The 102025-nt window shown below is 40.5% G+C and overlaps 1 protein-coding gene across 2 annotated transcripts; it reads right to left on the bottom strand.

The window, feature by feature from the left end:
* Positions 1–11194: 11194 nt before the first annotated feature.
* MYO10 (myosin X) lies at positions 11195–74901 on the bottom strand. Of its 2 annotated transcripts, XM_085052113.1 has the most exons (34): positions 74800–74901; positions 74027–74130; positions 71749–71878; positions 70703–70821; positions 69842–69988; positions 69567–69667; positions 69281–69347; positions 68073–68165; positions 67279–67347; positions 67017–67099; positions 65432–65540; positions 62602–62682; positions 41547–41671; positions 41285–41399; positions 38111–38217; positions 36920–37129; positions 36578–36617; positions 35282–36184; positions 33920–34043; positions 32380–32623; positions 30036–30131; positions 26606–26699; positions 25789–25844; positions 24147–24289; positions 23505–23699; positions 22270–22427; positions 20859–20982; positions 18990–19287; positions 18042–18249; positions 17319–17455; positions 16382–16502; positions 13492–13944; positions 12917–13108; positions 11195–12637 (listed from the first exon to the last, which is right to left on the bottom strand). In XM_085052113.1, exons 3-34 carry the CDS (start codon positions 71870–71872, stop codon positions 12527–12529), a joined length of 5247 nt encoding a protein of 1748 aa, XP_084908239.1. In that variant the 5' UTR covers positions 71873–71878; positions 74027–74130; positions 74800–74901; the 3' UTR covers positions 11195–12526. The 2 variants fall into 2 exon arrangements, with proteins under 2 accessions (XP_084908239.1, XP_084908240.1); XM_085052114.1 differs by lacking the exons at positions 62602–62682; positions 65432–65540; positions 67017–67099; ... (7 more) ...; positions 74027–74130; positions 74800–74901 and adding an exon at positions 54841–55077.
* Positions 74902–102025: the final 27124 nt, after the last annotated feature.

Below are 102025 nucleotides of genomic sequence, written 5' to 3'. Positions count from 1 at the left end.
ATGGAAAAAGGAGTCACACTCACTTGAAGGTCAATATATCTTTTTCTTTTTTTTTTTTCTCTGAGGTAAAAGAAGACAAAATAAAATTACAAACCCAAGTTGTAACAATTGGCTGTGGATTGCAAGTCTGCTGTGTGTTTTCACCAAATAGCCTTGGAAAGGAATTACTCTATTTTTCTGATTCCACATGCTCTCTATAGCATATGAATTGCACCTAAGAGGAAAAATACACAATGCTATTCTACATAAGCAATTAACATTATTCTAAAGGACATTTTAGTTTTATGCTAATTAGTTATGCTACAATGCTCTTATGTGTAAGAACCTGGAGCCAGGCAGACCTGCCTGAATAATAAGCCCAGCTAAAATGTGATTAAGTGTTGTCTGTGAAAGTCTGAGACAGCAAAAGGAAATAGACAGGCTCCCCTAGTAACCTAAGACACACAGATGGAAAAGAAAGGGAAGTTGCAGCAAGGCTGGAGAAACACTTTGTTCTTTTGCTTCAGTTTCGTGCTGATGAATAAAAATTTGTCCTAAAAAGACTTCATCAAAACAGGGTGTTCTCCCTGTGCTGGAAAGCAGGCAGCTGTCTCCTGTGTGTGCAAGCAGCTCCTCACAGTTACTGAGCACTCCTCCCACTGTCACTTGGGCATCTGATGCTTTCCTAGGCTGAGTAGTAGCTGTCTCCTTCTCTGGTTTTGAGTGGGAGCAGAGGGAATCTTAGCAGGGAATCTTAACAGTTCACAGAAGTAAAAACAGTTTTCTAGCAAGGAAAAGGAGGTAGAGAGATGGGCACAAACAGGGGAGTTTCTCCTATACTTACCCATTTTTTCAGGTCATTGCAGGATGCCAAGCTGCTGCTCTAGTGAGCACTGCCCATAACTTGCAAAAACCATCCCCAGCTTAGCCAGCGGCAAATTGCTTTCCCTTGCTAGCATTCAGTTATTTCAGTAATGTGGGCGGTCCTATCCAGCATCCAAGTCTAGCTAACCCCAGTTAATAGGTAAGCCTGGAAAGGAGTCAGATGTTCCACATGCACTTTTAAAGTGACCATGGGATAGTTAGACTCAGAAAGCACACTGGGGTTAAAATGTTAAAATTTGGGTTTAACCAACAATAGGATAATGGCAATATAATCCCACTGCCCCATTATAACCGTGGCATGTTTGAGGCAATCCTCCCTTACCGACAAACTACTTGTTTTTTAAATATTTGAGGATGATTGTATGTCCCCATGCCCCCAATTTTTACTCTCTGTGACATTCCTTTCAGTCACTGGAGTTCAAAAATGCCCCCTCACCTCAGAAAAGGGGGGATGGAATCTCAGGGAGGAGGATGAGGTGAGGTTTCAGTGGAAAGGGTAGACTACAGATATGGGAAGTCTTGGATTTTGATTAAACTTGCATCCATTCCAAATTACTGGCCCCTGCTTTCCTGACCTATATCCTGAAGGATATGAACAGAAATTAGTGAAAAGCTCTTCCAGAATAGGTTTTGTAATTTAGCTAATGGAATAAAAGAATGCTTGATGGATGCCAGTTCTCCTTTATTCACTGTGGTTTTTTTTTTTTTCTTGGGCTTGGTTTATATGAATGATATTACTGAAAGCACTCTGATATAAACATCAGTATGAGAGAATATATGGATGCTTCATTCCCAGCCATTGAAAGTTGGATGTCTTTTTCAGAAAAAAATAGTAGTAAATAGGTTGTATGGCTTTGATCTTCCTGTACTTTGATGTTTTGCCTGCCAGGGTTTAAAAGGTTTGTGTGCAGTTTGAGTTTGGGATGGTAAAAACTAGGACTAGCCAGTGCACAGCTGCATGTGGGAACTGCAATGCACAGAATGAGGTTAGGAACTGCAGGTCTGGTACCAGGGACTACAGCGTAAATGATGGATGAAAACCAAGGAGAAAGCTTTGTAAATGGTTATTTCAAAGGAGCTTACAAATATCAAAGCATTCTAATGCTTCTGAAATATGCTTGAAAATGCTGATGTCAACATAAAGTAACTATTGAATCCAGTTGAGGATTCCAGATCAAAATGGAATGATCTTCCCTCCATTTTTTTTTTTTTTTTTTTTTTTTAAGCTTATTTTCCATTAGCTTCATTTCATTGCAAAGTTAGGTTAGTTTGGAGGGAATTCCTGTAAGACATTTGTTCTGACCTTTCTCCCCACATACACAGTCAAAGCAGTCGTGGCAGTTGGCTGTGACCTGTTGCTCTGTGTCATGCCCAGATTAGCTCGGAGCATCTCTGAGGGCTGGAGATTCTGCAATGCTCTCTGGGCAAGCTGTTTTGGCCACATTAATTGTGAAGAATATTTTCTTATTATCTATTAAAATTTTCTTCTTTCACCCATTTCCTCTAATTTGGTTCTTCACCTTGTAGGGGAGGGCTCTGTCCCCATCCGTTCTATAACTACACATCAAGTACTCTGTAAGTAGATCCCTGTTAACCTCTGTCTTCCAGAGTGAGTGAACCTGACTCTCTCAGCCTTTTCTTCTATGTCATCAGCTGTATGCCACTAACCTGCCAGGGGCTTTCCGGACTCCTTCCAGTATGTCAGCATCTGTCTTGTCTTGGGTTGTCCCAAACTGCACAAAGTATTCCATATGTGGTCTCACAAAAGATAGAAGGAGAGGAAAAATTGATTCCCTTGTCCTAGGAATTCCCTTGTCCTAGGAAAAATTGATTTCCTTGTCCCTTCCCATGACCCATAATTAGTGCACAATTATTGACTCTGTGTCTGGTCATCCCCATGGCCCTTTCTAGCTTGTCTCTGCTTTGAGGCTGAAGAACTGTGTCTTAGTCACACTATTGCAGCACTCTTGTACCTTACTCGCTCTTGGTAAGGTATGACTTTGAACATCCTTTTTCCCTTTTCCTGAATTTTTTTCAGGTTTTAAAATAAGTTTCTTGCGTGGTTCTATTCACATAATCTCTGCACTTGTTTGAAGAAGGAGCAGATCATGGATTTGAATAGTTTCATGACACCGTGTTGTGGTTTGCTTTTGTAATAACTTGTAATGACTGCTTTCCTTTCATTTTTTTTTCTTTTTTTTTTTCTACAACTAATGAAACATCACCATTTTGTCCCTACAAAATGCCTGCTGTGCCGTTCATTCTGGTATTTGGCTTCCCCCTGCACCTCACCTGTCTCACTTTATCTACTTGGAATTTATTTGCCATTTCATTGGACAACAATTCAGTTTCGTAAAGTCATGCAGTTTTTTTTAGTCTGCCCATATCCTGACTTTCCTGAATAACTTGATGTCATCACTGAACTCTGAGCTTGCTCTTCATGATTTTTTTCAGTTCACTGTTCAATAGGTTGAGGATCTTAGAGCCTCTCCCAAACCTTAGAAATGACCTCCTTCCTTTGTTTGGAGTGGACTGTTTGCTCTTACTGTCTGTTCCCTATCTTCTAGCCAATTATTTCTCCACATCAGCACTTCTTATGTGGATTCATAGCTTCCTTTAAGCCTTAGGTGATGAATTTTGCCAAAAACCTTTTTGAAATCCAAGTAAACCAGACTTCCCTCATTCACAGATCTATCAAAGAACTTCAGCAGACTGCTAGGGTAGAGCTATATTGATCAGAACCTATGCTTCCTCTCCCCAATAGGTCATATTTCTTCAACTGTCCACTAATTGTATATTTTATTATAATATTTAGTAGTTAACATTAAAAGTCTTTAGTTGCCGAAATCCCTCAAAACTCTTTAAAGACTGGTGTCATAGGTGACATACATACCATGCACCTTTAGTTAATCCAGTTTCTTCCTGAAGCTTCATGCATGCTTTTGTGGAATTTCTCCTGCATCTTCTTGCTAAACTCTGATATCTTTTCTCATTACCATTTGTGTAGAATAACTTTCCAATTAAAAATTGGCAAAGAGTTTTCTCCTTTGATGCACACCCTCCTAGCCCGTGCAGCATCCCTAAGGTCTCTGTTGTGGAATGTGTGTGAAACTACATCCCAAGCTCTTTGTTCTTTTATTTAAGTGTAATATATCATAATCTTTAACTATGGAGCAGGAATGCTTTAAGTGTTATCCTGTGTTATGCAAAATACAATTAGGACTGTGACACATCTTTAAAGTATTTTTACGTACAAGTCTGTGCATTTCAAACTGCTCTTGTGTACCACTGAAATGTTTATCTGTTGAGCAGTTGGAATACATGGGATCTAACTGACGTTGTAAGCTAAAACTATGTGGTACCTTGACCATGGCTGTGTGCCAGATTCCCACCAAGCCACTCCATAGCTCCCTCCTCAACGGAACAGGGGAGAGAAAATATAACAAAAGGCTCATGACCCAAGATAAGGACAGGGAGAGATCACTCACCAGTTACCGTCATAGGCAAAACAGACTCAGCAGTGGGAAATTAGTTTAATTACTAATGAAATCATGAGAAGTAAACCCAAATGTTAAAACTACCTTCCAAATACCTTATCCCACATCTCCCTTCTTCCCAGGCTTAACTTTACTCCTGATTTCTCATCGTCCTCCTCGCCACAGTGGTTCAAGGGGACAGGGAATGGGGGCTGCAGTGAGTTCATCAGATGTTGTGTCTGCTGCTCTTTCCTCCTCAGGGGGAGCACTCCTCACCATCTTCCCCTGCTCCAGCATAGGGTCCCTTCCAAGTGGTGCAGTCCTTCCGAAACAGGCTGCTACAGTGTGGGTCCCCTGTGGGGTCACAAGTCCTGCCATTAAAGCTGCTCCAGTGTGGGTTTCCCACAGTGTCACAGCCTCATTTGGGCCTCCCTCTGCTCCAGCACTGTGGTCCTCCACTGGCTGCAAGCGGATCTCTGCTCCGCCATGGACCTCCATGGGTTGTGGAGGGACAGCTATCACACCATGGGCTGCACCCCAGGCTGCAGGGGAATCTCTGCTCCAGTGACTGGAGCACCTCCTCTCTTCCTTCTTCACTGACCTTGGTGTTAGCAGGGTTGTTTCTCCCACACATTCTCATTCCTCTCACCCACCTGCTGTTGCATGACAATTTTTTTCCCCTTCTTACATATGTTATCTCAGAGGTGCTGTCACCATCACTGATGTGCTCAGCCTTGGCCAGCAGCAGGTCTGTCTTGAAGCCAGCAGGCATTGGCTCTGTGGACATGGGGAAATCTTCTGGCAGCTTGTCACAGAAGCCACCTCTGTAGTTCCCCTCCTCCTTCCCCCCACCGCTACCAGAACCTTGCTATGCAAACCCAATACAAGGTGCATAATACCAGGTGGTACAAGTTGGCAAATTTAACAATAGTGACAAAAATGTATGAGTGTTGATGCTGCTTCTTATTCAGATATGTTAGTATTTGGGATTTTTCCCATAATTGCTAGGTTATGCTTCTTAATACCCGTGAGGTCAAAGTTTAAAGAGTAGAACTCAACAAAGTAATGTATGGAAGAATAATGCTTCAATTTTATGTTATCTGTAATACAGATCAGGATCAGGAAGCTCTGATATCTCCCACATAGAAATTCCTTTTTGTTTGGTAAAAGTGTTGGAGGACACTAGTAAATATTCCATGCATAAATGCAGTGTTGTTCTTTTCTGAATCCAGGTTTCGTATAATTGATCTAATGTAGCAATTATATGAACTTATTCAGCAATTATAAACATTTATATGTCTTGAGTTATCAGAAAGAATTATATTTCTGATGTAACTGTTTAGGACTTGAGACAAGGGAACTTATTGAAAAAAATGTATGTTGACAGGCTCAACAGCTATGGTCAAAGCCAGTTAAGCCCCTTAAAACAAGTGGTTTTAGCCCAGAAATAGTACTGTACAGCAATCTCATAAAACATTTATGCAACAATTTATAGGTGTTTAACACCAAACCATCTTGCTCTTCTTGTCTGTGGAATCATGCCATGTAGAAGATCAGTAAGAGCAATTGATTTTCCTGCATCTAATTTTGGACCTAATCACTGTAATCTCCTAGATGGCATTACCTGTTTGATTATATGTAGTGGAGAGTCGATAATGACTTTATAGGTTTAGCTCCACTCTTTGGTCAACTTTGCCTGAGAGCAGGCCAAGCAGGCCAGCAACCTTTTTGAATCTAGCAATTGTTCAGAATTTATGAAACAGGTAAGCTCATACAGGAGTTGTCACTGGCAAGGAAGAATCAAAATCACTGTGAATCAGCAAGTTTGGACATTTTGGCTGTATCTGTAGAAAGAGTGATCTAAGTAAAAACATTAGTCTTGTTAAACTGTACAATGCCCTTAAATATTGTGGAAAGGAGTTATATGCATTTGATTATTACATTGACTTTATGAACTTACTTTTTAGAGGCAGCAATGTGAGTGATCTGTCAGGAGTTGATGTTTGACACCGTGTGTGGTTTAAGAGCTGTAGTTCAAGAGATCAAAATTCTCAAAGTGGGAAGAAGCGTGGGACACGGAAAACTGACAGCGCTTGAGCATAGAGAATGTTTGCTGTCTAAGAAGCCAGAACTGCACCCCCAGCTGCTTCCAGGGAGAGTGCTGCAAACACTGGTCTCCACAGCAGAGGCTAGATGAGGGCAGATTATGTATCTGATTTGTCAACTGAAGTCAGTACTAAAGTGGTAATTTCATTTGAGTGTAAAAGGTAGAAATTCTTTGTGGCAATCTGTGGAAAGGACACATGGGTGCAATGTTAGGTTTAGTAAGCTGAGAAGTTCCTAGTGAGGAGGGGCTAAGGTAAACTGGATACTGGCACTGTACCTAGACATCTGATCGAGCAGCACACCACTCCTTGTGGGATCTGCTGCTACCTGTGATGGGAAGTTGTCATCAGTGCTTCCCAGGAACCTCCTGGCCTGTTTGTGCTTTGCTGTGCTGCTTTCCAGCAGATGTCAGGGTGGTTGAAGTCCCCCACACGAACCAGGGTCTGTGGCTTTGAGCTGCTTTGGTTGCCTGCAGAATGCCTCATCCATTTTGTCCTCCTGGTCGGGCAGTGTGGAGCAAACACCCACAGAGTGTCACCCGCTTGTTTGCCCTTTTATCCTGACCCAGAAGCTCTCATCTTGCTCATCATCCACCCTGGGACAGAGCTTGATACATTCCAAGTGTTGCCTCACAGAGAGGGCAACTCCACCACCACGCCTGCCTGGGCTGTCTCTCCTAAACATGGCAGCATTCCACTGTGGGAGTTATCCCACCACATTTCTGTAATTACAGTGAGGTCAAAGCCTTGTGACTGCACACAGAGCTCTCACTCCTCCTGCTTGTTCCACCTGCTGCACATTGGTGTTCAGGCATTTAACAGAAGTATTTAATGGTGACAATATCCCAGTATAACTGCAGAGGGATACCCCATAGTCCTGTCTAGTGGCTGTGGTTTTGTCTACTTGTGCATAATTGAGGTATCTCCTCTTAAGCCTCCTTTTGCTACTAGATTGGTTTCTGTAGTTATTTATATAGGAAAGATACCCTTTCCTGTATCTCTGACAAGTCTGTCCCTGTCCCTGTCCCTGTCCCCATTCTTATTGTTGGCCAGCTGGTAAATATCAGGAGTGTGATTCCTGCCTGCCCAAGGAGATGTGTGTGGGTGACAAGAGCAAAGGAAAAATAAATTTTCATGCAAGAAAAAGGAAGTAACAACACCTGGGCTTAACTCCTCCTGGGCTCATCAGAAACACTGTCTGCTCCCAGGCAATTGTGCTGTCTGATGAGCTCCTTCTTTTTAATAAACACCCTTAGAAACTTATTTTTCTTGTCTGAATAACAACCCAAGTGGAACAACGTTTTTGTTATCAAACTTTCAAAGAAATTACTGACCTGAATTGGTGCCAGGATGGAAAATTACTATGACTATAGCCAACTCTCTTGCAACCCTATAAACAGCAGTCCTGAATGAGACCCTGTGAACTCTCCAGGACCACAGTGGGCTGCAATCATCAACCTCCCTCTGAATGGTGCCTCTCAGAGCCAGCGAACTCTCAAGTTTGCTATACTTGGAGCAGCTGACAGACCCTTCTCTGATACCCCCACTCCTTGAGGTTCAACTCTTTGCCCCTTGAGAAGGTGCAAAGGCATCTGACATGAGGACTTCACTGAACTCAAGTGGAATTTTTCACAGGCACATAATCCTTTAGGTCTGTGTGTGTGCAAGTGTGAATATGCCATAGCAAATATACTATGAATGTTGGTCTCTTAGATTCTTAAATATGTTAGATTAATAAGTAAATTAGGCCTATAAGTGAGTTACTGTCATGCTTGTAGTAAATTCTGTAGAATCTTTTGTTAAATTGTTTAAATTAGGCTATTGATTAAGTGCTGTTTAAACCTTAAGGCCTAAATCATTGGTCACATCTGGGACTAAATTTGGCAAAGGGGTCCACTCTGAACCTTGTGACTCAACGGGTGGGTCTCCCTCATTCCTTTTTATCCTTACTCTTTCTCATTCTTACCCTTTTTCCGTCCCCAGCCTCCATGTAGATTACTTTTGGTAGATTTTCGGTTTAGATTGATTGATTTCAGATTTTAGTCCAATTTTTCTGTGTGCTTTAACCGTGTAGTAAGTAGTAAGGCAAAACTTTAAACAAATTTTGTCTCACTTTAATGTTAAACCTGCTTTTCTGGTACCATTTAGCTGGTGATTCTTTGAGCGACCAGAGACAGTCATTTGTGACAGGTGGTGAGCAGGAATAATGAGAAGACTCCCTCTGTGTTCCTTCTCCTCCCCCGACCTCTTGATAAAGACCAGGTGAATTCTTACTACAGGTGGAACCACTTGCTGTATAGTTCACTTCCTTGGATCGCTGCTGCCCTCTTCTGCTGATTTCCCATGGCTGTTGTGGGATGGGGAGTTTTTGTAGTGCACCAAAGGCTTTGTGTCTGTTGTGCAGTTATGGCAGGTTATGGAGTGAAATGCAGTGGCTTTCTAGGGCTGGGCTCCACAAAAAATTAGTTTTATTCAGGACAGTGCTGTCATATGCGGTTGGTACCTTTTGTACTTACTTCAGAGTTGTAAATGATGTGGAGTGCATGTGCTGTGAAAAAGTCTGTCAGCATTGAGGAAGCTGACACTATTTTAGCCACGTTTCTTTAAAATGGACTTGGGCCAGCATGACTGGCAGTGCTGTAGCATGCCTGTGTTGGGCATTTGTGCTGGTGCAGACCTGTGAGGACGTGTAATGCCTCAGAAACGTGGGGTTAGAAACCTGGCTTTCTGATGCAACATTCTTGGGTGAAGCAATTTCCTCTGCAGAGCTTCTGTAATTAAGTTTATTAAGAATTCTGGCACCCTGACAAATGGATGTATTTTATTACAAGGCACAGGGAAAGTGCTAGACAGAATCCTGAAGATGCAGGAGGAATTCAAGCATGACCAGCTAAGTCCAGAGGAGGGCCACAAAGATGATTAGAGGGATGGAGCACCTCTTTTATGAAGACAGGCTGGGAAAGTTGGGGTTGTTCTGCCTGGTAAAGGCTCCAGGGAGGCTTTAGAGCAGCCTCCCAGTACCTAAAGGGGCCTACAAGAGAGCTGGAGCAGTTTTTATAAGGGTGTGCAATGAGAGAACAAGAGGGAGTCACTTCAAACTGAGAGAGGGCACGTTTAGATTAGATATTAGAAATTCTTCATGGTGAGGGTGGTGAGGCACTGGAACAGGTTGCCCAGAGAAGCTGTGGATGCCTCATCCCTGGAAGTGTTCAAGGCCAGACTGGATGGAGCTCTGAACAACCTGGTCTACGGGAAGGTGTCCCTGCCCACAGCAAGGGGGTTGGAACTAGATGATCTTTAAGATCCCTTCCAACCCAAACCATTCTGCAATTTATGATGTAAGGGCATCCTAAGATGAAGCTATGCAATTTTATTTCCATTGCAGCTGTTCCCACGCCTGACTGCATGGTTTCTGCCCAGCCTTGTGCTGTTGCAGGGTGCCTGGCTGTGGGCTCCTGGGGCTATCCTCAGTGTGGCTGTATTCCACCAGGTGCAGTCCAAGGGTGTGGGAACCCAGTGTGTGGTCCTGGAGGGTTTGTGACAGAGTTGGTGTAACTGCCTGGGGGTGGCAGATCTTCCAGAGGGGAATGAGTGGCAGTACCACGGCTAGGGCCAGTTCAAAGTGCACAGACAGGCATTCTTACTTCCAAACCCACGTGTGTCTATTATGCAGTATTTATTTCGATAAACTGTGTGTTCTTTCTCTTGAGTATCAACAATTACGATTTTTTTTTTATTTGCCTCAATAACCGTAATTGGACTAAGATTTGCATGGCAGGTTGATAGACTGGGCATGAATGAAGAGAAGCCCTTAATTACAGTGATGTAGTCACAGGCAATTGTGTGTACTGACCAAGAGCAAACATCCCTCCTAATGGTTGAGAGCATCCAGAGGCCAGTCAGGAGGCAAATGAATCAGGTAGTGGTGTCTGCTTCTCAAAACTGTGACCCTGTACAAGACTGTCTCGTTGTGTATTCCTGGGGTTGTTTACCATTTACGGATTATGAGGATGTGCAGGGACTTCTCTGAGCATGTTTACACATAGGCAAAATTGAACTTTTTTGTTGTGCTGGCTGAAATGTATCAATTGTGTCATTCCAAGGATGCCTTGCTAGGAGCAGCTCGATTCTTTCTAAACAACTTGCATATGGGAAAAATTAAAAAAAAAAAAATCAGTCTCAGATACTCTGTGTGTGTGTAACTATGCATACTGGAGTTACAGTTTCTTTCATTCTTCTTGTCTTCCTTAAATTAAGTTTACCTTTCTAGGAGGGTGGGGATAGGACATTCAGCAGTGTGATTTAGCAAGCCTTTCGAGACTGAGGGGTGACAGATGGAGTGACTTGAAAGTATCTGGCAGTGGGAAGAGGGTGGAGGATTTCTCAGAGCAAGCCTCATAGTCTACAAAAGCTATGTACACTATGAGGGTAGTGCATGTGCACTGCCAGGATGTGGCTGGCTAATAAAAACAAGCCATCTTTCATCAGGGCTACATAAATAGCAAAAGCTTTACTTGCACATTCCCTATGGCAAGGAATTGCACAGCAGCCTTTCCCTCTAGCTCATATAAAGACACATTGCATGGTCAAGGGCACCTGCCCCAGTACAGCACACAGCACATGCACCTTTCCAAGCAAAAGCACACACACACACATGTAGCCTATGCTGTAGGCTTGACTCCTGAGAAGACAGATGGAATTAGGGTTTTGTTGCAAGTCTGACTCAGTATGAAATAGAAACAGAGACCATTACATATATTTTCTTTATTGCTGGACTTTTTTTCCCCAGTAAGTAGGCATGATTCCTTAAAGGCTGAGGTTTTTAACAACAGTAAGGTTTTTCAGGTTTCTTTTTTCTTTTTTTTTTTTTCCTCTGTGGACAAAAAGATACCTTTGAACAAAGTTTTGCCTTATATTACAGTATTTCTGTACAAAAATAAAAGTCCCAAATCAAATCATTATTAGCTGATATTCCCCAATTTATTTACAGGGTACTGTCAAGAACCTTCATCAGGCAACCAGGTAAAATAGAGAACTCTGTATTAAAGCAGTTGCATTGTATAATGTTGCGTTCTCTAGTCAACTCTGAAGGGCTCTGGCCTTTGGCAGTCAGTCTGGGTTGAAGAGTCCAGCCAGAAGTATAAAACAGTGATGTCTTTCAAAGAAAAAATTAATATTAAAAACTTAAGCTGACATTATGGAGAATTGAACTGATAACTGTATTTCCATATTAGGGTAGTCTATAAATATTCTCAGCTACATCTCTCTTTATCATACAGCAGATACAGAATGCAGATTTCTGCTACTTATTATGGTAATACATATTTGCAATAGTAAAATCAATGTATGAAAATTCTGGAATTTACTTGTTAATAAAACTGCTTATAAAGTAACCATACAATTGTAACAACTATAACTCTGAACTATTAAAATGTACAGAAAGACTGTTTACACCATTGCACATACTTATTCCCTTTGCTTCAAAAGACTTGTGAAATACAGAATAAAATTTGTCAAATTTTACTGACAGCTCAAATATGCATGCACAATGTGCACATCCATGGAAGCAAGGGGAAACAAAGTGTTGGCGTCCATCAGGAAGGCTGCCAGCAGCACTCCAAAAAAATATACCTTGCTCTTCTTCCCTTTCCCTTCCCACCTGTATACAGGCCAGTAGATTAGTGCAGAGCAGATGAATATAAATTTGTTTTCAGTGTTCTGAAAGGACAAAGGAAATCCTCTTGACTTTTATCAGCAATTTTAGGTCAATATGAGTTAGGCTTAAGGCACTTATTACTGCTTGTAGTGCAGTGGATCAAGTTTTAAGGCATTTGTTACATCAACTGAAGGTAATAATGCTTTGGAAAGTTTTGAATGAGCCAGCAGTTCTAGTATGTGACTATTTCAGCTGATTCTCCCCTGCCCCCCGTAGTCTTTCTAAAACATCGTTTGAAGATATTTTCTGTTGAAACTCTGGTTCTTGGTTAGCTTGTCAACAAAGGTGATCAATGTCCCCAGGTCGTTTTGAGGCCAAGGAGCAATACGTATTCTATTTAGGGTGCAGTAGAACTGGTTTTGTTTTCACCTGGAGCTGCCCTGACTTCCATGACTACTCACAGATCGAGAGGTGCTGTAGCGTTTTTTCACAATCATACTGATGTAAGCTTTCATCAGCTTTGCAATGTCAACCACCTGCCAAGAGTATGAAGAGCAAAGTTCTTAGTAAGATAGCAGTGTGGGAATGAATTTCTTTAGACACTAACAATATAAAACTGTCAAGCTTTCAACAAAACCCTTTTGCAGTTAAACTAATTAAAATACTCAGCACTTCTATCCATGTCATTCTGTCTTCCCTGTAGCTCTACAGGGATCTTGAATAAATCTCTAACGTTTGCAGCCTCTACTCGAATTACTTAGTGGCCTGGCTATCAGAACAGGAAGACCACAATAACAAAACTACCTTGCTCTTACCTCACTAGTTTCAAAAAGCAGTTCTCTCTCATCCACCACGATCTTGTAGGTGTTGGCAAGTGGAGCACCAAATGACAAGATATGCTCATACTGGAACACCTCCAGAGGCCTTCCTTCCCCACGCTTGTAGACAGAAACTGCATCGGCGCTGACTCCAAGCCACAACTCTTGTGGGAATCCCCCTTCTTTACACTAGAGAAAAAAAAAGTAAATTAACAGCAAGGGGAACAGTGGGAGCCACACAACACTTACTGTTGATGTTCTTGTCTGTAACCATTTGTTAAGAAGTGCATATTGCTTGTCCCTCTTTGAATGTAGCCTTTTACACTGTTTACACTTGTTTGCAACCCATCAGGATAGCATTCTGTCCCTCTGTTTTATGGTTAACTGGTGGATTTAAATAGCCACAGTGCTTGCTAATGGGAATAAGCTTTTAATAGCTCAAAGTTTATTACATCAGCTGTCTAAGCATTGTGATTCCATATTTATGGCTTCACTGCTCTGTTTCTGACGTTTCACTGCTCTACATCACCTATACAGTGTAAATTGTAGTTTGAATGTTCAGATGGTCTTACCTCTACGTCAAACAGTGTTGAACCATAGCCAGGCCATTCCTTAATCAAAGCCATGTACTTTGCCATAGCCTGCTCCTGATTCATCCTCTGGAGTTTTTTCCATTTGTCAATAATACTAGTCCTGGAAGCTGAGATTTCCTCTTTGACCCACATGTCTAACATCTGATCCTCCTCAACCTTCTGTTTGCTGACAGAGCCACTGCGGAAACTCCTCCGCAGTGTTCCTTCAAGAAAGCTGGCTCGTTTCTTCTCGGCCTTCTCTGCTGCAGTAAATGTTTTGGTAGACTGGGTAATCCTAGACTTCAGCTTTTGCAAGGGATAGACTTCCTCCAGTTCTGGTATGGTGGTGTGCACTGTGTAATCTCCCTGAAGGTACTGAAGACGCAAAGCTGCAAGGACCTGGAGGGTTTCTTCAGGAGCAGGATAATGTCCTTTAATCACTGCTTCGTGAGCCTATCAAGGGGAAAAAAAGTAGCTTTTTATAAAGCAGCCTTTGAAAGAATTAAGAGAAAAATGGGGAGTAGATTTACTCCCAGGCAAACTCAGGACCTGAAATAAATGATCCATTAAATAAATCAAATGGGGTAAATCTCTTGGCAAATTTGTTAAGCTGGGTAAGACTGGGTTTACCAGAAGAACTGCAAGGTAACTGAGGAACCTGCTAAATGGGCATTACTTTTACTGGGACAGCTTTTAGTGAACTCCCTTATCTAAGAGTAACTGAATTATGAAAAAGGAAAATAAAATTTAAAGAGGAGAAAACAGGATCTAAAGATATGATTGTGGAGATGCCATCTGTGTTCAAGGGCATTAGGAAGAAGTGGATATCTAGTTTTGTTTACTGCTATCAATAATCTGGAGGTGAAAACTGATGTTTCCAGCCAAACAAGCCAAGCTGTAGGACAGCTTTGTAATTTTACCGAGGGGAAACAATAAATCTTCAATGGATCCCAAATCAAATAAGTACAACATCGACACATTACACTGCTCTGTAGCATCAGGGATGAGATTCTGTACCAAGAAGACTCTTCAAAATCCCAGCTCTCTGCACACTCATTCAAACCTGTGGAAATGTGCAGCAGCTAGATGTATTTTTTCATGACCCTAGTAGAGGAAACAAACACACATCGTGTCTGGAGACCTAGGAATTGCAAGCTTAGTAAGCACACTGAGATAATTCACAGCTAGGTAACAACTAGTTTCCTTTAGGTGTGCAGAATGTGCCTTTAAACATGCAAGATGGTTTACCTGAGATTGTACACATGCAGAAAAATTGTAGAAATGGAAGGACAGTATTTTAATGAGGAAGAACTGAAATATTTTCTTCAGCGCCTTATGATTATTAAAGGATTTAGACTTTAAAATAATGGAGACTGCAGAACTAAAACTGATGACAAAAGGGAATTTTCATAATTGTCTCAAAAGGGTTGATGACTGACATCCAAAGCAGATGATTAGAAAAAATATAACAGAATTGATGTTAGAATGTGATGTTACCTCTCCAAGGTATTGCTGTAATATTGCTGGTAGGGATTGAATGTCATGCTTTATAACAAATACTACTGGTTTTGGCAAGACATAAAGTACTTGGCTAAACACCAGTCAGCACAGAATGCTGCATGAAAACAATCTGCTTCAGCAAATGTGCTTGTTTTAGCTGCTCATACAGAAAACTGCCCAAATCTGCTTCTTAAGCCAGTAATGTAACATAACACATTGAATGCAGAGTTCGCAGAGATTTTCTTCTTGTTTGAACATCATCCCAAACAGAGGCACTGGCTGACTCCTCTAGAGGTAACAACAGACAGACAGACAGACAGATAGACAGACAGGCTATGTTCCCAAGGCAACCTACTGCCCCCATCCTTCAGCCAAAAATAAGCAGTTCTGGACTGAGCTACAGTAGTAGGCTCTGGAAGGAGACTTTTGGTAGACTTGTGATGTAATAGGATGCCTTAAAACCTAAATTGAACAAGGAAGAAATAATCTGTTATAGGGATGATGTAGAAGGAGAAAACCCATGAAAATTGAGGTACGTCAGTCTAGCTCACCAACAGAATGTCAGTGCCCTGGCATTGCAAAGAGCCAGAAATCAGAAATCTTAACTTTAAGAAATCTTTGTCTCTGTCTAGTGCCCATCTGAAAGAAGCAGACTGCTGGAAGAATTTTTAATAATTTGCAATATAGTAGAACAGGAGAAGGTCAATCAACAGTAATAAATGCCATCAGGGAGTTTATGAGTAACTATAGGGATTGATGTAATAGAAATCCAGCTGCTGGTGCATTTAATTTTCATTATAAATCAATTCAACTTATTTTATGTTTTGCAATGTAACCTCATTCTGAGCTCAGCATGTTCATTAAGTGGTTTTCTGTTCATCATAGCTGTTTTACAGTTACTGCTGAGACTGGACTGATTATATTATGGTACCTATGAAATGATCAGTTTTTGAAAAGATAAAAGACTATTGCTCAATTAGCTCTGTACAGCTGCCGGAATGAGTCCCTTATTAATTAATTTGCTTGCCAATTATACTTTTTTCACTTTCTTACAGTTTCTTCAGAAATGGTTTAGTAAGTGGAAAATTAAAGGCAAATATTATTATTTTCTTTTTATGAAGCTTAGACCCAGTTATCCATTTTTTTACCACTATACGTAAAGCAACTGACAAGTAATGCAGAGGTAAGAAACATAACACAAGAGAAATCCTATGTGCTTCACTTATGTCAGGATTGACCTATTTTGAGTACTGAACTGCTTCCTTTGCTCTTGATGCTTGAGTAGTAGTGCATTTAGTTGAACAGAAGCATAATCAAAACTCTCTCTCTACTGCCTAGATCTCTTGCTTTTCTTCCTCCTCTTACAAATGCCTCAACCTTTGTCCTTTACCTGCTCAAACATAAAGGCAAATTCCACGCTATCTTTTGGGACATTTTCTGTATCCAGGAAGCAGTAGAGCTTGAAGTAGAACTTCCAGTGCATCTCCCCGACTTCAGCAGTGGCAGCAAGCCTGCATTGTTGTGTAAAGAGGGAGAGAGATCAGATCTGTGAAATCAAACTCTTTTTTAAATTGTCACCTGTGAAATCTAAGCAAGGCGTCAGCTGAATTTTGCTTTATGTGTGTCTGTGTATTTAGAGCCTACAGCAAAATCAAGGACTTACAAATGCTGACTCAGTTCTCAAGTAAACAGTTTCAATCCCATAGTCTCTTAATGAACTTTGATTTTTAGATAAGTCAGGTGTTAATAAAAGTAACATTATTAAGCCCTGTTGTAAAACATAACTGCACAACACTTAAAACATTCCTTTTCCACTCATTTTTATGTGGATAAAGGGGGCTGATTGCCTTGCATACAACATAGGGATGACAAACAGGTATTGAGGCTTGTATTAAATTTTTTTACTACAGTGCTATGGGTGGTTTCAATTTTACTGGTAAGAGAAATGTTGTGAGCTGTACTGTGGTGACTTCCATGTGAAGTTAGGTAACAGGTAGTTGGAATGGCAGTGACTGCCTGGAAGTCAGTTCTCACAGCCACAATGCTAGTAATGGTGGAAAATTTTGTAGTAGCAGAAAACAAAATGTGGAAATAGTGATGAGGAATATTACTCCACTGGTGTTAGGAAGGAGGAAAACCAACACAAGTGGATAGGTGGCTATTAAGTTGTTTAAGAAAAATAAAACAACTTTTGTTCCAGAAATGGCCATGTGTGTAATTCAGCTGCATCATCACAAACAAGTGAAAGAGAAAATTCAGCATTATTGACATTGGAAATTTATTTAATTGCTACTTATTAGAGTGAAGAGAGAAGGAGGTACACTCACTTTTCAAACTTTGCCAAGACATCAGCTACAATGGTTCTGCTTTCAATTGCTTTATCAGTAGTTCCGTTGTATTCAAACAAAGCAAACATATTCCTGCTATCCTCCATGGCCAAGCCACGAATTAACTTTTCAACCACCTAATGAAAAATAGCACATGAAAAAACCATAGCATGGAAAAGCAGCACCACAGAGTACGACAAATACTCAGGAAAAAATCAGAGCTAGGTTTTACATTAGGCTAAAAATGCTATTAATTTGTCCTTATCAGCATTACTGACTGTTGTCAAATTCCACTTTCAGAATATGGATGTGCTATCTCCTGGCCAGATATAACCCCTGTATTTCACCAACTCAGCAAGAGTCTTCCAGTTTTAGGAAGCAACTTGGCTCTCATACACACCAATGTCTACTAAACTTATTCCAGTATTGCCCTCTGCCTAATTGCTTAGTCCTTCCTGTAGTTCTTCCTGTAAAAAGGAACTATGGTTGGGTAATCCTCTGCAGCACAAAGACAGTTTTTATAGCACAGATTTCTCCAGACCATCCCACAGGGAGGGACAGCTGTCCTGGAGGGACAGCTCTGAAAGCCTTTCCTTCCTGGAAAGGAGAGATGGGCAGATAAATCCCCAGTGCTCCCACAGTGTAACACTACTGCTGCCTGAGACTGGCAGATAAAGGGACACACTGATTTTGTTCCAAAGACATTCTGTCACCACTTCTCACCTCTCCAGCTGTAGTGTGTGAGTTGATTGTAATCTTACAGGAGCCCCCACCATGGCAATAAACCGTGGATGTCATCTCCTGCCTGCCAATCAGTGCTTCTATTTCATCCCGCGATGGCACAAACTCTCTGCATTTGGTTTTCTTCAGAGATTCATAAGTAAAAAGTGCATATTTCTCCATTTCAGTTCCTGGAAACTGGTCACGAACCCTGTGAGACAAAGCTTATTACTTTAAGCTACCAGTCTGTCAAGTTTGCTTATTTGAGTTTTCTTTTCCCTTGAGAGTACTTCTGTATCCAGTACACTATTTAATGGACATGCTGCAAGTACAGACAAAGCTTTTAAATTACTGAGTTTGTTGGTGGACTAACTTTCCTAATGACATACTCTGCATTCTTCCATTACATCACAGCAAGAGGAACTCCACATTCTGGTTAATGCTGAGCTGTCAACAATGATTTATTATTATTTAATGGTCACTAATACTTTAAAATTAGATTTACAATCATACATTTTTACCTCAAATAAATCTTTAAATATGATCATGTTCTTTTATGTGCATGATGCATACCTCATAAAATTAAGGTAAGAGGGATGAAGAATTTTTAACAGGTTGGTTTGGACAGTTGATAATGGGACCTGGGGGTATGGGCTGCAAGTCCTTTAAGTTTATACAGTCAAGTTTGTACTTGAAGTTACAGGAAGTTACAGGAAGCACCCCTTTTGCCAACATTACCAAACTGTGCATTTAACTTTGTGGCATTTTGTTTGATTCTTCAAATGAGTGTAATTCCATCTAGATCACCTCATACACACTTTTCCTATAACATTTTCTTTCTAGATTCACTGGCACAACCAGTTCACTAAGTGAATGCATCTTCAAGTCTCACTTCAAGATATCTAAACACTGTCACAAGTTGTGGTGCTTTTGTAGTTCAAAGGTTCTCACCTTTTGAGATGAAACTTGAGATATTTGAGGATGCTGCGACTGGGCAGAAATGTGCAACTCATGCAGGTGAGTATTTGCCAACTGTAGAGGTTCCCCACACTTCCAGGATTAGGCACTTTATTGGTTTGCTTGATGAGTTGACAGTAGAGCTCATCTCGGAGAGGTCGTAAATCATGTCCTGTTTGGAGGATACCTTGGATTATAGGGATGGGATCAGACATAGACTCTAGCTGCTGTAAAGAATTAAATATCTTGATGGCTTCGTCCTGCAGAGTTGTGTAGCCTTTGTCTTTCAGCACTACAAAAGAAATATTGGGAGAAAGGTGCTTAGACTGAGATATGAAAGAAAAAGCACTCAGGCTTGATGTGGGAATTGCTTAATGCTGCTCTGTGATGGTTGTTATGCAGGATAATAGAATTGATATTTTTGATTTCAAATGTATGATGCAAACTCATTACATGAGCAATATGCTACTGAGATTTGTTCCAAATTTAATAACTGAAAAAGTGTATCTTGATTGATGTTTTTTGTGATGAGGAGTCTTTCTTCCAGAGCAAGTATCATATTACTTTTTCAGTGTCATAAGACAGTGAAAACCTGATCAGAAGTGAGGCAAAGCATGACTCATTACAGAAAGGGACAAAGATACACAGCATCATTGTTGTCTACAGCAAGAGCATTTAAATTGAACCCAAACAATGCTGCTAAACGAAATCATTACCATGACACCTTAATTTGCTTTCTGAGGGCTGGAAAAGGTATGCTAAATGCTATTCGGCATTTACAATCTCCTTAAAAGAATCGAGGAGTTCTTGGGTTTGGGAGATGAAAGAAATTGCCCTGAAATGGTACAGACATACGTGATGAAAGTGAAGTTTATACTGTTACAGAAAATACCTAGAACTCAACTACAAGTCAAGGCAATAGCTGAGCACCAGATATTTCTGGAGCTACATTTAGTAAGGGAAGAGTTTTGCAAAATTTCTACCTCAAAGGGGATAGCCTTGAGGAATAGAGAGCAACCATGCTTCACTCATGTATGGGACAACCCACTGAAATGCCAAGAACAGAACTGTGCCCTGCCATTGAATAGGAGGAGGGCCAAGAGAAGGGAAAGGTTTGTCTTAACATTTTCCTTCTCACTTGAGTTACTAGTAAGTAATAAATGAAATACTTTAAGTTTTAACCAACTGTGACCTCCCACCCTCCTCCCATGGATGAATCGTGTGGTCTGAACTATGTTTTGTTTAATATGCAGCTGCAAATTAAGCTAACCAAATCCTTTTAAGGACACCAAGTTCACCATCATCAATAGCTCTGAACCATTAATTCAAAAGAGACTCCTAAATTAGTGGCTGAATTGAGTATATTAAAAGAGACGATCACACTCATTTCAGGAGTAAAGGAAGCATTACTTTTTAAAACCATACACACTCATAAATGTTATTTCCCATAAATAAGGCTTCCTATCACATCTGATGAAACTTACACTTGTTAACTGGAAGCTGTAGCTGCTCATGGGGTAGGAAGCAACAATGATTTGAGAAGAATATGATTCAAGAAGACTGAATGAATTTGGTTTAGTTGCTTATTTCAGTGCAAGGCTTTTCAAACTCAGCCTTCTTTGCTGTCTTGCTGAAGGCAATAGAAACCTTCCCTTCTGTAACATTCTTGCAGGAACACTACAAGCCCATGGTTCTATGCTAGGCAAACTGCTGTTCTCAGAAGAAAACAGGGAAACTTGTCCATTTATATTACAAACTTATGTTTTGCCTACCATTATGTCACTGTAGCCCATTGAGTTAAAAATCCCATCCCCTGGTTTAGTCTTTCATACAGAAAAGTGGTTCTATGACTGGAAAACTTACAGTTTAGATTGATGTCCCCATATGGCAGTGGCAGTAATGGTGAGTGCAGTGGATGATGAGTGTAACGGAGAATAGGATTCCTCTTATAAATCTGTTCAACCACATCAGCATTCAGGCAGTTTTCCTATTGGGGAAGCAAAGAACAGAATTTGGGGTCCAGCATTAAGAATAATGCAATGCTTTGTGCCCTTAGGTTGGTTGTTAAACTGAGCAAGCTGTGTTAGCAGTCTGTGTTACCAACACTTTTTGGTGCTGAATTTGGTTGTAGGTGCTGTGGCTGCTAGGGCATGTTGTGGGCTATGAATGCTCAGTACTTGCTAACCTCAGGCCTTGGATAGGTTTGCTTTATCTGTACAGTAAAAAAACAAACTACAGCAGAGCTGCAGGACACCAAAATGAAGTATCGTAACAATTTTTGAAGTGTGTTTTCATTTTACATTCATTTTTACTCCAGTAATTCATAATGGGAATTATGACATCTGTGTTCAAGTTTTATTTAAAAGTATTTCTCCAGCATAACTAATTGGCCTTTTGGTTAGAAACTGCAGGAGCTACCAAACAATACAGTCCAGACAAAGTGCTGCTGTAAACCTGATGCACCCACTCTGACATCCAAATACTGCTCTTACTGTTCTTCTTAGGCCAAGTTTCACAGATGTGTGACCACAGTCTTCTCTCAGTCCTGAACATCCACATATTTCTCCTGCTCTGAAGAACAGCATTCATAGTTTTGGAACTGAGGACTTTAGACTTCTTTTCTGTGAGAGAGGAGGTGGCACTCTCTAAGGGAAAAGGTTCTCCCCTCTTGCATATTTCTTTGGCCTCTTGTGAGAATCATCATCCTCTCTCATAAATGCACATTAGCAAAAAGCTCCAGAAGGACATTCTCTGGCTGTGCATGCACTGTCTTCAATGAGATCATAAAACAGTAAGCATTAATTATTTTTCTCATCACACAGAATTATGAGATGCTTAGCCCATGCTATCATAAAAAAAGAAAAGAACCATAATGACCAATAAAAAACTCCGAAGAGCTGTTTAGTCCACATCCTGGTGTGCTGTTCACTGTGCCACATATCCAAACACTTCTGCTCACTCATGAACCTCATGTGCTCTACTGCCCAGTGTAGCCATGTCTGTCAAGTTGCACAAACCAGTAAAACTTGTTACTGTTTTAATGGAAAAGAGTTATCCCTCTTGCCCTCCAAGCTGCACTTCAAACTTTGCTCTTCTACTGTTTATATAGAAATTCCTTATCAGGTCAGAGAATACATTCAGGTTTCACAATTTTAGTCCATGCCACCGTGTAATTAAAACTTAACTTTCTGCTTTATTACCCAACATGGCAAAGCCAAAATAAAGATTTAAGCAACCATTCTTTCTCACCCCACGCCATCCTGCTTGGGCCTACCTTAATATCCTGAATAAGTTGCTGAGTTGGAGTATCAATGGGTGCTTTTGTGTCAATCACGTTCTGGATGGCACTTGACCAGCGGGTCGCCTCATTAAGCAATTTCGTATAGAGACGGTAACAGTGTTTGCGTCCATACACTGTCACATTCCAGTAACCTGGCACAACAGCAAAATTGATCATCAGACAAGCTACAGACAGCAGACACCCAGTGCTGCATCCTGGATCATGATGGCAGTCTTTCAGGAACTAAAGTTGTACAAGTCATTAAGAATCATAAGACAGATACTGTGGTAATTAAAGGAGATTTTCTCCTTTAAAGAAGCCTAGGAGTAGCCTCAGACTACAACTATGCAGCCTTCTGTTTTACCCAGTAATCCCAGTAAAAATGACTGTAAGACAGTGCTGTTAATACTGTGGAACACTGTTAGCTCCTTGCAGCTTGTGGGCCCTACTTCTCCAGTCCTGTCTGTAACAGGAAAATCTGAGACAGACTTGCTTTGTACATGAGAATCTTTCATAGTCTGTGGCACACGAACAGGTATAAAGCACAAACTTACCTCCTCTGTTATTAATTTTACACCAATGAAGTGGAAACTATGATAGGAAGAGCATTTCAGTTCAAATTTTCTCTGTATCATTGTATGGGCTTTTTAGGAAACAGATTCAATAAAAGGAAATGTGTTTGATCTTTCACTAGTGAAAGCCTCTTTGAAGTGTCAGTGACCCCAATGAGATAATACAGGACTGTCAACAGTCGCCTCTCATTTGCAAACAGACGCTTCCGAGCTGAAAACCAGTTTTGAAAATGCAGTGGAGCTGACTCAGGTGTAGTATGTAGGTTACCACAAACTGGACTCTTATTCTGGAGCTCCCTATACCTGCTCCACCAATGTTGGCCCTCATAGTTCCTCAGCACATAAAATAACATATGAGAAGATTGCTACCCATGTCTTTACCCAGATCTTTGATACCTAAGCATAAATGTTCACACTAACTTGGCAGCAGTGTCTGTCTGTGATAATTTGAATGCTGGTGAGAACAAATTTTACTCCTCTATACATTACCTCTGTTTTTCACCCAAGAATTACTTGTAGAACACCTCAGTGACTTGGGAACTTGAATTGTTCATGGAACTGTGCCCATAGCAATCCATTTAAAATGTTCTTATGCATTGTTCCTTGCGTATTAGACAGAAGTACAAAAGGCATATTTGAAAAAGAGCAAACAATTACCTGTCTCTTTGAAGATTTTTTCATCAGGTGGGACCACTGAGCAGAGGCTGTTCAGGACCAGTGTGCCCAATTTCAAAGCATTTTTCTCTGAACTCTTGTAGTAATCCAAAGAATTGTGCGTCAAAACAAACCAACGCTTCTTTAGTTTTAATGAGGACATCTTTGGGTTGTTCTTTACTTCCTTGTGTAGCCATCCTGTAATGGACACAATTTGAATCACACTTCTTTTTCTTGAACAGAATTGACAAAAGTGGGTTGCTAAAAGTTAGCTGTATACTTTCAACAACAAGAAAAACATTGTATGAATTGATAAGCTCACAGATTAAACAACATCGAGTAAAATTCTCGAACAATGAAATTATAAAGATAAAATTAATATGAAAGCTTTTCAGTTTTGATGCTTCACTAGAAGAATTATTCTGTCAACTTACAAAACCACTTTTGTCATAATTACAGTGTTTTTTTACATGGCACAGCAAGAATAAAATTTCAGCTGTACTAATTTGTGAGTAAACTCCACCACACAAAGATGAGGCTGCAACACTAACCCTGCTGGCATATTACCCACATTGTATTGTGGGAACAATCTCTTCAAAGCATAACGGATGTTATTTACTTTTTACTGCCCCACTCAGTTCTTACCCCTCACAATGAATTCTTGTCCCTCCACTCTAGTGTCCCCCTTTGACCTCTGGAGCAGGGTTATCCAGTGATGCATCTCTTCAGGAGTGTCAGCATTACAGTGAAGAACACGATTAGCAGTGATGATCACAAATGAATTTGGTCTACGAAAATAAATGACAATTGAAACAGCCTTTATAATCAGCATACATACTGTTTATTTCATGCCCCATAACCATAAAACCTGTTCATTTTTTTGCATTCTTCATTCAGACAAATACTCTCCACCTCTAATGCAAAATTTGTCACCTAAAGAAAAATATTAAGCATTTGAAAAGACTCAGTTATGTTACATTCACACCAAAATGCGAGGGCTATGAATGGTGGGAAAGTTTACATTAAATTGCAACTTGTCATATCTCAAAATAAATCTGTGGTGAGAAAAACTTCCAATCTCTAATCAGCTTTGGATGTGAATCAGAACTGTTCCAGGGTCAGATCTAGAGTGTCTGCTTCAGTAGCTACATTAGTTAAAACAAACTGCAGTATACAAAGGTCTATAGTAAAGCAGCATGTGAACACGGATTCTTTTATTTTTAATGCAGTGCAACCCAATTCACAAAGAATACAATCTATTTTTAATGAGAGTCTGGCTTTTACCCAATCCTACACCAGGATTCAGTGAAGCATGAAGAACTAGCCCAAGCGAAGTGTGCTGATGGCTCTCAGGATCAGACAGACAGGTTCCTCAGCCTAAAAACACTTGCTTTAACCCTTTACCATTAATTTTTTCATACTGGAGCAAACCCCCAAAACAAAACATAAAACCCCCTCGAAAGAATAAAATAAATGTGAAAAATGCTTAGAAGAGAAATGTTTAACTTATATTAGCAGGAGAAATGCTAGCTTAAAATTGTGAAAGCTCTGGACATCTGTGTTGTTAGGCTCTGGGCTTGTAATTCGCTGTTACTTCTGGTATCCGTGTTTTGGCAGGCCAAGGACAAAGTAGTAACTTAAAACCAGCTGTTTTACACATGTGCAATGAGGAGAAACTGGAGTGAATCCTACAGTACAAATAACACCTCACATCCAGTAACTTGATAAACCAGTCATAGTCTGAACCCATATTACTTTTTATTTCCCAAAACACCATTAGTAGTTCAAGAACTAAGAATATCCTGATATTTTTGTTGTTTTTATGCTGCACTGTCTTCTTTGTTGCAAGACATTTTTATTCTGGGGAAATAATTTTTATGCCTAAAGAATACAACATGCATAAATGAGAAGCTGAAGAGAAAAAAAAATTAAAATTTTTTTTCTGCCTACTACATTACTAATGAACTCAAAGATCAGCTGGCTTTTTTTTCAGAAGTATTACTTGTATAAAGGAAAGAAATATTTAATCTTCCAGTTTAGGAACTTTGGGAGCTGAAGAGTTCATGCATGAAGCAGTGTCATGGAAGTTATTGAAGCCCCCACAAAATGCACCATCATTCCTCCTCCATGTTTTAACATGTGGTGTTTAGTACTATGAAAAGGGAGGCAATAACAAATCATTTTAATACATGGTTGGTCAGCAGAATATAGAGACTAAAGCATAAAGTGTCTGATTTTGGCTAGAGAAACAAGAAAAATAAAGTCACTAGTCATGGTTCTGACTTACCTATCTGGATTGTCAGCAGCACAGACAGAATCAATTAGTCCTACATCGAGTGTACCCTATAAACAAATATCCAACCAGAAAATGAGGAAGACATTTACTATTACATTACTCACAGTGCTCTTCTGAGAGACATGAGAAAGAAGCAGCAGCTTTGATTAAGCAAAATGAACTGCAGGTTTGGACGTCAGTTTCTCTTAACCATTAAAACTACTGAGAGATAACTAAGAGACTTGGGTGAACAGATCCCATAAAAGATGATTTGTAGTTAGGATGGAGGCAGCTCAAAAACTGCTCTTTTCTATGCTTCCAAACATGCTTGAATTTTTCACTGAAAACTGCCATCCCAATCTCAAAACAAACTTCTAAAGCCATTAAGCAGAAGTTTTTGTTTTCCTTTGCTTGATATTAGGTTCCAAAAGTGTTCCATTTATTACCAGTGTATGTTGTATAGAATGAAAAATGCAGGATCAGAGAAATCTCGAATTTTTAACTCTTGGGTTTTTAATTTATTCATTAACAGTATCTTTGCAAAATTTCAAAATCAAGCATACACTGTGATGTGACAGGGAGGTGGACCAGAAAAAAACACCCCCAAAACCAACAGTCATTTTTCATCAAGGTGAATGATGGGACAGGAATCAGAAGCCACACTCTCCTTGTACAGCTACAGGACCAAGGATGTGGAATCTCTAGCCAGTGTCACATCTACCACCACATTTAAAGAAACTAAGTTGTGGCTCTCAGAAGTTGTGGCCACCACAGTGCCCCTTTTTTCTAAAAACATTTGGTTAGAAAAATTCTTCAGATTTAGACTTACCACAGCATTCTGTGGATTTGCCTGCTCATCATGCATCTCCCGGATCTCTTGCTCTGTGGATGCATGGACTTGGCTCAGGACACTGAACCACTGGCTGGGGAGAGAAAGGCAGCAGTGTAAGTAAGATTTTGGCTCTGCACAAGCCTCCTGTCACCTTTGTTCTGCAGAGATCTAGCAGGTTCTGCAGGTTTTTGAAATTGCTTAAGATTCCTTTTGTCAACAGGCATAAAAGCAACAAGGCTTTATGTCAGTTCAAGTAACACTGGGTGCAAGCAAGCCCCTGCACATCTCCCATCCAAGCTGGTGCCATACCCTTCTTCCTGACAACTTGTGCTCTAAGGAGCATCTCTGGAAAACTGCTGTAAGAACAATAAACATCTGAGTACTTGGAGAGTCTTGGTAACACATTCCACATGTTTCATCTGAATAAAAGGCTACACACAAAGCCTTTAATGGGAATTCCAACCTTCAGATTATAAATTGTGCTGTGCTGATAGCATGACTGGTAGTAATTTCTTACAGTCATACTTCTGCAAAGACCACCCAAGTCCATTGAGTTCTCTGTAGAAGCACAACTGAGAGGGGAGAAAAGAATAAAACCTGCAAGAAAATACCTCTACAGTTTTTTGTTTTCTGTGGAGCACTGAAAAATCCAGCTGCTGGAACGATGAGCAAATCTGTGCCACTCCAGTGGCACTGTATATAACCACAACAGGAAAAGTGACAGAGAGGTTTCCAGTGCTTCAGCTCCTAGTCCTGAGCAGCAATTGCAGATGGATTTTATTCCAACCACACCTTCTGCTTCTGGGAAACCTCTTTCCTTCTGGCACTTGTATATGATAAAGCTTAACTGCTCTAAGGAATCCTATTGAAATCTGAGGGCAGAGCTTGGCCTGTTCAACAGGTTCCTGAATGCCATTCTTTGAGATATGAATTTGCCATTCTAATGAAAACCACCTCGGGCCAAGTTTTCAAAGGGCTTAAAAGCCCAGCCTTTAAAACAGACTCCTCACTTTCCTGTAGAGGCTCCTCTGCCACCACAGGGTTGAGGAAACACATACAAAACTACTGGATTAAATATGAAGTTATCTTTTCTGCAATTGCTTTTAGTCACGGAATTTAAGCCTAGGACACTGAAGAGCTGCCTCCTTAACTCCAGCATTCAGAAGCCAACTGTTTCCCAAAATGTAGAGATTTGGAAACTGAACAGCTAAAATGAGAAAAACTGTCAAACAGTACCATTGCTGCCATATCCTAAATCCTTTTCATTGGCTTATGCTTTTATTAGAAACAGTACAAGCAATGAAGAAAAACAAAGATTGAGAGTGCCAGACCATAAAGCAGATGAGAACATATTTAGTTCTAATTCTTTTTTTAAGACTCAGAGACACCCACAGAGAAGTTGTGCTTAACACTTTGCTGGATGTAAGGAAATGTCACTAAAAAAGGAGAGAAGCTGTCATCTAGAGAGGAGGAACCAGTTCAAGAAAGGAAAGAAACTGAAAAAACTAAGCCTCATCTACCAAAAATTCCCACAAATTAAATTCAGCTTTTCTTTCTGGGCTCAGGAATTGCAAATGTATTTAAATGTGAAACATCTATTTCAATTAAAAAAAAAAGAAAAAAAAGACTTCATACCACTGTATGCACATTTAGTGATAATTTATGAATGGATTTTAGAGAAAATTCAGAGTTTTCCTGATCCCATTTAATCTTTGTGTAAACAATGAAAATGAAATGAATCATGGCACTTTGCAAAAGACAAAGGCAGACTTTACTTTTGCTTTCTTCTCTCTTGAGACCTCCTTTGTCTTTCAGCTGAATCCCAGAACACAGAAACAGTGAAAAAGACAGGCTAGAGATTTGAAAGGAACAAACCCTCAGCAATGGCTGCCCACTGAAGCATTACTTCTTTCTTCAAATACACTTCCATAATCAAAAATAGTAATTCCTTTTCTTGGGGCCTGTGCCATGTTTTTCTTGGTCTTTCCCCTCATTTGAACAAAAAGCAACCTCAGATCCTGATGTAGCCCAGGTACAAAATATTTTTTCAATGGCAGATGCAGACCAAACACAGCCCAATGATTCATATTTCACTTTTCACAATGCCTTGTTCACAAGGCTTTGACTTAAGCCTGTCTGCAAATCCTTACACATCTCCCTCATCAAGTCTTCTGGGATGAGAGAGAAAAAAGAAACATGAAATACACTGGTAAAAGATAATTTAATCTGGATGGTTTGTTATTCATACTATACACAACAAGGCTGTATAGTGTCTCCTCCTCCATCTTTAAGAAAGAAAGGAAGGAGATGCATGGCAACAGAGAAGTCTGTGTGCTGATAATTTCTTACTGGTCCCTAGGGCATGTACACAAGTCTAGTAGAAGAGACTTTAGCTAAGCCTTCATTTTAAAATATGCTTACATCCCACAAGAATCTTAATAGTAACTGCTAGAAAGCTCCTAAGCTATTTCAAGGATAACTTTACGGATGCCTAAAAAATGAGGAAAGACTTTTCATTGCTACATCTACATCTGTACTCAGGGTCCTGTGATATTGGAAGGTGTTCCACCTTTACAAAGAACAGAATACAAAACAACTTTTGAGGCTTCTGAGCAAAGCAGCTCAAGTGATGTTGACAAAGGCATCCTGTATTCTGGCCTTGGGGCAGCTAGGTAATGGGTAATAAGATTTGATTACTAAGTTAGATTTATTTAAATGCTTGATTTTTATAGGCAAGCATATTATTATCTTGCATGAACTGTAGCATGGGGATTTTTTTTTTTTAAGATGCTCTACAACTTATCTGACAAGTCAGACTTGCTCCTCACCTACCTGCCTCCCCCTACGGTTAGATATGGATCCTTTAGCAACAAAAGCAAGACCCTTTTTAAATATACAGAAAGGGAAGCACCCTCTTACACACTCCCCTGACATGAATATGCTTTTGCTCTAAGATACAGTAACTACATTACAACTTCTATCTGAAAAAATTTTAGGCTCTGCTTAGACAAACAGATCCCACCCCTAAGGATAAAGTGCTTCATTTCAGGCAGACTACAGGGTCTCAAATATTGATTTGATTGATGCAGCTAACCACAGCAGGATAATCCACAAGCCAAGCATCAGTGGCTAACAACTGCCTCTCTACAGATAAACTATTTCAGAAAAGTTGCTATTAACACATGGGTAACAGCCAAATTCTAGGCAATTTTTCATTGGCAATCTGACTGTTCCTAGCAATTGTTTGCCACAAGGTTTTCTCCTCAGCAGGCCTTTCAAAAAGTGTGTTAAATGCAATGTGTTTAACACAACCTGAATATTTTGTGACAGTGGTCAAACAAATTAATGACAAGCTGAAGTCAGAATGTCATAGAGGTTAAAAAGGAAAAAAAGAAGGAAAAGAAAATAGGCCTGATGATTTTCATACCTTGCATCCTCAGGAGATTCAGCAATTAAGTGGTAGGTCCTATCACTCATTATTAGATCAATACCATTTTCTTTGCCTGTATTATCAACAATCTCTCTGAAAAAAACGAAAACACCAAGATTGAGCATTACAGATTGTCAACGTTTTGGAAACTCTGTTCTGCTGAGAAGCTCACAGACTACTGATACTTAAAACAACAGAAGTCAATCTCCATCAGGTTAATTTGCAAGACTCACAACGTGATTTATCATACACAGTATTAGTTCACCAAACTACAGCTGTGTTTTCTGCCTACACAGTACAAATATTCAAACTACTATGAATGTCACTATACCAAATTGACTATTCTGTTACCATTTTAACAAGAACTAAAGAAAACGCAAAGCACTATCAAACCTCAAGAGAGGCAAAGGTAACTGAGTTGAGAAATGGATATATTTCTGATTTGACTGCATAACAAAGTGATTTTTGGAGTGGTAAAAAGAAAGCTCTTGAAGATTGAAAGCAAAAAAAACCTGGATTAGTGATTCCATGTGGTTGTGAGTCAGTATAGAGACAATTCCAAATACATATTTCTGAAAAATTACATATTTCTAATTTTTAGTTTGGACATCTAAGTATTGATATAAAAACAACTGTGAACCAAAAAGCACAAGATTTTAAGCAACAATTAAAGCATTACATTAGTTTTGCCTGTAGCTTAAGAAATAAACTTGATTTCCTTTTTGATGTTTCACTGTTTTTGTCTGAAGCTTATTATTTCCTTAACTGGCTATGTCTCCTTACTGGATATACTATTCTCATAAATCTCTGTCCTATAAACGATATATGCAAGCTCTGCTTTTCAGACACATGAGGACGATCTATCTCCTATCAAAAAAAAGACTGCAATTTTGTACTGCTTCCTTTATTTTGGATTCATTCCCTCCCAGTAACAGTGTCCAATTGAATGCCTCCCTGTTCTGTGTTTTAAATGAATCAGCCTGAGATTTTTTGAATTGAACAGGGTCCCTAATAAAAAGTGGTGAAATACGTGAGTTGCACTATATGTCAGGAATGCACTCAGTAAATATTATCTAGAAAAACTATTGTTTATTTCATATGAAACACAGTTTTTCAAATACATGTGCCTTTTCTTTCACCTAATTTATACACAATAGTCATTGATTGAACCTACAGTCAAAACTAGGTTCAGTAACCTTTGTCTGACAATTTTAAAGGTACGTTCAGCAAAGAACTTCTGTAGGGCACAGACAATGAAGCAATGAGGTAACAACAACAACAACAAATTGATTGAACATATTAGAAAAATATTCTATATAAATGCTATGGTACATGAGATAAGAGTCAAATCCAGTTTTAACAAAAAAAAAAAAGTGGTAGAATCTTCGGCTTCTATTCAGAGATTTACTGGACAGTCAACAGCCCATTGGTTTTCCAAGAGCAAGTCAGGATTCTCACTGAAACTACTTACTGTCCTACTTGGAATCCGGCTCAAACTAGGACTGCCAAAGAAAAGATTAATCTAAGACTTCAATTTAGTTTAAGCTCTCTGCTAAATTAACAAAATAAATTGGATAGTTGCAGATTACAAGGCACAGAGTGGAATTGAGTGTTACAAGCCACTTCTGTTTTTCTCTAGTTTGGATGAAAGCTCAGGTTTACTTTATAGAGAAATGAGACTACTAATGTTAGCATTCTTTAATTTTTAAATTAGGTAGATAATCCTAAATTGTTTAGAAGGAAAAATATCATCCAGTAGAGAACTTTTTAATGCATGCTTCAGGAAGCGTAAAATTCTTAGGCATAAGGAACTTCAGTAAACAAGATGCAAGTTATTAGGTTTAGTAATTTTGTTTTTTTTAATGAATATATGCATTTTAAAGACTTTTCTACACGACCACAATTATTTAAAGCATGAAAAAAATCTAAATACATACAGAAGATTCATATTTGACCCATGCGAACTTCAATATATTCGGGGCCTATTAATTCCACCCTCTTCATTCTGGGTTTGCCTGCAGCTACAGACTTGGCAACATGCCCCAAATTGCCTTGGGAATCATTACAGACAAAGTAGGGCCTCTAGTCTGGGAGAAAGCATACATTAGCTCATTACAGCAGCAGTTTTCTGAAGTATTTGGCACTGCCTTAGCTCTGGACCACTCTCTAGACCTAAGAGAGAGCCAACTGAGGACAAGACTTGCTTTCACTAACTTCACCATACACACTCTAATGCTTGCATTCCCACAGTTTGTAGGCAGGGCACTCAATGTCTTCCCAGATTAAGCCTCAAGAAGTACTCAGAGGGAACCATGGCTAACATAAAACCATATAAACCTACTTGGCAGTTCGGACATCCATGGCACCCTTTAGCTTTTCTTCACTGTCATTTTCAAAGTACATCAACCTGGACTGTCTGAGAACAAACCATCTTTTCTTCCAGTTCCTTCTGGAAAGCGTTGATGATCCACCCCCCTTTTTGTGAAGCCAGCCCTGCTTAAGTGCTTCCTGCTTAGAACGAAACCACAGGAAAGTCTCATCTTTCAGGACACACCAGCGTCGCTTCCATGTGTTGATTAAACCACCTGGCAAGAGGGACAAACGTGGGTTTATATGCAGTTAAAACAAACAACTAGATTATAAAACAGAAGTTGTGACCCCACCAAAACTGGAAGTTGCTGACCAACAACACTGCAGACAAACTGAGTCTCTGCTGTAAACCACAAAACCTCATTTTTGCATATCCTTATGGCTACCGATATTGTTGTCAATCTAAACACCCTTAAATTATAAATTGTAGTAAGTCTCTGTATTGCAAAAATATGTGTAACATACATATAATTACGTGTAAGTATACATAACATATCTATAATAATGAATTACCAAAAAGTCTTAATGCACATGAGAATCTGATCTTTAAGACTGTTTTCAATGTGTATCAGTGATAGTCTAAAAAAATTTTAGTGTTGAACTCTTTCCTCTCTCCAGGTTATTAGGCAGTAACAATGTTGAGGTAACTCAAAACCACAAAACCCAACAAAGCTGTGTTTAAAGTAGGAAATACACCAGTGTGAGCTCAGTCACACCAAAGTGTGGCCATACAGCAGGCAATGCACCTTGCACTGGAGTTACATCACAGTCATATAAACCTTAACCAAACCAACATACTCCTGCCATCCCAGAAAAACTGACTGCTAGCTATGTCAGAAAGTAAAAGCCATGCTACTGTTGACTGCATTATTTTTCACTCAAACATTGTGGTGTGTACACTCAAGACTGTTCCTATTCCAGGAAAATAAAGTACACTACGGTGATGAAATCATTCAAAGATTCAGCTAGATTATAATTTACTACCAATCATCAGAAGACAAAAACAAGAAATTTAACCAGAGAACTCCTGTATCTATTTTTTTGGAGTCTCTCACACCCCTTTGCTACATATAACCTTCCTCATGTCTTCCAGATACAAAGTGATATTCAACTAAGGTCAGTAAAATTGGTCTGCAATGTAGAATGCTGTCTGTGTTACAGGGTATTGAGGGCAGGAATCAGCTTTCCTCAAAATTTGGTACAATTTGACTTTGTAAGTTATTTTTCCGTATTTATACCGATTATTCCATTGTTTGCAAGCCAACAGAGACAGAAGATGAAACAGAGGCACCCCAAAATATTGATCTTTCTTTGGAGAGAGGAAAAACACTGCTCCAAGTAAGCTACTGCAAGTAACTTATCATGAGAACAGGTCAAATTAAATAAAGCTACTTTTCCACCATCCTTTGAAAAATAAGAAAATAGCTTAACTCTACAGGAATTGAAGTGTGATATACAATAAATACTTCTGGTTATTTTGCCTATTTAGCAAATTCTGATTCATCCAGTACCTTTCATGTACAGAAAACTGTGAAAGTAGGGTAGGCTGACACAGCTGTAGACTGAATCCCTCCGGTAGGAAAGTTCATCATCTGTATCAAACCTGGAGTCAAAATCTTCTTCACTGTCTTCAAACTACACAAGAAAGGGAAGAAAGGTCATGATCTCTCAGGAAAGACTTTAGATAAAAGTTGGTTTAGAAGTCTCTAGCTAAAACATTTTACTGTGTATTGGAAGAACATGATTTCTCATTGGTTTTCATCCAGCTAACAAAGGAAGGAGTACATTGTAGTAAATTGCAGCTTCAACTATTTGATACACAACAAGTCTGTGAAAAAGCTTTGTAGATGTTCAGGAAAAGTATCCCTTTGCAGGAGTATGGTCAAGGGTATGCTCCCTTGTGCTACATCCCCCATCACTAAGTGCTGTGGGGAACAGCTTAGAGAAGTACTGAAAAGGAAACATTGCACAAGCTGTGGTACTAGCTTTCCTCCACCCTCACCCCCGAAAGTCAGGATTTCTGTTCTGTATCTGACACACATCCAGAGCCATGCAGCAGGGAGGCATCCTCAACAGAGACACTAAAAGTAGTTTTTCTCAGGCAAGGACTGTCAAACTTATCCCAACAGCCACAATGGCTCTTTGACTGCTTATCACTGCCTCAAATGTAGTAGATATTCTATTGTTAAAGTTTTCCTTCTAAACAAGTGAGTGTTGCTGTAGTATCTTTTCACTTGTCCAACCAGACAGTCTCACAGAAGCACTGGGTGAGTGGTAGAGGAAATCATATTATTTCAAAAATATTTGTAGAAGGAAACCCCAGAGTATACCCAGTAAACAGCACTGAAAAAGTGCTCTGCAGAATGAGTGTCTGCCTCAATAATTTAAACATTTGCCATTGCATGAACTTTACTCTCCAAATAATCTCAAAATACGCCTAGCATGTCAGGGACCTCTGCAAGCATCTTATTCTTCAATACACTTGCAACTTGCATGCATAACTAAATTTGGTTTTCCTGAAATCAGCTCCCCAACATGCTACCTGGTACCCCAACTGCAAACACATGCACAGAGAAGAACTTTGCTGTGCACGGAGCTTCTCACCGAGTAACACAGTGCTGCATTAAAACAGTTAAAACCATACCTGTGCAGAAGCCCAGGACAGCAAACAGCATCTGAGCTGCCTCTAACTCTAATGCACTCACCCCAGTGGCACCTAGATGGCAACAGACCACTATTTCCATCGGCACTCTGACCAAATCAAGCTACACAATGTTTTCTAAGAACAGCTACAGTGAGTCTACAGCTGCACAGCAGGGAAAAAAAAAGTAATCAGAAAGCACCAATTAGATAACAAAACCAATGGTACTTACAGAAGACTGAGCTCCCTCAGAGCTGAACCGGTACGCTCCAGAGCTATTGTACGTCCCCACTGAGCAGCGGTAGTCTGGTGACCACTGGCTACTGTGCGAGTTAGAGAAGGTCACACTGCTGCCAGAGGTAATAGCACCATCTTCGTAATCGTCTTGGTCGTAATCATAGTCCCCATCGGGAGAAATAAGTTCCACAGAATTTGGGGGTCTGCAGGATACATTTTCTGGCATGCAGTATGTGGATTCACCGCTTGAAGAGTTGTGGAGACTCACTGTATCCTGGGCAGGAGGTATGACCATGGCGTCGCCAGCAGCAGGAATTGTTGGCACCACAGTATCGTTCATATAGGGATCCTCTTCTGAGGAATCATCGCTTGTTCTGATGCCACTGGTCCTTTGATCAGAATGGCCATGCTCACTCGGGTTGGGTGAATCCTTAAATGCATCATCATCGGCTTCAAAGCCCTCATCTACCTCCTCCTCAGGATATGGCTGGCTGAAGTTAAAATTGGGCTTTTCACTGCAGGCATTTCCAGTCTGTTCAGCCAGCTCAGCAGGATAACCACTGCCCACAGAGAGAGACCTCTCAATATTTCGGACACATTCGTCAATCTCATCAAAGTTCAGAGATTCCAGGAACTCCTGGGCTGCTCGACATGCTTCATCCTCAAGCCGCCGGAGTTCCTCATCTCGAAGCTGCTGCAGCCTCTGTAATGAAGCCTCTGTCAAGGACAGCTCCTGCTGCTTCTTCACGCGCTGCAGGTCTTCGATTTCTTTTTCCAGACGAAGGATTTCTTCCACCTGCCTGCTTTCTTTCTGCTTCTGCACCTCCTGCTTCAGCTCTGCCTCCTTCTGGGCTTTCTGAATGGCAGCCAGTTCCTGCTTCTTTCTCTCTTCTTCAGCCTGCAGAAATGCAAGATTATTTTTAAAATTTTATTTCTAAAGCACTATACCTAACCATGCTCATTCATTTAAAAGGACCCCTATCTCCATATCAGCAAGAAATGAAAAGGAAAGAAAAAGGAAAAATTAAAGCATGATTATATTTGCTCAGAGATAGCTGAGCAGAGGAAGTCCAAGTATGTGCAGAAAATTCGATTTTTGCTGGAAATTAAATGAAGCATGAGGTGAAAGAAATTTCCATGCAAACAACTATACTGAGTTTCCTTTGGCTTTATCTACCAGCTCCTGTAATTAGTTTAGTTTTAATGCTACAGGTACCTTTTATTTTTTTAATTGCTGGGTTGAGATACTCAAATAAACAGGGTGGCTGAAAGCATTAAAATTATCATTTACCTGCTGGGCAAGACGCTCTGCTTCTTGTCTTTGTCTTTCCCTAGAAGTGAGTGAAGAAAAGAAGTCAGTCAATCAAGCTCAACATAAGCTCATCACATTCCTTTGCTAGGGCAATAGCTCAACTTACAGAGATCATCTGACACATGGAAAAGACAGCCAAAAATAAGATCACCACGAATGTGTTTGTGAATATGAAACTACCATGATAGCTCTATGCAACTTTTAGCAAAAGCAGCAAACGTTTCCAAAATCACTTGTTGAAGAATAGCGTGAAATAAAGGCTTTCAGACCAACACCTAACATGGCACAGGCAGGAGAGTGATATAAGACAGCAGACTGCACCTTTCTTCCTCCTCTTTTCTTCTTTCCTCCTCTTGTCTCTGCTTCTCCTCCAGTCGCTCCCTGTAGAGACGCCGAGCAAGCTGGCCTCGCCGCTGCTTCTGAAGGACCACAGCTGCTTTCTTCAGGCACAGGAACTTCTTCCTACCACTGAATGCTCTGTAGTTCTTCTGTATCACAACCACATAGTAGAGAACCTTTCTATACCGCTTTCTGGGGGGAGAAAAAAAGAGGCAAATTTCTAATGAAACAAGGAACTTAGGAGCAGTTGTGAGGGATCTTGCCATGATGACCCGCAATAATGAGCCCATGATAGTTCTAGCTCCGTGATAGTTTCCCCACTGTTGTTCATATTCTCCTCCCTTTCAGAAGAAAGATTCTCTCATTTCTGTGATAGCACTGTGTGTGTCTTCTTTATGGAAATGCACGTCTTACAGGTTCTTATGCTCCTGACAAGGAAGTTGGTAAAAAGACAGTTCTCTGTGTGTGCGCACACTTGCAAAGAAAGGATATACACAGTCATCCCACATCTCTGAAAAGAAAGACCATGGATAGCAGGATAGCTGTCATTAAAAAAGGGATGTAGTTTTTAAGCAACATTCTGGTCAGAAAGTAAGAACAGGACTAATATGCACATGAAAAGAAATTACTTCACTGTGCAAACAAGCTTCCTTTCTACAAGTCAGTCCTTAACTGACTTGTAGAAAAGGCAGAGAAATAAATAGATGGGATGAACAACTCCACCTAACACATAATGCATGAAGCCAGGTAAACAAGTGAAATATGAATCAGTAACCTAATGTCTTGGTTCTCAAAGAAACTAATGGATTAGTTTTATTTTCCTTCTGTTTTCTTACCATGACAAAACAAAGATAACTCAGGATCTCAGCTGATAACTTGGGACAGCACCACTACGTGCCATCCAGCTGAAGTTCCTACCATGGATCTAATGCCATGAACAATCAGATGGATACTGGCTGACCTCCAAATTTCCATACTGTCCTATTATATTAAGAATTCAAATTTTGCACTATTCATGGGTCTTTTCAGCTGCTATTTTCAAAAGCTGCTTACAGAATTTGAATACCTGGACCATAGGAAAAGTTAATAATTGTGTCAGAAGGATTTAACTCCTTGACAACCCATCCATTTACTTCAAATCCTGATTATTAATATTCTTATCTAGTCACTTACCGGGCTGCATAACCTAAGATGTGTGCTCGGATAATCATTGCTGCCTTGGTGACTTCCACTTCTCGCTGTTTCTCCAGCTTGTGTTCCAAGGATTCCCAGAGAAACACCTACAGAAGAAAACTTCTGGCTTAACAAATTTTGGTAAGCATCATATTTAAAGAAGAGACAGTCTGTCCAAGCAGCAAGCCTCAGGTTTGAATTCAGAGAAAAATGTACTATCTCCTCAGCAGAAATGAGGAAAATAAAATGTAGTCCTCTTAAAAGAAAACACCTGCAGATGATCCTCTTACTTTGGATTTGAGTGGGAAAAGTCAGATTAGTCTATTGGAACCTTTAGTTAGGAGCAGGATTTTTCCAAATGCAACAAAATTACTGGATTCATTAAACAGCCTTTACCACCAGAGTAACACAGGCCAAAGAAGCTGCAGGGCTTAGCATGAGCTTCCTAATCAGAGGGGCAGAAATACCACCCCAATAATTTACTTTTCTCCCAGCCACATCAGGTTCCACAGCTCCTTACATGCCTTGCTGCTTCCAAAGGCATTGCTACAGGACTGAAGAAGTAGGCAGAAATGAGAGAGCTTTCATATTCACATTGACTCGACTGTGTTTTCCTGCTGTGACATGGAGAGAGTTGCCAGGGCCAGACACCCCAGCACAGCCTCCCTCCCACGGCCAGGCTGCTTCCCAGGCTCTCTTCCAAGCCCTAACCTGGATCATTCACCTGCATGGCCTAGTGCCTCTCAGAGGCAGCTTTAGCACAGGGCATTGACATAAACGGAGCTAACACAGCCTGTTTTGCCTTAAATGAGTAAAACTGCTTCTGCAGTCAAGCAGGGGCATGTGGGAGGCAGCTTCCCTCTTCCACCTGCCTTGACATCTGCTCTTTACCACACACTCACATACTGGTGAGCTATCTGCTGTCAGCGCTTTTTCCAGCTCTTCTCAACTTTTCTTTTTTAAAGGCCAAGTATGCTGGTGTCAGCTATAGGTGACAACAGCCTGGCATGCTGCTGCCTAACACATGGGCAGCTGGAAATAGCCAGTTCAGTGACACTGATTATGTGGGATGAGAGCCAGGCTACACACCATAATGTAGAGATGAGGAAAGCTCACGGACAGGGTGGGCTTTGCTAAGGACGGAGGGCTGCAAAGGCATCTAAAAGCAGGAAGGCATCCTTGAAGTGCTGGGTGTTTTCTCTTGATGTGAGAAAACCCCAAAAACCCAACCAAAATTAATCCCTCAGCACCACCACCACAAAAACCCCCAACCCAATGGACTTTTAGGGGTGCTCAAATGCAAAATAAGCTGTATTTTTCCCTGTGTTTACATGAAAAAACAGCCCATCATCAAAGCCAAAGCAGCACTCCTGAGGAGAAGCACAGTTGAGAGTTCTGAACAAAGCTAGAGAGAAACTTTCTAGCACAAATTACCCAAATTAAGGAACATAAAAAGTCCCACAGAAAGTCTCAAAGTCCCAATGTCCATGTTGCACTGGGAAGCTTTTTCTATGCAAAGATTTTAACTCATGGAAAAAGACTTTTCTTTCACTCAGTGGGCAATCTTTCTTTGCTCTACGCACAGGCTTTTAAAAACATAACAAAATTCTTCAGAAAAGCATTCAGATACTTCCGGAACAAAAATGGATGGTAAGCAGATGTTAAGCTCAGGCTAATGCCTTTTACCAAACAGGTGCATTGCAGCTTGAGATATAAAATACAAGAAAAAAAAAAAAATCACACTGGAGCCAAAACATTGCAATGTCATTATCATCCCTTTAAAATAATATAGGGGCAGGATAGTGTCTCATTCCATGTTCAGCCTGAAACCAGTGTCCTCTTGTGCTCTTCTCCTGTTTAGGAAGTCTCTTACAAATGCACATCAGCTCCTGGGGGAGGATGAGCCCAGGCCACAGAAAGAGAAGTTACAAAAGAGCTGTGGCCCCAGTCGAGGTCCTGATGAGCTGTTGGTTAAAACAATTTCTCATAAACACATGTCCCTGAGATGCCAAAGCACTCTCTAGGGTCAGTATGCATAAAAACTGCTAACTTGCTACATCTGAAATAAAATGGGATGCCCAGCCCAGCTCTGCAGCCGAATGTTACCACTGTGCTATTTGTAAGTCATCAGCTACAAAAATGAGATAGAAGATGACATCAATTGCCATCAAAATATTTCAGATTCTCCCTCTTACAGTGACTGTAAAATTATGAAAACAACTTTCCCAATACAAATCTGAGACTCCTTAAGCATACAGAGGAGTGGAAGAAATCCTTCTAAACCATCCAGTTGTGGGGACAAGAAGGGAAGAGCATTTCCTAAAGAAATCAATCAGATTTTACAAAACATTTTTGCTACCTTATGGCAGTAAAAATTTTTTAAAATAAGTTTTTAATATTCAGGAAATCTCAAATCCTGCAATGGGGAATCTTCTCCTGAGTCTGCAATGCTTTCACATCACTTGTTGAAATCCAAGAGCACAAATTGCAAGCTGTTATCTACAATCAAACTTGCAAAATGAGCACGCAAAAACACCTGGATTGGTTTATTTCTCAATTTAAAATTTGATTCTTTAATTTATTCTAAAATAATTTCTATTTTTTTAAAAGAAAAAAACCGCTGTGGGCAAAGTTCAGGTTGTCTGGTAGAACACATATCAAGATCTAATGTACCTCTGGAAAAGACTGCTGGACTAGGATGGCAAACATGCCATCAATTCTGCCACATGAGCACTGGCTAAATTTCCTCCCCCTGATTTCTGCCACTGAGGAGGTATTGGTTAGGTGGGTTTACAAGTATGAGTAGAGCTCTCAGCAAAACAGAAGTGTTACTCCACATGCTTCATACTTCTATAAATGAAAAAATCCAGACACCGCATTTTAAGTTCTGATCCTCACCAGCACTACCACCTGTGAGCAGTGACAGAAAAGTCAGGTGGACTCCTTCTCTGTGACTGAAATCACCAGTCAGTTTCTAAGGGCCTTAGACAGCAAATTCCTCAGCACAACCATTAATTGTTGTTACAAGAGTTTTAAGAGCACCAACAGCCATGCGCAGCCAGAACTAATTACCATTAAAACTACATCTCTGCAGCTGTGCAGTCTAAATCCTGTCCCCTCAGCTTGGACAGGATATGCACCAGCATCACAACATGCTCAGTCAGGTTATTTTACCTTATTTTTTCCAAGCTGCCATTCAGTGCTTGTGTTGTCATACAGACGAAGTAGGACGGCACATTTCTCATTTAAATCTTCAGGGAGAGTTAAGTTTCTCATGAGGACTTTATACCTGGCAACCAAAAAGTATTTATTGCTTCACTTAAGAGATTAACTTCTATTTTTGCCATATGATTCTTTTTACTTTTATCCCTCAACACAAGAATATTGACTCGGTACCTGTGACTTACATTTGAAGCCCCCAAGTCGGTGTGTTTACCTTTTATAAAAGTCTTGAAAGGGCCTCCGGACTGGGAAACCAGCCCTCCGAATCCTGACCGTCTCCAGCATCCCAGAATAGCGCAGCTGGTTAAGCACCACTGTCTGATCAAACTGGTCTGGCATCTGAAATGAGCAGGTTCAAAACAACAATTTTAATAGCAATGGCTAGAGATGTCAGGGGAAATAAAGAAAGGGCAAATCGTATGAATCTGAAATGCACAAAGGCTAATAACTGGCTACACAATGTCTTAAAGGATATTAGCAGTTCTGAGCATATAAAAATACCTACAGAATGGAAATCATGGGGTAATTATAGAATATCATTTCCACAGACAGAGCATTTACAGCCATTTAATCTAATCAACTGTCTCTTTCCATCTCATGTATATTTGCAGGCCATTCCTGCACAGGAAGAAACAACAGAAAGAAGCACAGGCAGCCCATGGGTCAACAACTACAAGCTTGACTATTTTGCTTCTTCAGCAATTGAATTTAAAGTCCCTGTAGATGATCCCAATGTTAAAGATACACAAATACATTGCTGTGATATGGATTTAATAAAAAACAAAGGACAGAAAATATTCCATTTTTAGTGTATTGACAATTATCTGCTATGGACAGGGATGGAAGTTTGCCAGTGGTACATCAAATCTTAGTATTTACAAGAGTTTCTATTTATTGCGATTCTGAACAGTAAAAATATTCTCTTCTGTAAACAGAAAAAAAAAAATCTGCTTCTCTGAAGTAAGTTTCCCTTAGTTTGCCTGCAGTTCTTTCAGCATCATTTTCCATTTAGAAAATATATAACGCCACAGCTACTCAGCTGAGAAAACCTGTGAATACTGATCAGTGTGGCTCTGCCATTGGGAGCCTCAGGAATGCTCTCATCCCATCTGAGAGCCCCCTGTGTTTTCACCATGCTTTGAGGTAACTCAGCCACAGCCATGCAAAGCCAAGACAGCACTAATTGCTGCCTGGCAAAACACGGGCAACCCCCATACGGAAATGCCACCACATGTAAACAAACCATTTAATTCATCAGCAGGAATTATCATCATCCACTTTAACCCATCAGCTGACCCTCCTCCGCAGCCATTTGCAGAGCTGGAGAACAGCATTTAGTATTTTGCAAGAAGAAGTTCAGGAAGTGGGATCTCACAGATACAGTCAATGGTTCACTGAGACTGAAAGTTCTTCAGCTGACAGAAATGATAGCAAGATCAAGCCCTGGGAAACTGTCAGTCAGAGGACTGTCTTGGTATGTATTAACTGGCTTCAATCACACCTCTTGTTCAACTTAGCAAACAAATTACTCCCCAAAATTTTAACTTGACAAATAAATTATGCTCCCAAATTTTAACTTTTTTAAAAGGTACTTTCAGGAAAACACAGACTCAGAAGTTCATTTTAAATATCCAGTATAACCTTCTCCATCAGTGCCTTTATTCAGAAAACACTGTGTGCTAGTGGTGGTGACACCAGAGGGAAGAAACACCTTTGTGAAAGATGTGAACAAACTCATCTTTCTCAACAATGTGTTTCATTTGGATTTTGTCACCGTGAGCAGAATGTCTGTATTTTAGCGAATACGCAGCATGGATGCTTTCAATGAGGGTATTGATGTTGCCATGGCTGTACTGCTCACAGGGTTTCCTGTATGTGCCCACTAAGGCATCCAAGTGTCAGGGAACCAGCCTGGCAAAGCTGCCCTTTGCACATCCATGCACACACCTGCCTGTCTCCTTCTGGGCAGGTGACTGCTGATGCCCAACGGGAAGGGCAGGGAATGGACACAGATGTACACACTAAAATCATATTAAGTATTTGCTTTTTACTTTGTGAAACTCAAGGCTGATGTTTGCCACAAGCAGACACAGCTCTTTCTTTTTTTTTCCTTTAACACTGAAATTACTTTTAATTTCCCACCCAAACTCACCAGCTCAAAAGGTGATGTTTTTCACTGGACTTGCAAACACAACAGTATTATTAGTGTGTTGAGGAGGGGAGGCAGATGCATGGGTGGGAGCAAAAATACAGCACAGCCAGGCAAAATGCTGGTGACATGACATACGTCTCTCTCATCAGGCAGCCTCTCCCTCTGCAAGGGAGCAGCTCCTGCCTTGACAGACAGATGGCTGATGTACCACCTAACCCTTTTATTGCCACCTCCAGCCACTCAACAAGTCAGAAGTCAGCATCACACCTGGCTTGAAAGCTCATGTTACTGTTTTAAAAAACTTGAGTCACAGAGGAAGAAGCAACATTTTGGCAATATTTTCCCCGCAACTACAGAAGCTTGAAACAGCTCTGCTTTGTCACCAGAAGGTGTGATTGTCACACAGACACCTAACTTCAAACACCTGCATTAAAAAAAAAAACAAACCATGAAACACTGCAGGACATGTTAGCATGGTATCAACTCAGGACAACATAGAGATCACTGCAACTTTAATCACATATGCCTACTCCATCACTTTACATTACTTGCTATTTTTAATTACTCACAGACACATGAGACCATTAAATTGCAGGGTCAAATCCTCCCAGCATATCATTGGAATTACATCTGCAACAAGTACGGCTGCTTTGAGTGAACCGAGGGTTGGTGGTAAGAGATGTGCTGGACTCATCTCTTATGCTTTCCAATACAGACTACTAGAAGATGTCCCCCCATTGCTTGGGGTTTTAGACTGAACTCCCATCACAGCAGCTCTTCAGTCCTCAGTACAGAGAAGAGCTGCAGCTGGTCTCAGGGGGAGCTGAAATCCTAAATGCTGAAAAGTGCACAGGGTTTCCCACAACTAATAAAAGCAAACCAACCAGATGTAACAAATGCAGTCCCATGCAAAACACCACACCATCCAGCATATCTGCCATACAACGGAGGGGTATCAATACCTCAGGTAGTTTTACTCTGTCCGTGAAGAAGATTTCAGCCTAAATCATGTAACCACTTGGTGGCAAGGATAACCTTAAGCATGACTTCCAGCAAGACTCCTCACAATTAAAAGAAACATTTGCATGTTTTTTTATTGAACCCAAGTGCAAGAGCTAAACATACCCCATTACTGAACTGCAGACATTTCTAAGACAGAATGACGACCATCTCCACTCGAACAGTGCTTGGTGCAGCACTGAGTTAAACCTGCAATAGTATCAAATCTCCATGCAAAGGGTTACCTGGGCAGCTGATGATCAGCCTTCCACCTTTACTAGTGCTCCTTCAGACTTCCTGTGGCAAGCAAGCTAACTTTCAGATTGATACCAAAGTAATACAGGACAGGACAGGACTCATCTCTGGGGTCCACAACAGAACCATGACTGATATTAAAACAATACATCTTCCACAGCAATAATTTAAAAAAATTCCTAAAACTAAGACTCCTGCCAAAGTAAGATCAAATTTACAAAAGAGAAGGCAACAGAAAAGCAAGTGAACAGATAGCTTCCAAAATTGTCTCTGAGATGCAATCAACTAAATTTTGAATAGATACTTCACTTTTATCATGGAATGGCAGCACTGAACCACTCCAGCACACAAAATCATCATGCAACAGCTAGAATCACATTGGTCAAGTCACGTTAGGACACTGAGCAAGATCAATGTAGAATTAATAACTACAAGTCAGGTCTGTTCCACATGATAAGGGTGCTTTTTTTTGTGGTGCAGACACATCTTGTAATTTATGATTTCCTGGATCCAAAAGTCTCCACTGGATTTGCACCAGACAGAACCAAAGCCAAGACTTTAATGTGACCTGGAGTCTCTGCTGGCGAGACTTTGGTTCCTTAAGCTGTTAAATGCTTGCTCTGATCTGTAGTGAGCCTCCTAAAGGGCAAAGCTTTGGCCTGAAATCACAATTAGATGCAGCCCTTAGGACACACAAAGTATGATAACATAGTTCCTTAGATTACAGCCTGACTGAGCTTTAAGACAAAACACCATCCTCTTTCCTTGGACAGCACCTTTAGTGAAGACCCCAAGGTCTGAATAACACAGAGATCACAGCACTTTTTCGTTCTGTGCATCATTTGCACAGAAATCAATCATCTGTTGAAACAAGGGATACCTGACTTCACCCTGTGGAAATCCTTCTTCCTCCCTGAACTCCTGGCTGCCTCGCTGGAATACAGGCACAATAATGACAGATTGCAGCAGCCTCACAGACTTTGTGTAGGCAGGAGGGACTTCACAGAGAGACTGGCAAGGGGATGGGGGTGGGAAGGGAAACCCCCCCACACCCTTGTTTCTAGATTTCTCTGTAAGAACTTGAGTAGAACTATGTCAGCTTTGCTACTGTGTCTTAAAAGTGTTGATTTTCCTGGCTTGGGAAAGTCTTTCGCAGAAGATACATGCAGAGAAAGGAAAGATGAAACAGATAAACTGTAAAATTTTTAAAATTTAAACACCAGTAACTCTTCTCAGTGTCTTAGTTTCTTTAAATCTACTCTTTTACTCCTCAAATGAAATCCTGGCAGTTTTACTCTGGAGAAAACGATCAGAAATTAAAAAGAGGTCAGTCTTTCTCTGCTTTATAGGGGGTTTTGAACTAGTTTTCATACACAGATGTCAGAAATAGCAGAACTTACTAAGCTAGATATTTCTGAAATGGCTCCCGTGGTCTTCTGATTTCAGTCATGAGCTCTATGAGTCAAAATCAATGCCAGGCTTTCCTCACAGACAGGTTTAAAAAATGTGACTGATTTAATTTCTAATATAAATAAATAAATAAACATATATATCTATATAATCTAGCTGAAATGATATGAAGAATTCTGCATGCCAATTGTTTACCTTTTTTAAACCAAATTATGCTCAATGATTCTTATCCAAATGTACTGCTTAGCAGCCTTTATTGGTGTCAAGGATTCAAGCCAGCAATAGGAAAATGCTCCGTGACACCAGGACAGGCAGGGATAAGGTCTGTCAAACCTGGAGACTGCAGCTGCACTGCTGTGTGTGCCACCCTCCTACCTCCAATAAATCACCCCCCGCTTTTCTAGCCATCATTTCTTCAGTCATTTGCACCATCAGCTTTGATGACAACAGCTTCTTCAACAGATTTACAACCTCTGAATCAATGTGCCTCCAGCACAAGGAACATTAAAAGCTGTGCATGTCCTGCCCAACGACCTGGAGCATCAGGTCTCATTCACCTAAAAGACTCTTTCAAAGAAAGAAACCCTCTACATTTTCCTCCAGCATGCAGGCATCTCTAGCTGGAACAGGTTTGGGTCGAAACACAAGACAGGTTTGATGGCTGCTTTGTTTTGGAAGGCATGTCCTTCCTGTCCCAGAGTACTTGTGCCCAGATAAACACCATAAGAATACAGGACAAGAAAAACAAAGAACATGCCACAGCTAATATTTATTTGGGATTTCTACTGTATGGCACTGGCAAGTCAAGGAATATTTGAGTAAACCTGAAATAACAGCATGTATTTTGCACATCTGAAATTCTCCTGGCCTTTTTCCATACATCCACCCCAAAACCCCATAAAAAGCCTTTAAAAATGACTATTACTGCTGGTGTCAACTTGCTAGAAAAAGAACATGGGTATATTGCAACAATCCTTGTGCCTCAGAAAAGTTCTGCTGCAAACTCCATGCCAGATTTCACTGCAAGCTCAGTAATGACATGCTGGCTCTTTTTACAGTCTGTACAGGTCTGAACGTGAAAGCACTGCATTTACCAGCAGCAATCATTTACACCATTAGCTGATCACTTCAACTCCTACTACTGCATCTGACCTGCATCACTCATCTTCCAGACCTGAGCATTTCAGATAAGAGACAGACAGTGAAATTAGCCACTCTCATACCACAGGTTAGAGTTTCCTGTGCTAAAAATAGTACTGTATAAAAAGAACACTGTAATTTTAGAGGTCTGCTACTCTACCAAAACAGTCAAAGCAGGAGACTCAATAAATGAATGTGAAAATGCTTTTGTATTTATATTCAGCCTGTCACCCAGCTTACTTTACAAGCAAGGGCATCACAAGGACATTTTGAAGACTGCAGCCCATTTAAGAGCTATGAGGCAGTGCATTGCTACATTGACTATTTGCACTAGTGTTTAAAGATTTCAACTAGGTCAAGACACTGCTCAATTAGATCCATCCACAAAGATGCTGTGGTCATTTTTCAGGTCCTGCTTGACTATATTTGCAATGGGAAGAGCTGGAATAGCTCCCCACTGCTTTGTTGGGGCAAGGATGCTCAAATGATTCTGACTGGCTTGCTGAGATTTCATGCTTTCATCACAATTGCAGGGCTGTTTAATCTACTTTTTATTAGTTATTGTCCCTGTACTCTTGCATTTCAGAGTAATCTTTCTGATGGGTTTATATTGGCTAAATGCTACCCCTGAGTAAATACACAAAAGCCTCTTTGTGAACCTTCCTTTTTAAAGTTATCCATAATTTCTCGTAAAGGAAGCCAGGATTTACTACCTCTCTCACATGAGCCCAGAGGAATGCTAGCTACTCAAAATGACTTATTTCTCACACACACTGGATACAACTTCATGGAATAGGAATGGATTGTTAAAGGCACAGGCTTGAACACCAGAGATACCAAAGTTTTCTAAGGGCATATTTAGAGCTCTGTAAGTGATTGCCTAAACTTTCAGCTGAAGTGAGCCCTTGTTTGAATACATTATTCAGGGGCTCCATTGAAATGCACAGCAAGTCCCACAGGCTGTTTGTCCCAGAACTACAGGACCATCCATGTGAGACAGGCAATTAAAAGCATTTGGGAAACAGGGATTTAAGGTTTGAAACCTTGCTGTCAGAGTCTCAGCACACTGACAGAAGGTGTGACTTGCAGCACGGACCCCAGCTGGAACTTTTCATGGACCCTCCTTTCCACCTGTGAATAATCTGTTGCCATTTCATCTGAGGTCAGCCTCACTAAAGCCTCCAGTCCCTGCAGACTAAACCCCAATCTGGCCTCATTCTCCCCACACTGTAGCTGGTCAGCAGGCTTCTTCTGAAGAAAATCAATCAGGCTGCCTGAGCCACAGACCCACCATGAAGAAACATGCTGTGAGGCACTAATTGCAAGCACAGCTATCCTTCCTTACCACCCCCACGTCAAGACAACCAACACCAACATCACCACTGCTCATTACAGGTTAAGAAAACTTGTGCACACACCACTCCACATCTGCTAAGGCTGCACACACCAACAGCAGGGAGAAACCCTGACCCTCCATGTCATCAAATAACTTACATGGACTGAGTAACCTCACACTTGAAACCCTCCAAGAAGCCAGTTCTCACTGAAATGCTAACACAGGATCACTTTAGCAGTCAAGTGATCACTTCCTCAAATTTTATTGTAGATAACTTTCATCCACATTATCACAACTCTCCTTGCTTTCCCTGGTGACACAAAACTGAGCAACCCTTTTTCAGACTCCAGCTCCATGCAGGAGAAGAGAGGATACACGGCTGTTGCCTCCTCTTCTCTATTGCACATGAAGTAGAAAGAAGGAGGTGGAAGAATCTCACTTCCAACTCACAGGCGGAGGGAGCCAACATTGCACTCCACAGAGGAACAAGGGGCATCAACTCAGAGAGCACAAAAAGAGTAGAGGAGGATTCTAAATCCAATTCTCACTTTATTCCCAGGTTCAGTCCTGGGCACCCACCTACTGCTTCTCTAGATCTCATCACACCTTATTTTTTTAGGACCCCATGCCCAAATTACATCTTAATAGTCTTCTATTTTGAGGATTTGCCTTAAAGAGAATACTTAAAATTCTCTGCTATTTCAGAAGTCTGTTTAGTGATTTGTGGGCTAACCTGTCCTGCTCAGCTGTAGGACAACAATCCTGAATCACATCTCTGCAAACTACAAGGTTTAAAATAATAACAAAATGTGAGTTGTCTGTAGTTGATTTAAATGTGGAGCATCCATGTTTGTTGTATGGCCCCAAGGGCCAACGACTTCATAGCTAAAAAAATCAAAATCATATTCAAGAAAAGTTTAAAAGTTAGCAATAAACCACACCCTTTTCCCAGTACTGAGGCCACCAGCAGTTTCTCCAACTCATTTTGCCCCTGCACACAGTTCATTCTCTGCATATAAGATGCCTACAAAGCACAAGGCTGACGTAATGGTCACACTCGCTGCTCCGTGCTTTCTCATGCAGGGAAACATTTCAGAGCAATTCCTCTCCTGAAAAAAAGTATGTGTTTTTATAAAATTATCTCCTAACTAGCCCTTTTTTCCTCTCCTTCCTGTACCGAGCCTGTTGTTTGAAAGCCATAATGGGAGATCAGCCAGGCTTAAATCACAGCCAATATCTGACATGTGCAAATGAGGAATGCCACAAAATATTCAGCCGAGCAGCTTTGTGTTGCTAGGACACTGGAGGTCGGGCAGCACTGAAAGGGCAGATTATTCCCACCCCAGCACAGGGCTCCATTCACAGCTGCCTCTGGGCTCTGCTACCCAGCCCTCCCAGAGCATCCCTGCCTCCCAACACCCTTGCCACAGTGCCCAGCATGAAAGCCTCTTTGCAACAAAAATGCCCCAGCGAGCTGCACATGGCTCTGGCTGATTTGTATCATTTCCCTTCAACCTGAGGGAGCCCAGGGTACTGGGGGGCTGCTCCAGAGCTGGGCTGCAGCAGACTTGCAGTGTGTAGCCTAGAGGTCTCCTTTAAGTATCAGGAGCCCTACAACACTGCATTTAAGACCCTTTTAAAAATCTATAGAGGGGAAATTCAAGTTTACAGAGGTGATGGAGATCCCTGTCAGCAGCACAGATGTCTACCTAGCTGACAGCAAGAATTGCAGGATGGCCCACATGAATGGCCAAGCTCACTCCCATGTAATTGCCGTGTTAATTACTACTACATCTTATATCTCAGTACATTTCAGACAGTGTCAGTCTAATTTTGGCATTTTTCTTAGAATTTGGTCCTTTGAGCTGCTGTTCTTGTATTCCTATACGTTTTCACATTATATACTTAGGACTTGCTTGGCAGATCTGCAAGAGATCAAGATAGTGAAATGTATGTGTGTATTTGCAGGGCAGAGGCAGAAAAGGCAGGCAGTTGTTTGTTCCTGTGTGCATTAATTTCACAGAAAAAAGCAATAAATATGTTCTCTTTGGATGGCTTTGTTATAACACAACAGTCCTGTCCTATCCTCCCAGTGAGAATTGGAAAGTCTCCTCGAGCTCTCTGCCGTTTCTGAGAACCACATCAAAATGATATTAGATATTTCTGGTAATTCTGAAATTTCCAGTATAAGTCAAACAAAAGTTTACTGATTTCTTAATATGTTATATAACCATGAGATGGAAGACCTGTGTGAAGCATAGCTCTCTGTGCTGCCACAGAGGCCACACAGGTGGGTCAACATGTTCGCCAGAACATTAGGACGTTCCTGTGTTTTCTGCATTGACACTAGCTGCATCCAGTAGAGAAAAAGACCCCACCACTGTCATCTCATTGACAAGCATTAATATGACTTTTCATTCCTGGTTTCTTTTATTCCTATACAACTGTGAAGTACGAATTAACTGTAAATTCACTTTGCTGTATTAGCATGGTGCAGGGTTATCCAAAATGAATGGCAATAAACCTCCTTAACATCAATATGGCTATCAAACTATTAACTGTTTTATCTACACATACATATCTACAGAGCAAGAGAAAGAATGAATTATAATACATAGCAACAGTATATCAGTAGCTCACTAATTTAACATTCAACTGCCTTCTGAGTGATTCAATTGTGATGCCACTGCTCATCTCCTCCAAGCCTGCAGAATTCATAGCCAGGGATGCTGGAAAGAACCCTCTGTTTCAGTAAGGTTTAGTTCTATCTTCACTTAGTTACATGAACAACACATTTGGTTGACTCTCCATTTTTTTAAGATGATCATGAGGAGAAAAGTCCTGCCCTTACTAACAGCCTTCTAATCTGTTGCATCATGTTCAAATAAGAATATGGCTCTTCTTGCCCTGGAAATGGATTTTTTTTCTGTCCCTCTTCCATATTTTCTGATCATGGTAGAAACAGACTGTTGAGAATCCATGATTGGTTAAGTACATTTTCACTGCTGCCTTACCAGCACTCCTTCTCCTGGCACTGGTCAGCTGCATGGAACACACACTACATGGATGTAACAAGTCTTGTCTTCTCTGTACTGATGATTTGTGACTTTAGGCTGGGTATGCATTGTAAGGGAGCTGCACAAATGTCTCTCCTCTTCACAGCTGTGTGACAAGAGGTACTGTGGCTCCAGGTGCTCTGCTACATGCTGGCCAAAGCAGCACCAAACCAGTAATAATTTAAGCACAGCATCTACATGCATGCTTAGATCTCATTGAGGCCGATGAGATGTACATGTCCTGTGAGATGTGCTATGTTGTGCATGCCAGGAGTCACAGGGATATGGCAATTTTAGATGGCTGAAAAGCCGTTTCTTCCCTGAGAAATTCCTAGGCTGGCTTAAGTATATGACCCAACATAACCCTAAATGTTTGACTCAGAAGGAGACACTTGAGATAAAATCAGCTTTCCTAAATGCAATTTTGTTTGACATGTGAATTGTTTGCCTACATTAAAAACTTCCTTGAAGCTAATTTAACTGCTACACCACTTCTAATAAAAATCATCATTTCTCCCTTTGAAATACTACTTTTACTTGATGAGGCTGGTCACTGCTTCTTTTTGGCTAAATATGCACAAATTGTTTGGCAAGCTGCAGATGGACATATCATCATGTCGAATCTGGGGCAGCCATTAATTTGAGAAAGCCAGTATCACAGATGATTTGGCATGTACCTGGCTTTCTGAAAGTGGATGTCCTCTCTCAACCCACCTACTTTATCTCTGCTTCAGTAATAAAAGTTTGGAGGCCCCTCCACAGCCCCTACTTGCCCCACACTTTAACATTTCTAGATCTGTACAGAGCAGGTTTCAAAAATGCTGTCTTTACTCTGATCATACAAATAGTGGAAATAGAACATAGCACTGTGAGTTTGGTGAAAAATTTGCCTTCTCTACACTAGATATTGTATAATGCTCACAGATTGCCACTATCCAAGGTGGCTGCCACAACAAATATCTTCCCAGTGTCCCAAATGATTCACATGGTGCCATGGGCTTCTTGGCAACCAGCAGCCTCACAGACCTGAACAGTGTGCACGCTTGCCTGGCGCTTGAGACCAAGCAACAAAACAAATACTGCCCACAGGGCCTGAGGAATTGTGGTTTTATCATCTCCCCAGCAAAGTTCCCTGTTGCCTGAACAGGGAATACACATCAGGAATGTGGAGAGGAGACGAACCAAGGAGAGCAACCTCAAACCTCACCATGTTTCAGCCAAAAACTTCCTGTAGTTCAAACTGACCGCCTCTGTGGCTCAGATGATGTCCTCAAACACGGATTTCACAGCTCCTACATTCCACTTCATACAACTGAAACCACAACCTGACTTCTAATGACGGTGTTGGGAATGGACCTGTATTGCTTCTGAGGTTTATAAACTGCCTAAACCCAATGGAAACAGTAAATTCTGAGTGTAAGACAACAAAGATAAAACGCTTTGATGCGCCTTCAGTAAGCATTTCATGTTTAATGTTTCATCTGATGAGGTGACACCAGACGTTCTGAAGTGTACTTAGTCCTTACAAATGCATAGGAGTGAGGTTCCCCCTCCTGAAGTCTCTGCTGCATCCTGTGACTAAATTAAGAAAAGTCATATTTGTGCATGTACATAGATGGATGCAGTCAAAGTGAAAAAAGGTTAGTAACTGATCCAAGTGCTACTCTTAAACAAAATTAATTTCTGGTCTTGACACAAATTTTGTGTTCTGAGGGTAGCTTTGACAAAGATCTGTGAATACTTGGGACAGCACTCTAATTTTCAGATAGTTCCTATAAGTAATCTAGGTGTATAGGAAAAAACCACTGTTATGCTTTCATTTATGTTACAAGTTGTAAATACATTTTTTGAACAAGCCAACAAATGAGAAACAAAACAGATCATATCGTTTTTGAAACGAAGCAGATATAGCAAAAGAAATACTGAATACATACCAATGTGCACACAACAAAACCAGCTACATTTTGACCTAACACCACTGCTACCACTTGGGGTTTGAAAGGACATATTTTAACATTAGTGAGAGAAGAACAACTACAAGTTATGAGAACCCTGTTTCCTGGTCCCACAGGCACTTTATCAGATCATATATCCTCCATCTAGATTTGCAAGGCAAATCTAGGGCTGCACTTCTTGAGACCAGAATAAAACTCCCATAGACTTCAATGATGCAGGATCAAACCCATTCCCTTCTCAACAGGTTCTCTCAAGCAATTTTGCCCTAATTTTCTACCCTTTGGCTGAATTCTAATGTTTGCAGAGACAAGAACTTTAAGTGGGAAAGCAAAGCACAATGTGCAGATCCCAGAAGCAAAGACAGCCAGCAGTGAAGGTGAACAAGCTATTTTATTTGCAGTGTTGGAGGGTTATTTAATTTGGGGGCAGAAGGCAGAGCTGACACAGCAAAGAAAGTCAAAATATACAAACTGCTATGCTGTCCTTTCCATTACTACTGCAATTAACTTTTTTTCCACGCATATTCCATTTCCTGTATTTCTGTGGCAAAAAATTACTGTTTCAAATGTGTCCCACCAAGTTTCTCCAGTAAAATCACAAAATTAATTTAGACTTCTAGGTTCTGCAGATGCCTTATGGGACTCCCCTCACCCCGAACACACTCATCCCCAGTATCGCCTTCTTATCATGTAATGAATGCAAAAATATAGCCACCTCTTTATACCTTAATAATGACAGGAATATTATAATCCTAAATTTCACACAGCTGGTTTTCTCAAATCTACACTATGGACTGCTGAACAAGAGAAAAGATCTATCTCCAGAAAGCAGCCCATCACTACAACACAGGTCTTCCCCCTCTGCACACACAGCTCTACTGCTGCCGACTTTTTCCCAGCTCTGTGAACAATCACCCCTTTAACTTTCAAACAAAGTGTGATTTATTAAAGCAGACTGCTTGGCAGCAAAGCTCTCCTGGTGTTCAAAAATATGATTAGACCAGTAAATTTAGTTCTTTTTTTCATAAACTTGATTCTGCATGCACTTACCGTCTATAAAAGAAAATACAAACCCAGAAACATTTCCAGTACAGCTTGCCCAGTCAAACTCCAGGCACTTTCTATTATTTTTCTGCAAGTCCACTGCAGCTTCAAGTATGCAAAATTAAAATAATTTAAAATCCTGCATGAATTAAAACCCTTACCTTTTAAGACGTTTTCACCCTTCAGCGTTCGTCCATTGTGAAAAACTGAATCTTTAGCAGTTGCAGCTATGCACACACACACACAGACACACACACAGAACAGAGCTTTCTTCAGCTCACTGGTATTTCAAGTCTTTCATGTGATATCTTTGGCTGTACTTGCTTAATTCATTCCTGCTGCTACTCAAAGGAAGTCAAGCCTAGCGAGGGCTGGCTCTACAGCAATCACTGAAGATATTCCTGACTAACAGGACATGAGAGCTAATCTCACCTTATAGGCAGCAAGAGTGTAAATACATTTCACAGCCAACAAATTCCTAAACCTTAAGAGACAAAATGCACAAAATGCCGTAAGACACAGTTTAGCACGGAAGGGGCTTGTGAAGTTTAAAGTTTTTGCTAAAGAACAATACTCTACCCCAGCAATGCTTTTGGAGCTCTAAGGATGTCTATTTGTCATGGACTGTGCATGTTCTCTTGGAGTAGTTACCATGAGAACACAGCAAACAGGATTTGAATGTAAATTGCCATCTAGAGATGGGGGACTTTTTTTGTAGTAGTAGTTAAAAAGGAAAACTTCCAGAGCTTGATGAAGTACACAGTTTTTCAGCACATACATTTGCATGACAATGTTTGCAATTCAAATGCTTGGTAGAGCACACAAGAAGGAAGAAAAGCCAAGTTCTTTGCTGGTATTTATAAAAAGCAAATACTTCAAGACTTGGGATCAGCAGTTGCAGTTCCATGAATGCCTATCCATGCCATACAGTCACATATAAAAGAATTCATAAACCACAAAAAATCCATCAGGTGGCACAACATGCAGAATTATTGTAGTGCCTGAAGTCAGCTGCAGGCAGTAAGATCCTCTGCTGCTGGCAGATCAATTGCTGCAGCAGTCAAAATCTTTCTCACTTCTAAATATTACACTGAACTACACAGAAAGTGTTGTACATTAAAAATCCCATCCCCTGGCATTTTATTTGTCCACAGAATTTTTCTGGTACTTTGCCATTTGGGCCACCTCCTTCCAAGTCCCTCCCAAAGCAGCTCCCCATGCGTCCCTCCATCCTGCTTACATACTGCCACAGTAACTCTCCAAGACCCAAAAACTGCTCCGGCCACTTGTGGACAGGTAACTAACAAATGGTACGTGCTGCAAAACATGCAAAACTCTCTTTGCCTGGAGTTGGATGCAACTTTTACAGCAGAGCGTCTGCTCCCTCCCCTGCAGCATCCCATCTCTATCCCTAGCCTTAAACAGCTCAATTTTAAACTCCTTAACCACGGTCACTGAAAGACAAACCCTAATAGACTTAGCAAAGGAATGCCTCGTCAGCCCTGCTTAACAAACAACAAACCTTGATGAAGAAGAAGAACATGCCTGTCTGGGTGACTGCCCAGAGAGTGGAATGACCTACTTCAGCCCAGCAGGCAGGGACACTCTGAGATGGGGACACAGGGACAACCCAGTGGCTCCCAGGCAGCATAACCAAGAGGCTGCACCACAGCAGTGATGGGAGAGATCTTTCAGAAAGGACAAGGGAGAGAGGCATGGCTTACATATAGCACAAAACACCATGCAGGATTCATCTTGTTCTTTCAGACAGGGATTCAGATTCACACATAACACTGCTGCCAGCGCGCTGTGAGCAGGAGATATTGCCTTCCTCACACCCACTCTCCTTATCACTTTTACCTAAGGAATGAGTCTTCTAGTGCCTGACCTAATTACTCAAGTGATGTGTCACAAAGTGATGCAGCTGGGACATACTCCACAAGTCTTGATTTGAAGCTATGTAATTCTGCAAAACCCAAGGCGACAAGATCCAGGTAGCTGAATTAAGTGGCGTTGGCCAGGCAGGATGCCACACCTTCCAACTCTGCCTTCCTGGTTATGAATAATAAAGCCTTATGAGCTAGTTAAAAGGCTAAGGATAAATAGTTTGCAATCAGCCCCGTGCACTTGTCAACCTGTGGGATCAGCTGTGTTTTTGGGAAATGGTTGCTCTCCTCCCAAATGATGAGCCTGAGCAGCAGCTCCCCGAGTCTGACCCAAGCTGCCCGAGCAAGACCAATCTGTGCTCAGAGCCTGTGGCTCTGCTTCCTCCAGAAGCAATGTCAGCAGTAACTGGCAGCCAGAAAGCCTTCTTAATATAGGTATTTATTACCTGTTTTACCTGAGATTAAAGAGAGATTTTTAAAATAGGCAATAAGGATCTCTAATGTATGAGCTGCTTATACAGCTTTAAATGAATACTGCTAGACCTTAACTTTCTACAGATAGCCTCACACACCCCCAGTAGGTGCACCTGGGCTATATTATATATTCCCTTTATTTTCAAAGAATGACAGAGTAACTATTAACATGACCAGGTTATTAGCTTCTTCTTATGGACAGCAAGTCAAATTTACCCTGTGATCTGCTAGCTCCCAGTACCAGACACCACTGAATCTTTGCTGCAGAAGAGCTACTCCAGGGCTCAACAGACCTCCATTTAGGGCCTAACATTTTTTAGCTTTTAACTGCTGGGCTCAGCATCTTTAAAAACTCACAAAAAGTACTTGCTTCCCAGTAAGGAAACCCAGAGACTGCTGAAAGTATACAAAGCACATGCTTGGTATACAATTCCAGTAGGATGTGCACAGAAGTTTGGAACTAGACCACTTTATTAAGGATAATTTTTTTTAAAAGTAAGACTTCTGAAAGTAAAGTTGTCCAGATGCTTAGCAATCCTGTGCTTCAGGTACAGTAGAATATCGTTGAAGTTCAGAGTTTCTCTCCCTGAATCTTTCAAGGTTCTGTGTCAGTGCTGCTCTCAATGCAGTACCATTAGACTTGCACTCTCCTCATCCATATTTCTGCAAAAAAAAAAAAAATCTCCCTAGAAGGAGGAGTATGGCAACACTGCAATTCCAGCTTGACAACCAGCTCACCTACTGCGTTCCCTGCACTTGTGCCTGCTCCACACCCTGCACACAATCACCCTTGCAGATGGGGTCAAGCTCTGCTATCACTGCTCCTTTGCCCTGCATTCCTGAGCTGTACTTCTACCTGGTGTTTAAGTTGGTATCATGCTATACTTACATTTGTAATGATTCAGAGCTATTTTAAGAACACAACTTTCATTCAGGCGCCAAGCAAAATAGGTTTGTATCTTATTTCATATTAGAGGACAAACTGCTTGCTATTCCAGGGCGTCTCATGGCCATTAATGACCTGTGCCTCAAAGTACATTGAAGGTGCCAATAGCCATACCTTGATGCCTTCAAATGGCTCTGTCCCCAGCAGCAATGTTAACAATCTTATTGCCTTGATACTAATTTTCCCAGAATTTATATGGAACATGATAGGACTCTAAGAAGCAGTAGACCTCATACAATTTATTACATACCTTTTTTCTACCAGTCTTTCTTTGAACTGCAAAGTTATTACTGGTTTCATTTTTCCTGTTGCTCCCTGTAGCCCCTACCCTGCAGTAGGTTTACAATACAGGTTTAATATTGTCTCATTTATTTTCCTGACCTAATTAAATTTTAAGATTAAAAAAAGTTAATGTAAAAACCTGCAAAGAAACAGAATTGCCCCTTTAGAGATCACAAACTCTGAGAGAAGGTGGCTTTTATCTTGACAGTGACAAGATCATCACTACCACAGGGGAATGAGAAAGACAGTAAATGAATGGACAGGGAGGTGAGTAGAGACTTTGCAATCCTGCTGCCTGGTGGCACACACCAACACAAGTTTCCTATAAAAAAAAATTTAAAAGTGAAACTCTTGTCTATATCAAATACTTCATGCGAGCTCAATTAAGCCAGGATTTTGTCTATCAGGACCAAACTGGCCTTAGATCTGTAACCAAAGAGAATTTGATGCACCTATTAAAGTGCATGAGAGAACAGCCATGTCTGAACATGCTGAGGTGCCAAGAACAGGGAATTGCAAAAACAAGCTGTAATAACTGAAGTTTTGAGAGACCAGCACAGCTGAGGCCCTGCAGATGCTGGAGGTGGGGCCACTCACTATGTTTATAGCAGTATTGTGCCACTGGAGATTATGCCAATATATTTTCAAGAAAAATCCTAAATTAAAAAGGAACTCAAAAAGCACTTGAGCCAAGCTGCCCAAGGCTGGCTGCTTCTGGGCAGCAGGAAAATTTTTGCCTCTGAAAGAGCTTGAATAGGAAGTATAGATCTAAAATTTACTCTGATCTGTCTCCTGAATGGCACTGAGGCTTAGCAACTTTATTAATAGCAGCAAACTGGAAGAAACATTCAGCTGATGATTGTCGCAATGGCTGCAGCTTGTTTTAAAGAGACAGTCTCTTTTTGTTGTTGGTTTGGGTTTGTTGTTGTTGTTTTTCTTTGTGGCAGTGTTTGTTTTTTAATTTAAGACACATGAAGAAAAGGAGACAGAGATCAGAAAAGGCAAGTTTGAAGGGAGGAATCATTATCAAACAGAACAGGAGACAGGAAAAGAAACATGAAACCAAGAAACAGAGAAAGATGTGCCAAAGTTCAAAGGGATGAAATGATACATAGTTCTGCCAGCTGCAGTGAAGATAAGGGGAGCCGAGAAGAAAGACACTTCATTAGCAGAGAACACTCATTAAGCATACCAAGTGGAAAAGTTTCCATGTTATGGATAGTTGAGAACAGATTGGAAATTGTGGAAACAGATACCCTGATTGTTCGGGGGTCTCCCAAAGATTAATGGGTCCTCTGTCCTTCCGTCTGAGGCCTGCTTGCTGAAATGTCTTGTGACAAAAGGTCACGTACGCCATGCGCTCCCTTTAGGAAACTGCACTAATGAGTGTAGAACCTGCTTTCATATGTAAATCTTCAGTGGTTTACTGCTTATGCTGAATTGTTTTTGCTTGCCACTGCAACATATTTAAAAATTGAACTTTTGAAAAATTAAAACAATCAAATAATTACTGTAAATTATCACGTCTGTTGCCAGATGAATGCGCTTCAATATCTAGAACAGCAGAGAAAGTAATCTGCTACACATTCTGCTTTTCAAAGGCTTGAATTTGACTTCTATTTGCTTAACTGCATTCACCTACAGAATTCAAACACACTTCTTGAGTCCCCCCCAGCTCCTCCCCTCCAGTTATGAAGGATGTTCACCAATAATCCCCTATTTGTACCCAACCCAGAGAGGAACAAGTAGATGGAGAGACTTTGCTTCCAATAACACAACTTCAGCTCTCTCCTTGACAAATCTCTCTGGTCCAGCTCTTCTTTAAGGCTGTGTATTTCAAAAAAGCAAATAAAACACCACTTTCTTCCACATAAGTAGGTCTTTGGCAATCACTGTTTAAGTACTTTCCGAGTGACATTTATCATTCCATATTACCATGGCTGCAGGTGGAAAATGAAAAACACAGAGGAAAATGCTCAGTGAAGACCTTTACTTTCTTTCCATCCGAGTTACTCTGCTTCAGCAGCTCATCTGAATGTTTCAAGCAGGTCTGTTTCTAACCAGCCCTGCACAGTGAGTCACACACATGGTGATCCCTGGCGGTCTATGCACAGCTCATGTGTCTCTGAGCTGTGCTGGTGCACAGCTGTGCAAACTGAGTGACCTCATTTCCCTTTGTCTAACAGAAAAGAAGCAACATGTTGTATGGGAGGATAAACTACAAACTGCTCAATGTGATCTGCACCTACAGAATCCAGCAAAGGTACACAGCAGCCAAATGTTCTTGTGCCTGCTCCAGTACCTGCACTGCTGCAGAAGGAGAGACACCAACAACATCACAAGGTCAGCACTAAAAATTGCTGTGTCTGTACGATGTGGAGTGGGGGACAGAGAGCAGCGTACAGCAGGCAAAACTTCCAACAGTGAATCCCCAAAGTGCATTTTGGTAACACCTCCCTGGATGAAGAATGCCATCGACAAGCATTATATATGGCTTTCCTTCTCATTTTCAGTCCAGTCTTCTACTGAGTCAGCTACAACAGAGAAACTCTGTGACACCTGACTCTTGCTCCTCAAACAGTATTTCTTATTTAGTAAAGCCATTGACTCAAGTTAAATTTGAAATCAAATAAAGGCAAATGGAAAACAAGTACAAACATTTTTACATAAGATTTCAGTGAGATTTTATATGTACATTGAAAGGGATTGTCTGCAGAAATTTCCCAATCTGTTTCTGCATGCACTCCTGCAATTAGAGGTGATCCCCTGAGATTGAGGCTGTCTCAAGCTGCTGCTCCTCACCCAGCTGCTAATTCTGTGAGAACTTTGTTTTAATGGTAGTAAAATATATGCGCAGCTAGAGTAACACATGCCAGATTTGTCAGGGATGAAGCACTTTAGTGGGAAAAGACTGGAAGAACAAGGAACATAGGAGTGGGAACTTGGTGCTTTCTTTGCTCTGGAAATGCAACCAGTGCCTGCCTTTTGAATCAATCATGGCAAATCCTTGTAACTTTGCTACTGTGGAGATGTGCCTTCTTACTCAGGTACAAAAGGAGAGAGAAGGCAAATGTGTGAGTTTGTTACTGAAATTCTTCTACTGCAGTGGCAGCAGGCAGGCTTTATAAGGGGCTTCCAGTCAGAAACAGGAGCAGGGAAGCAAATAAGATTTTCAAAACTGCCCTCCTTCCATGATCAGGGATATTGCTAAACACACAAACTCACAAACCCCAGCTACCTGCCAAGGCTCTGTCATCCATGTGGGTTCAGCTGCCTGGTGGCTTCACACCTCAGAGCACCAAATACCTCAAGACACAGAAAGCAGCCTGGAAGCAGCCTGCTTCCAGGCTGCTTCCTCTTGCTAAGGTGCCCAAAATCTGCATGCTATTTGGCACATCACAAATAGCAGCACAAAAGTCGAGTTAACAGTCAGCAACTGAAAACATGTAAGGTTGAGGATGTACTGTCCAGGTAGCACAAAAACCTACAACAAAATCTGCACATCTGATTTGTTAGTATCCTGATTAACTAGACAGCCCAGAAAAATGGAACATGTAAATATGGATGTATAGTTAAGTCACCTGAATTGTCCTGTGAAAACCATAAATCAGATTCACTAGCACCTCTGCCTGTTGTATTTTTTACAAAAGCAGACCATACCTGAATAACAGTCTATTATGCCCAAAACAGATTTGCAAAACCCCAGGATATCAGAACCAGGCTCACAATATTAATTTCAATGACTATCGTACCATAACCACTTCATTCCTAGAGAGCCCTCCAACATATTTAGGCAAATCTTGACACTGTCTTTTGTTATCTGTAACTCAAAAGATGAATTGATATTGTAAGACTTAGTCTCCAAGCTTGTTTAAAATAAAAAAAAATCTACAACAGAACAAAACATCCAGCATGTACAATTCTAGGTACCTTCATAAATTGAAAGAGTCTGATGATAGTCATTCACACCAGTTTTGCTATATGCATGTGAATCATTACCTCTAGTGACTTAAAACAAACTTTGGAACTTTGATATTTTCTTCCTAAAAAGGCTCTCACAGAATTGTCACATGACCAGTACAGCCTTCTACCTTCTGTTTATAACCATCCTTAGATCCAGTCATTTTTCACAGTTGTGAGCAATGGCTATTAAAGAGGTACATAAGCCATGTTAAATAAAAAAATAAATTCAAAAGCCCATCCCAGTGCCTTCCCCTCACAAAGCCTTCTATAAAATGCTACCCTCTGCTTCACACAGTGGTAAATAACCAGACAGGCAGCAAAAGATTAGGCCTGAGATGCGTAGAAAAGATGGACACCACGTAAAGTCTTACCTTCTGCACGTTGGGTTTGATGCACCGAACAAAGAAAGGATTTGAGGAACTCAGCGTTGCCATTAAAGAATGAAGTGATTCCTAAAACACAGGTTGAGAGAAGACAGCATTTCACAAGCTGGGCTTTTGTACAAGCAACACAACCCCGGACAGGAGCTCCTGCAGCTCAGCACTGCAGACAGCATCTAACTGCAGCACCTAGTGGTGCACACCAGAAGTTCCTGCACCGTGGAAACTCTTGTTTCCAAACAGACAGGGTCAATACATGAGTGTTTGTTTCTTCCACTGGCTCTTCTCACCAAAACCGGCATCACTGTTTTACAGTGAACAAGATTCACACATGCATTTGAAGAAAATTGTTCATAAGGAAACACCAAAATCCTGTTTCAGGGATCTTTCAAATGACTGCTCACGACTTAGTATCCACATTCCCAGACTGCTAAACCTGAGCAAGTCAAAAGGAAGGATAAGGTGTTTATGGCAAAACTCACAAATCCAGAATTCTTCTTTTCAGTTCAACCACCCCAAACCCACTCATTTTCCATTTTCCCTAAAGAAATCAGGGTTTTTTCTAGCTTTAGAACTCTGAATGATCCAACACACATTAGACTATCAGTTGTCTGAACCTCAGCCTGGAGATAAAAATCACAAAATCCCTCAGTCCTTTTATGATTATTACTTTAATTACACATCCGCCCCTTCCCGCCTGAGCCATCATTCCATATCTAATTCCAACTTGCCTCATTCTGTATCATTAAGTATGATGAACCTTTTTAAACTGAAGTCTTGCATTTATTTTGCAGAGATACAAATGATTGTACAGGAGAGGAGCCCAGGCTCTGGAGAGCCCAGAAATTAAGCACTGGTAATGTTACACCCCTCAAAGGTGGCCCTTTGTACCAGGCAGGAGAGAGAAGACAGAGCAGGCTGCCAAGGAGACAGAAAATGCACCTTTTAAAGGAACAACACCGTGTGTCCTGCCATATGTCTTGGAGCAAAACTGTCAATGTCAGTCTGTTATAACAAATTCTTGCTTTCATATGCAGACCAAGGACTTACTTGGTGATTGAACATGCAGTGACAAAGGCAGAGGGCAGAGTCATGGCTGTGCACAGGAGCTGGTGCAGGGCAAAGGAAGCAAATCGTGAAATGAGGGGGAACATAAATGATAGCTTTTGGTTTTTTTGCCAGCCTACAGATCAGGAGTCAGGCAGCAAACATTAAACAGAACATATAAAGACAAAAATCTCTGTGTTAAAGACAAATATTTACAGCTTTGAAAAGTAAAGGCTTCATCCATATTAAACCTGTGTGAAAATCACATCTATGGACAATTCTCTCATCCCAGGCTACTACTTACAGAGATTGGAAAAGTTGACCAGTGTGAACAAAAATGATTTAAACTATTTTCACCTTCACCTGTGGTACAGCCAGCCAGATTCTGCACAGCACTGCAAGCCTCTAAGTCACTGTCAGGGGATGAGCTAATGTGGAGTTTGCCCTGCTGCAAGCAACAGGCTGAAACAGATGGTATCTACACTCTGCTATTCTGTGTGCACCCCCAGGCCTGCATTAGGCAGGTCATCAAATGAAGAGTCAACCAATCTATCATGAGAATAAAACTGTGAATCCAAAGTTCTTATCTTCAGTTGAAATAAGATGGACTAATCCCTGCAAGGTCTTAAAACGTAAAAAACACCCAATCTAATTCTCTGGGGAAGGCATGATGTGAAGGTCAACCTCTTGTAAAGCAGCCCAGCTGGTTAATGGTCAGTTACTGCAGCATTAGATAAGAGGCCATAATGTTTTGATTTCATGTTTTATCACCTTTATGTTTTCCAGGGCCCCTGACGGAGAACAGAAGGAATACTACATTTTGTTCTACCTTGTCAAATGGGTGCAAAAATATGGTCAATTTTTATAAAATAATATCTTAAATGCCTACTTTGCACATATACAAATAACTAAGTGAAAATAGTACCTTCTGCTACCCCAGAGAACTAGCAAATAACAGCATTTCATGACAATAAATGTATACTTCTGAGATGAGTTATAGTAGCACAAAGCAAGCTGTCTAGAAAATACAACATTAGTGTTTTTAATAAAAGACATTGTGTGTGCCCCAGCATACACTCCTTGCTGTTCTGTCCAACACTTAGCAATAGCCTATTAGGATAAAATCTGCCCTTAAGGGGTTTGAGTCTGCTCCTTTTAAAAAAAAGTGAATGAACTCTGCAAATGTATATTAATTCAAACAAAATGAAAGACAACTAATCCAGACTTGTACTCATGCAATTTAAAAGATGTTTCGTGCCAATCTTTCCCTTTTAAATAATTTGCAGATAGACTTCATGCTAGATTTCAATTTGGTGCCATTTTTGATGAGAGGCTGTAAAGCCTCATAAAAAGGTGTTTAACAAAAATGCCTTCCAAACTTTAAGTTAAATCAAGGCAACACCTTAATGAGGTATTTATTCAGCACTTATTTTTCTTAGCATACAGGCACTGCTGTAAGGCTTTGTGGGATTTTTTGGTTGGATTTAGATTATAAAGACAAACCAGGACAAGACAGACCAACTTCATAGAACACCTTTAAAATAAGGACAAATAAGCAAGTGGGGAATGCAACAGGAGCTTTGTGGGGATGGTGTGATGCAAAGGTTTACTTGAACCTAGCCAGGATGGTCAACTGGTGAATTAGCAAGGGCAGTGTCACAAAAGAGACAATGATGTTTTCATGCCCAAATTTTGCCTCTTTCAGTCTGCACCTGTTCTTTACTGACCAGGGTTTGCTGATTAGCTACAAAGCAGAGATGACACATTAACTAACCTTGAACTGGAGACTGACAGTGGGTTTTCGGTGCTTGCTTCCACATTTGAGAGTGTCCTGATTGTTGCGACTTGAAACATGCTCAAATAGATCATAGATGAAATCAAGACTGAAATGGGAAAGATAAAGAATATTTCTGAAGTGTATCTTAACAGACTATGAGGTTCACCACTATAGAATGTAAAGAAAGCATTGTCCCTTAGCATGCAGTTCCTTCATCAAAAACACACTTACTGATTTTCTCCACAATCTTTGATTAACAATAGATTTTGCCTTTTTAGAATTTATGCAGGGGAGAAAAAACAAAACAAAACTAAAACAAGGAGGTTGTTTCTTCTCCACTCCAAACACATCGTTAGGGAAATGAAGTGTGAAGTTCTAGAGGCTTTAGAGCATTTTACTTCCACTCACTCAACCAAAACTGCAGCTGACTGCAACCTGAATTGTACCTGAACAAAGACTAAAAAACAAGGCTTCCAGCTTGGCTGGGGCCATAACACAAAACAGCCACCCATGCAAGCCTCACTTTCACATACCAGCTGTGCATGCTCTTTTCTACCCTATCAGTTGGGTATCCTCCTCTTACCATTTCTACAGAAACACAGACATCTTAATTTGAGCTCCACACAAATGTTGGTGCAAAAGCAAAACCAGGCCAGGCCAAGTTTAACTCATTTATTCTTTTTACCTACATACTTCAATTCACTGATGTTATATCAGGAATATCATAAATCCAGAACAAGTAACACAGAGATGGAAATGTTTATTAACAGTTTCCCCTACACAGAAGGGCTTAAGGGATTTACAAACGAGCAACTTGTACAGCAAGGTAGAATTACTGGATGTGATAGGGGAGGGCAGCAGGTGAGACAGAAACCCCAAGGCTCACCTCCCTCTTCTGCCACTCCTCTGTGTGTCTTGGAATCTCAACCAAACACCTACAAAAAGGGATGTGATATGGCCCCAGCTCACAGGGTACCACTACAAGGACCCTAAGATTTTACACAGCAGAACAAGAGACATGCAGGTACCAATGACATCCAAGGTCAGTCTTTCAGTCAGACAAATCTTAACAGAAGTTCTGCTTTTGAAGCAGTTACTCTATGGCAGTTTGCACTGTGGTAGGTCCCTGACACCAAGCATTCAAACAAATTAGGGAATGCCAGAAATAAAAAAGTGAAGTAAAAACACCACACACGCACACTGCCTATGAGGCACTCTGAAACAGTTAAAAACCATGAGCAGCTTCCAGCATCCTAACTCATTACAGAAAAGCAAGTGAGTTCTCTAGGAACCCCCCATGACTGAACAGCAACAAGGTACTCTACAAAGTAGGGTAAACCCAACTTTGTGAGAACCAGCTACAGTCAGATCTGCTTACAGGCAACTCTGATATGGTCATTTCTGTGATATGATATGTTCATTACTATTTCATTCTATGTTCATTTCAAGTCTGTCAAAGTCTGATGTTATGTAACCTCTAACATACTCAAACCCCAGTAGAATTAGGTGATAAATCCTGGCAGGATTAGTTGATACAACACCCCTTAGTATCATACCCCTAACAAAAATCACAGAAACTTACCTGCTTTCACGTAACAAGTTCAGGAGATCATCTCTAAAAGTATCTCTGTTCTTCTCCAAGATCCCCCTGACATCATACTGGACCTAGAAGGAAACAGAGGTGGTTCAAGCAACAAGCCAAACAGTCAGGCACCTCTCACAAGAGCAGCACTGTAAAAAGTGCTGAGGGAACAGGGCGCTTTAGTTAATTTTGAGCAGCCTTGGGGGAAAATTAGGCTAATGAAAATTCTGCTTGGAATAATTTCAGCAAATAAGGAAATTACCTCCCCAGCGTAGTGCTTCACTCCAAAGTTGTGAACGGCAACCCTTGGTTTTACATAAAAAGGATTGTTCTAAGTGGAGGAGAAAAAAAAGAGAAAAATATTTGCAGAGGTTTGTCACATTATCCTCTCAACCCATACCTAAACAGACCATTGTCTTCCAGTAACTCCCTGGAAGATTAGTGCTCCAAAAGCAAACAAACAACTAATAATGATAATAGGATTTGTTAGTCTGGGCTGCTTCAAATGCAGTAATAACAGATTTATAGTACATGAAAAGGCATTATACTAAACCTGAATCCCATCTGGCAGAACCATCTACAAAAGGCACTTTGAAAGAGAAAGCTCTGTCTTAAACTGGCAGTTATGAAGATTGGTGGATATGCTTGTATCCCAGAAATTGTCAAAAATAATTATAGGATCACAAATAAAGGTAACACTAATCTGGACAAAGGAAACAGCAAACTTTCAGTAAATGACATCAATGTGAATGCTTTATTACATCAAGGGAAATTGAAAATCTAAATAATCTGAGCTAGTACAGGTTGACAGAGGTTTCATTTAGAGCAGAATTTGACTTATTCACCACAATGGAAACCTCTAAGTGAACAGTAACAAGGATATGTTCTTCCAGGTAACCGACTCAGCCTTGACAGTAAATTATATGGATTGCCATGAAGGTAGGATCATGTCCAAAAAAGCCTCTAGAACTATGTGCCCATATGTTTGAACCATGAATTTCTACAGAAGAGATCCTACATAACTGGTACAGAAAATAGCAGCAAAACATCACATACAGCATGCTGGGCATTCAACTTCTCCAGTAAGGTGGAATCAGTAGCTTGAGGAAAATGGCTCTCCTCATTGATGAGTGCCAGTAGTCCCAGTTTCTAGAACAGCAAGAAGAGGCAGAAGATTAATTTTAGCGCATGGATGGACACAGATGCTGTCCCCACTTTGGAAAAACCACAGACTTTTGAAGTTGCTGCGTGCAAAGAGGTGACCACTCACACACAACTAAAATCCCACGCCTGTAGATGGCTGAAATCCTGTTTTTCTGGCACTGTTCCTTTTGAAACAGAGAGCATATGATCCATGGGCAAAACAAAGAAACAGAAGCTACTGAAAGAATCAACAGTTCTCCTGACGTAGGCAGTTTTTAGATGCATACAATGGACATTTCCTCAGAATATATTCCCAGCCCCCAAGATCTCCAATGATCAGGAGACTGAGGAGTTTGTGTAAAACAGCCTTTCAAAAAGTTTCTTCCACGTAATTATCTACCCAGTTGTTGAACCAATGCAAACTTTTAGCACCCACAGCACCCAGGGGCAGAGCAAAAGATACACAGTTTAACTTCGCCCTGTGTGAAGCCCAACCTCCCTTTGCTTTGCATATGCCTCTGTTTAATTTCCTTTGATGTTCCCTACTTCTCATGCTACAAGAGGTGGTAAACAAAGCAAGCTACCCTGCAATTAATTAATGTGTCCAGCAAGCCCCAAGTTGATACAACCTCTCAGAAAAACACGGTTCTCCAGGTGCACATTTTAATAAGCCACTTCCCAAGGGCCCAGATCAGCTCCCGAAAAGCCACACTGCCCTGACTGCAGTCACGTCCTGCCAGCTGCATCCCCTGCCCGCTGCTGCTCGCTTCTGTGCTCAGCTGAACTCTTGCAGTCACACACCCTGCCATGGAGATAAGCTCACACAGCCCGCCTGTACTGATGGCAGAAGGGAACATGGATCAAACAATTCTTTTTCATCACCCCCAAATACTTCTTTTGTATATAAATCACACATGGAGAAAAGGTGCTACAAGAGAAGTAGCTCACAGTATAATCCATAATATAGCCATACATAAAAATGATCTGATTAAAAGTTTGCTATTTAAACATGCAAGATCCACCATTCTCTTCACTTTTTCCTTGTGTTGGCAAATGTTTTAAAGACAGAATACCTCAGAACAAAAACTAAAAATAGGTAACAGTATCAAATTCTTTCTTACCTTTTCAATAAGGTCCAAACACTCTCCGTTGTCTGTCCAGTCAATATCCTCCCAAATTAGTCCTTCCCTAATGAAAATAAAGAGAACCATTTAATTGAAATTATTTTAATTGTAGAAATAGGAGAAGCTGGTGTATTTATCTTTCAAATTACAGCAAAGTCACCTTTTATAAAATACACAGCTCCAGACAGAGATTTTCAAAGGAAGCTAAGGTAGCAGTGAACTAGGATTTCAAGTGAATATTGATACTGTCAAAATTCTTTCAAATTTCTCCTCTCTCTCTTACCTGCTGTATTCCAGTTGCTCCAAGGAAAAGATGTGCTTGTTGAAATACTCCTGAAGTTTCTCATTTGCATAGTTAATATTGAACTGCTCAAAACGGTTTACCTAAAGAGACAAGAAATTTTCAAAAATGCATACACTTCAAGTATTTTACTTTGCAAACAAGGGAATGGTTTAAGTCATGTGTAACAATCAAATTCCAGAGAAGAGGACAAATATATGTAAAGCAATAAAGCCTAAATATTAGACAATCCATTTGAATAAGCTTTTGAAACCTACCTCAAAGTTTTCAAATCCAAATATGTCCAAAATGCCAATAGTCTTGAAGTCTTCCTTGCTCCTGATTCTGCTATTGATTTTCTTAATGACCCAAGCAAAACACTGAGAATAAAGTGCCATAGCCATAGAATCTCTGCTGTCTATTGCCTGTATTAAAGAGGAAATATGTAACACATCAACCACCCCGTGACTGAGAACTGACCAGACTCTGCTGCTCAGTGTCCTTAGTGCAGCACAAAGCAGTCTATAATGCAAGCATTTCCTATTCCTGTGTAGCTTGACAGCAATTGTGTTAACACTCACAAGGTAACATGATTTGAGCTTTAACAGCTTAAGTTAAAACAGCTGAACATCTATGAGACTACATTTCAAGGCTAAAGCATTCAGAAACCTAGGAAATTATAAATTAAGGCGTAGAAGAAGGAAACAGATGTGTAGGAAATAATACCTTAGTTCACCCTTTTCCAGAGGGAAACATAATCTTATGCATACCTATTTCTTCTAATTCTCTTCTTGTAAATGATAAAAATGTTTCTCCTGAAAATTTTTTAAAAATGCCCCCCTGACACAAGTGTCCATAGTGAAAAAAGAAATATCAGCCTACATGTATAGAATTTTAAAAAAATGGAAAGCAATCAGGCTTCATAAGAATAACAAGAGACAAGCTATAAGCCCTGGCCAGAATAATAGGATGGGACCTATAGAGATTATACCCTTCCCAAAAAAACTATGTAGTATGTTTGGTTACAACTCTGATGCATGAGCTAAACTGCTCTTGAGTGATCAATGATTTCTCTGGGCTCGAAGACTGAAACATCTTTCAAAGACCCTAAAAACATGTCAAAACTGAGATGCCTTTACCTGCTGTATACTAAGAGGTGTTAGGATTTCTTCTCCCCTGAGTATCATCGACCTCTGTGTCAATGCTTCTGTTAGCTGTGTGGAGTCCAAGCCCAGTAACTCAGCAGATCTACCCAGGGCTGGCAAAGAGCAAGACAAATACAAATATGTCCTTAAATGTAGAAAGTTATGAAATCAACTTGTTTTTTTACTATTATTATCATTATTACTACTACCACCACCATTTAAGATGCTCCTAAAATGACAGGGATTAGAGATGAAAACACAACTGGAAATTCTAGGATAATGTTTTGCTGCTCACAAAAAGGCATAAACGTGCAACTGAAGGAAATTAGCAATAGAAATACATCACAAATAGGTCACAAATATTTATTTTCCTCTTAATGTTACGTGTCAAGAATTCAAACAATCTAGTGGTTATGCTAACATATTTTTCCAGATGCAAACAGTGATTGACTCTGCCCCCATGAATGTTTCAGCTTTGTTCGGGATGATGAGGATAAACCAACTAAATTTTTCTTCCATGCATACTTTAATTTTCAATTTTGTTGTAATGTGGTATACAAAGCAGTACATAGTGCTACTCTCTAATGACATATTCAACCAAACATTTAAAATCCCCACCAGCTCAATCTTTAGACACACCAGCACATTCTTTCAGGCATCTAATTGAAATATTGAAAGCTCTAAAAAAAAGATGCATTCAGTGGAGATCTTGGTTAGGGAATGTATTTGAGTACTTCCATTTTATCAACTTGAGAATATTTCAAAAAGGAATTAGATTCAAATAGAATTTCATTACTATTAATGGAACAAGTATGTGTCTAAGGTCTTCCCAAATCAAGACTCAGCATCCAGCAGCAGATTACTCTGCCTTATCTGTCAAACCCCATCCTCCCAAACTAACATTTTAATCAATATTTACAGATGTTAAAAAGCAGTAAAACCATTTCACTGCTTGTATTGCTATGTTCAGATATATTACCAAAAAATAAGGCTTTCAGAAGCCCAAGAAACATTTAGATTGGGATGCACAGCCTTCTCACCTGTTTTAAAGGACACTTGTGCCCCTCCAGCAGTGATGAACTCAATGTTTCCTAGATGCAAAATGCCAGCCAACAGCCTCAGAACTTCTCGTACTTCCTCCCTGCTGAACTCCATCACTTCCATTGCAGTCTGGAATGACATGTGAGCTTCTTCAGTAACATGCACACAGACTCAAAAATGGGAGGCCTTAGAAGAGCAAGTCAGGACCAGACAAGAGCTGGCTCGAGTCCATTCCTTTGGTTTCATCCCAAACTTAATACACTGTAAGGCATCACTGGGACATCTTGGAACATGTAAGTATCACTCTGCTTTTAAGAAATTTAATTTTGATGCTGTAATGATGTTGTAATTTGCTTTCAAATTCATCATTAAAATCATATAAATATTGGAACAACCTACTGAGCTGTGCATCAGACGCAATTACTCTAACTTGAATTTTTAATTGATTACCTCCTGCATGTTTTTACCAAAATTTGCCTATTGGCCTTGTAGGTAACAAGGCATGGGGGAGAAAACACAGCAGCATGTAAGATTTGCTCATTTTTGTGCCCAAACATGCACCTTTACCAACGTGGTCTGACAACTTCCAGTAAAACTGAGAAAGAAAGGTATCTATTTAAAGAGTATTGAATTTATTACCAAACAACATGGCAATAATCAAGGCTCAACTACATAAGTGAGGAGAAGAGTAAATAGTAAAATATGAAAAGAAATAACTGTTCTTGCATGAACAAGATAAAGTTAATCAAGAGAAACACATGCTTTCCTTTGACAGAGAAGGGATAATTGTATGCCTCTTGAAATTACCAAAACTTTCCAAATTTGGCTGTAATATGAGCCTGTCTGAAATCAGATCACAGTTTTGTACCCTTACAGTCAGACTCATCATGTTATAGTCACTGCAGGTGTCTGACAGATGACACATTTTATCTTTTATAAATCATCTATTACAAGTGAAAAAGCCTCAGACTCATCCCACAATTCAGAGCAGAGTAGAGATAATGGCTTAAGGTCTAATTTGTAAAGAAGACCTTTCACAACGAAAGGGCAGCAGCACTACGAGTTCATCTCCATGCTCACCGTGCTGTTCCTCCCTGTCTCCTACAGAAAATGTTTCCCTTAACATTTCCAAGACTTATGCTGCGATAAAAACAGGCAAAGGAGATGGCAATAACAGGAAAAGACAGGTGAGGGTGAGCTGCAGGGGTTTCTGCCCACCTCCTGCTCTGGGAATGCAGCCTGGTAGTCCTGGTCCCAGCCTGCCCACATTGCAGGCAGCAGGCAAACATCACCTGCCCAACTGATTTCATGCTCTGCCTACCCTGAGATGATTAGCACAAATTAAATGTTATGCTAATCAACTTCAGCGTGTGACTGCAATATAGATAACTTACCAACTTTTCCAACACTTCCGTCTGCCATACAAGATGAGGTATTTTTACACTAAAAAAACCTGCTGCATCCACAACACATTAATTTGTCAATTTGGCAGAAAGATTAACATACCTAAGCAAAAACAGTTTGGAGAAGGGCACAGAACCAATTGTTTTATCTGATTTTTAAAACCCAACACATATCACTTCAGTGTTACAATACCCAATTAGCATGGTCCGTATGGACTAGTTGCTGTGGATGTAAGATATAAAACCATTCAGACAGATTCTATCAGGACCTGGTTTTTAATCTGTGTTTATGTTTTCGTTACTCTACTCTGTAAGTTACTCCACACAACTGAATTTCCCAGCTGCAACTTAAAGAGTCACAGGTGCTTCGCTCCCTGTGTGCTCCACTGCAGACTCCACCCAGTAGCTGCCACATGAGTTGGGCAAAGCTTTCAGATTGAAAAACAGTGAAATAAATCTATATCTATCTATCTATCTATCTATCTATCTATCTATCTATCTATCTATCAATCTATCTATCTATCTATCATCTATCTAATATAAAACAATGCAGGGAAAGGCAAAGACATATAAAAGTCTTACTGACTTCCCAGTAGATATGCTATTAATTTCAAAATGTAATGTTTTTTTTTAAATTACAGCACACTTTGAAACAACAGAGTAAAAATGAAATACTGGAGGAAAGGTAAAGGCACACTCAAAACGACAGTGAAGCATTTTGAGAAAATGTAAGTCCCTGTAAGATTAATGTCTCAATGAGAGAGCTGCACATGCAAGAAAGCACAGGAAGGCTTTGTACCCTGCCTTGTCAATGGACCCCACACACCTGAACTTCCAGCATTTTTAAGGCAAAAGAACAAGGGAAGCAACTTACTATAACTTCCTTGAAAGAATCTTTGTCATTGATTGTCTTATCTGCTATACATCCAGACTGGTTCAGGTAGTGGTAGTTCTCAGGTACAGATAAGTAAAAAGCATCTAATGGGGAGAAAAAACAGAGTGAGTAAAATGAAATACCAAAAGAAAAATACTCCACAAATTACTGTCAGAGTAAAACAGTTCACAATTCATTTGCTCAGAAATTATGATAATTTGCAAGACAAAGTTTTATATTAAAATCAGATGGGGGGTTATTTTGCTGGGTTTTGTTTTCCTTAGCTGCTGCATAATAGAGTTAACTACTTTTTAGCATGCAAAGACAGCAGGCCCACAGGGAGATGCTGAGAATTGCTTTAGGCAATTCTGCACATATACAAATGTCATTTCTTTTGTTCAGTGGATTTATTCTCTATAAGAAAGGATTAGAGGAACTAGAATTATTTATCTTTGTTGCTGTGGAGTTATTTAGTACCAGCAAAAATATTCAGTTTGAACAGAATGAGGCATGTTTGTCCCCAAGTAATTTTCCCAAGGCCACAGCAGAAGCTGAGAGAAAAACTACCATCAGCTCAGTGACATTCTTCAGCTAAGTGCGCTCCTTTATCAAGCTGAGCTCAAATTCACACACACTGAATCCCAGCTGAATAAATAAGCTATTTCCCTGCTTGGGTTAGTGGGTTTCTGTAGTTATATTCTCCACTGCTGTCACCACTGCTGACTGCTAGCAGAAAACCACTACAGTTGTGTGATTTGTGCTTTACCACTCACCTTTCTCTCTCTCTTCTATCCCTGCCAGCAGAGCATAGAAAATATGATAATTTCTTTCCCCGGGGTTTTGTCTTACTACACGATTCTGTCAAAGTAAAAAATAGTTTCCGCTCAAGTGATCGTTTTTAAGGACAAATTTTTTATCCACAGTTTCAGAGAAAATACTAAATCAAACACAATTAATTAAGCAAAAGCAAACATCAACTTACTTTTTCCAATAAATCTGGAGCCAGCAAGAAAAGCTTCAGTCAAGGAATAAAGTAAAAAGCAATTAATGCAGAAGCTTTTTATAATCTTCCTTCTTTCACTTGAGACAATAGGAAGACTATCTAGGTCTTTTCTTACAACAGGCTAAGCATGTTTCATACAAGATAAAGTAGCAACAATGATAATATTGTAGCACTTCTAATATCAATGTATCAACACCTTCTCTTCCATCCATTCAAAACCAGACACAGATTCTGCGCTTTATATGACATCTGTTTCCCTTTGCTTTTTCTTTTCCCTAAAGCTTGGAAACAACTTCAAGAATTAAACTTGTGCCACTGCAAAAGCAGCTTATGTTTAAAAGAGCAGGTAGTATCCCCTTGGAATATTCCTCAACTCCACACCTCTGGTGCTCTGGTGGAGCTGGCTCATAGTCTGATTTTGCCAAATGCAGGACAAGTCTGAGGATTTGACCCACCCAGACTCACACAGCAGAAATAGAGCAGCTCTGCTCTTTCAAGTACTTCTCCAGAGAATTAAGCAGCTTATCTCTGGATATAGTAATGAAGGAAATGGCTGACAACCGAAGTTATTCCCAAGGACTCAGGCTGTTTTAGCTCACTGCGTGGGAACACACACATGAGCCATGCCACGCTAGCAGCAGCAATACAAATTGTTGGCCTTCCAAGAGTACATATACCCCACGCCACCACAAAAGCATGTGTGCATGTGTGAATTTGGTGTTGCTGCTTCTCTTTTCCACCTACAGCAGCTCAGTTTAACTGCATTTGTTTCAGGATGGGGTGAAAGGACAAACAAAGGCAAGCCAGTTCTCTCTCAGTCTTCCATCGAGGAGGTACATGGGGGCTTCCCACAAACAGGTCAAATCACCAAATGAGGATACAATCCATAATTCTTCCCCCCTGAATGTTTCCTTTCTGACAGATGTTCAGCTGAATAAACTTCCCAAAGCGACTTGAGTTGTTGTTGTAAACAGTCTTTGCATTGCCAAAAGCTTCCATAATTGGACTGTGAAAACAGAGAACGACAGGAGTGTTAACATGTGACCAGCGTGCCAACAGCTGGGGCTGGTGAAAGGATCAGCACCCTGACAAGCTCCCCTCTGACACTCTCCTCAGCAGCAGCCAACATCCCAGCATTACCCTCCATTTATTAGCGATGGGCATCTCAATTTCCTATCAAAAGATACAAGTATTCATGCAACAGGAAGATATACTGAGCTACTCTGCAGCTGCAGGGTAGTAAACTGCTACTTGCTACTTCTTTTGTAATCACTCAAAAGATGCACACAATTCTCATTGCAGTACTCAAATGATAGAAATAAGAAATCTCAGCACATGCAAATTGCTAGACAGATGTAAGGAGTCCTTGTCCTAAGGCAATTAAAAAAAAAAAAAATCTACATCAAGATACAGCACGTATAGCAGAGATGAAGCAAGATAAATAAAAGTAATGGCATCTCAAATTGCCTTTGTTTTTAAATAGTTTAGAACCGCGTCATTTCATGAGAACAGCAAGATTTTTTTTTTGGTTGGGGAAAATTGTGTCCAATTTATCTGATGCATTTACTCATCTATCTTATCAGTTCTCCTTATCCTCCCTTCCCTCAGCATGCTTTTACCACTTGAGCACTTTATCCTCACCGTGCTGTATCTTGTTCTACCGTATCCTCAAGGTACACAAACTGTACCAAAGGTTTCTCCCTCCCATCACCCATCTCCCTACTCTGATTATCTGAATTCAGCCCTAAACAAAAATGAAAGCCACCATTAAAGTGGCTTTATCCATTCAAAACTCTGCATATTTTTGCTTCACTAAGAGATACCAACCATGCTCACAACTCTCTAGAGTAGCCAGGTAATTTTGTTTAACTGAGTATTTCCCTTTCTCCATTATTCATTTTATTGTTCAGTAAACACACACATATATTTCATTACACTGCAAGCACTTATTTTAATGTCAAGGCTTATGTCTTCTAAAAAAAATACCCATGTATTGAAAGATCTAGTAATACCTGCTCTCCAGAATAGCTTGCTCCACACAGGAGGTCTTCTCTCTGGAGGACAGCTCCAGTGAATGTTGGCTCATTGCAGACAAGAACTTCAGAATCAGCTTAGTGCTCTCCGTCTTGCCAGCACCACTTTCACCACTGAAAGAAGAGGAGGAAATGGATTGCACAGTCCCAGTGGCCAGTGAAGAAATTCTCTGGCTGGCCAGCCAAACTCCACATTACTGGAGGTCAGAAGACTGGGGTGATTAGAAGTGATAGTCAGATGGATCCAGAACTTCCTGAATATGACATCCAGGGAAAACCACAAGCTGTCCTTAGAGTTCATACCACTGCTCACACAGCATTTCAAGGCACTGATTGCCTCTCACCCATGAGGCAACAAAGAGCTCTCTGAATACAAACAATTATCCAACACTTCCCACCATCACGTTACAAAAAGTTACAACAAAGACGTGGAAATGGTCAGGGATAAGGACCAGACTATGAATTAAGATGGGAAAGTTTGGGATTATGTTGCAGCAATCTAGCTAATAAAGGAGCCCTGCTGTGAGGAGGAGGAAGTTAAAGACACCAATGCACATTCTAACACATAAAGGCTATTCGTATAATTAATGCTGAAATTCTTAGTGAGCTACATACTCTTTAAACAAACTTTTTGAAACAAACCAGATTCATGTGAGTTGAAAATATACAATTTCCACCTCTCATTACCATCAGAGATGAATAACCTTTCATCACCACCCACAGGAGAACAAAGCTATTTGATAATGCTAAATTGACATTCTTAAAACAAACTGTTAATAAGCAACCCTGCTGATACAAACAGAAGGCAATATACTCGGTTTCTCTTCAAAACCAACACTCTAAAAAGGGGAAGTTTAAATTTGGCTCACTTCCCCAATATCCTTTCCTTTCAATTATGTAGCCTATAAACACACCGTGAGCCACTAAGAAATTTAACTTGTGGGTAAAGTTTGTGTAGTTCGCTCACTCTTCATCTACAACCATAGCATTATATCCTAAGTTGTGGCCTATTTCCAAATTAAGCTGTACTTAATTCCAGTTTACTCCCAAAGAAAGGGTACATTTTGGTCTTACTTCACTTTTTTCATTGTAGCAAGTGGGAATTTTGTCACTGACTTTGATGGAGCAAAATTGGGCATGTGGAGCAAGCTTAGATAATGACAGTCTTTTGTTGTGCCATTGCTGAGTAATGACCCCACTGATTTTAGATTACAACAAAGTATAATTATGCTTTCTAGCAAAAACCAAAGAAGAAAGGTACCACCCAAGAAAACAGCATTACATTTTCCTGCAAATGAATGTCAACAATAAATTTAGGGAAGAGACATTCAGAAAACAGAATGAGACATCTTCATAACCGCCAATATGTCCTGCAAGTGTGATTCATCCATTATATTTATACCACATCAAACAAATTCTGTAGTATTTTTTACGTAATTTTACCCTTGACATCTGGCCTTTGCAGTATTCCTTCCCATTCTCCTTGCAGGCCCTCACTTACTCATACCCCTCTGCCAAAGGAGCAGATATTTAATATTCCTGTATTTAATACTCACCATACAAAACATTTCTACTAGTAGTTTTGAGAGCTTCACAAACCCTTGCATTATTCTTGTCTAGCGCAATTAATCATCAAGCAATACACACCTCTTCCTGCCTAAATTCTCTCCCTCTGAGCCACATGTATAGCTCAACAGAAGGCATAGGGTGACACCTAGGAGGATATCACCTCTTTCACTGACACCATTTTTCCTCTGCCCCCACACACTGTCCCTTGCTCTGGAGAATCTGTACTTCTATGGAAGCTGAAAGTTACCCCACCGTAATTGAGAGACACTTTACAAGTCAGATATTCAAAGCTGATGGAAAAATATCTCTTGCACCTATCTCTGGAACAGCTGGTGTTATGCACAGTTTCATGCTCTTGATTTTTTCTTCTGGAAAAAGAACTGGAGAGACTCAGAACTGGTTTGTTTCTGAACTTGCCTAGTGTTCTATTCTGACAGTTGCCAATTGGAGATTCCCTTCTGTGCTCTTCCACAGCTTCCAGCTTCCAGTTATTTGTTGTTCAGAGGCTTCCTGATCTAAACCTGTTTTTTATCTGTCTTGTAAATCTCAGTGGATTTATCTTCTATGAGTTTCTAGCCATAGTCCCCCCTTAAAAAGCAGATGAAAAAGTCTTGTTTTTTCAGATCCACCTCCTATTAGCTTCATTTGACACATCTTCGTTCTCATGTTGGAAGGAGAAAACAATTCATCCTGGAGCTCTTTCTGCTGTACATGACTCGATGGATAGCACCTCAAACTCAAGGTGCCTGTCTCTGTTAGCCATTTCCCATGCTATACTTGTGACCACGTCTGAAAATTTTCCTCTGAGCGACCTTCATTTCCAAAAAGTCTGGATCCATCCAAAGGACAGATTTACACAATGTTCTCTACTCATTTAGTAGTAACCACTCCATTCTATTCACTTTTACTGCTACGTGGGATCAATCTTTCAGAGTCCTTAGAAAGCTTTCGCCTACAAGGTCAGTAAAAGGGTGAATTTTTTAGTGCAACCTTTCCAGCCCATGAGTTTAAGTGCCCAGCTTGTTCCACATCACTACGTTCAGGACTGTGAACATATTAAGTCTGACAGCAGCCCAGAAGGCCCCCACTTAGAAGCTTTAGACTTTCTCCATGACTTGTTCTGTGCAGGGCATCATGCTAAGGACACAGCAGTCTGGACTCATGACTGCCACAGCATGAAAATGGGTCACTGAGACAGACTCCTCATTCTGAAGGACACAACACTACCCTAAATGACTTCTCTGTTCTGTCTGGGTGAGAGACTGGAAAGATTGCTGGCTCAAAACATTTTGGGTGTGTGTGTATGGGGAAAAGGGGCAGGCCTGGCAAGGTGCTGCCCTGTCCTGCACGTCCCACTACCCCTAGAGCCTGTATCCCAGCCCTGCAGTGGCTGCTAATCACTGGCACACCAAAGGATCTGCTCCACACCCACCCCTGGAGCCCCTAAACCAGCTCCTGAGTGGCCAAAGGACCAGAAGCCCCACCTGAGGGAAAGGCCCAGGATGGCCAAGGGGTACTTGAACCAAGACAGGAGGAAAGCACAGTTCTTGACCCCACCTCCTCTTGGGATTTGTATCAGCTGAACACCACTGAAACCAGGAGGGGTAGCTATACTTTTTCTTTTCTCTATAATTTCTGCCTTTCTCTCCTTCCTCTAATTCCCTCTTCTCAGACTTTTGAATAACTTTTTTACTTGAGTAAAATTGGATGAGCTTAGAGTTTGTGAAGCTGAATGGGCCAAGTTAATGCTTTGAGAAGTGTTTTATGCTGATGGAATGCTGCTCTAAACTTTTGCAAAAGTTCTCTGACTTTCTCAAATTGTCAGTAAAATGTTTTGTTGTTTTGAACTATTGAGAACATCTTCAGTATTTCTTCCATGCATCTAAGTACATGAACAACCATAAGCCCTTTTAAGAGTCTCGTTGAGTAAGGTTTTTGGGGCCTTACAGTCTGCTGGCTTTAAAACCCCAAGACAGATACACACAGACAAAACAGGCCCCTTCAGCAAATATGGTTAATCAAACACACATCTGAACTTTGGTGTTTCACAAGGACATCTGACCCACCACAGGTCTGGGTCTCACATAAAGAGTAAGGTTCACATTGATTTTCAAGCTGAAAAACAACAAAGAAAAGTGTCAGGCCATCAGGTGATAACAGAGAGAACAAGCAGGTATCAGACAGTGATTTCCCAGTTATGGCACTGACTTGAATGTCATTCAGGGCAACTGTTGCTGCTCCCTCTACTGCTTTACACTTCTTTGGGAGTGCTCTGAAGTGGATCAACTGCAATTTTATCCAAGAGAAGAGCATGTGTTTGCTGCTGCACAGACTACATCACCTTAAAAAACAAACCTAAAGATATTTTACTATTCATGTAATAAAGGGGTGGAGGTTTGAGATTCATCCCAGCTTGTGAACTTCAGCTAATCATGGGGAACTCAGGCCCTTTCCTACATCAGGAAAAGCTGTTTGGCTATTGCTCAAATAAGATGGACTTCCTTCACATTCCTGAGGCACCCAGCTGAAAAATCAGAAGATGGTGGGCTTTCTTTTCTCCCTTTTAAAAGGAACTGGGCCCTGCGGTAAGGCTTCAGACCAACATGAAACTGAGAATTCATTGATGCACATGTTTTTGTCCACAGAAAAACTCTATTTTTTTTAACCTAGGAGAGTTAAAATACCATTTCATAACTGTGTATATATTCTAATGCACCAGTTGTGTGCAGCTTTTTCAATGTGCTGTTTTGTTGACATTTTAGGCTGCTAAGTCCTTTTTATGCAGCATTATCATGAATTAAAATGTCTGTTACACAAACTAATAAATAAGCATCTTGTGGGGTTTGATTTATTATCGTCTCTTCTGTATTTCCTTCCTTTTCACCTCTGGTCTGGGTGCTTATACTGAAAAAAATGGTCTCACATTTACATTATATTCTGAGATTTTATGATGACAGTTTATAATTCATGTTCTGGCATTACCCCTCTCACCCTACCACAGCCAGAAAAATACCCCAATATTAATATTTCAAAGCACTAGAAGCTCTTTCACAGGTTTTTGTGAAAAAATCCCAAAGCCTGAAGAAAGCAGCTCCAAACCAAAGCTGAGCTAACTGTGGGGGCCAGCAGAGGGCACTTCAAGTCCAGAGGATCATCAGAAAGCACTCCAAGCCCCTTTCTTTGTGGAGCTGTTTCAACTTGCTACCGAATGCTGAGATCCCAAGGCCAGGAGCAGCTCAAACTGCCTCTCAGAACATGGGGCCTATCAGAATAATTCCCTCACTTTAACCATTGTTTTTTTGAGGTGCAACAGAATTTTCCTTTTTATCATCTCTTACTTGAAATGCAAGACCAGAATATTTGTCTGAATTCAAACACTAAAGAGCTCTGCTTGGTTATTTTATTTTTTAAATGCTAGTAGTAATTAGGAAAGTTACAGTGATAGTGCAGTGACTTTTTGCAATGCCTAATTCTAGCCAGCAAAAGATGCAGGAATGACCAGGATGCTGAATTTATCAAGCATGCTGTTATACCTCCACTTCCTATGCTCAAACTACGTATGTGACCACACAGACTTTCCTAAACCATTGGAAGGCCATAGAAACCTTCAGCAATTTTTAAAAATCCTACTCTGAGTCCTTCACAGATAGAGCAGATAATACTCTTTTAGGAAAGCAGATCTCACATTTAATTTTTTTTTTAATTTGAATTGCACATTTCCTCAATTTCTGCAGTAACAAGATACCCATATAAGGTTGTATTGAGCCACTTATCTGAAACACAGAACTTACACAAACCACTGTTTCAATCTATGACCACAGTAAACAATCTTAAAAGGGATTCCTAATATAAAACTTCTGCATATTATGCCTTATTTGTACCAAAGCAGATAGTTTACAGAGCAGAGAATACTGAAGACTCCCCTGGAACATTACAGACTTCTGCTTATGTCCATTTTAGGACATAACCTGTTTTTCTCTTGGCAGCTTGTGAGGAACTAAAATGAAAGGTAAAATACTTAGGCCAGTATAGGATGGCAAAAACACCAATGGCCACCAGAAATTGTTTTGGTCCCCTAAATTTGTGTACACGGGCTGTTTACAAGTAACTGCCTAGCAATAGAAAAAAAATCGTGACTCCAGGCTAGCTATTGTAACACAACAAAGATCTCTGTACATTTCATTTTTGCTTGGACTTTTACCAGGATTCATCTTTCTATGTACAGAATTATGTACTAAATAATAAGGAGAAATATGGTTAAAGAAAGCTGAAAAAGCACGCTCTTCAGCTTTATGTCACTGCCAGGCAGAACCTGCCTAGAGGTGAGGGCAGGTGTGCACTGCAACCCAAGAGCCTGCAGAAAGTCGCAGTCTGTGTTGCAGCTAATCCACATTTCTAACTACAGCTTGGGTGCTGAACTACATGCACCAAATCCCCCTCTTACCCAGGACGCCTTGCACCCTAGCCTGTAATCTTACATGTCAGTAGGAATTGCCTATTGCAGAAGGTGCTGCTCTCACTCTGCCTCGTCCCCTCTCTATTCCATTGGCTGCCCTAAGCTGTGTGTGGTCCCACAGCCACTGCAACGACTCCTGGGGAGGTCGGGATGCAGCCAAAATCATGTCAGCTTGTGTCTGAATAGTTCTACACACCTAACTTCATGGTGCAAGAAGGTGAGAGCAAGAAGGCCTAATCATGAAAATGTTGTGAAGGCAAAAGAGGAGAGGGAGGGGAAATAGAAGCTCCCTTACTCCCCTGAGCATCACCCCTGCCCGGAGCCTGGTGGCTGGTGCCACACTGCCATCACCAGTGAGCTGCTCCTCCCGATCTGCCGGGCGAGGCTTTGGTCTCCCTGCCTGTGTGTGAGCCAACGCAGCTGAGCTGGCAGGGTAGGGAATGGGAAAAGAGCTGGCTGCATTTTCAGCTCTTCTGGAGCCAGAAGGAAGGAGGAGCTGTAAGCAGTGAAAAGCTATTGAAATGCCAACTGCTCCCTAATGCACACTCAGCTGCAGCCAGATCCTGAATATCAGCAACACAGTGGCTCAAACGGGAAGCTATTAAATCACCATTACATTAAAGCACAACAAGATTAAGCAAGGAAGATTAATCAGGCAGAATTAAGTGGCTGAAATGTGGAGGGGTTTCTCTTTTGCTATTCTTATTTACTGCATTTCTCAAGACCGGTGGGTTAAGCTTTTCTTTTCCTCTCTATACAGGAATCAGGGTCTAGTGGTGACAGACTACTGAGCTGCACAGAGATGTTTAAATCGGTGGGAAAACACTTAGAGTTACATTAGATGTGAAAGGACCAAAAAATGCACAAAAATACAATGGAATTTTTTCACTAAATGGAATTGTAAGGTGTGTAAGAAAAATTAACATTTTGTTAAAAGTGCACAGAATGACACAGAGCAAGTTCAGAACTCTCCTGAAACTGTGTTTTAAAAGCCTGCTTTCTTTTGGAGTTCTCCCCATGAGCCCATACCCTTGCTCCCAAATCACCTTGGAAGGCTCACCAGCAGAGATACCCAGAACAGCAGTACCAGCACTCACCTGATGAGGATACACTGGTTGTCGTGGCGCTTCCAGAGGCAGCGGTAGCACTCGTTGGCCACGGCGAAGATGTGAGGCGCGATGTCTCCCATGTGGTGCTTGCTGTATCGCTCCATGGCGGTGCAGTCGTACAGTCCTGGGATGCTCTTGTAGGGGTTCACAGAGGCAACTATCGAACCAATGTAGGTCTGCAAGTACACAAAACCCCCCCAGAGCTGTTATCATACGAGGGTGGAACAGATTAACACTCTTCTCAAGTTACAGACACCGAATACATGTTTGCAAAACCGTAACAATCCTTTGGATAAGGGTGGCCAGCAATTTTCCCTGATTTCTTCCTTTCAAGAAAAGTAACAAAAGGGGGAAAGTTGTTCCCACCTCTGTCATGTTCTCAGGCTTACCCCACCTATAACACTGAGCTTATTGACTGTACAAATCCCTGCCTTAATGCTACTTACAGCTGCACAGTAATGCCTATCAGCACTGGCCTACAGCTGCTTCTCATGTGTCCTTAGGGACTCACTTGAACTTACTAAAAACCTGACTGCCTAAAGTAATGGTGGAAAAGTCTGTATTTTCATGTAGAGTATCCAAGTCCTTCTCTGATACTCACTTTTAAAACAGAAGTATCAGGCACTATGGTAGACACCAGGACCATTATGTTCAGAATGGCCAGTTCTAAGAAAAGCTTGTGAACTGGTAGATGCTCCAAAACCACTGGGTTTCTGTAAGTTTATTTTTAGTTTGATGCAGAATGGCAGCTGACAAGGCATTAATTTCTATCCCACTGCAATTAGAGAGCACATCAGTTAAAACCACCCAGGCAGCAGCTTATGCCCATTCCCATTGCCTTAACTCATTAGGCTGTGGTAACCTGATCACTTGCCACAGTCTGTTCACAATGCTGTTCAATTTCTCCCTCACCCTCTATACACTTCAATATATTTTTCAAATAAAATCACGTTAAAGTGAGGTAGGAGATAACATTAAGCATGGAGTTTCTGAGGCATGTGCAATTAATTGATATATTGTATGGCGTGTGCAGTGTTACTTCTGCGATACCAATTTCATTTTGTTAACTGCCTTTGCTGCTGTTCCAGGCAGGAAGCTGACACCTGGCTTCAACAGCTCTGCTCTGGACTTGGGACAAGCCAGGCTGTGCAGCCTCCAGCCCTGTAACACAGCCCCCATGTACACACAGATGCCTCACCAGCAGTCAACCCTCTTGGTGCCGACAGGAACCAGCTGTGAAGCTGACAGCAGGACTGGGGCTCTCTTCATCGCCACAGCACCCTAACCAGAGAGGGATGGGAAAGGGGAGCAGCATCTTGTAAGCCACAGAAATGCAGCTCCTCGTGTTCCTCCTGCAGCCTCCCTCTGCCCTGTACAAGCCACCACAGGGGCACTCATGGAGACACAGGGACCATCAGTTCCCCCACATTTTCCTTTCTGCTCCATTAGTCTTTTGCAGCATTTACAGCCTGCATCTACCTGCCTCCCTCTTTTCTCCTTAATTAACATGCAATTATCGCTGTGTATCAGCTCTCCTTTCTCACTGTTACCCTGCTGTTACAGTCCCCATTATCCACCTGCTCACCCTCCATCAGGCCCGACACAAATTGCAGCTTTGAGCTTTTGCTAAGGGAACTGCTCTGGTGTCCTTGAAATCATGACAATTTTATTAGCAGTAAGGGGAATATCCCTTCTCGCTGTAACTCTAGTACCTTTTACAAAGTGGTGAACTTTCAATCTGTGTGTTTTATAGCAAACCCCCCCTTACCCCCAGTGCTGTGCAACAGCTCAGAAGATTTCATTTAGAGGAGAGACACCATTTCAACACGAGATCATATCACAGGGCAATTACAGCACTGAGACAACAGCTTAATTTCCTGGGATCAACCCCTTTTGGGTTCTTAAATAAGTAATAAGTAACAAGGAAGGCTCTGAAAACAAACTTCTGTTTGATACATATTTCAGCACAGATTGCACAGGCAACATTTTAAGAGGTTTCTTTTTTAATTACATGACTGCAGTGCAAGTATGACCAATAAAACAGACTGCTACAGATCTTCATCTTTCCCTTATTAAAATACAGCTGAAGTCTTCTGAAAAGAGTAACTTGAGGCACACCATCACAACAGATGCCATGGCAAAGACATAAATAAAAAAATCTCCATGAAACATGATACCATCTAACTTCCTAACTAAAGAACCACTCTGTAGCTTCTGTGTGATTAAGTACCTGACAGAACAATATCTCCACAATAAAGCACTGGCAAAACTGCATCACCACGGGCTACACATTGTGACTTTTCTTGCCTCTCATGTTCTAAACAGTAAATATCAGAAGAGGTGACAACAGCCCACTTCTGCACAAACTCGTTTAACATGGAGCAGCCTTTCACATGACCTAAGCATAATTTTTAAAGAGACAGAAACACTTCCAGAATATTAGTCATTACTGTGAATAATAAAAATTTATTAAATAAAGTGAGCTGGCTTCATTGCCTTGTAATTCCATAAAGTATAATAGAGAAATGGGCAGTGTATTATGGCAATAATAGAAACCTGGTGAACAGCAGAAATTATACTGGTGGAAACAACTTCTAAATCACCTCATGGAGTAATGCTTAGGATATGTCACTATTTAAATAATACCTTCTCTCTATCTTTTTCTTTCAGCAAAAACATAAAGAACCATAACCTCTACTGACAAAGGTGCAGCTTTGTGTTTCGAGTCTTCTGGTGCTTTGAGTATGTACTACCTCTTTGCAGGACAAGTTAAATGTGTACTCAAACTGCCACCAAATTATAATGGCACAGGACAGAACCAACTCAGGACTTCAAAAAAGAACTTCCTTATCCCAAGGCAAAATCACAAAAATAAGTATATTCTTCACAGACACAGTGTATCACATTTATCACCTACCAGGTGTCACAGTCCAACCCAGGAGTAGCCACAACCACGTATCTGCATGGACTGAGGAGCTAGCTGGCCCAAGGAAAAGCTCTGCCTTTACCCAAGGTAGCTCAGCAAGTTATCAATGGGCTGAAGTAGCACTGTTCTTAAAAACTATTTCAATTATTTTAGAAGTTCACAGTAAAAGACAAATCTTACAGAAGTCTTTGTAAATTTCCTCTGGGATACTCAACTACAGCGAGATCTGCAAGAATAATTTCCTACATCACTTCCAGGCTTACTACTTATCCCATTCAGTACCTATCACAGGGTCTTACTAGTAGCAGTATTTTTTAAGTACTGGATCCTAGACTCTACCCTGTCATCTCTAAGAGCCATGAAGTTAGTGACTTGGGGGAGGTGGGAAGGGCACATGTACTCCCATGAAGAAGAACCCTACCACCTCCCAGTTTCACAGAATCATAGAATGGCCTGGGTTGGAAGCAGAGCAAAGATCATCTAGTTCCAACACCCCTGTTGTGGGCAGGGACACCTTCTACTAGACCAGGTTCCTCAATAACTCATCCAGCGTAGCCTTTAACACTTACGGGGATGGGGCATCCATAGCTTCTCTGGGCTACCAGTTCCAGGGCCTCACAGTGAAGAATTTTCTTCCTAATGTGTAATCTGAACCTTTTCTCTTTCAGTTTGAAGCCTATCCCCTTTGTCCTGTCACTACATGCTCCCGTAAAAAGTCCCTCTCAGCCTTGCAGGCTCCTCTGCTTGCTCTCCCCTTGGGGAACCTGAGCAGCACACAACGCAATCCTTTTCCTGCAAGGCAGACCTTCTGCTTTGGCAAATGCAATCACCTTAGCAGCAGGTTAATATGGTGCAAAAATACACAAAAAATACAGGACTGTTCAGTGGACGTGTATTGTGTACTGAATGCTATTTCTGCACCAGGCATCACCATATGGCAAATTAAACGGGTTAAATTACTGTATTATGCCAACATCACGAAGCAGGTGAAATTTCAGAAAAGGTATTTTCACATAAGAATGACACTTCCACTTTGCTTGCAAGACAGTAATCTAAATTTTCTTTTTGCTATTTGCAGTTTCTAATCTGATTCTGGAAGTGAGTAATTACTTATTTTAATGAAAGCACTTCGATGCAGTTATGAATAGGGGAAATGCTGCCAGAGCACTTGCAAGCAGACACGGGAGTTCTGAAAATTTCCAGTTCAAATAGTTTGAGAGTTTCTTCAGTGATATACTGTGAGAACTCTGATTACAAGCCTGACCCCTTAAATCTGTGGCAATGAACAGGGCAGTTTACTATTCCCTGTTATATGACTGACTCAACACTTCAGACAGAACCACACACAAACTCTTGAACTACTTTGGTGCAGACTAAACCAGCAACAACTTGTTATCAGATCACCACTAATATATTTATTTAAACCAAAGAATAAATGAAAGCTGAGTTACTGAATCTGAATCCCGATGCAGCACTTTGATTACTGTATTAAATGTTGGGTTCCTTTTACACTTTCAAAGTTTCACTGAAATTTTCCATTGCTAATTCATCTCCTAAAACACTTTAGATCACAATCCACAGATGCTCCTGCTCTCCCTTTTAGCAAAAAGAGAAAACAAGATTGTTTGCTGAGCCTCTACAAGGACTTTCAAAATTAGAAGCTCAAATCCTGTCTTCTCAGCCAGACATTCAGTAAGGTGAGACAAAACGAAAGATGTACTTCAGAAAGGAAAACGTTTTTCATCCTTTTGATCACTTTATTTGAACGCTTTTTTTTTCTGTTTTGCTTGTTGCCTTCTGATAGCAATTAGCTTTGAGCTTGTGTCTTGAAATCATCCCACAGTTCTTCAAACACTGAAAAACAATTTGTTCTTTATCAAGGTTCAAGAGCTCACAAAGACTGCTGATATGCACAGAAACACTCTAGCAAAGCTTAACATGGTCAGCGTAGTCCTGTCTAACATGAAAGTGTGTTTGGGTTTTTTTTTAATGAAGACACAATCAATTTACTTTAGTTTGATGCCAAATAAATTAAAAAGTAAAAAGCAAAGAGTAAAAAGTTTTACTGATCAAAATACACTTTTCCAAGTTAGCTTAAAATTACAAGAAACAGCTTTGCAATGGATGAACAAAATACAGTTTGAAATGTCTTTCTTTCCCATGCAAAAAAAGGCTTTCAAACTAAAAGAGAAAAAAGTAGAGTAAGAAATTTCCCTTTCAAATTTTTTTTCAGATTCTCTATAAAGAAAAAGCAATGAAAAAGGAAACTGCCTAATGCAAGACCACTTCATCAATCCTATAAAACAAATGTACTGAATATACCAGGGCCACCCTGCTTTTCATCTTTCCCCCTTCACAGATGCTTTTTATAATTTTGGGGTATATTCTCTCAGGTTTGCTTCATATCCAGCAACCATTCACCCTCCACTTCTTCCCTTTTATGTCATGATTTCTCCACAATAACTTTTCCGTTTCTGAGGATCCTTCATGATTTCTGTGTTTTACCCAAGCCAATTTTTCCCATGTAAGGTCATTAAAGTCATTCTGTGATGCTTTTCTTATGACCTTTCACCCTCTGCATCAAGGTGTCCCTCCATACTTCCCAGATTTCTAGCATCTGAGACATCCCAGTCTTCCTCCTTTCATAGATAAATAAATTTAAAAAAGGGGGAAGCAGGGAAGGACACACACTTCTCTTAGGCTTTCCAAATCTCATGCTACAGGGAGAGCAGGAGAGAAGGAGGAGGACTCTGGTAAAGGGCATGATGTGCTGCTCCTGAACTAAATCTTTGACCAACAATCACAACTGAAACAAAAACTGTTTGCATTATTAAAACAGGCATAAAAAGACTGTATTACTCTGTCTCTATCATTGTGTTTCTTTAATGCCACCAAAAATCAAAATACTCTTCACACCTTGGAGCTAGAAATGCTGGAATAGATCAAATACAGAATTAAGATGTTTTGTTACAGATATATATGTATATTAACATGGAAAAACAGGACTTTGTCCAACTCTCTTAAGAGCACTTTCAAGCCTTTCTGCTTTACATCATGAAAAATCTATGTTATTACACAAAGAAAAGCATGTTTACAGATGCCTCATAAAATAGGTTTCTGGCCCATTTTAAACAACTACTGACTTTCTTGGAGTCTCTTAAGGAACTGATTCTGTGTCTGAAAAGTATTTTTTTTAAAAATGGGGTATTGGTATCAACATGCCTATTTATTCCCCAAGCGTTACTTTCTGAGCTTTACCCTTAATATATGGGAAACTCCAAATAAAACTGCAGTACAACTGGCTCACCTCAAAGCGACTCCTATGTTACTTTTACACAAGGCATGGGAAAAGATTTTTATCACCATTCCACACAATCTGTACGTCTCACTTACCTTTAAATCATCACAGCTACTGTAACATTACCAAGTAACAAAACCACTGTTTTCACAGAACATGCAGTGGCAGGCAACTTTTAAAAGACCACAAATAGCCATCAAACTTCATTACATTTTCAACACCAAATTTTAAGGTGTCAGGATGAAAAACCTGAGAACAGAACAGTTTGCCCATGCTGCAGATATGGCCTTTGTGGTTCCCATCTCTCTCAGGGAAGGGACTGATAGCAATCAGGGCTGAGTTTATTCTGAGGCAAAGACAACTAAAGGTCTACCACATACACATCAGCAAGAAAAGGAGAAAGATGGCTGGGCCACATTTTGGTGTGCTTTTTAGGGGAGGTAGAAGAAGGGGAGACAGTATACTATAAAGGGGGTGGTAATCAATGCCCTCATTCATGGTAGGGCCTTGATTTATCCTCACTGTGGTGAGCATATCCCATCTTTCAGCTAGTCCCATGCTAATTTCAGTGGGACAGAATCCAGTTGTCTCATGTCTGGAGCCAAGCTTCTTTCTTAAAAACCATAATCAAAGTCATGTACTAAATTACAATTTTAAAAGTTTTTTAAAACTGCATGTTTTAAATGTTTTGAACCAATCAAGCCATTTCTAAGATGGAAATGCCATACTCTATAATCATCTTTACATGCTTGGGCTCCTGCAGTCCTCACCATGTCTGGTGACTCACAGTGAACTTCCAACCGCCCAAATTTACATCAGCTTTGCTTTTCTCTATTTCTGAGCTCCTTGTCAATGCACTCAACATTATGACCCCTAAACTGTCTTTTTTTTCTTCGTAAGGTCAGCTGTAGAATTGATTGCAAAATGAGGCGTTTGGGACCACACAGGCCACACTACAAATACAAGTGTTAGCACCCATCAGAGAGGGCCTTTGGAAGGGAACCAGAACATGACAGGAAATGACACTAAGATCAAGTGTCAACAGGCAGCTATCTACAGCCAAGACCCACCCTCATGTTCTCCTTGTCATTGTTTTTGAAAGTGTCTTAGGCACATTCAGACTGCTCAGCTGCACTTTCCCACGTCTTTTAGTCCACCGTGGAAACTGCAGCAGCCTCTCCTACCAAGCACCTCCCTACCAGCCTCCTCTCCTTCTGCACTGAGCACAGATCAGATCCAAGACATAACAGACCAAGGCCTCTTCACCTCTGTGCTTGTTTCCACCAGCACAGTTCACAAGAAGATTCTGGAATAGTTTTGGATTGTTTTAAAACATGTGATTTCAGATGATCACAGGCAACTCTTGGGCAACAGGACACCCTATTAGATGCAGCCTAGCCTTCAACAGAGCTAATGTGACCTTAAGCTTCCCTTGGTGCAACACTATTAAATAACACCACTCTGTTCCCAAGCTCCTCCAAGGCCAAAGGCTATGCTATCTCTTCACGAAAAAGGTTGTACTTTGTAACCCAGCTACTTTAAGTTGTAAACTAAGAGAATCCTTCCACTCCCTACAGCTTGAATCTTGCACATTCATTGAGTCCTTGTCCTAGGAAGTTAAATGAAACTGTCTAGGTCTATATCTCAACGGTTAAAAACTGGGTTTTGGTCACCCTAGCTGCCCATGTAAATACCCAAAACTGTGCACAGAGGCAGACACTGCTCTGTTTAACTCCACAGAAGACTCAGAGATAACGAAGAACTCCCCAGTGGTTAAGAGATACACTCATAGCTTAATCTCACCTTATTTTTTTGTTCATTTTCTCCTACTGAATAGATTGTTCCATGTGGATGGGGATTACCCAAGGAAACCCTACAAGTGTTATCCTGAATCCACACAAAACCCAATCCAGATACAAAGTCTGAAACCAGCATAAAGGAAAGTTGAAAAAAGAGCATTGTTACAACCAAAGGTAAAAACCAAAACAGTAGATAATATTGATATGAGATAGACATTTTTCCCTCTTTAAGATCTTGACAGGTTTCTGGCAGGTTTTCTCCTGTATAAGAAGCACTGAGTTGCCTTGTTTCTATTGCACTTTTTCTCTGACTAATACAATGCAATCTCTACCATGCAGCAGTCCTATCTACTTGGTCAGAACAATGATCTTTTGTGCAGTTTTCATATAAACAATTACAGAAGAGTTTCTCTCTTTGCCATTGCCAAGCAGATAGAGGCAGTGACCTCCTGAACACAAACACGATTGATCAGAACAAGACATTGATTTTTGTTATTTTCATGGGCTGCAATACAGCATGTGGAAGTAAGTTTGCACATCAGACTGTAGCAATCTGTGTGCATGATTTTAACCAGGCAAGCTCTAGCTCAAATCAGAAGAGGCCTCACAAAGAGCAGAGACCCCATGGCTCGTCACTTCATTTCAAATGGCCTGTGGCCACACACTAGTTCTTCCTCCTGCTTTATTATTGCACAATGCTCAAATGAGTCTTTCAAAACTGTCTGAAGGTCTAATTCACCCTCCAGCAAGGAAAAGAAAAAAAAACCTGGTCTTGTTCCTTCCTATAGATTTATACTGGAGAGATGAAGGGGCTTTTCAGAGAAAACACACACAAAGGAAAACACAAATGCTGGTAAAATGATGAACCAAAGAGCAGTGTCTGTTTAATTCTGCCTGCAAGTATTTTATGTACTGATATCCAGATTTCCATAACTTCTGTGGCTTATCAATGTTTGAAGACCTCCTCTATAGAAAGGGTTCTTTTAGGAGGAAGGCAGGAAGAGCCGGAATTACTCTTTAACAGAGCATGAAAAGAGAAATCAAAAGCCAGCATAACTGAAATCTAAGTCTATGCCAGGTAGTTAGTTGGATGGCACTGAACTTCTGCCAAATAGCCGTCAGTTGAGAAATCAGGACTGAGATGGCAAATGGAATTAACTGTCAAAAATCTGCTAAATGGAACTTTTGGATTACATTTGCTTTTAAAACGAGAGACTGACAAACATCAAAAGGAAAAAGCTGAAACTGCTTTTGAGAAAAGGATCACCTCTTTTCAAATAAAAATAACGGCCTAGCTATGAATCAATACTCCATTTACACAGGTAAACAACAGCTATAAAATTAAGTTAATTCATTCCCAACTTAAATGGGTTGTTTGAAGCCTTTTCAGCATTAAACTGCTGGAACACATGTATAAGACAGTTGGATAGTGCAGCACAAGCACTAAATTTTTTACAGTCAAAGCCTAACTCACGTAAAGAAAACGTGTACTGGTGACAGGTAAGCATCCTAAGTTTTGGAGCCCAAATTCCTGCCCTATTTGCAATGACTTTGCTGGACTGGGAACAACAGACCTTACAGAAAGGAGCCAAAGCTTACCTCCCAGTGAGGAAACGGCCATGCAGAAGCATTTGGCACTGTTAGCAAAAGCTCTGACTGAACAGCACTAAGCTGCTGTTGGCATTTACGCAAATGACTGATAATTTTTCTTTGCAGCATGATGGTCTGCTTTCTGTTCTTGGCTCATAGAGTTAGCCGTGACATGCAATAAATGTGTGGAGAAAACAACATGAATACTAGCCTTCAAATCTAGGAAGCCATTAGCAATGTACACAAAACCTGCACATGATGATAGATTTTACTTTGCAATTTTTGATATGAAGTTACCATTAAATAGAGCTTAGAGCTTTTGTATTACAAACAGAAAACTCATGGAAATCAACAAGAACTGACCCTGTTGCCAGTGCATCTCTTATTTACTCCCCACCTAACAAACAAACTGAATGAGAAAAAAAGTAATGGTACAGAGCAGAGCAGAAAGAGCAAGCTTTTATAATTTAATAAAACTTTGACCTCTTCACCCTCTCTGTCTGCCTCACTAAAGCAGCCCTGATGCTAGCAGGTAAGATCCTTACTGCAGTGGATACACCCAGCAGGTTACCAACAACACCTAAAGTGCTGCAAACTGTAATATAAATTTATGTGCTTGTGTAGGCGTTGTGCTCCTGTAGCCACTGCACACACTGCAAAATGTTTGTGTAGCTGTGGCATACATGGCAGTGTACTCAGTGACACACTTCTGAGAAGCTCCCCTTTTAATGGTATTACATTGGTCACAATAAATCAGGCTGAAATACTTCCTAAGATCTGAAAATAGGCACCTTTAAAATCCCCAGTATTTTCAGTTGTGAGGACAAACTTCAGACATACACTTTATTGTTGTTATTATAACTATTAGCAGTTCCACAAGTCATTCAGTATGGAGGAAGTCAGAAGCAAGGTTGGTTAACCAACTGATGGCATTTGTTTACTCTTTGTATCATTACAGCTATGTTTTTCCACTAACATGTATTTAAAAAAAAAGAAAAACAAATAAAAAATAGTGATAATTTACCTGTGGTAGACAATTGTTGATCTATATAACTGACCAGCCTTTAGGAATAACAATCGCCAGAAATAAATTTCCCTAGATTTCCAATTAGGAGCCTGCTGTGTTTTTATAGATCTTTGTCTGCTGCTCTCTAGTAACAGATGTGAAATGGAAGCTGTAATTAATGCTTGGAGACAGGAACTCACTTTGAACCGCATTTTGAAAACATTATCTGATGTGTGCAAGCATAACATTCTAATTATGGAGGTAAGTAGCTATGTATAGACGTTTGTCATGCATTCGTAGCTACAGCATTCTCTGCTCTCCACACTTACACGGAAAGAGCTGGTGGCGAGAATTTCCCCATCTTCCCAGTAGCACAGGAAGGCATGAGAAACACTGTGATTCATCAGCAAACTTTTAAGATTTCTTTACTGTAAAAGCAGAGCAATTAAATAAACAGCAGTTTCCTCAGTGACCACGGAGCAGATCCTGCAAACCAGTTACCTGGGACTGCTCTACAACACTGGATGCCTGCGGAGAGGAACTGTGCAACCACAGCTGGATTGTAGACCAGGACAAATGCAGTTCTGGGGCCAGAACAATAACTAAGGGGTTGGTTTAAATGGACATGTACTGTATTTATACACGTGTTTTATGGTACTAATTAGTGACACAATTTCTGTGTACCATTGTTTGGGGTTTTTTAAGTCCATGGCCTACATTTATTTATAACAAGGCGCACAACAGGCCAAAGACCAAGGGCTGTTGAGCTGTCCAGGACGTTGCAGATTTCCATGATACACATTCTTTTGCATCCAAAATTTTCCATTTAAGAAACCAGTCATGAGTTTTTGTCTTTATTAGTAAACACTCTGGGACTATGGTTTAGTGGTGTTTATGGTGGTATTCAGTCAAAGGTTGAAGACAGTGGAGGTCCTTTCCAACCTCAGTGATTCTGTGATTCTGTTAGCTGCTACTGATCTACCTTTGCTTCTCTGCCTTCACCTACCATTTGTGTCCATGTTAGAGGACATCTGAGCAGGAGTGCTATCAAAGTGTGTGAATTACGTCTGTCTGCATTTAATCAATCATGACTTTAGTGTGCCCTGCTACTTTCTCACTGTAACATGCAGCAACAGCCACTTCCCACTGACCAGCGTAACATGGTACAGAGATACTGCAATGGATCCCAAAGGAATTTTACTGTACTCAGAAAAAAACAAACATGCAAAAACCTAGACAAACAAGTCACAGAGAGCAACTGACCTAGATACTAAACTGTCTGTGTCTGCAAACAGAATTTGAAAAAACCCCTGTGGTGATTATTGATTAATACTGCACAAACATCAACTAGTTGCCTCTGGGAGCCCTCATGACTTCAAGGGAGATAAATTATCTAATTACTGCAAGCTTAACAAACTACAACTGAACATGCTGCTTAAGTAAATAAACACTAATAGATTTAAAAATCAATGCATAAATAACTGAAAATACCTTTTAAGAATGGATAGACCTGAGCATTCTGTATAATGGAGTGGCTAGGAGCTCTGTAACAACCTTATCAGGGAAGAGACAACTTTTCCAGTTTAACACCTTTTTTAAAAAATTGGAAAAATGTCGTTTTTTCATTCAAGTTATTCCATGTTTGTTGCTTCAGCTGAAGAGAGAAGGGAAGCCATCCATGAAAACTGAGCTCCTAATTACCATGTCTCTGATGTGGATGTGGCTGGTACAGCACTACATGCCGACGTGGCTGGTACAGAACTTTTCATACATATGCACGCAAACATAACAGATGGTTATAATTATCGGCGGGCAAGCTGCAGCCCTAATTTGAGAGAGAGCAAAAATAGGTTATGCTGTCCCTCACCCTTCCTGGCCACCCCACCCAACTGTTGGACAACCTGGAGGTCGTTCTCCCCCCATCAGGGGAGGGTGGCTGAGCGACAACCATGCCCCAGCCCAAACAGAATGCTGCTCTGGGCATGGTGCACATCCTCCACCTAAACAAGACAGGCACGTGTCAAATCATTGTCACTTCAAAGGGGAACATGCCTACCAGGCACTTCAGAACTTAATTCAAAAGGAAAAATCAAATAAAAAATGCTTTGAAAACTAGTTTATTGCTTGAACTCATGCAAATGAGGGTGGATCTGATGCTGAAAGCACTGACCTGCACACTGTATACTGCAGTTATTTCCAACTTGCCTCTCACCTCAACAAGAGCTGCTCTCTCATCCTCTGCTCTGCTCTTCTGAAATTTGCCCACCTTCATCAGTAACCACCCACTGGCCAGAGACAAAACAACCACAGCTCATCCCAGAGCCAGCCTAAACATCATAATTTGTGTGACTCGCAGGACAATCCACGCTGTGTGGTTTATGGCATTCTCTCCAAGGCTAAGCCAGTCTGCTCTGCAGTGTGTACTTAACTAAAAGTAAACCAGAATCAACAGCTTTGGGAACAATTCGCCTTTGAATGTCGACAAGAGTGGTTGCTGCAGCACTTGCTTTCTCCACTCCATGTGGCCTAGGATGGCCTTGCTTCAGAGGTGACCAAATCCCCCAAATGCCTTCACAAAAGGCTCTGTTTTCAAATGTGGGCACCTTCCATTTTAAGCATTAGTGTTTATCTTTCCATATTTGGCACATACCAGTCTAGCATCCAAGCTAATCTGAGCATTCAAAGACAGGCATTAAACCATGTATGCTGATGTCCACAGCTCCATCACCCACTATTGTTCCCAACAGGAACAAAATGGGAGATGAAGTAGCAATGAAAGCCCCTGTACCACATCATCACTGCCACCCTAAGTTTGTCCTTTCCTGGACAACAAATGTGGCGATAGCCTGGAATCAAACTTTCAGATAAACACAGTATTAATCACAAAGTCTGAAAAAAATACAACAAAGTACCAGCCTGCCTGGAAGAATCAAGAAAGGACTTGTATATCCTGTGCTTCTCACAGGCCAAAAAGGGAAAGCACACACTCTTTTATGGACATTCAGACAAAAAGTATCACAAGCAGATGTTAACAGCCTTGACACTGACACAAAAAGATGGTTCCACATAGACAAGAACAACATTTGGTCATTCACCTTCTCGCTAACAGCACAGATTCAGCTGAGAGCCTCAACTCATTATGCTCAGAGCCAGGCATCATTCACACTACAAACATAAGCTGTAATCTAAAACAATATTCTTCCCTCCCCAAGAGGTATAAAGAAATATAGAAAATCCTCTGTTGACCCTTTATAGCTGCAGTTGTTGGCAGCAGGAAATAAAGTCACTGATATGTTTGACAAAACTTGGCATCCACAGCAAATAACTCTGTAGTATGAATTAGGAAGTACTGAAAAGTTTAGGAACACGGTTATGATTATGTGAGACAAAAATGTTAATAAGTAACGGAAGATTATACTGAGCTCAAACATCTGAAGATATTTATTTAAATGCTCATTGCTGGAGAAACAGCTCTTCAAATACAGAAAAGCACACAAGTTAGCAGTGGAAGATCTGCATAAATAATTATCTTTCTGAGAAAGTAACTGTTTAAATTTCCCTTTAATTGTTTCTTCTGTACTTTTGAAATTATATATATTTTACACTACAATTAAGTACATTGTACTCAATATAATATTTATGTGTGTGTGACCAAGCAAGCCCCAAAACTTAAATCCCAGCTAAATCTATTCTTTATTAAGGTAAAAAGGTGCTTCCCGGTCTCAATGCCCCTAAAAAAACTAACAAAAAGCTGCCATGCTCAAGAACCACACTAATATATTTGCAATACTACAAGCATAGAACTCAAAAAATGACAGCATTCACATTTGCATATCTTTTCCCCCTACTCAGGATGGGGATGAGGGGGTGCACAGAACTGAACTCAAAAGGGATCTGTCAGCTATAAGCCAGAACATAACAATTATATGGTGGTTTGTAATTGGGGATGGCAAGAAGCCTTTCAATGGGATGATTAGCCCCTAAGCCCACAGTGGAGAGTGGCACGTCTTCCCAATTTATCCCTAACGCACCAGCGGCAGATACAGCCAAGGTGAGGCAGACAAAAGAGACAATGTGTGAGCTACAATGATGAAGCAATTCCTGGTCAAGTGAGAAGGCAAACGTATAATACAGGAAGTTTTGATTTCTCCTGGCATAAACTCCAATGGCTTCTACTGTTCTGTACTGGAACTAGTTTGGTCCCAAAGCAGAATGATCAAGCTAGTTTGAATGATCAGCTGCAAAGCTACTTTCAACAAAGCAAAACTTCACACACCTTCAGTCTTTTTTTTTTTTTTAAATTAAACATTAAAACGTCATTGAATTGCTCAATACAGTGAAGAAATTTTGACTTAAAATGACAGAGCTCATTTTGAAATGACAACACCCCCTTCTAAAACACATGCTCCTATATTTATGAACTTTCATAAAATTACTCATGATATTCAATCAGCTTTTTGGGGGATTTTTGTTCCTGAAGCCCTTTCCTGCTAAAACACTACTAGTGCTGCAGTAGGTGTGGGGTACTAATGAGGTTGGAGAAAAGAAGATGCTTCTTCATTCAGGTCCTGGTTACTCATACAGGGCAACAGAGAGGCTTTCATATGCATTTCAAAACACAACGTTTTTTTTCCAACCACCTTTTTAATAATTTTTCAGGTGGATTCAAAAGAGTAAGCAGTTAAATTAGCAAAACTGAAGGAACAATGCATACTCAGTAGCAACTGCAGATCTGTCATCATTAACAGCACACAAACCTGTTTGTCTAGAAACCTACACTGCACTAAGCACCAAGGATCAGAACACCCTAAACTTGCCTTGACAAGCTAAGAAAGAAGCTAGGACATGTCTCTTCAGAACAAGGCTGTTCTATGCCTCATCAAAAAAATCACCCTCCTTTCCTCGTGCTTTTTAAAAAGGGGGTGTGTCCTCTGTGTGAGTGCACATCATGAAACAATTTTTTTTTTAGTTTGACTCACACTGAGTATCATATGCTAATCTAACAGCACTGATGGAAAATAAACTTGTCCCAGATAGATGTTTTTTCCTCTCACATGCAGGATTGTTCATTTACGTTATTCATTTTTTGTTTACTGATTTTTCTGAAAGGTAAAGCAGTTCAATTGTTTTGAGAAAAAAAATACATACTTATGTAGAGAGAACTACCTCAGTATTAAGGATTCCCAGTGCTACCCATCTTTACAGTGATGTGTAAAGGAACATTATTTCATTGTGTCCTGTTTTGCTTTTTGTCATATTCTAAATACAGGGAAATTTTATTTTTTCACTTCAATATGTTTATATTTAAAAATAAGAAGCCAAACTCAGTAGATGAAGCTTGGAATAAAGCATGTATATGGTCAAATCAAGGGCTCAGACATGTGATGAAACAAAAATCTGTGTTCTGCAATTACTAGTAAAAAAACCCAAACCAAAACGACCAACCACTGAACCACTGAAAAGGGCAATTTTGCAATCTGTAGCAGCTGCTAATATTCCTTGTATTTTTCTCATGTTTAGTGAAGTTCCAGACTTGGCAAAGATTTGTATCTAGTTAGTTCAAGATTAACGAAAATATATAAAAAGCAGGTACATCTAATCATTAAAATCTTCATTACAGGGTTAAGAACAGGAATTCTGTATGGACTTTTTCCTAGTTTTAGAAACTGATAACCAGCTGTCTATTCTCATAGACCCCAAACTCTAACTACCTGTATTTAACAGTACAAATCCTCAGTTTGACAATTGTATGCTTCTTTCATAATAACTTTTCTACTACAGTACAAGAGGGGAAGCTGATCACAATTGTATCTTGGCCTAACAGGATCTCAAATGGCTGTGACAGACCAGGTTCACCACATCCTCTCTGGTGACATCATACACATCACATGTTGTTGGGGCAGAGTCTAAAGGAGAAGAGGAAAATGAGAGTCCTTTACACGACCCTGTCCCTGAAAGTGTAAAAGCATATGTAGCATGCCAGTTTTTTAATGTTTCCAAGGGATTGCATGGCCAGCCTGAGCTACCTTCTCCCTCCATCATTGTGGGTGAGAAGTCACTACACAAGGCATGCTTCAGCTCTGTGTGGATCCACAAGGGACTGGAGAGAAGATAGCACAGAGCAGCAAAACACCCATAGCACTTACACATTCAAAAACATTGCCTATGCATATTTTTCTTAATCTTATAAAAAACTCACATAGATTTTATCTTGCTGATATCGCTGGAATAAGTTGTGCATAATGGAGCCTTCGTGGAGATCTACAAGTGCTGCCATGTCTTCCACGCTCTCTGCGCTTGTTTGATGCATAGGTGTTACTTTTTGGTGTGTAATCGTGCTCTGTTTATAAGTGAATACCTGAAAGAGGGGAAACAAAAACAATATTAATCAGAGCACACATTCAAAAACTCCTAAGAATGAAGCTTTCATACCCATTCATATTCTCTATCCAGCTTATCAGTGTGCAGACTTGCCAAACATAATGGACTGCCAGTGATACTTCTCATAAAGCTTCTCTGACACTGAAGCCCCAAACACCGACACAGATCATAAGCAACTAGCACATACTGACAGTGCACTGTACAGAGTACTGTAAGGGCTGTTCCTGTTTAAGGGCAAATGCAATCTTTTTTCACACTGGACTACTGCTATACTTAATCAAGAGAAAAATAAACCAAGTAATAACCATTCCCAAAAATACCACAACAACCAAACAAAAAAACACCCCTTACAGTAAAACCCACTTATACTCAAATTACTCTGTGAGGAAACATTTGACTGTGCAAAACAGCAAATTAAAATTAATGTTCTAATAGGCTGCAAGTGTTCCTATGTTTGATCTGAAATCCACTTAAATGTTTCCATTCAACTCTCCAGTCAGGAAACAGTCATTACTCCTAATGCAAATAACTTGCTAAGTTTTGTGTGCAGCAGATATTTAGAAATGAATAAGCCAACAGATTTCTTAATTGACTTTTGGGACTAATTTCTGAAGCCAGTTCTTAACTAACAGTAAAAGCTCTAAAAAAGACACAATTTAAATACTCAGTTGGAAAAGACATCTACATATCTTCTGTAAAACTATCACAAATATGCTAAGAAGAGGGACACACCCTCAATCTAGTTAAACTTTTATGAATACTAATAACATCAGTAAAGACTATAAAACAATCGATTTTGAATTCAGCATCCCATTTCCTGTAAATTTAC

This window comes from Lichenostomus cassidix, chromosome 2 (assembly GCF_008360975.1).
Source record: "Lichenostomus cassidix isolate B80296 chromosome 2, HeHo_3.0, whole genome shotgun sequence".
NCBI classification, from domain to species: domain Eukaryota; kingdom Metazoa; phylum Chordata; class Aves; order Passeriformes; family Meliphagidae; genus Lichenostomus; species Lichenostomus cassidix.
This window is presented reverse-complemented; position numbering and strand designations above follow the sequence as displayed.

Excerpts from the sequence above, each read along its gene's own strand:
- MYO10 (XM_085052113.1), bottom strand. The coding sequence starts at position 71,872 with ATGGAAGTGATGGAGTTCAGCAGGGAGGAAGTACGAGAAGTTCTGAGG. Across the intron at positions 41,400-41,546 it reads TTTCAAGACTTTTATAAAAG|GTATAAAGTCCTCATGAGAA; the intron begins GTAAACACACCG and ends TTTGGTTGCCAG. Across the intron at positions 36,618-36,919 it reads AGAAAAGAGGAGGAAGAAAG|GGAAAGACAAAGACAAGAAG; the intron begins GTGCAGTCTGCT and ends ACTCACTTCTAG.